This window comes from Ictidomys tridecemlineatus, chromosome X (assembly GCF_052094955.1).
Source record: "Ictidomys tridecemlineatus isolate mIctTri1 chromosome X, mIctTri1.hap1, whole genome shotgun sequence".
Taxonomy (NCBI): domain Eukaryota; kingdom Metazoa; phylum Chordata; class Mammalia; order Rodentia; family Sciuridae; genus Ictidomys; species Ictidomys tridecemlineatus.
In genome coordinates, this window is record NC_135493.1 from 118,003,972 (window position 1) to 118,148,150 (window position 144,179).

Here is a 144,179-nt window from a genome sequence, read left to right on the forward strand (position 1 = left end):
TCCAAATATTATACTTTCTTTTTTTTTTAAAGAGAGAGAGAGAGAGAGAGAGAGAGAGAGAGAGAGAGAGAGAGAGAGAGAGAGAGAGGAGAGAATTTTTTAATATTTATTTTTTAGTTTTCGGCAGGCACAACATCTTTGTATGTGGTGCTGAGGATCGAACCCGGGCCGCACGCATGCCAGGCGAGCGCGCTACCACTTGAGCCACATCCCCAGCCCCAAACATTATTCTTAATGGTAAAATTCTATAAGTATGACTTTTACAACAGGAAAAAATAAGTATTTACTGTAACCACTCTCTTCAATATTGCATGAGAGGTCCTAGCATATAGAAGTTTTTTTTTTTTAAAAAAGGATGAGATTTGCAAAGTGAGAAACAGAACTATATTAAACACAGATATATGATTAGAAAATCCAAATAACTCTAGACATTATATCATTAAAAGAGTTTAGGAAGGTGGCTAAGTATAAAATGGTTAACAAAAATAAATTCTATTTATACATCTAATAAAGACAGGAAATATATATTCATAAAAAATACCAATTTTAATAACAAAATTACAAAATACTAACACACACAAAAGATGTGATGACCTTCATGGGGAAAATTAGCTGCAATGCCTGAATGGAGTAGAACTGTGCTGTCCAAAATGGCCACTAAGCACATGTGGTTGTTTAAATTTAAGTATAAGCCAATTTAGATTAAATGGCTTTCAGAACTCAGTTTCTTAATCATATTAGCCTATTTCCAGTGCACAATGGGCACATATGGTTAGTGACTATCCCTTTGCCAGTGAAGATAAAAAAAAAATCCATCATCACAGAAAATTCTATTAGGCAGCACTGGATTAGAATATGTCCATTCATCACACAATTTTCAATTAGAATGCAATAATTTTTAATACATTGTATGTTATACTCCCATAAAGGGAAGCATGACTTAGTAAGAAATATGAATTAGGAGTTGTAAAGGTTGCTTATCTTCTAAGAGTTTGTAGGAGATATTTATCTTTTGTGGGGGGACAAGGTTTGCTTGGCATCTGAAGGTCCTTCTGATGTTTTGTGAGTCTTCTCATTATAAAAGCCCCTAAGGGGCAGATACTTGTTCTTCCAGTACCCTGGCAACAAAGATACAGGCAAGAGACCAAGGCTAGTTAATCAGATACTCTCTTTGAAGATCTGAATCTTTCGCAAGCAGTACAGAGATACTGTAATAGCTCAGAGTTCATTCTAGCATGGCTGTTGGTGGCCTTTAGTCTCTAGTGACCACAGAATTATGCCAATGGCAAGGAACCAGTGGTAGTATCCACTATGTAACAGTGACAGCATCTTAATCATGCCATTCAATCAGGCTCCAGGCCCTGACTTCCTGTTGGTTTCATGCTCAATACTCCAGCCTTGCCTCTAAGAGGTACTCAGTATTTCTCCAATAAATTCTCTTTCTAAATTAGAATGAGTTGATGTCTTTCATCTGCAACCACAAACCCTGATTGATACAAAGTTAGAATGTATCTTTACAGATTGTCTAGTCCAAGTTAGTGCCATACCTAATATAAATAGAGGCAAATGGAATTATCTCTCTGATACTTATGTACTGATACTTATGTATCAATTTAGGCTAAACTACACTGTGATAAAAACAATGACTCCACAAGCCTGGAACAGTGGGGCATGCCTGTAATCCCAGTGACTGGGGAGACTAAGGCAGGAGGATTGCAAGTTTGACACCAGCCTCAGCAATTTGTTGAGGACTTCAGAAACTTAGTGAGACCCTATCTCTAAATGAAAAATAAAAAGGACTAGGGATATGGCTCAGTGGTTAAGCACCCCTGGGTTCAAACAATCCCTGGTACCAAAACAAAACAAAACAATAATGACCCCACTATCACTGTGGTTTGCAAAACTGAAGACTCATTTCACACCTTAATGTCCATCAGGGCTTAGCTGTAGTTCCAATCCATGTCATTTTTTTTCTGACCCCTAGATGATGAACATGAGCTAACTGCAGATCTCATTTGTTGAAATCATACCAAAATAAGATCCCTGCTGGCTCTTTTTCCATCCTGAAGTGACATTCATCATTTCCACTCATCTTTATTGACCAAAGCAAGCCACATCTTGGCATGTATAATCTCCCTAAATGGAAGGGCACTGAAAGTCACATGGGAAAGCCTAATGTGAGTGGTGTAGTGTTCTCAAATTGTCCTACTGGGAAGTTTATTAAATATATGAACAATAATGCAATCTAACACAGCCCTTATGAATCAGGGCTTTACTTCATTAGTCTCATAATATTCAAATTCCATAACAAAATGAAATATGTTTATTTTGAACAAATTATTTTTCTGGAGAGTAGGTTTGAAACATTAAAAATAGTAACATTTGATCCCATTTATTAAGTTAGATGCAGTGCTTTTAAAGTGTACAGTAGGCTATGCAGAACCAAAACACATGAGCTCATATTGAAATTCTACTCGAAGCAAAAATCTAATTTTTAAAATTGCATTAAGCATCTACCATGCTTGGAGTTAAACCTTGGGGCTTTGGGGTATACAAACATAATTAAGGTCTGCAAGGAAGCTTAATGGATAATTAAAGGGAAGAATCATGTCCATAGATAATATCAAGCATTGATTAAAGAGGGGAAAGAGAAAATAGAGAAAGTTCATTGGATGGGCTAAGTGTGAAATCCCCCAGCCTAATAGAATTGTGGGAGAATGGGACCCCTTGTGAAAGCCATACAATTGATATACTTTTTGCCACATATTTTATACAATAATTTTATACTACATAGAAGAGATGTGGTGAAGAAAAAAATTGATCCAACTTGATAAGAATTCCTAATTAGTCTTTATTAAACATGATGGTTCTAGTAAAAAAAATATTGAATGCTTCTTTGACAATTTAAGAAACAAGGGGAACAATATCCTTACTTCCTTTTTCTTAAAGGAAAAAAATCTTGTGACCTTTTTCTTGTAGAGAACAGTGGGTATCTTGCTTTCAAATGTCAGGTTCTGAATGTGGTTAATCAAAAATAATTTTTGACACAGAAGTTTGAAGGAGTGTAATCATAACAGATATAAATGTTAAATTGTTTATGCAAATTCAGTTATGATACACTTTAACTAAAGGTCAGTAAAGATCCTTTGATTAGTAAAGCACAGTTTACTTCTTGGATTAAAAAAAAACTCATGAAAGAAGCCAGATATAAAAGGCCACATATTATGTGACTTCAATTCTATGAAATGTCCAGGATAGGCAAATCCATAGAGACCGAAAGTAGATTGGTGGTTGCCAGGAGCTGGGGAAGGGAAGAATAGGGAGTGACTGCTGACTGTATCAGGTTTCTTCTTGGGAGTAATGAAAAGATTCCAGAATTAGTAATGGTGACAGCTGCACAACTTTGTGAACATACTAAAAGCCACTAAACTCTAACAAATAAATAAATAAGTACACATAAATTTTTAAAAACTCCTAAGTTGCAAAATTTGTGTGTGAGAGAGACTGTGTATGTGTGTGTGTGAGAGCAGAGGTGGGGGATTTGGTAGAGATTATTTTCAGAATCACTGCTAGAATTATAGATATATAATCAAGTATAGTCTGTAATGCATATTAATAGATAACTAGGTCAACAACAAAATCACCAATGTTAGTTTTGGTAACATCTTTCAACTATATTATTAAACACTTGTAGGGGCATGACAATGCTACTGAAGTTGGAGAAAAGATAGCCTCTTTAACAAATAGTGCTGGGAAAACTGGATAGCCTTATGTAGAAGAATGAAACTAGATCCCTGCCTTTCACCCTGCACAAAATCAACTGAAAGTGTATTAAAGATCTAGGAATTAGATCAGGGACAGTGAAACTGCTAGAAAAAAACATAGGGTACAGGTACTGATTTCCTTTTTGAAGCAGGTACCAGGGATTGAACTCTGGGGTATTTGCCCACTGAGCCACATCCCCAGCCCTATTTTGTATTTTATTTAGAGACAGGGTCTCACTGAGTTGCTTAGCGCCTTGCCATTGCTGAGGCTGGTTTTGAACTCATGATCCTCCTGCCTCAATTTCCTGAGCTGCTGGAATTATAGGTGTGGGCCACCATGCCTAATATGACTTCTTTAATAATACTCCAAAACCTCAGAAATAAAACCAAGAATCAATAAATAAGTGTGATCTCATTAAATTTGAAAGTTTCTGCAAAGCAAAGGAAACAATTGTAAGAAACTGAAGAGAAAGCCTACAGAATGGGAAAAAAAGTCTTTGCCAGCCACTCCTCCAAGAGGGGATTAATAACCAAAATATATAAAGAACTGAAAAAACTTAACATCAAAAAAACTAATAACCTACTCAAAGGGGTGAAATATCTAGAGAGACATTTCTCAAAAGTAGAAAGATAAATGACTGGCAAATATATTTTTAAAAGTTAAACATCCTGAGCATTCAGAAAGATGCAAATCAAAACTACAATGAGATTTCATTTCATCCCAGTTAGAATGGCAATCATCAAGACTACAAATAACAATAATTGCTAGTGAGGATGTAGAGGAAAAGTTATATTTATATGTTTTTAGTGGGACTGCAAATTAGTATAACTACTTTGGAAAGCAATATGGAAATTTCTCAAAAGATTAGGAATGGAACCACCATATGATCCAGCTATCCCACTCCCTGGTATTTATCCAAAAGAGCTAAAATCAGCATACTGTAGTGATAAATGCATACCAATGTTTATAGCAGCAGAACTCACAATATTTGAGCTGTGGAACCAGCCTAGGTGCCCACCAACAGAAGAATGAATAAAGAAAATATGGTCTATATACTCATTTTGTTTTACTTATGGTTATACTTAGCCATAAAGAATGAAAGAAAGTATGGTATTATGAAAATGACGGCAATTATGGCATTTGCTGGTAAATACATGGAGCTGGAGAACGTCATGCTGAATGAAATAAGCCAGACTCAGAAAGTCAAGGGTCAAATATTTTCTTTCCTATGTGGAAGTTAGACAAAAGGAATAGTAAAAGGGGGAACTTGTGAAACTAGAAGGGAGAGCAGTAGAGGAGGGGAGGCAAAGGGGAAGGCTGAGGAATAAAGTGGACCAAATTATGCCATGTGCATTATAACTATATCGCAATGCATTTCAAGTTTATTTATGACTATAATGCACCAACTAAAACATAAATAAATAGAAGGAAGACCAATAGAATAGAGGAAGAATGGGGAGGGAGGGAGGAAAGGGGATAGCACTGGGGATTAAAATGGACAAAACTATGTTTCATTTATGAATAGAACAAAATGAACCTCACTACTATATATAACTGCAATGCACTAAAAATTTTTAAGAACTTAATTAATAATAAATATTTTTTAAGAAAAAGGAAAAAGAAGTTTTATTGCTTTGGTAACAAAGGAGAAACACATAGAACTCTTGTCCCAGAGACTGTGATTCTGACCATCAGAGGGAACAGGTTTTTTTTTTTGTTGTTGTTGTTGTTTTTTTAAAGAGGTGATTCAAAGGCTAAATTCCAGGTGTTCCCTGTCTGGAGTTGTAGTTCACTTATTAATTTGGGAGACAGGTATTTCTTAGATCTTCTGGCACCGTTCCAAGTCTGAATTACTGAATTACCTTGTTCCTGTGGTGGCTGTGTGCTCAAGGACTGGTAACTCTGCCTAGGATGGGGAAGAAAGATAATACTGTTTCCTCAGACTAGAGATGGGAAGATTAGGGGGAGGAAGAGAGGAAGATAAAGAAACATCCATTTTAAAAAAATAAGACACAGGGACAGAGCAGCAAGTACTATATTCAAAGCATAAGGTAATAAATATATTTAAATGATTAAAAAGCACATTTTTGAAGGTTTTCTATATATCTCAGAACCATGCTAGGGAATGGGGATATGCTGTGAACCAAAGAGACAAAAATCTCTGATCCCATGAAATTTCTGATTTAGTGGGAGGACATAGAGAATAAAATAAAAACCAAGGCAGTGTGTTGAAATAGTGAATAAGCTCTTGGAAAAAATCAGAAAAGGTGTTAGGGAATGTAGAGAATAGCTTGGGAAAGCTTCATTTCCCAAGGTAACATCTGAACTGGAGCTTGAGAAGGTAAATTATTAGAAATCTGTAGTAAGAGTATTCCAGGCAGAAGCAACAGGAAGTGCCAACACCCTGTGGCAGGAGTGTACCTGGCAATGCCAAAAGGCAGCAAGGAAGCCAGTGTGACTAAATCCAGTCCATAGTAAGGAGAGAAGTAGTGAGCAAGGAGCTTTGAAAGGTCTCAAAGGACAGATTAGCGAGGGTTTTTAAGGCCACTTTATGATCCATCACTCTCTCTTGGAGATGAGAGCCAAAAGAGAGATTGAGTACAGAAGTGATATGACCTGCTTTGTATATGTCCCAGGATCACTATGGCTATTGTGCTGGAAATATACTTAAGGGATAAGAATGGGCCAGGCACAGTGCCACATGCCTGTAATCCCAGTATTTTGGGAGGCTGAGGCAGGAGGATCTCGAGTTCAAAGCCAGCCTCAGCAATGGTGATACGCTTAGCAACTCATTGAGACCTTGTCTCTAAATAAAATCCAAATATTCAGGGTTGAGTGCCCCTGAGTTCAATCTCTGGTACCAAAAAAAAAGGGATAAGAATGGAAGTCAGACAACCTCTTACCAGGTTGTATGTATGGTGATTAGTCATCCAGGTGACAACTGGCCCTACAGGTGGGGATGATGCTAGCTTAGAACCAGCATGGTGGCACAGAACATAATATGTGGTTGGATTCTGGAGTGTGTGTGTGGGTGTGTGTGTGTGTGTGTGTATGTGTGTGTGGTGCTTGTGCACATGTATTGCTGAGGATCAAATTCAGGGCCTCATGCATGCTAAACATGTTCTTCCACTGAACTACACCCCATGGATATTTTTTTTAAGAGAGAGAGAGAGAATTTTTAAAAATATTTATTTATTTTTTTAGTTATCAGCAGACACAACATCTTTGTTTGTATGTGGTGCTGAGGATTGAGCCCAGGCCACACGCATGCCAGGCGAGCGCGCTACCGCTTGAGCCACATCCCCAGCCCCCCATGGATATTTTTAAACAGTGTTATTAAGGTATAATTTACACACAAAAAATTTACTTGTTAAATGAAATTTAATGATTTTTAAACAAATTTGCAAAGTTGTCCAGCCATCACCACAATTCAATTTTAGAACATTTCCATTACCACAAAAGGATCCCTTGTGCCCACTGTAGTGATCCCCTTTCCCAACACTAGCCCCAAGTAATCACAAATCTATTTTCTTTCTTTTTTTTGTTTATTCTGAATATATCATAGAAATGGAGTCATATGGGGGCTTTTGTTTTCTTTTTCTTTTTAATATTTATTTTTTAGTTCTTGGTGGACACATCTTTGTTGGTATGTGGTGCTGAGGATTGAACCCGGGCCGCACGCATGCCAGGCGAGCATGCTACCAGTTGAGCCACATCTCCAGCGCCTGGGGGCTTTTGTTTTCATTTCTGTTTTGTGGTGCTGGGGATCAAACCCAGGGCTTCACACATGCTAGGCAAGGGCTATACCACTGAGCTGTAACACCAGCCCATGTATAGGCTTTTGTGACATCTGCTTTTATTTATCATGAAACTAGATAAGATCACCAAAGAGAAGGCAGATCTAGAAGGGGTCCATGAACTAAAATCGGGGACACTCCAAAGTTAAATGTCAGGAAAGTAAAGAGGAACCAGCAAATAATACTGAGATGGAGCAGCCAGTGAGAGGAAAAACCAGGGAGTGTGGAACCTACTGCAAACCACTAGAGAAGTGTTCTCAAGAAGGAAGTGGGTATGCCAAATGCTGCTGATGGGTTTCAAATCTAAGAATTGTCCCCTGAATTTAGCAACATGAATGGTGGAGGTAGTTGGCGACCTAGACAAATACAGAGAGCAGTGTTAGCTAGAAACTGGAGCAATTCATCCAAATGTAGAAGCAGGAAGGCAGAATTTATACGCCCAGCTGCTGCACACTGGAAAATGTTTCACAAATGTTAACATGCACAGGAGTCACTGAGGACTTGGTGAAAATGTTATATTCAGATTGAGAAGGTCTGGGTTGGAGCCAATGTTTCCGTATTTGCTCCTCGGTGATAATAGTGCCAGTGATCCAAGGGCCTCACTATGAGGAACGAGAGTGTATGGCTGATTTCATCTGTAGTTAAAGTTTCTTTGCCGAGTACAGATCTAACTAAGAACATAGATGGCAACTGCTCAGGATGGATTCTAAAGGATTTTCCATTTTCCAGGGACTTAATAGCATTGGTAGTTCAGCTCCAATCTCTGGCTTAAAAAGCAGAGAGGAAACAAAATGTACAATGACTTTGGATGCCCTCATAGCACCATGAGCTGTGGCAAGCAGGAGGACCTTCCATGCAGAAACACAAATGACGAGGCCCAGGAAATTGCCCTGAGAGCTTCCGCTTTTTACCTGTCAGTGATCTGGCTGTTGTGCTTCCTAAAAGCCCCTTTTGAGGAAGACTGCTATTATTTCTCCATTACATGTAAGAATAAATCGGGACACTCAAAACTCAGAAGGAGTCAATGAGATACATACCCAATAGGGACCCTGTCTTCAATTTCTTTTCTCAATTCAACTGATTTTCTGGTAACAGGTTATTAAAATTCAATTCATATATTATATGATTCAGCCGTTTATTTTTAAAATTTTTGGTAATGGAGCTGGGGATATAGCTCAGTTGGTAGAGTGTTTGTCTGCAAGCACAAGGTCCTGGGTTCAATCCCCAGCACCAAATAAATAAATAAATAAATAAATAAATAGTTGTAATAATTCACCTATTTAAAGTGTACAATTCAATGGTGTTTAGCCTATTCACAGACCTGTGCATCCATCACAATCATTTTTTAAAATTTGTTATTTAATTAAATGTATTAATTTATTTTTGGTACAGGGGATTGAACCCAGGGCTTTGAGCATGCTAAGCCCTGACATATAAAAACACAAAAATTGTATATATTAATGGGGTACATGTGATGTATATGTGATGTTTCAATACATCTATATATTATATAACCAGGTTAAACATATCTATCTCCTCAAACATTTATTAATTCTTTATGTCAAAAACATTAAAAATATTTTCTTCTAACTTTTTGAGATATGCAGTATACAATCACTCAATAATCATAGTACCCTAGAACTTTTTACTGCAATCTAACTGCAACTTAGTACCCACTGATCAACCTTGATGAACCCATTGATCACAATCAATCTTAGCACATTCTTATCACCTTCCCCCCTAAAACCCTGAACACTTTAACCACTGTCTCACTTTTAAATAATATAGATGTCCAGTAAAATGTCTAGAACATTCTGCTCAGCAAGCTATGAGATATCACAAAGCTGAGGGGCAAAAATCCATGTGTTGAATGAAAACAAAACTACAAAACTAGAAATCATCAGACTGAAAAGACAAGCTAGCCTGGTGGTCTCATATATGCCAACAGTACTTTGAAATCACAGCCCAAGCCAGTCAGGGTAGTGCATGCCTGTAATCCCAGCGGCTCAGAAGGCTGAGGCAGGAGGATCACGAGTTCAAAGCCAGCCTCAGCAAAAACACTAAGCAACTCAGTAAGACCCTGTCTGTAAATAAAATACAAAACAGGGCTGGGATGTGGCTCAGTGTTTGAGTGCCCCTGAGTTCAATCTCTAGTACCCGCCCACTCCCCCCCAAAAGAAATCACAGTCCATTGTGTCTTTTGCTGTTAAGATATTGGTAGGCTTGCCTTTAGCTTTTCTCAACTGAGGTACACTTGAGTTCACCTGCCATGGGTAAGAGCTGTATGGGACACTGATTGATTGGACAAGTGCCTGGCCATGTTGTGGCTGGGGAAGGAAAACTGAAACTGTTTTGGAGCTTTGTGTCTTCCATCATTCACAGAGAGGCACACCAGGTGGAAACCCAGCCAGATGACTCAGAGCCTCACTGGCACTCATGGAAATTTCTTAATTTTTTGTTTCAGTCCACAGAGGTGAATTTAGTGAATTATGATACTTTTCAGGTAACTTAAAAGCAACTGCTGGGGAGCTATCTATTTCTATGTTTACATACTTTTAAAAAGTCAATATATTCCAAAAATAACAAATGAAGTTTTTGAATGAATGATATCTTGCTTCTTAATTCTTTCTCTGACTTTTCCATGGCTGGTTTAGATTTTTTAAAAAATGTGTCATCACATGAAAAAGATTAATGACTGCTTGGAACCTATTCCTATTCATTTTTCATTGACATTTTGAAAGAAAGCAGGAATACATCCAACAAATTATTTTAATCCTATTTTTGACTGTCCATCCCGTAGGGCACTTAGGATAATTTAATAAAGAATGCAAAATTGCTTGGCTAGTTTGTTAGAATTGTTATTCCTAGGTCATATAGATAGAATAGCTCTGTGTTTTTACAGAAAATGGTATTTCAAATTGCAATTTTATATTCTTCAAATTCACAAAAATATAAATTGTGTAAATGTCCCTTAAAAAGCTACATATTCTCAGCTGGGTCCAGTGGTGCATACCTGTAATCTCACTGGCTCAGGAGATTGAGGCAGGAGGATGGGAGTTCAAAAGCTGGCCTCAGCAAATTAGTGAGCCCTAAACAACTCAGTGAGATCCTGTCTCTAAATAAAACATAAAATAGGGCTGGGAATGTGGCTCAGTGGTGGAGTGTCCTTGAGTTCAATCCCTGGTAGCCCCGCCCCCAAGTGCTACATATTCTCACTGGCATGGTGGCATACATTTGTAATCTCAGTGGCTCAGTAGGCTGAGGCAGGAGCATTGCAAGTTTAAGGCTCAGCAATTTAGCAAAACCCCAACTCAAAAAATATAAAAGGGCTGGGGATGTAACTCGGTGGTTGAGCACCCCTGGGTTCGATCCCTAGTACCACACACACAAAGCTATATGTTTTCCAAGTTTTAAAATGTAGGTATTTTAACAGTCACTCACTTTGCAGAAAACAGAAAAACGGCACGGACACTACAAAGAGGTTCAAGGTTTCCTGTGTCAGGAGAGCTGGCACCTGAGAGAATAAAGTGCAATTGTTACTGCACAGTATTTCTGACAATGTTTAGTAACATCTTGGGAAACCTAATTTTAAATAATAATGCAAATGGGATTATGTGAGGCGGTCATCAGTTCTTCCATCTGATTATGGGGCTTTTTGAAAGCAAGAAGGTGATTTCTATAATCTAAGTACTTACAGTAAGTACCTCTGAGAGCTAAAAAATACTTATTCTAGTAAAATATTTTGCATTTACTGAAGTTATAAATAACAAAGCAATCTAAACTGAGAGATGGAAGGCCCAGCCCTTGCAAAGGCAGTGGAGCCCTGCCAGCTGCAGGCTTCCTGCCTAGCATTTAGAAATGGTAATAGGGAATGAAAGGAGCCTCTCATCACAGGAAGTGCCCAGGGAAGAGACAGAGCCGCCATTGTATCCAACTCTTTATTTTAAAAAAGTAACACAGACAAAGGACAAGGGAGAGCGATGAGAGGAAAAAACCATCAAAAAACCTCCTACATTCAGGTATAACAACTGATGGTTGGGCCTATGCCTGGCAACTAGGGTACAAGATTTACTTGTGTCGTGCCGAGTTTCCACAGTTATGTGTTTAATATTATGGTCCATAGGTAGGGGATTTTCAAATGGGGTTTTTTTATGAAATACCCATTTACAAAATTGCCAAGGGCTTTGTTAACTCTAAGGATGTAGGGAGACCATCTTTTCTGTACTTTTATTTGAAGCCAGTTATATGATATGTGGACCACTGCAAATGGTGTTCCTACATCCATCCTTACTTCCCTTCCCATTTAACATAGCAACTGTAGTGATCTTTCCCAAAGGGCACTTGAATCTCATCACTACAAACTTCATATGTTCAGTGGCTGCCCATCATGCTTTAAAACAAAACCCAAAGTCCTTATCATGGCCTAACAAGGGACCTCATGAATTCTGTGGCCTCTTTGACTTTCTCATACTTCTTCCTCTTGCTTACTGCACCTCAGCTGCTGTGAACTAGTGCTGTCCTTTGACTATATCAGGCACCATCCTACCTTGGGGCCTTTGCACTTACTGTTCCTATAAGCATGATTTTGATTCAGAGTCTTTACCTCACTAGGAATATTAAACAAAACTCTTTCTTTTTAGGAGGTAAGACATGGTGTGTGAAAAATTATTATCCATACTTAGAAAATGTGAGGCTGTTTCATTGGCCAAAAGAAAAAAAAAGCCCATATTACTATTTTGCTATCTCTAGTTGCAAAACTCACCGACAAAGTTGATATGAAATGAGGAAGACTACAAAATTTTTACGTCAAAGAGTCAGGGATTTTCCATTTCAAGTGATTTTATTTGTCTGCTAGTTTGTAAAATTCCAACATAAATAAAAACCACACACACACAAAACCAAAACCCCAACACTGACTTGAACTAATCAAACTTGGTTTTCATGTGCTGTGTGTACTCTTTCATAACCACTGAAGAATTTTTAAGATCATTCCAAGTCATATGAAACCACACTTTGTGAAACTCTTAAGTTTTAGATGACTTTGCAAGTTACTGTTTAGAGGACTGACATGTTGCATCGCAGTAAGCAGCCCCAAGAAGCCACAGAGAGAAAAGATATAAAAATAAAATCCATACTTGATGGTCTCAAGCTGATGTCTTCAAAACCATTTGAAAACACAAATGTATTTTAGTTTTATGCACCTTTTGGGAAAACTGCGGTAAGGAGGTAAATTGTATATACAGAGAGGCCTTCAGACTTCAGCAATGGAAGACTGGAGAGTTAAGAGAAAAGAACTGGTGATAAAGTGAAAATATGTACATCTGTAGACAACCTGGAAGTAACCTTTGTAAAACTATAAAAACAATGAACATACTATGATTTTTAAAGACAAATATCAGTTATAATCACATAGGCTTGTGTTTAAACAATTATACAAATTAGTCAAGCACTGGTTGCAAAGGCCTCAAAGAAGTAAGTTCTTCTTCAATTTAGGAAAATAAATTTAGATAAATAAATACTGGTAGATTTGAAGGTTGAAGCAATGGACTTCCTCTGGCAGATTAATGCCATTTTTACTGAAGCAGAATTTGGGCTTTAGACCTAACACACCTGCCTTTGAGAACATGAAGATCCCTAATATCAGAAACTAAATGTCAAAGAGTTTATGGAGAATTTGTGCAAAGAAAAGAATACCTAGCTCCTTCAACTAAGCAAGAGGACTCTAAACCAAATTCCAACCACAGGATGAGTTATAGGGTAACTTTCAAGGCCCAAGGGAAAACCATGAAATGAGAAAAGAAAGAAGAAAAGAATGAAGCCCTAGTCAGCCAAAGTTAGCACCTAAAGACACTATTCACTTAGCCCCCATCGACAGGAGCACATTTCTCAGACTGTGGATTGAGTTCATCTCAGACTGTGGATTTCCTTTTCTTTTTTTTTTTTTAATAACAGAAATGCCCTAAATAGGCCAGAAGTCATCCCACTTACGAGTTTATTTCACGTGATCCTTCTCAGCATGCAGTGTACCTTGGGAAAATTATTTGTCCTTTGCTGCCCTGGTTCACATTATAAATTAATTTACAAACAAAGAATTGTGCTAGAAACAATATTCACAAAAAGCCCTCATGCTTGTTCACATACAAAAATATCCATCAGGCAAGATTTGGAAGATAAGAATCCAGGACCAACTGGGTGTGGTGGTGCACACTTGTAATTCCAGTGGCTTGGGAGACTGAGGCAGAAGGATTGCAAGTTTGAGGCCAGCCTCAGCAATTAAAAAAATAAATAAATAAAAACAAAAAGGGTTGGGGATATGGCTCAGTGGTTAAGTGCCCCTAAGTTCAATCCCCTGTGTGTGTGTGTGCGTGTGTGTGCGTGTGTGTGCGTGTGTGTGTGTGTGTAAATCTAGAATCAGCGTGAACTGAGATATTTATAGTCGTTTAGCTTGGGCAAGTCACTGCAGCTCTGTGGACCTGTTTCCTCATCTGTAAAGTCTCCAGAAGAACACTCATTTATTACAACTATAAAGAGGATCAAACAAGAGCCTTTTTGTGAATAGTTCTTAATTCTGACTGCATCTTAAAATAACTTGAAGAATGACAGAAGCAATGTTGAAACCAGTGTCCTATCCCATAGGTTCAGACTAAATTGTTCTAGGCTGGGTCTCAGTATTAGTGGGATTCAGAGCTCCCCCAGGAGATTCTAATATGCAGCCACTGCTGAGAACCACAGGCCTATTGCTAAGGTAGCACTTTTCAAGGTTCCTGAGGACCCTGCAAAAATAAGTCTGCATTTCTGACAGGCTTCTAGGTTATGCAGACCTGCTCTTAATCCCAATCTGAATACAGTAAGGTACTAAATAGCCACGAAGTACAAAGCAATAGTCATCCACTCTCTCTCCCTAAAAGATGACTTTTAGTGATAGTGGCATGTGCTTTAGCAAATAACTTTTCCTCCTTCTTAGTACTGTTTTAAGAATGCTATGCACAAGATTTTAAAAAGAGCATGAAAGGGCTATACAAATAAAAGGTATCCCTTGGGATATCTGTTGTTAAGGAAACATTCATTTATAATTACAAGCACACCCACTTGTTATGATACCACTGCTCCCCACATTCATTACAAATTACATAGGTCATCATTTGTTCATCTGGGTTTGAATTCCTCACCCAACTTGGAAGAAAAAGTGTTCCTCTGGTAATTACAGTAACCTTGCAATTGTATTTCTCACAGCGCCTGCATTTTATTTTATTTGTCTGTGTGCCATCGATCACTTGGGGAAGGTAATGTTCTTGGATACAAGATTTCGTGTAGGAAGCTCTCAACTGCTTCAGTTCCTTGCTTGCCATCTCCATGACGGTCATTCCAGCAAATTCTCTTGCAGACATAGTTCCAGAGAACAAGTTTTGTTGTAAGTGAGAATTTCTGGGATTCTTCAAATTGGCCACTTTGCTTCTGATACAAGCTTTATATTTTTTGATGTTCCTTGAATAAAGGGTAAAAATGTGCTCTTCAATTTCTCTTGCCAAGTTTTGCCACAAATCAGCTTTTGGCTGCTCTGTGGAAGAACTAGTTAAAGCTGCAAGAAGAAGTTCTGTGCATTTAGTTCTCAAGGACATTGTAGAATCCTGCAACTCACTTGATCTCTTGCCAGCGGACTCAGGGTCACTGCTCCCCGAATGCTCTTCTTTAGGTTCCATCTCAATAGTGCTATTTTCAGTCACCACCATGTCAGTGTGGTTTGCAACATCTTGGGAGGATAGCAGGGGATTAGAACTGCAGGCGCCCAGGATTTCATCCTGACTTAGGTCATGAGAAAGTCCTGCATTTTCTCCTTTATTACTACCTGACGGGAATAATTTAGGGCTGTCCCTTGGTTTCAAATGAGTATCCTTATAAAGAGCTTTCCACTTTAACAGCAAACACTTAGCTTTCTTTCTCAAAGCCACGGAGGGGCAGTTTTTGAGGACTCTGTACACAGCTCTGACCACATCTGTCTCCTGGAGATGCTCCTTAGTCACATAAATCATTTCTAGTTCAGTAAGGTGGTTGCCAAGATCCTCAAAATTTCTTTTCGACATCAGTTGCTCAATAAGGGAAGCTCTGGCAGCTGTCTGGTTTTTGTCAGACATATTTGCAGCTGCAAAGAAAAAAAAGAGGTTTCAATTTCTTAAGCTTGCCTTTGCTAGTCGAAACTCCTGGACAGTGAAATTGTACTCTCTGTCAGTTATGTATGCAATGTTTTCTGAAGGAATAATGTAATATAAATGGCTGTGACATTTGGAAAATGGAATCTGCAACGTGGAATGGTTTAGTTTCCAGAGTTTTAATCTCAGAAGTTGACGGGAAAAAAATGGCATGGAAGCATTTCAGTGTAACATTAAAAATGGATTGCTGGAGGATCTGCTTTAACTTTTTCCACTTCCAATCATACTAATCAATATCTTTTTATTAAAATAAAGATTAGTCAATTCATTTGGGTAGAATTTGATGATCATGTTGGGGAAGACACCACACCATGTCAGCATCAACATGGTAATGCTAAGCAACGATGAACCATTTTTTTCCCTCATATTCAGCAATATAACTGAAATACTTATTGATTTTATCTTTTTTAATATTTATTTTTTTTAGTTCTAGGTGGACACAATATCTTTATTTTACTTTTATGTGGTGCTGAGGATCGAACTCAGTGCCTCATGCATGCCAGGCAAGCACTTTACCACTGAGCCACAACCCCAGCCCCTGACTTTATATTCTTTAAAGTGATACTACTTTTCTGAATATAAAAGAATAAGAAACAAACAAAAGTGGGATGCTAATATCTTGAGCAACCTAAAGAAACCATGAGATAGTGCAGGTTGGGAGGCGGCCAGAACTAGATCTGGTGGGCACCAAAAATCAACAGATAGCAGTATTGATATCTGAGTCTTTTGAACAACAGGGTAGTGATTCAGATGATTTATGACTTTGGTCTAACTAGTCCCCACCAAGTTTGATCTCATTAACTTTTTTTTTTCTTTTTTGCATTGGGATTGAACCCAGAGGCACTCAACCACTGAGCCATGCCCTTTTTATTTATTTGAGACAGGATCTCGCTAACTAGCTCAGGGCTTTGCTGAGTTGCTGAGGCTGGCTTTGAACTCATGATTCTCCCACCTCAGCCTCCTGAATCACTAGGATTATAGGCATGTGCCACTGTGCCTGGTTGGTCTCATTAACTTTTTAAAAAATTTTTTTTTAGCTGTAGTTGGACACAATACCTTTATTTTATTTATTTTTATGTGGTGCTGAGGATCGAACCCAGAGCTTGCATGTGCTAGGTGAGTGCTCTACCACTGAGCCACAACCCCAGCCCCTCATTAACTTTTTTAAAAAACTTTTAAATAAAATATAAAAAGTTGCTACATGAGTATGTCTGTGTGAACCTTGTCCTGGGCAGGCAAATGTTCACTGTATTTAAGTAGTCTATTTTCCCCTCAACATAACATACATTACCTTGTTTACAAAAAAACCTCAGATCTATATTTTTTCCATCTGGTTTAAATGTGAGCACTAGCATCTTGATGGCAGGGACCTTTTCTTTTCAAAAGTCCATGGACTTGATTTTACATTAATCAATTATCACTGAACAAACACAGGATAAGAACACGGAAGTGATTCCAGAAAGAATTCATGCAATCTTTCTAGAAACCTTCTGATAAGTACCCTTTTAGTCAGTAATTCTACTTCTATATTTTTCCCCTAAATAGGAGAATGTTTAAAAATGTACAGGACATGATGACACAATAATATAACCATTTAAAATCATACTTATAGAGAATACTTAATGACATGGGGAAATAGTCATATAATATTAGGTGAAAAAAATCAGGATGTATAACTAAATAGACAAATGATTAAACACTGAGGTACATTATGATCCAGCAGATCTACCCAAGAGAAATGAAAATGTCCATGCACACAAAAATTGTATCAAAATGGTCACAAAAGCATTATTCATAATAATGAATAATTATTAAAGATGGGAAAACCCTAAATGCCCATCAACTCATGCATGAATAAATAAAATGCAGTACATCCATATTATAGAATTTTTTAGTCATAAAAAGCATTAAAGCACAGATTCATGCTACAGTATGAAATCAACCTTGAGGACATTAGGCTAAGTGACAGAAGCCAGACCAAAAATCCACATATTAATTTATATGAGATGTCCAAAATAAGCAAATCTAGAGAGACATAAAATATATTAGCTAGGTGGGACTGGGGCAGAAGAGTAGTCGAGTAAAAGAGAAAGGGGAGTGGTTGCTAATGGGCAATGGGTTTTCCCTGCAGGGTCGGTAGCAAAAATCTTCTAAAGTTGACTGTGGCAATGGTTTCTATAACTGAATATACCAAGAAGCACTGAGCTATATACACTTTCATTAGATGAACAATACAGTATATGGATTATACCTGAATAAATCTGTTATCAAAAAACAGTCAGATCTAAATTTTATGTAAAAATTACATATAAAAAGAAAGAAAAGGGATACACAAAATTTTAAAGAGTGACATTTTGTGAGTGGTCAGATTTTAGGTGATTTTTATGCATTGATTCTTTTCTGTATCTTCTGTGATAAGCATGTGTTGTTTTCATAATCAGAAAAGTTCCTACTCTAGTATTATTTCACAATAACCTATATACATGTAAGATATATACCTACTGAAAAATGACATGGGAAGTCAATCAGTCAACTTCCATCTTTCTTTGGGTAGGAGAAGATTATCTTTTAAACGTGGTTATATTGGCTGGGCATGGTGGTAGCACATGCCTGTAATCCTAGGGACTCAGGAGGCTGAGGCAGAAGGATCACAAGTTCAAGGTCAACCTCAGCAACTTAATGAGACCCTAAGCAACTCAGTGAGACCCTGTCTCAAAATAAAAAATAAAAGTGGCTGCATCATCTGTGGCTTTGCATTCAGATGAGGGCTCCCAGTTTCCTCAGAAGTTGATCACTGAATTGTAAACAGTTCTATATTCCCTTAAGCTTTGTCCCCCAATATGAAGAGATAAGTTTCCACTGGTGTTTTCCAACTCACAGATGACCAAAAAGTCTGAATCTTGCCAATTTTACCACAAGAGAGAGAGCAGCAAGGTAGAAAACCTGGGCACTGGGTCTTTTTTGTTGTTGTTCTCTTTTTTTTTTTTTTTGTGGTCCTGGGGGTTTAACCCATGGCCTTGTGCATGCAAGGCAAGCACCAACTGACCAACTGAGCTAAATCCCCAGCTCTTGTTATTCCTTAGAGTCAGTTTAACAGTCACTCAGTGGGCCATCAATTTAGGATCTTAAAACAATTTTCCTAATTACTTAGAACTAGTACTCAAAGACAATTCTTTTTTCCTTTAAAAAAAAAAATCAACTTTTCAAGACTGAAACCAGTAACAGAGATCTTCCTAAGAATCAAAGGCTCAATAAACAGAGAATAGGTATAGCACAGAGAAATAGCAAATACACACCCTCAATTGCTGAACACTTCTCTTGGCTTGTGTGCTTTAGATCTTGAGGAAGTCAAGCAGTTGAGTCACAGTAGTAAGGCTTCAAGCTGCTCAACACACCTGAACCCTGCCCCACTTGTTAGAAAGTTCCTTCACAAAGAGAAATATCCATTCTGCTTGTATTCTCAGCACACTTCTAGATTTTCCAGATGTTCAGAAAGGTGGCTAGTAAGAAAGAGACAGGCCTACATTGCCCACAAGGTGAGCAATATTTGACTCAGGTCAGAGTTCCCAAAGGGGAATTTGACCACAATCAGGGTTTCAGTGGTATGAAAGAAGTTGTTTGCTTTGCCAGCAAAATGTTTTTACCACTTGTATAAATCTACAAAAGTTAATGCATTAGTGTGTATAAAACCAAACAATTCTCTGCTCTTCATTTCAGTCCTTTTGTTTGCTACTATGAACATGAGTGTACAACTATCTCTTCAACTCCCTGCTTTTGAGTCTTTTGAGTATGTGGTTTCCTTCCATACTATGCTGTCAATTCTTTCAGTACAGAGACCATCTCTTTAGGCTCAGCATCTAGCACATAATAAATTTTGTTGAGTGAACTAAGCAGAAATAAAATGGACACATACCTTATTTTTTTATGGAAACTCAAGTTGTGTGCCCTATTGCTTTCCATATTATGAAGTCCTGGGGCAATAAATGCTTTAACCCATGTGATTGTCTCATAGGGAGAATAGAAAGTTTGACAGCATTGAAATGCTATTAAAAATACAAAGGTGAGCCATGCGTACTGGTGCACAACTGTATCCTAACGTATCCTAAGGCTAAAGCAGAAGGATCACCAGTTTGAGGACAATCTTGGCAATTTAGCAAGGCCCTAACTCAAATTAAAAAATTTAAAAGATCTGGGGATGTAGCTTAGGGTACTGTACACCTGGATTAAATCCCAATTCCTGGTTCCAAAAACAAAAATAGGGAGAATAATGGGAAAACAGTATGGGAGTTTCTTTTTTAAAAAATTTTTTTAGTTGTAGATGGACACAAATCTTCATTTTTATTTATTTATTTTCATGTGGTGTGGGAGATTGAACCCAGGGCAAGTGCTCTACCACTGAGCTACAGTCCCAGCACCAGTATGGGAGTTTCTTTAAAAATTAAAAACAGGCCAGGTGCAGTGTCATACACCTATAATCCCAGTGATTCGAGAGGCTAAGGCAGGAGGATTGCACATTCAAGAACATCTTCAGAAACTTAGTGAGGTCCTGCCTCAAAATAAAACATAAAAATGAGCTGGGTTTGTGGCTCAGTGGTTAAACACCCCTGGATTTAATCCCCAGTACAAAAAAAAAAATTTTAAAACAGAATTGCCATATGATCCAGCAATTCCACTTCTGGGCACATACTCAAAAGAATCAAAAGCAGGGAGTTGAAGAGATAGTTGTACACTCATGTTCATAGTAGCAAACAAAAAGACATAAAATGAAGAGTAGAGAATTGTTTGGTTTCATACACACGAATGTATTAACTTTTGTAGATTTATACAAGTGGTAAAAACATTTTGCTGGCAAAGCAAACAACTTCTTTCATACCACTGAAACCCTGATTGTGGTCAAATTCCCCTTTGGGAACTCTGACCTGAGTCAAATATTGCTCACCTTGTGGGCAATGTAGGCCTGTCTCTTACTAGCCACCTTTCTGAACATCTGGAAAATCTAGAAGTGTGAGGAGACAAGACATTTTCAAGAAACTGGCCAATTATGTGTAGTGAGTCCATAAGGACAGATACAGGCCACTAGAAGAAACACAGAAGGATGGATACCAAACTCCATTTGGGTTCTCTATCAAATGGACAGATGCAATTTACTCTTGATTCATGGCACCTTGTTAGAGGGATAATCCTCTAGTACAGAACTCAGAAAGATATTCCTTCATTTTCCTGTTTACAGCTCTCCAGAGGTTCTTCTCTGCTCTCAAGATGTCACCCAACATCTTAAGGGCAAGGTGATGAAAAGAGACACTCTGGGCCTCCCTCTTGACTACACTCAAACCAGAGATGGGTACTGCCCATTTCACAGCTATGGGCCCTGGCTTCAGCAGCTCCCTGAGCCTGGCCTCTTTCTTACCACAAGTGGTTCTCAGCCCTGATTGTATATTAGAATCATATGGGGAAATTAAATAATGAAAACTAAAACAATGCCAGGGCCTTAACCCAGACAGAATGAATTAGAGTCTCTGAGCGTAGGGCCTAGCTATTTATTTGTTCAGTTCTCCAGCTGGTTTTAATTTAAACCATACACAGACACAACCTCATTCCTTCTCCCACATCATTCCCCTCCCCCCACCAACAGCAGTAGGACTGCCATTAACCCCAAAGATAGCTGCTCCTGGACCAATGCACAGTACCTCTCTGACTTCAGATTTTGCTAGATGAGTCCTATTAAATCAGAAAATACTGAAAACACTACTATGTACAAATCACCTGAGAATATTTACCAACTACAACAGGTGATTATAATGTTGTAAGCGTTATGATGTACACAATGCCTAATATTCACTTCCTCACTTACCTTTTAACAGAAGACAATGTACATTTACTGAGCAATTCTATGTGCCATGCAAATTCATGTCATCTCAATCCGAACAATAAGCCTGATATTCAAATACAGTTTATCTCCATCTTGCAAGTGAGAAAACCTGTTAAAACATCAAATAATTGCAGTGTTTTTTCATAGTGATTACTACATTTAAAAAACCATTTTTCTGTCTGCCTTCCCCACAAGACCATAAGAACTAGATCTGTTTTATTTACCTATAAATACCTGCCCAGTGCTTACTATTACTCAAGAAATATTTTGTTTTGTTAAACAAGTGAAAAGCAAGCATCCAGGATGCCCTCTCTCTTCTCTGCTTGTGAGCTTCATTTCTTTTCACTGCAAACCAACTTGCTTGTACTCACTGTACCTAAGCCCAGTGCTCCTCAGCTTCTTCTCTGGGAGACAAATGCCATCTCAATTCTAGTTCAAAAATCATTCAAGAAATTCTAATTTAAAAACAAAAACAACAACAAAGAGTGGAGCATGTTGGCACACACCTGTAATCCCAATGACTCAGAAGGGAAAGGCAGGAGGATTGCAAGTTTGAGGCCAGCCTCAGCAACTTAGCTGGGGATGTAGGTCAGTGGCAAAGCACCCCTGGGTTCAATCCCTAGTAAAAAAAAAAAAAGAAAGAAAGAAAAAAATCCACACAACCACAAAGCAACAACAAAACAAAACCCCCAAAGAAACCATTATGGACTAATCAAATGGGTCTGAGAAGCAAGTCTTTTGGATTTGGAGGGTCAAAAAAGTATAGTTGCCAGAAGTGAGGGGTGTTGAGCAAGTTGACTAAGTTTCTTGGTCATCTTGTGTCTCAGTTTCTTCATCTATAAAAGGGGGAAATCCAATATTCTAAGATTAATATGAGAATTAAATTAGATAGTTTTTATAAAGTGCTTAGAATTATGCCTGTGGGTCTACAATTAAAAGTTTTATATCTAGGGCTGGGGATGTGGCTCAAGCGGTAGCGCGCTCGCCTGGCATGCGTGCGGCCTGGGTTCGATCCTCAGCACCACATACCAACAAAGATGTTGTGTCTGCTGAGAACTAAAAAATAAATATTAAAAATTCTCTCTCTCTCTCTCTCTCTCTCTCTCTCTCCCCTCTGTCACTCTCTCTTTAAAAAAAAAAAAGTTTTATATCTACCATACCATGTATTGTTCCAGAGCAAAAGTTAGACACATATTTTATATTCTGCAGGCCTTACACTGTGTAGACTCCTCAACTCTACTACTCTTGTAGCAGGAAGAGTCGACACAGAAATACACATATGCATGGGCATGACTTGGTTCTGATATAACTTGTTTACAAAAGTAGGCAGATTGGATTTAGCCACAGGCCCTAGTCTGTTAACTCCTTTCTAGAGAAGTGCTGTCCCATAAAAATATAATTCAAGCCACAAATATAATTTAAAATTTTCTAGCTGCATGCAGTGACCCATATCTATAATTCCAATGACTCAGGAGGCTAAGGCAGGGGGACTGCAAGTTGAAGCCTCTGCAACTTAGCAAGACCCTGTCTCAAAATCAAAAAAAAAAAAAAAAAAAAAAAGGTCTGGGGGTGGGCATGGGGATTTATGCCTGTAATTCCAGCAGCTTGGGAGGCTGAGGCAGGAGCACAGCAGGTTCCAAGTCAGCCTCAGTGAGTTAGCAAGGCTGTAAGCAACCTAGTGAGACCCTGTCTCAAACAAACAAACAAACAAACAAAAAAGGATGGCTGGGGATGTAGCTCAGTGGTTGAGCGCCCCCTGGATTCAATTCTGAATATCAAATTAAAAAATTTTTAAATAAAATTAGGTGAAATCAATTATAATACATTTTATTTAGCCCAGTGTATAGAAAATATTTTCTTTCTTTTTCTGTTCTTTTAAAATGTGGTGCTGGGGACTGAACCAGGAACTGAGTTACACTCCCAACTACCCCAATATTTTCCAATATATAAACAAATTGGGGTACTTTAATTAAAAAGAATTCCCCCAAATTTGCCATTTAAATTCTGACTCATCACTGCAAGTTCTCAAGCCTTAATTAGTATCTACGCATTGGACAGCCAATTCTAGAACATATGCTAATATGAATAATGCTTAGATATACACCTGCACCTCTAGCTTCTGAATACACACCCAAAATAATTTTTTATGGTGCCAGCAAGAATGGGCCCTAAATATTTGTTGAGTGAATGCATATAAAAATTAATATTACATATTGGCAAGTTGCCCATATCTACACTAAAATTGCCTAAACCCTGAGAAGTATCAGATGAAAGCTCACAGTGAAAATTTCCGAGATCTGGTAACAATCAACAGTAATTTAGATCTGGTTAAGTTTTCAGATTTTTTTTTTCAGACCTAAAGAGAAAATTTAACTTTCTAGCCCTAACCCATATACAACTCCATCTTCAAGAGGAGCCCCTCCCTCAACCGAAGGAAAACGATACCAAATATTGGCAGGGGTGTTGCATTTTCTGAACAGCCAACGCGACGCTACACTAGGACTCTTTTCCATAATGAAATTTCTAATAAAGGAGTAACGAGGGGAAGCGACCAGTCCTAGAACCAGGGTTCCGGTGGGTGGGGTCAAGCACTCAAGCAAAGCCTGCAGCTAAACATCCCAAAGTGAATGGCCTGGCAGTCGGCACAGGAGTAGACGCGGCCCCGAAGGTTCCGCCCACTCGGGCGACCTCAGACGAAGGGGAGGGGGCAGGACAGGGCCTACCCAGCCCGAGGCGCACTGGAGAGCCTCCCGAGCATGGCGGCGGCATTCCGCTGGAAAAAGGGCTCGCCTTGCTGAAGGGCAGACGTGGGAGCGTTCCCGGAGCGTAGGCCAGTGAAATGCGCAGGCGCAGCCCCGGAGTCCTCAGCGCTTCCGCGTCCAGAGAGAACATCCGGTTCCCAGGACTGTATGACAGAAGCTCAGCCAATCTAAGTCCACGGACCGGAGAACGCGGGCGTGGGACCTAGCGCGTGCGTGCTGGGGAAATGGCGCCTGCGCGGAGCGGTTTGTGGCTGTGGGCTGACCTTCCGCGGTTCTCTGAGGGAGGAGCCAGCACACGCCAGGGCTTGAATTGAAACTAACTTGGCTGCCGGATTTTTTTTTTTTTTTTTTTTTTTTTTTTTTAGTAGCGAGGTTTGTTGAAGTACTCTGCAACTTACCCTTTCTGCTTTCTATCAAAAGACAATTAAAGACAGTGCTCAGCTAGATGCTGATATAACTGTGGACATAAATGTGAATAGTTTAACAGTAATTAATCCAACCACATATTTATTGCACAGTAGTAGACGTTCTTTAAATAGGTGCATCCTGAACTTCTTATCTGTACACATTTTTTGCCTGCAAGCGTTCACTAAAACCATCCTTTGCTGATCCCCTACTGCAAGATAATTTGAGGCAAAGTTAAAGGAAGCAAAGGTGGATTGGATGTTGTTCCGAAAGCAGGGTGACTGTGATTGAATAATGTAATAAATACTTGGTCATTTTTTGTCTTGGGATAATGTTTATGTTTTGTTACTATTAAGACATGATAACAAAGGAGTCTTGTTTTTGTTGTGATCCATCACTGTCAGAGAATAGCCTCATCAGATGTTAATGTTCTGTGAAATTATTTATGTTCCATAGGCTCAGCCAATTTGGTGGTGTTAGGAGTTGCTTTTCTCTTTCTCTCCAGTCTTTAAACTACTACAGGGATAAACTGTTTGCTGCTTTCAACTTTAATGCAATTTGCATTTGAAGATTATTTTGCTAAAGAAAAAAATTATAATTTGACACTTGTTAAAACATGATAAGGAAGACTGTTTTCCAGGACCATCTCTAGATACGGGGACTACTGCAACCAGGTCCCTGTGCCCCAAATACAGCATGGATAAGTGACAGTTTATAGCCAAGGAAAGCAAGGGAACAGTGGCTGAAAAACTACCAAGAGGAAACATTAGGGGTAAGGGAGATTCTGGCTAAATTGACCTAATAGGATTCTTTCTGGAGATAGGCCAAGACTAGACATAACCTAGGGGAGGGGTTGAGGAGAATGAGGAACTAGATCAGATACTGAATGTGATCAGACATTGGGGGTAGGAGGGTCTTGCAAAACTGACTTAGCAAGGCTCTTTGCTCAAACTAGGTCTTAGAAGGAAATCACAGTTTGGCCTAGGAGAGTTTCAGTAGCCTGATTATATTTTGGCCAACAAAAAATCTTTGTCAATCTTTACTTTGGCCCATTAAAAGAAAAACTGTAGACAATTTAAATTTAACATATTTCATTTGAGCAAGAACTTGTGATTCATGAATTGGGCAATGCTGAGATCCAGAAAAGGGTGAGAGAACTCCATGGGCAGTATCTATTAGAGAATGGAAGTAAAGTACAGAAATAGGTTGATTGGTTATAGCTTCACATTTGTCTTCTTTTCTTTCTCCATTGTTACTTTTTTGAGTTCATTTTCTGAGTACTCTTAGTTCCCTTTGGAAATACCTGGTTAAATATTTGGAGCACTATAGGTCTCCAGAACAATAATCTTTAGTTTTGAACAGTGACCTAGAAGAAACCTTCCTTCATGAATGGATTTGTAACATTCAATCTTAAAATATTTGTCAAAACAATTGTACTGGGCTGAGGATGTGATTCAGTGGTAGAGCACTTTCCTTAACATATACAAGGCCCTGAGTTTGATCCCCAGCACCAAACAAGACAAAAAACTCCAATTTCATTCAAACTATGAAGACTCAAAATAAAGGGGTTAGTTTAGAAACTAGAAGTCACTTTAAAACTATCAGTAGAACCTTGTGGAATACAATAACCATTTTCTCATGAATTCTGAATTTAGGGAGGAAAAGAAATTAGGCAAGATTCTAAAAGACAAGAATAAAAATGACCTAGGTTTTCCTCTGGTGTGAAGAAAAAAAATATTATGTCATTTAAGAGGCAAATTATAGTTATTGTGTAGTCCTGCCTTGCCCACTACAGTTTTTCACATGTGGCTAATTACATTTAGATAAAATTTAAAAATCAGTTCCTCAGTAGCACTAGCCAAATGTCAAGTTCTTAGTAGTACCAGTGTGGAGCATATTAGATAGCATAGATTGAGAACATGTCCAATTGCTACAGAAAGTCCTGTTAAAATAGTGCTCGTTGGAATACAAAAAGGTTGCTGAGAAGTTCTTTTGGGCAATTTTAAGTAGACTATAAAAGTATTTCTATGATAATTTATCATACATACATATAAGTTTTTCAGACCTTTGTTTTAAAATAATCTTTTAGCTGTTCTGATACTCTAGAATTCTCTTTGATAAATTTCCTCTGGTAGAGCAGAAACCACTTTTCAATTCTTATTAAGTCTCAGAGTGGTGATGTTGATATTTTGAGCTCACATAAACAGCCCTTTCCTGAAAATTCCCTAGGAACAGAGGCAAAATCCCTTTATGGGTCCTCTCCAGAATCTAATGTTACACATTACTCAGGGAACAGTTACAGATGTTTTCCATGGAATGAAGTCAAAGAAACTACATCTTTCTGGGTTCTAAGTTGATGACTGATAAACACCAGACACAGCACCAGACATAGGACTTGACTGGGGATGTTCTTATAGGTCACAAAATATAATATGTGGGATAAAAATGAACAGTTTCTATCAAATCACAGGAGTTACAGAATGTCAGGAAACATAATGAAAAAGCATAGAGTGTAGAAACAGAAATAATGTTTAAGTTCTGAAACATATACTTCAGACTTATATAGGTACAATGGCAGAAAAGTAGTGAACACACCTAGAATAAAGAAACTCAAGGGAAGAGTTAGTTTCTGCATAGATGAGGCAAAGATCAGCTGGGGGGGGGCAGGGATTAATTAAATGAATGATTCTTCACCAGGAGCAGGGGAGGGAGGGTGTATACTAAGCATCTAGGACAGCTTTTGTTAAACACAGAATCCAGCCTTTCTTCAAGCTGGGCAGGATTGGTGGGGGTAGGGTAGGGAGGGAGACTGGATTTCTGATTTAAAACCATTTTTTCCCCTCCTAGATTAAGGATTCTTCACTTTAAAAAATTGTGTAGGAACTTCCTTCATTGGTATAGCCTTTTACATTTAATTATCACAGATAGATGCTTAAGTTGTGTTTTAGTTCACCTTTGTTGAGGAATAACTTAAACATAGTAAAGCACACAAATCCATGTTACATCCTGGTAAAATTAGATATATATCCAGTTATTCATCACCTAGATTAAAATATAAACATATCCTCTACAGGGCTTCCTCTGTCTTCCCCTCCTACCACCCAAGGCAACTTCCATCTGACCTCTTTCTCCATAGCTTAGTTTTATCTCTTTGGGATAGATCAATATGGACTCTTAGTTTATGTACCAGTTTGTATTTAGCTTCTTTTACTCAATATTATGTCAATAGAATTCACTCCGTTGTGACATTTTATTCTGTGTAGTATTGGTCTGTATACATCTTCCATAATATATCCATTTTACAGTTAATGGAAATTTGAATTGTTTTCAGTGGACTATTATGGAGAAAGCTGCTATGAACATTTTTATTCTTTCATTTGGTGGATATATACACTTATTCTCGATTATATACCTTGGGATGGAATTATTGAGTGATAGGGTAGGTGTATGTTTATTTTAGCCAACATTACCAAACAGTTTTCCAAAGTGGTGGTTCCAGTTGATACTCTAATCAGCGAGGTATTAGTTTTAATTGCTTTATATGCCCACTAATATTTGGATTGTCAGTCCTTTTAATTTTATCCATTGTAGGGTGACCTACCTATGTTAGTGTTTCTCAATCTTTGCTACATATTAGAATCATCAGGTGAACTTCTAAAACTCCCAGTGGCCAGGCTGGATGTTTACTGGGGGCCCCATCCTCATCCATTTGCTGATTCAGATGATGCTCTGTGTGGTTGACAGGATAGTTGTCCTGCTTTGGTGGCAAGTGTCACATAGACTTTCTCTGCTGGGTCACCTCACCCACAGGGCAGGGTCTTTCCAAGACAACTGATGCCTACCTACGTGCTTGATATGTATGTAGGCCATGGGAAAAACCTAGCAGCTCTGCTCCCACGTAAGCCCCAGAAGAAGGGGCTGCTCCCTCTGCAGCCTGTCCCATTGCCATTATAGGCAGTCTTTTACAGCTGTAGCTGGCTTCTTGATTATTGAGTTTTCCAGGAAGAGTCAGGCACCATTCCAGACAGAGTGACCTGTCCATCTTTCTAAATGGTTCTCTCAATGTCCTCCTCCACCTGCCTTGAGGAGGGGCAGGAAGGAATTTCTAGAACTCTAATAACATTCTTCCACTCTTGCCTACATAAGCTGAAGAGGGGTGAGGAACCATGGATGGCAGAAGTAGTTTTGGGTTCATCCTTGTGTTAATGGTCTAGCATGTCTCTTTTGAACCAGTGGACACTTAACATTGTATTCAGCTTTGGGGCATTGTATGAAACTCCAGGTTGGAAAAAGTTCCATTTATCAAACCTCATCTTCTTTTCTGCACTTTTTGTTCATTTTACTCATTTCTGTAGAATGTGAGTTATTTCTCCCATAGATTTATGGCAACAAAATTAGCAGACAAATGACAGGACTAGTAAGTCGGGCTTCAGTCACTTCTTGGTGCATATCATAAAATGAAAATTCGGGGGCAATGCAACAACATTTTTACTATTGTGTTGCTAGGGATTCTTCAAAAACCTATTTAATCAGAAAACCATAGAAAACGTATAAAAAGAAGTGAGACACAGGATGCTAACTCCACTCAAAGACTTCCACCTGCCTACTCAATGGCCTCTCTAATTGCTATTAAGAAATTCGAGCTGAGGCCCACCATCTGGGGTTTGGTTCCTCCAGCATGACTCACTTCCAGGAAGAGTGCAGATTGCCAGTGATCCTGATGTGTGGACAGCCCCAGGAAATGCTTCACTTCATTTTGGTCCTTGGGCTTTTTAAAGGGGATCATTTTTTAACAGCAGTTCATCAGAACAGTGAGTTATAAGTGCTCAACCACAAAGCATTGGTACAAACTGTTTCCTTATCTTTCATTCTTGCACTGTGTTGCCTCATAGCTCTTTTTCATGGACCAACACTGTATGCACCGTCCACAACTTCATTTTCATTGGAAGGTTATGGGTACTCAGAGAAAAGCAAGAACTTACAAGACATGGAGGACAAGGAGAGAAGAGGGAGCAAGAGAGGCAGAAGACAATTCTGTCGGTTACTGGTGGCTGCTAACCACATGTTCATAGGCCGCCACAAGGAGGCGCTGCTGACTCTGAGAGAGCATTTAAAACAATAGGTGCTGCAAGTGAAAAGTGTCTGACACTCTGCAGGAGAGCTGAGTGACTGTAGCTTGGAATCATCTTAGGAGGAAAAACACATTTAAAAGGAGTTCTGGATAGAAAAAGGGATGTAGATTCTTTTAACACTACTCAGAAACACCAATAGGTGCAGAGCAGGTGAGAGTTTCAGACTCCTGAGCAAGTGGGACCTTTCAGCTCTGGGGACTGTTGCACATGTAACCTTGCTATCTCAAGCCCAATTCCAGGAAGTCCTTCCTCACACCAGGCCAAATTCTCACCACTGTACTTCTGCCTCCTGAGACATAAATTATTTATAAATTGTGTTACAGAATTTTTAATGTACATATTCATACTACAATTTTATGAAGCATTGATATGATGCTTAAAAACATCATATTAAGAAGTAGTCCCATCCTCCACATTAAAAAAAAGAATCCTTATTTATGCACATGTACACAAATACTTAACTTCATGATACCTTACCATTCTCTAACCAGACAGAATGAAGATGCATGCACACAGTACCAGGGCACTTTGAATGGAGAAAGAACACAGCTATTTGGCATTTATGATCATGGTCTGATGGAATGAAAGAGAAACATGATTGAATTCATTTAGATGAATTCAAGCCCCAGAGGGAATTTAGAAAAAAATCTCACTTAAAACCACTGAACTGAGATAAATTCACCAACATATAATAAAAAAGATTCACCAACATATAATAAAAGCCAGTTTTTAACATAGAATGTGCCCTTCATTTCTTCTTGGAGAGTAACTCAGTGCTTTGGACTGCCATTTCATAGCATTCCATCTTCCACAAGAACTTGATTCACTCAAAAGGATGCTGAATAATCATTAGCCAATTTACCTTGTCAGGTTTCCAAGACACTTTAAATATTCTGAAAAGCAGAATATTTAAAGTGTATTGACACAAAACAACCCACTGTAGGTGCAGAGTATCAATTGTAACATGTTACCAAACTCTGATAGTTCTCCCTCAAAATATGGAAAAATTTCATTCCATGTTTGCTTATTTTGCAGAAGTTAAATCACCAAACTGCTATTTTATGGTTTGATTGAAGTAGTCTGGAAAAATAAGTTCCAGAAAGCACTAGCTGCTTTCGCTCAGACAAGGTGAACTGTAGCAAGGGTGAGAATGTTATTTGTAATATTGTGGATCAATAAGGAGCCAACATCCCTATCCAGTTTTTCTAATTCATTCTTTTATCTAATGGATTCCAAAAAGCTAAGAGTTTAATGTTGGGTGGGTTGGAGGTGAGTCTCTATGAATGCCACCCCCCATCTTCTGCACAAAGGCAGTGACTGCTTTTGTTTCATACTGTCTTTTCAAGGATATTTGTATAATGAACAGTCTGGGAGAATAGAGACAGTGCTTTCTTTTTGGAGGGCAGATTTGGTTCTTGGCCAAGACAACTGCAAAGTTTGAACAGGTTTTCTATGAGCCCTTTTATAAGATTGGGGGTTTCCTAAACTCAGGGTTACTCAGCTGTGACACAAACTCATTGTGTATAATAATGTCCAGTATGATCCACCTCTCCATTGCCTCATCCCTGTGACACTTGGTTCAATGCCTTCATTGCTTTAGGTGACAGCAGGCACAGATCTGGGGACCCTTCTATTTGGGAACCATCTTGGATCTGTTTCTGATACAGAATCTCTGACAGTATACAGCTGCTTCTCCACTTACCATGGGGTTATATTCTTGAAAAAAACATCATATGTTTTTAAAAAAATCACAAGTAAAAATACATTTAATATATTTCATCTACCAAACACTACAACTTAGCCTAGTTTACCTAAAATGAGCTCAGAACACTTACATTAGCCCACAGTAGGGCAAAATCATCTAATACCAATTCTAGTTTATAATAGAATGTCAAATATCTCATGTACAGACACAGATGAATGTTTTGTAGATATGATAGGAAGTGAAAACACAAAGTAGAACATCTAAAAGCCCCTGGTAACATAGCATGCTATAGAGATTGGGTTATTTCCTCTTGTGACACCGGGGCTGACTGGGAACTGTGGCTCATTGTCACTACCCTGCATCACAAGAAAGTATCCTACTGTATATCCAAGACTGAGAAAAATTCAAAATTTGAAGGACAGTTTTTATAGGATGCATATTGCTTTCATACCATTATAAAACTGAAAAAACTTGAACCATTGTAAGTTGGGGACTGTGTAGTCATGTCTCCAAGGAATATACCCAGGATTCATTACCACATACAACTATTTTTAAGTTCAGAAGAAAGGAAATAGAAAAGAAAGCATAAGTCTTTTGTTTTTCAGTTCTGCTTCTTGATAATTTACTTTTAGGTAGTTCTCTGAGGCCTTCAGTTCAATAATTTGCATTATAGTTATGAGGCCTAATGAAGCAGTCATCTTTTCCCATAATACTAAATAATTTTAAGAATTTTAAAGAGCAAAAAGCATTTCCATAGAGAAAAGAATAAAAACTACATTTTCAGAAAAGCAATCATATACACAGTGAGCATAATCAACAACATATTTTCTTTCTTAGAAAAATTTAAACCATGACACGAGTTGATTATTTGGACACTATTACAAAAAATTTAAACATGCAAGCTAGGCTATGAAAGATCAGCTTGAGCCACTTTGGCAAAGTTTATGTTTAATATCATAGTTTCCAATAAGCACCATAGAAGTTCAACATTTCTCTGTTCTTTGTGGTTGTTGTGATTCTAGAAATATTGTATGGACAAGTTCATCAACTCATGTTAGACAAATCAGATATGCTACATCAGAGATGAATTGGAATTTCCATATTTTATAATATAATATAGAAAAATTCATAAATGAATGAGAAGACACAGAAGTACTATATTCAAAGCAAATATTGGCAAATCAGTTACAAAGAAGGCATCTTAATATTTCAGTTGGTACTTTACAATTTTTCAGCTTGATTTCTAAAATGGGGTGTGTCCTACAATAATATCAAAACACAGAGAACTGACATAAAAAGCCATATAAAAAGATATAAAAGACAATAGTAACATTCAACCTTCCACAGATAAAAGACCATCTGGACATAGGCCTGAAACCAGCAAGACGCCATCCACAGCAATTTCGCCACTTGTGCCCTTGCCACGTTCTGCTTCAAAAATGATCTAATAATGGAGAAAGAATAAAACATTACTTCAAAATATTAAAAACAATGATATAATCAGCTATTTAACAGTTATTAACAAGAACTAAATGCATGTGTCCATATTACATAGTAAAATATAAAGGATCCTGGAAAGCACCATAAACTGAGAGGGACAAGGTTTAAGAGGAAATTTCATAATTCCCATTTAAAGAAAAGAAGTGAAAACAAAAGAATTTGTTTTCTTTATAAAAACCCATTTAAAAGGAATTTGATATTCCTTTCAACATCTAATGTAAAACTATTTGGTTGAAAGACCTGTAATCCCAGCGACCTGAGAGGCTGAGGCAGGAGGCTTACAAGTTCAAGACCAGCCTCAGCAACTTAGCAGGCCCTAAGCAACTTAATAAGCCCCTGTCTCAAAAAAAAAAAAAAATTAAAAAGGAGGGCTGGGGATATAGCTCAGTGGTAAAGTACTCCTAGTTCAATTCCCAGTAACATCTCTTTCCAAAAAAGAAAAAAAATTGCTTGTGCATTTGGAAATTGTCTGAAATATTTTTTCTCATGTGTTGAAATGTGTTTCATAAGATGCTACAATCATTTTTATTTAAGACATTTATTCATAATCAAAAGAGAAAGAAACTTTCTTTATTTTAGAAATTTCCAATGTATAGAGAATAGAGGATGAATACTAAAAAGAATTATCTTCAAATTGGATGCAAAATGACAGGAAACTCACTTAACAAAATTAAGGACACACAGTGACTGTTTTATATTCACCCACTCATCTAAACACATTTTCAAATAAATATGATTAGAATAGATATTTGATGAATGAATATTTATAAGTTTCTTTAATATTGTAATGCTTTTAAAAATAGTTTGCATTGATTTTATAACCAGAAAAAAGTACCATACTTTAAAAACTCAATAATTATAAAAATAATGCTAGCTCTAATTTATGGAGCACCTATTCATTATAATTCACTATAAGGAGCAGTATATCTCCCTCACTTCCCATATGTCTCCCAGAAAGAGGGGAATAGGCTTAGTGGAACACTTCTCAGTATTAGAAATATGCAGATTTGGAGGACAGAAAGATGATTCTGATTCAAAGACAATTAGGTTATCCTGTATCAAAAGCTTTTAAGAGAAAAGAGCATTTAATTTGGAACATGTTATTCTTCTTTAAAATGATACACACATATATTATGTCAAAATGGAATTCAACAACAGCTTAAATTAAAATTTAGTTTGTCTAACATGGGTTTGACTAAATTAAAATATGTATTCATGTGGGAAGGAAAATGTAAAATATGAAAACACTCATGTCATTGTGATGTGATTAATGAATCTTTACTTTTTTCAATAAAGTAATTTCCCTTTGCCTTTTCTAAACATTTAAAAAATAAATTCAAATTTACAGAAAATTGACATTTCAAAGAATGATCCTTAAAGCATCATGCTCACAAGAATGGCATCATGCAAATAGTCACCATTACCAACAGCATCTTTTTTTGCTTTATAAATAATCATGAAACAGTTTTCAAGGTGATAGAGATAAAGCAATTTAAAGTTTATTGCCATCACTGTATCCAGCTTTCCTAGGCTCTCCAAAGAGAAAAGAGGAGACCTCAGGAGGACAAATGGGAGTGTCAAGAGCCTGTGAATACCAATTCCCAGACTGCTTGCTTTTGCTTTCAAACTGGGTACATTCTTAGCAACTGTTGGAAATAAGCTATTACTAAGCATCCAGAGAAAGTACACTAGATTTAGAAATGTTTTCTTCTTCTGTTTTCATCTCAGGAGGGAACTTCTTTTATAAAGATATCCCCTTTGGGTAAATTTTAAAAAAGTAAAGATGGGCCAAAAAGCAGATGGCTCACAGTAGCTGCAGTGGGCAGGATAATGAGGGTGGTCTGTCTGCATCTTGGGATATGGAGTCTTTTCCATCACTGAAACCCCTGACTGAGATCCCCTGGATAACTAAAAATAAATGTCAGAATAATTATTTGTCATAGTAATTTAGGTTTGCTTTTCACTTTTTTTTTCCTACCTTGGTCCAAAAACACTAAGGCAGGCTTTTAGTGTTCTCTTTTATCAAGGAGATTTGGGATATAATGATCAAACTCAAACTTTTCTGGAAGATAAGGCCCTTCCTGATATTTGTCCCCCAGAATGTGAGATTGAATCCAGGGCCTAACCCATGCTAGGCCAGCCCTCTACCACTAAGTTACACCACCAGTTTTTTTGTGATGTTGAGGATTGAACCCAGGGCCTGTACATGCAAGGCAAGCATTCTACCAACTGAACTATATCCCCAGCCCACATTACCAGCTTTTAAAATTTTGAGACAGGGTCTCACTAAGTTGCTGAGGCTGGCCTGGAACTTATGATCCTCCTGCCTCAGTCTCCCAAGTAGCTGGGATTAGAGGTGTGTGCCACCATGCCCAGCTAAGCTTAACCTCCTTGAGGAGTTTATATTAGTAGAAGGTGGAGGGCCAAAAGGTGAAGCAGTGATGGGGAGAAGTAAGGATTATCCAGAACTATGAAGGCACACCATTGCTTTTCCCTAGCAGAGCTCTGAGTAAAAGATGGCTGTCTGATGTTCCACAGTAAAAAGACTCAGTAAAGGTTTCTGTGTCCTAGCCTGGCATGGTAGCTAAAGTGATAAATGACTTGAGGGGTCACATGGATGCAGAAAATATGGGTACCCATGGACCCCACAATTAAATCAAGATGTCTGTGGTACTTTTAGCCTTTGGGAAGCATAGCCCATCCTAGAGAAGGGACTCCCTTGTGAGCAAGTACCTGAGATGGAATTTCTTCCCAGCCTAACAAGATTGGGCTTTGGATTCAGATAAAATTTTATTTAAAGAAGCAATGCAGCTTATCTTATATGCTCAAAATTATGGAATAAAAGTCACCATATGTTACAAATATCCATGGCCAATATGACATGCTAATCTGGAATACATGCTTTAGACTGAATTCTTCAGCTTCTCCAACTTCCAGTATCCCCCACCAAGGTTTCCCACAGAACTGAAAAATTCAGGACACAGGTGCTGAGGTGTGAGCATTCCTCTCAACCAAGCATTGTTATGTTATAGTGTGATGGCTGGCCAGTTTCTTTGGAAACATGTTTTTAATATGTGCATTAAAAATCACTGTTTTGATGATGAATCTACCTCAAGCTACCATATTATATAACAAATAATCCCCAGCACATTAATTCAGTCAACATGGAGGTCATTGTAAATATTGTGCAGAGGCATATTTCAACATTTCAAATGGGTATGTCCCATATATATCATGGCTCAGTGCCACAGTCCCCAAAACATGCTATGAACACAACAATATAAACATGTGGATTGGATTTGTGTTGATTCAAATGCACTGTGATGAGAGTAAACTTGAATTGTTGTGTGTGTCAGTTCTGAACAAGCACTGGCTGCTTTTCCTTCAGAGGGGAAGAGTGATTAGGAAATTCATTAACTAGGGACCAACATGTGCTTTCATTATAGTCACATCTTATGAGACATTTTTAAAATAAGATATTCTGTTTTAATTAAAATGTGACAAGTAAATGAAAAGATGTTAAATTTAATTTCTGACACTAGGGACTAGGCTCTCTGGTCTGATGCATAATGCCAAGAAATATGCCTTTACTTACATTAATCATCTTTCACAAGCAAAGTATTAATTAATTTCTAATTTATGGATCTACTAATTGTTCTTCCTTTGATCAACTCTTTATATACCTTGTAGCTTGCACCCTGTCTTATCTTTTTCCTTCTCATGTTGAGCAAACTTTTCCCCATGGTCTACAGTGGCTCCCTCTAGGCTTTGTTCCATTCCCCCCTCATTTCTCTTTGATGCTTCCTTCTAAAGAAACAACTCCTGAAAAGGCTCTCTGTTTGACCAACTTGCTCTTAGAACTCTGTTTCCTTTTCCTTTATTAAATCCACTACACAGAGAAGAATTAACTCAGCAGGTCAGGGTTGTCCAGATGCTGCACATTCTAAAGAAAGTTTGGTCTATAGCTGGTTCTTGGGAGATAACCACTAAGCCCTTGGAATATCCTACCTGATTAAGTTTTCTTTCTTCTTGGTATTGGGGACTGAATCCAGGGGCATTTTACCACTGAATTAAATAGCCATCCATTTAAAAAATTTTTATTTTGAGACACGGTTTCATTGAGTTGCTTAGGGCTTCACTAAGTTGCTGAGGCTGGCCTTGAACTTGCAATTCTCTCACCTCAGCCTCCTGAGTTACTAGGATTACAGGTGTATGCTACTGCATCTATCTTATCCTACCTGATTAAGAGTGCCTTTGTTTACCTGGGATCTTTGACTAAGCCAGATGGTTTATACTAACAATGTGATTTATGGTGGGGGCCTTGAGTTTCATGGTAGCAAGTTGAGAGACTGGAGACTAGATAACTAAGGACAGTTATTCTGTGGTAACATGGGCAAAGTTTTAACCCATAAAAACTTTGGACACCAAAGCTTGTGTGAACTTCCCTGGTAGGCAACACTTTGGGAGTGTTGTCACAAATGATTACTGGGAAAATTAAGAGCTTCCTATATGACTCTACTGGGAAAGAAAAACTACAAGTTTGTGCCTGGGCCCTCGTGGATTCTATGCTATGTGCTCTTTCCCTTTGCTTATTTTAGTATATGTAAGCAGTAATTGTCACTAGAATAGCTTTTATGAGTCCTATGAGAACTTATTTTAAGAATATTTTTTAGTTGTAAATGGACACAATGCCTTTATCTTATTTATTTATTTTTATGCAGTGCTGAGGATCGAACTCAGTGCCTCACATGCTAGACAAGCACTCTACCACTGAGCTACAACCCCAGCCCCTCTGTACGAGAATTTTTAAGGGATCATTGAAACTGAGGGTGGTCTTGGGGACCCCTGACAATAGCCACTTTCTCAATTCAGTTAAAACAACATTCAATAAGTCATTTTCTGGCTTCCATCAGTCCCTTGATACATCTATTGTGCTAAGTTCTGCACATAGAATGGATGAGAAGGATAACTTTGATACATTAAAGAATGCATAGCCTAGTTGGGGAGGGAGCTGGTAAAGAAGAGCCAGACACTAAGAGGTCATTGTCACAGAATGTGATATCATTCACAACTATCCTCATTAGGTGTGCTGATTAATCACCATGTCTGTTCTGCTCTAGAATGTAAGCTTTCTAAATGGAGGGGAAATTCTTATTCATTTCTGTATCTCCAGTGCCTAGGCACTTTAGTAAGTGTTTTGTTGTTGAATCATTGAAAAAAGAATGTAAATATTCAGCTTAATCATTTTTTCCACTTACACTTTTCGTAGTATCAGTCCCTTGATACAACTGAATTTTCCCTGTCTTCCACCTTTCATCCTCACTCTTGGTCTCTTCCCATGCTAGGGCATTGTTACTATTTTTCACAAACACTCGAAGTTTCCCTATTTTATCTCCAGTCAGCCGATAATCAAAAAGCAAGCATAAGTTGTTTTGGGGTTGCAGGTCTGGGAGGAGAAGTTTCAACCGGCCAATGTCCTTCTTGTGCCCTGCCAATGCTGGAACTGCCATATAATAGCCAACAGCTTTAAGAGAAGAAGAAGGTAAAAAGGCATAGTTAGTGAAGCCATTATAAAGGATTTGTCTATAATATATAAAATAGCTATGAAAATGAACAAGAGCATGCTATAGGGAAGGCTGATATCATTTTTGAAAATAGGAACAAATTTTACATGCTAAAACAGATTTTAGAGATTACACAGTTGAAATCCTTTGCTGTATGGAGAAGAAAATTGAGGGTCAGAGCAACTGTGCTTGCCCTGAATCTTTAGCAATAGTCCCACTTATACAACTGTTCTAAAAAGAATTCTTGTTAGTGGATATCCAAGTTTTCTGACTGTATGTGAGGGCTTGAAATGAAAGATCTCAGGGAGGAATTAGATCCAAGGTAGGATCTAGAAGGATCTTTTAACTGAAGCCTGAGTCTGTACATCCCTGAATAAAAAATCGGACTGGGAAGGAATTGGAGACCATGAGGTGTAATGATTGTCCCTAGTTATATAGGCGGCCTTCAGGAGACAGAGGTTCAATATGTGCTCCAAATGAGAGCTGCAAGCCAAATGCTTTACCCAATGGGAAAATTAGGGTCCATCAATAGTGTTGGAGTACACAGTGGAAAGGACAGGAAATCCACAGCTTGGAGCTGAGGTTGAGCAAAATTCAAGGGCAGGTGGTCAGAAAGAAACCCTCCAACAACAGAATGGAAAGCTCAGTCCAAGAGTTCAGACTGCTAACTTGATACTCATCAGGTTTGTGATGCTTTGAGCAGTAGCTCAACTAAAACTCCAGGTTTCAACAGAGGTCATATTTCCTTTTGAGATGGATTTCCCCTGAAAACACAAAACAAAACTACAGAGCATCATGACTGGAAAACTGAGAAAAAGGAACAACTTCTTTCTGCTTTTCCCCCAATACCCCTAAACTTTACATGAATCCCATCATTATCTTCTCTCGAAAGCAAGAGGGTAAATATAAAAGAAGTTTTCTGGAGCATCCTTTATGAGGGCAGGTGAGTGAAAAAGGGATTAAGGAGGGGAATATATACTGGACCAAGTTAATCACCCATCAGAGGAGACCTCAGAAGGTCTAAAGGTTTCCAACAATGACAAACTGTGACCTAAGGAGTGACAAGAATACTAACCTTCCATCATTGGAGCAACTTACTTACTTTTGCCCTATTGCAGAACATGAAAGAGTCAAATATAAATACCATTATCTCGATCAGCAGGATTCCAGTCAAAATCATCTTCTCTATCTTGTTTCCAGTCACAGACTCCATGATCAAAGCTGCAATCAGCTGAGATATTTAAATCTGCCAAAAAGCATATTTCACAAACATTAAGAACATTAGAAAGGTAGCTAATATTTAGAGCTTTGGAAGGCAATGCCATATTTTCAGTTGCATAGAGTATAGATCATGGCAACTTAAATGCCCTTGGGGATAATGTCTAACCAGACACATGGCAACTTAAATGCCCTTGGGGATAATGTCTAACCAGACACCCTTTTTAAAGTTAAATCTGTGACACCATTCTTTACAAATTTTGTTGTATCTTAAAGCACAATAACAACACTAAGAAAACCTATTTAAAAAATAACTAATGATCAAGAACCCCATGAGCAAAGCAAAACAGGGAATATAACCAATTGTTCATAAAATTCAGGCCAGAAAATAAATTCTCTTCTACAGAAATAAACAACCAAAGAGCTTGCCAGAACTTTTCAGATGATTTGTGGAATAGTAAGTTTCATGTAGTACATGACTCACTAACATTCATTTAGCAATAAATATATAAATCATGTTTTTTATTTACTGTATTTTATGATGTTTTCACATCTTGGAGGACCTTGAAGACCTAGGGAGCAACTTCCCCCTTCCCCCTTCAGAGGCAGCTAATTCCAAGATAGTAACACTTTATTTGAGAGAATGCTTCTCATATGCAAGCCAATACCCCCTTCATCTAACTCTTATACACTATTATGGTTTGGATCTGAAATGTCCCCCAATGGCCACGTGCTAAAGTTTGGTCTCCAGCCTGTGGTACTATTGGGAGATAGTGCTACTTTTAGGAGGTGGAGCCTAGTGAAAAGAAATAAGGTTACTGGGGCCATGCCCTTGAACAGGATATTAGGATTCTAGGCCTTTCCTTTCTCTTTCTTTCTGCTTCTTAACTACCATGAGGTGAACAGCTTTGCTCCACCGTATGCTCCCTGCCATGATATTCTGCCTCATCATAGGCCCAAAGCAATGGGGCCAAGTGAGCATGGATCAAGACTTCTGAAACTGTGATTCAAAATATATCTTTTCTCCTTATAAGTTGATTATCTCAGGTATTTTGTCATAGCAATAGAAAGATGGCTAACACACGCACCAAACCAATATTTCCCCTGCCTTAAATCATCCCAGGACCAGGCAACAGATAGGAACAGCCCCTGTGCCCCAAACCCTCTGCAGTTATTCAAACTAGCCAGTCCTAAGCAGTTTACCCTGCCCTGTCCTGCCTTTCTTTCCACAGAAACCAAAATGGAGCTATGGCCTAGGTTTTCCCCTTGTTCTTGCTTCTTCCTGGATCCTAACCTGATGCTTTCCCTGTGGCCCTGTGTGGCATCATATGCCCCTTCTCTTGGGAACTGTAATAAATCCTTCTTTCAGTGGCATTGGCCTCTTCATGTTGTCACTCAATCACTTTCATCACTTAAAATCCCATAGGTACAAATGAGATATTAAGTGGACAAAATTGTCATTTCTTAACTTCATGATTCCAACATTTCAGTTACAAAATTGCCAGTGTTCTGGTGTTTCAAATAAGCTGAAACACTGCTGGTTTCTAAATTGTTTCTGGGTTTTTATGGTAGAATGACTGCCATGTTTAGAAGTGTCAGAGAAATCTATAGTCAGCTAGTATAGGTTTTAAATTAGTGCCTCTGGTTACTTTTATGTAGGTCAGAGGTCATAAAACTAATATCCTGGCCTACTGCCCATTTTGGTAAAGTTTTATTGAAGCACACCTTGCCCATTCATTTACATATCATCTATAGCTGCCTTTGAGCTACAAGGATACAGTTGAGTAGTTGACACGGAGACCATATGGCTCATAAAGCCTAAAATATTTACTATCTGGCCCTTTCCAGAGAAAAGTTTGCTGACTCCTGGTATAGATAATAAAAAAATACAACTGTGAAATAGGGAGAAGACTGGGGTTGAGGCTGTGGCTCAGTGGTAGAGCGCTCACCTAGCACGTGCAAGGTACTGGGTTCAATCCTCAGCACCACATAAAAATAAATAAATAAATAAATAAAGATATTGTGTTCAACCAATACTAAAAAAAGAAAGAAAGAAAATAAATAGGTAGAAGACTGAGATACTTCTGATTGAAAACAAAGCCTAGCTTCTGGCTCTGATTTAGGGGCTTTCACTGTTTTTGCAAAGGAATAAAGGAATGGAAAGGAAAGGAAATAAGCTCAAAAGCTGTTGATTCTTGACTCCTTTCAATGAGCCAGATATTTTCACAAACATTATACCATTTGATTTGATTGTCAAAAGTCTATCATCAGACTCATTTTTAGGAAAGTAACACCAAGGCTCACAAGTGATTTGTCCAAGTTCTGCAGACATTGTATAGTAGAACTAGACTTGAATCCCAAAGCAGACTGAAATCAGTAGTTGTCCATTCTGAACATATCCTAACTTAGTACAAGCACACTGCCCATTTTCTCACTATCCTTACTTCTTTTTTTTCGGGGGGAGGGATGACCAGAGATTGAACACAGGGACACTTGAACACTGAGCCACAGTCCCCAGCCCTATTTTGTATTTTATTTAGAGACAGAGTCTCACTGAGTTGCTTAGAGCCTCACTAAATTGCTGAGGCTGGCTTTGAACTCTTGATTCTCCTGCCTTCACCGCCCTAGGTACTGGGATTACAGGTGTGCACCACCATGCCCATCTTCCTTTCTTTTTAACCCACTGTTTTTCCCTGTCATCAAAGACTGCTTATTTCTAGTCCTGATTTTAAAATAAAAAATAATGCCAAATAATATTTGCTTCTTCTTCAATACTCTTTAATGAGTGCTATTACTAGTTTGAGAAATTGATGTTACCATTCCCATAAATAGTGGGACATCAATTTTTCAATTGGTTTATGTGCTGGCACATTTTTCCCAAACTCCCCATTCTTCCTCAACATGTGGGAAATGGGGCATGCAAACTGAGATTAGGGACCACTATATAGAAAAATTCCATAAAGAGGTATAACTCAAGTCTTTGTTCTCAAAGCATAAAGCATACTACTTCATTAGTTTAGCATTTCATGATTTGCAAAGTGTTTTCAAATATATTCTCTGATTTAATTCACACCAACCTCAAAGCAGATGCTGTTGGTGCTGCACCAACATCTGTCAGTACTTATGTTCCCTTGCAAGCATATGGATTTCTACTGCAAGTACCCACAACTCTCTGTATGAAGATGTTATCTGGCTGAAGCATGCTTGGCCCAAGCCAGGGATGTTAGAATGCTGGTGAGTTCCTTCCCTAGGGAGAGCTCTGAACCAGTGATGGACAGGAATTGGTAGATAAATACTTCTATGTCCTTGCTTTTGGATAGGACCCATAAGTGCTGGAAATGAATGCAGACTGAAGTCAGAAGGGTCCAGAAGCTGTTCAGTTCTGCAGAAGGGCTGAGGGGCATGGCAATCCAGTAGTGCCCTCCCCTACTTTCATGGCAGTGTAGAAGTGCCAGGGAATTAGCTTCTTCTTGGAGCAGTATTCAATCAATGTCAGATGGGACTCAGTGCATATATAACCCAGCTCCCTTATCCCTCCTCTAGGATAATTCTAAGCCTTGCATTTTGCACTCGTTCCAAGATTTCCCTAATTAGATTGAGCTCCTGTTCCCCATGGTGAAAACTTGCCTGATAACACACCATTTATTGCCTCTTTATACCCTTGTCTAATTTCCTCATGCTCTATCCATTGCTTCTTGGGATGCCTCTTCCATTAACCAGTTGCACACAAATTCTTGTCTTAGTATCTCTTTTAGGGGAACCCAGCCTAAGATAGCAAGTAAGAGAGGAATACTGTTCTCCTTCCACCTTCATGTATGAAAGCAATGAAGCAAGCAAGTCTAAGTGACTTGCTCAAGGCAAATACCAAGTGGAATAGTTGGGGTGTGCATCTGAATCTTTTTTGAGGGAGTACCAGGGATTGAACTCAGGGACACTCAACCACTGAGCAACATCCCCAGCCCTATTTTGTATTTTATTTAGAGATAGGGTCTCACTGAGTTACTTAGGGACTTGCCAATTTGCTGAGGCTGGCTTTGGACTTGCGGTCCTCCTGTCTCAGCCTCTCCAGCTGCTGGAATGACAGGCGTGTGCCACCATGCCCAGCCACCTGAATCTTTTGATTGGGACTGAGCTCTCTGAGACACTTTATTAAGACACTTTAAGACAGTTGCAATAGTAGGGTGATTATACTCCTGAACAAAATTTTCAACTTTCTGTGTTTCATTAAGGATCCTGGAAGAAAAAGTAAAAGAAGAAATCTGGTCAGTTTGGGGATCCAATGAGGACTCAAATAATTCCTTATGGGTGCTTAGCAAGTGTGAAGTACAACTGGGTGGAAACTGTGAGCACTGGGAGGATTGTGCTATGGAACTCCTTTTTCCTAACCAGGAAAATGGACAATAGGATGTCTAAGGCTGAGAAATTTTTTTATTTTTTTATTATTTTTTTTACCCATAACATTGTGTTTATTAAGTTTTATTTTTTTCTAGAGCAAGCAACCATAAAAATTAAACAACTGGTTAAATAAGAACTGTTATTTTAGAGCATTGTACTGTTATTTTGGTTAATATAAAAACATCAATGTAATTGTGATGCTATTAATGTGCTCATATCTTCCAGGTATACTTGAATCTAATGTATGAAATATGATTTGTCAAGAGCTTTGTAATGTTTTGAACAACCAATAAAAAAATAAAAAAAATAAAGTTTCTACCTTACAGACTTGTATACCTGAGAAATTTTTTAAAAAGGAGGAAAACAAGATGTAAGAGCTGGGTCATAGGTTACTAGCCTTTGAAAAGATTTTAGTAGAAGATTCTCAGATCAAATTTGAAGGATGGAACCAGAGAAGCACTTTCTTCATGGTGGAGACCATTCCATAAACCAAAAAGATAAAACTAAAGAATGTACTTGCAGGGTAAACACAAAAGGGAATCTAATTAGCATAGGTTAGCACTACCATCTATAGTGGTAAGTGAAAAAAATTTGAAAAAGAAAGAGATGACAAAGGCATTCATATTTACCACCAAGGGAAATCTGTGTAGAGATCTCAATTATAGCCACATATAATTTATCATGGGTAGTAGTTCTAAACAAACTGAAGAACTAGGCATTATGCCCAAGAAATTCCAGATAATAAAATTTTGGTAAACTTCACAAAAATGGTCCCAATTCTTATCTCCCCCTATAGCCACACCCTTTGTAACACAGGTTTAACATCCCTAATCTGAAATTCAAAATGTTCCAAAAAGCTGAAACTTTTTAAGCACTGACATGACTTCACAAGTGGAAAATTCCACACCATGACACTGTTATATGCACAAAATTATTAAAAATATTGTATAAAATTGCCTCTAGGATATGTGTATGTGGTATATATGAAACAAATAAATTTTGTGTTTATATTTGAGTCATATCCCCATTGATGTCTCATTGTGTATATGAAAATATTCAAAAAATCTGAAATTGCAAAGACTTCTGGTCTTAAGCACGTCAAACAAGAGATACTCAACCAGTATAACTTTGTAGACCCTATCTTGACCTTTAAGTCTAGGCTGGCCTTGTGACTTGCCTTGGCCAGTGGAATATGGCAGAAGTGATGTGCCAGTTCTGGGCCTAAACCTCAAAAGGCCTGTTTGTCTCTGTTCTATTTCTTGGAAGTATCTTTTGAGAACAACCCTGGACTAGACTGTTGAGGGATGAGAGGCCACATGGAACAGAGCTGAGCAAGTTCAGTTGTCCTAGATGAGGCCTAGACATTTGAGAGAGCACAGTTAAGATCATTAAAGTCAGAAAGCAGGCCTGCAACTGACTCCAGGCATATGGCTGAGCCCACTCAGCCCAGCTCAGATTGGCACACTGCTCAGATGATCCAGGTTCATAAGCAAAAATCAACATTTACTGCCATAAGCCATTGAGAGTTTGTGGTAATTTGTTACACAGCATTATTATGGCAACTGGTAATGGATTCAGGGATGTTGGGCCAAATTTTAGTACATGGCAATTTTCAGGTGTTGGGGTAATTTCTCCCATCTTCCCATAGTCTGCCTCAATTCTATTCTTTCAGTGTCAGGTGGGAGTGGCAAACAGAAGAAAACAGTCATACTATATTATAATTATTGGTACTAATCATGCAAGGACTTACTATTTTTTTTAAAATTTAGATGTTAACGAACCTTTATTTCATCCATTTATTTATATGCAGTGCCAAGAATTGAACCCAGGGCCTGACAAATGCTAGGCAAGTGTTTTTGCCACTGAGCCACAACTCCAGCCCAAGGACCTACTACTTTAATATTGGTACTGGGTATCATGATGTAATGATTTTTCCCTCAGGGGTTTATGAATGAAGCAGTGATTCCGAATCAACCACCTCATTCTATGAAAAAATGAAAAAGACCTGGGACAATGTGAGAAAGCATATACTTGGGAAAAACAATTATTTACCTTTGTGTTCCACTTTGGAATTTGGCACTTTTCTTTGGACAAGAAACAGACCAAAATCTCCTGCTTCGTTCACCTTAGGGGCTGATAAAGGACACTTGGTTAGTTAAGAAAAAACCCTAAAATCCCACATGGTCAGAAAGCAAAGATCAAATCACTGAACAAAGAAAGTCTGATCATGCATTCTAATCACAGAACGTATTAGAGCAGTGTCTGCCATTTCCAAATGAGACACATTGATTCCAGTTTCCTTATTTAGAACATCATTTTGCAGAGGTTCTCTTAGCATCTACATTCCTGAAACTTTCCTTATCATCAGGTTTTGGAAATATTTCCTTGAAATTTTTACTATTAAAGGAGATAATGTCACTGGTATGATATTTCTTGGACAGGTGGACTTGTGCCTACTTACTCTTTGATTAATTCAACCTGGCATTTGTATATTTGACCACCCATCATAGAGCCAAGAATAGACAAGGCAAAATACAGAGGAAGTGACAAGTGTCAAATAAGGATGTAGGGAGTCTCAGTGTGGGGATCCAGGCTGGGTTAATATGGGAGCTGTTCTGGATGGGCTGAGACTTGTAGTGGGGTTCTGTATAGCAACTGATGAAAAGAGAGATATGGTGGTCGCCTCACTCATGCGGAAAACTTAAGCTTTATTATAGCTTCCCGCCACCCCCATGATTTTTTATTTTGTCCTTTAAAAGCATAACCACACAACTGTGAAGTTCCCATTTCATAGAGTGGGCCAGTGAAAAGTATCTTTAAGAAGTAAAAAGGTAGAGCTTGGTAGATCCACATGGCAAGGGTCTCTCTGATTTGGGAGGTAGGCCTTATGGAGAGTTGGGCAGCTAGACATCTGTGCTTGCAGGACAAACAGCTTACTGGGCTGCTAGTGGGAAGAGAGAGTCTGCCCCAAACAGGGAATGCTCAAGTAAGGAAACAGGACTTACCCTCCTCATTGCCCATCATACTTGGTTTGGTATTTATGGAAGGTGAACCTGACTTCTTAGGACTTAAGACCCATTCCCATTTCACTTAAGTTGTGAAACTGTCTATTCTTCTTTCATTTTTCCAGGAGGAATAACAATTCATCTTTCATGAAAGGTATAAAGTAATAAAAGCGATACTCACAAAACACATCTCCTCGAAGGCTTTTCTCCTGCTCCACATAATTCTTCAGGGGTTTCTCTTCTCTTTTATCTTCTTCAAGCCCCTCTTTCATCCTCTCTTCATTCCTCTTATTTTCTCCATTAGAGTTCCCATTCCTGGAAACAGTCTCTTCATAGCTGAAGGGTTGCAAGTTAACCTTAGGGTGGCGAGTCCCAGTGGGTCCTGGGGTGACATTTTTAATTTTTACCTTCTTTTTCATGCTGTTTTTGTGGGCGAGCAACTTCTTAATTCTGTCTTTGATGGTCCCAGGTGCTCTGAGGATTTCCCTTGCAGAATTTTCAGGTATAACTAAAACAAACAATAATAGGTAAGAAGTTCCAAATTGGTTGATAATTAGATCACTCATGAACGATGGAATATTTTAGAAGGATTAAAGTATAGTAGGTGACTGCATCCAAAATGAACCCATATGGGGCTCTAACATGTGAGATTTTAGGATAAACTATATTTGTCTGAAGGAGTTCTAATATAATGACACACTTCATTTTGCTTCAGGAACTACTTTAGTGAAATACTTGCTACTACCCAGTTGGATTACAGATCCTGAAGTAATGGATTTTCTAGATTCATCTAATATTTTTGCTTTCATGTGCACTTTCTCAATCCTGATATTGTTCAAGTAGCCATAGAGATTTTTTACAAATTTGATGTTCAAAAACTACGACTATAGCTTAGGTCAAAACATATATGCCATAATGGACCATTTGTGACTTACAAACATGATGATTTGTGGTTCAATGTCCATGCTTAATTTTCCTTCCCCTTTCTCTCTCCCCTTTTCATTTTCTTCACTTCAGCCAACTACTATCTAAAGCTGAATGATTTTGTTTATTGAATATTTCTAGAGAGGCTTCTATATTTACTAATTTACATCCATTTTTCTATTTCTTAACACAAAACTAAATTGCTATAAAAATATACCTCTAGATTGACTCCTTCTATCCTGAAGTGTGATCCACTGGGGTAAAATGATAACACTGGGGAAAAAGTGTTAGTGTAGAAAAACTTAAAAGGTAGGAAAAGGTCAGTTAGCGAAACAGTCTCATTTTGTAGATGAAGTAACTGGGCAATGCTAAATGACTTGACCAACCTCATTAGCTATTGAAGGCAGAGCTAGGGTTTGAGGGTAAAGCATATGTAAATGACTCTTTTATCCAGTCCTGTTTCCATGGCAGGGTTATTCCTATTTTAAGGTTAAGGGTTATTTTTTCTAGACTGGTTCAAATTTCTGGAGATCTATGATCCAATGATACCTGTCCCTTTTCCAGGGCTATACTGAGGATAATTAAAATATCCAACTGATGTAAAAAAAGCAATTTATTTCTTAAAAATTAAAAACAATGATCTTTATTTATTTTTTTAAAGAAAGAGAGAGAGAGAGAGAGAGAGTGTTTTAATATTTATTTTTTAGTTATCGGCAGACACAACATCTTTGTTGGTACGTGGTGCTGAGGATCGAACCTGGGCTGCACGCATGCCAGGCGAGCGCGCTACCACTTGAGCCACATCCCCAGCCCAAAACAATGATCTTTAAAATCAAATATATTGTCTTGTTATAAAATATCTAGGCCCAAGCTAGTCTAACACTAAGCAAGAAAGGCTGCAATAACACTTGACTCAATTCACTCAATTCTACTACTTAGAGACAGTGTAGAGGAAAGTGAAAGAAAGAAGTAGATATCAATTTTGGTGCCAAAATGAATATGATAAAAATAAACTGGATTAGGATGTTATTAGAATATTTTCTTGGCAATGTTTTAATCTCCTCTGCTTTGTTCCTTCTTCATCACTTGGCTAATTAGATCTGTACCAAAGTAGCAGCAAAATAAATAAGGAGAAATTCACAATATTTTGAGTAATCAAAAGGGGAAATAAAAATGCTTTGAGGGCTGGGGCTGTAGCTCAGTGGTGGAGCACTTGCCTCGCATGTGTGAGGCACTGGGTTCAATCCTCAGTATCACATAAAAATAAATAAATAAAAATATTGTGTCCATCTATAGCTAAACAAATATTTTTTAAAAATTCTTTGAAAAAAAAATATATTTTTGGTACCAGGGATTGAACTCAGGGGCACTTGACCATGGAGCCACATCCCCAGTCCTATTTTGTATTTTATTGAGAGACAGGATCTCACTGAGTTGCTTAGCACCTTGTCATTGCTGAGGCTGGCTTTAAACTCACAATCTTCCTGTCTCAACCTCCCCAACCATTGGGATAATAGGCGTGCACCACCGGGTCAGCAAATATATATGCTTTTTTTGTTGTTACTGGGGAATGAATACAGGGGTATTTAACCACTGAGCCACACCCCCAGCCCTTTTTTGACTTTTATTATTTAGAGACAGGGTCTCACTGAGTTACTTAGGGCTTTGCTAAGTTGCTGAAGCTGGCTTTGAACTCGTGATCCTCCTGCCTCAGCCTCTGAGCTGCTAGGATTTATAGGCATGTGCCACCATGCCCTGCTATGTATGCTTTTGATTAATACATTGCTTTCACTTTGATATCAATCTGAGGCTACTAGGACAAAAGTGTGGTATTTCTTTCGATGAATATTCTAGTTATTTATCATTGTGACAGACTGTACTTATAGGTATGAAACAAACTAGTACTAATACCAGTGGTATGTCATTTCTAATTTTCCTGACCTTCACATGGCCTGTTTCAGCTCCTTTGCCAGAGGTCTTGATTTTAATGTGCTGATCATAATGTACCTTCCTCTGGAGGCCCCACTGTGTAATTCTGTCCACAGCTTTCTGAATCTTTTCTCGGTACCCAGCATGAAAAATTAACAGGAAACACCAATTCCCTGTAAATTTCCTTTGTGCAATCAGTAACATAAAACTAAGGACCTTTAATAAATAACCAGGAGAGGAGAGGGTTTCAACCACATTGGGCAAACCTAAACATCTGTTTTCAGTTTTTGCTTTGAAGTTTCAATTTTTCCTACTGAAAAGAAAAAAAAAAATCAAAACATCATAACCTTTGTAATGCCAACAATTTCGTTTCCTTAGTGTGTAAAGAGAAAGCTGAGCGAAGATAAAAATGCAGTAAAAAGATATGCATATATATAAGCTTAACTAGATTTGCTTTTATGTTGGTACTGCTGTTTAAAATTTAACATAGTTGATGATTGTTTTCTCTTAACATTTCTTGATTATTGTATTTTCTTTTTGAGAATATACAAATGTGAGAGGAATTTGTAGTAAGAGAGTCTTAGGCCTGTTTGGAGCACTCAGACATAAAAATAGGGAATTTCAAAGTCTTTAGGTTCATGGGCCAGTCTTTTGTAGATGCAGTTAACAAAGTCTCTTGTGAAGGATTAGAGATTTCTCTAAAATCCATTTTGTCAAAAACTTCCACCTGAAAAACTTAGGTTTAATCTCATATCTCTGGAATAAGACTATTAATAGAAGATCACTCTTAGGTAGAATATCTAACCCAGAAGGAATATGACTTTGACATTCATTCACCTATACTTAGTTCATCAGATGACCCCATATCATGTGATAGGACAAATGTTCCACCAAATGAGCTTTGGACACAGTCCTGGGAGGAGTTGCTTAACCACAGGTGAGGGTGTACTGTACCAGGGGACCCAGGAAATAGGAAGGGCTAAGATGGGACAAAAGCTGATCTAGAACAGTTTTATGGGGAGGGAGACAGAAGGACTTCTCCATCACAGGGGATTAGCCACCCACCATGAACACAACTGCCCTATGCTGGACTTTACTCCTTCCATCTCTAGCCATATGTCCTCAAATTAATATCCAACTACTCTTAGCCCCAGTCTCCCCATTTAAAAAATTGGGATAAGAAGAGGATTTTGAAAGGTTTAAATGAGTGAATACAGGTCAGGCACTAAGATTAATGCCTGGCACAAACTCAGGATATGTTTGCTATTATTTTTAGAATTAATCACCAGAAGGTTTAAAATCTTTTACTGAGTTAAAAATAAAATTCCCAGGCCCTGCCTCCGAATTTCTGAGGTTTATGCTGTAATTGAAGAAAAAAAATTGGGACAGCCTGGTTTTCTCAAAACCTCTCTTATTGGGTAAATTGTGTATAAATTGAATAAGAAGCTGCTTTACAATGGGAATGATTGTTAGATTTTGGTAAAGAAACCTTTGGCACTATTACTCCTATTACTAGCACATGCTTATTGAACATAGGTGGAAGGTAAGCCTTTTAGATTGAAGTTTGTTTCTTCTGCATGTATTGCTTCATTTAATTATCAAATTAACATCAAGGGCCAGATGCTACCATTCCTATTTTGTGGATGTGGAAACTGAGGTACTTAAAAGTTAAATAATTTGCTCTCAGGCCACAGGTAGTAAGGTAGGAAGCCAGGGATCTAATTAAGGTAACCTAATACCTGGTAACTTGATTGACATAGTTTCCTTTCATAAATTGACCATTACTGCCCCAACTGAGTACTATCCATGTTTTCAATTTCTTAGAATGAAGTATAGCTGCTGTCAAATCCAGACCAAAATATTTAGCAGTGTAATAATATTCACTTATCTTGTATTCCTTTTTGTTTTTGATATGGGGGATTGAACCCAGAGGGGATTAACCACTGAGCTACATCCCCAACCTTTTTTATTTTATATTTTGAGACAGGGTGTCACTAAGTTGCTTAGGGCTTTGCTAAGTTGCTGAGGCTGGCTTTGAACTTACGATCTTCCTACCTCAGCTTTCCGAGCTGCCGGGATTACAGGCATGTGCCACTACACCCAGCTCACTTATCTTAGTATGGTAAAAAAAAACATCTATGTATATAGGGTGCTTCTTCCTTTGGGCCCAGATGGTGTATAAGGATAATTGACCAACTCTTCTTTGTTGCTGCAGTGTAGCGTCTGAATTTTTCAAAAAATGAACTCATGATAAAAGTCACTATATTAAAAGCTGGGGGATGGGTAGCTCAGCAATAGAACACTTGCTTAGCATGGCCAAGGCCCTGAGTTCCATCCTCAGCACTGCAGAAAAGAAAAATAAAGGCTGCTACATCAATGCTCTATATTATATAGTAGCAATTAATGCACACATAAATGTATTTTGCAAGCTGACATTATATAATGCTGGATACACTTCTCTCATTTTTGTTTTTATAACTTCTATGCCCATAAGGGTAGAATTTTGGTTATCCTTTAAGCAATGGGTGTTAAGACTCATTAAGATCAATTTTCAACAGAAACATAGATGTTTGTTTTACAAAGAATGAAAGTAAAATTAAAAGGGAGGACAAATAATATAGTGAATGCTCCAAAGATGACTTTCTCCTTTAAGTAAACATTCTAGGGAAAGACTAGAGAAATAATTCAGCTGCACAATGGATGAATAACAAAATGCATAATTTTCAGATGTTGAATAGAATGGTGTGATAAATTTGAGGTTTCAAACAATAAAGAAAATTTTGTTCTACCCTCAAGTATGGGGGTAAATTTGGATCGTCAAAGAAAAATGAAAGTATTCACATAAGAAATGTTTGCACTGATGTGGAATTTATAATTTCAAAGTGATGAGTTACAATATAGAAAACATGGACTGCAAACAATTGCCTAGTTGTATGCTTAAAGCTATTGGCTTCCTTTGGAAATGAATAACACATTGTGGTTTCAAGGGGTCCAAAGGATGATAAAGATGACTCCAGGTTTATTCTGGAAAATTCTTTCTAATCCCTTGATTCTTAGACCTGGGGGTAGGGGAGAGGATATGTGGGGGGGAGTTGCCCACTATTTTCCTGAGGCTTCTATATTGTATGCACAGTATTTTCCATTTACCTTTATAGAATTTCAGAGTAGCTGGCCTCTAACAACTGATTTAAATAATAGTAACAACAATAGTAACCATAGCTAACTTTATTGAGCAGCTAGTACTCTGTACCTAGATGAACTAAGTTCTCCACATATATCACTTTGTTTAATCTCATAATGGACTTCTGAGAGAGGTATTTGTCTTAGTGTGGGTTCTCCAGGCAAAACCTAAGACACGGGTTTATTTGGGAGGTGATTCCAAGAGACAGAAATGAATGAGAGAAAAGGGACAGTGAGATAGGAAGGGAGGAAAAACAAAATATGGTATCTTGATGGGCAGGTTCACTGTGGGTAATGGGGTTCATTCCCACTGGGGATGTCTGGGAGTCAGTGTTGAAGACAACTTAGAATTGTTCTACCTTGTGATGGGGAAAGTGGTGTATTTATCCATAGACTCTTGTCCCTCGCTGGCTGGGGGCGGGGTTCTCTAGGGGTATTGACTTTCCCTATCTATGAGTTAAATCTTCAGGAGTCTGGGTAGCCTTTTAGAGAAAGTGTTGAGGCCACAGTCTACTGTACAGGGGCTAGAGATATGCATGGAACTGTCCATCCTGCCTCATTGGGGTTAGGGAGCTCTAAAGGACTGTGGTCTGACCCAATACTAGCACCTGTCTTATCTTGGACAGGAGAAACTGAGCTCAGAAAGGTTAAGAAACTTGCTACAAGTCACAGCCAGTGGAGGCAGCAGAGCTCAGATTTAAATTCAGGCCTCCTGTTCCTGGAACGTACATATTCACATTTTGCACGAAAGAGTGTTAGGTATGGGTCTCCAAACATTTATCCAGTATGGACAATTGATTTATTCCATCTCCTCCCTGGAAGCCTCCCAAGGTTATGACATCCTCCCCACCAAAGTATAGCGCTCTCTCTCTCTCTCTCTCTCTCTCTCTCTCTCTCTCTCTCTCTCTCTCTCTCTGAATCATGCTTCAGAAGGACATCATTGGGTACTTCTACCTAAAGTGATAGAATCCATAGCATTGAGTTGCTGGCAATTGAGTAGTCATTTAATCCTACCTTCAGCCCAATGTAGGAATCTCTCCCAGAACCCTTGGCCTGAAGGCATGTGGCAGTAAAATGCCCCTACTCTTTGAGGTTCCTTGTTCCATCATTTTAAAGAATGTACTTTCTACCCATTGGTTTTAGTCTGCTCTGGGAAGCCACTTTTATTTCACATTTCTTAAAATATTTCCAGGCACAATTTATGCTTTTCCAGACTAAATGCTGCTCAGTTATTCTGCCAGTTCTAATAGAATTTGATTTCCAGACTAATTTTCTTTCTTTCTTTCTTTATTTTTGCACACACTCTTGTCCAGTGGCATTCAACCACAGTCCAGTGGGTACTACAAAACTGTATGAGTCTGCTACTAAATATCCATCATGATAAATACAGTTTGTTTTTTGCATGATTGGATCATCAGGAGCATTGGCTAAATGGGGACATAGGATGTGGGTGCAGGTCAAGGGACAACTTGCATCCATATTTATTGGAACATGTGGGAAGTCTGTAGGGCAGTAAACATAGTCAAATGATGAGCCAGTGCTAGAAGGAACGTGAGCAGAGGGATAAATCTGGCTGACTTTAAACACTGTAAGACACTGTTTACCAGGGGATGGCCTGTGTTGTAATCATGGCTGACTTGTGTTAGCAGATATTCCAGGTGTTCACAATGGTTCCTAGTTTTCTTTTCTCTCAGGGCACACAGCATGATTATTGTTTTTGTGCTCCTTGAAGTTAGACACTCACATGCTGAATTAATTAAGATCTGGCACATGGTTGTTCATGCTTCTTTCCTGGTTGTGACAAATTCTAAGGCCCTGGATTTATGTCCTGGTACCATGAGATGGTGAGGCCTCAATCAGCTTGGGTCCCTAAGTGACTATATGGAGAAGAAATCTCCTGAAAACTCTCTTCAGACATACTGTGCATGAGAAATAAACATTTATTATTGTTGTAGTTGTTCATAGCAGTAGAATTTTGTAGTTGTATATATCTGGCTTATAAAGTTTGAACTAATAACCATTAAAGAATTCACCAGTGGTAAGAACAATGGGGCTCTCTGTTGTACAATCAAGAAAGTGAATCCAGGCCTGTGGATGGCAGATAAAGTGATATCCACTGCATTGTACTTTGTTTTGGTTGTGCATTCTGAAAAAAGCCCTGATTCACATTAAAGGATTGCTTGTTAGTACACTATAACCTATCCTATCCTGACAGATAAATTTTCTTGGGGTCTTTTGTCCGTACATCTTATTTTTCAGTATTTAAAAATATGCTGTGTCCAGAAAACTATGATATGTCCCTGCTGTTCTTTTAGTTTTGTGCCTACAATGTCAAGGGTATTGGAAATATGATCCAACTAGCAAAGAAGACAAAGGTAAGGCAGAGTTAAATTTAGACACCAGAGGGGGGGGGAGGAAGGAAGATGAGAGATATGAAGAAGAGAGAGAGGGAAGATGTGGAGATAATGCTTTAGTGGGAATAGCAAAAACACCATACTACTTACCAGAACACTGAAATCCATTGCCTTTATAACCCTGCTTGCATTTACACTTGAAGGATCCTTGGGTATTGAGGCAATTGGCATGGAGGCTGCACGTACGGGTATTCATGGAACATTCGTTTACATCTAAAAATGTGAACATTCCAGTGAACAACTTTATGGTAACAGGGCTTGCTGAAAGACTACCCCTTACTTGAGCAACTCCAAGGCCAACCACTCAACACCCTCAACAAACCAAGTATTGCCTGAGAACTGAGAGGTGTTCAAAATTCCACGCACATTGGCTAAGAGCCCTGACTTTGCCTGATGCCTGCCTGGTATGTAGGAAGCATGTCAGCAGCTTACCTCCCCCACAGCAATTTCAACCCTTGCTTATGAATGCTATTGAAATCTGTAAGATATTTGGGTTTTTATCTTAACTTTCTGATTTGTCTAATTTAGAACTCAATAACAAATTCAGAAAATAAAATCTATATTTGTAAGGGTTTGAAACTCTTAACTCACAAAGATGAGCTCAGCCAGAAACTGTTGACATCATCTGAACTTATAGGCAGGGGCATTTGTTCAAAGCATGCCAGGAGGAAAGGTCAGGCTGGTCTGAGCTCGTCTGCTGGTTTAGAGGAGGAAAATTTGCCAAATTCCATCCAAGCAAGAGGTTCCTTTGCTCTACTCTGTCCCACTTTCTAGCTACATGTTTGTAGACATAAGCACACAAAATGGCTTATTGTTTTCAATTCAGCAAAAAAGGGAGCTCAGATGCTAATTTTAATCACTTTAAACATCAAAGATTTGTTTTCTTGCGAAGCTCTCCATATGAGTGCCTAACCTATCTGCCTACCTTACCCTCGGGTGTCAGGGGACAAGATCACATTCTATAACAGAGTTATTGGATTACAGAGCTAGATGGGTTTGCAGGAGGGTGCAGGGTCCAAGCTCACCACAAATATGGGTTTTATGAGCCTATGTAGAATGGTCTTTGTGTTTGAGAAGATTTGAGGGAAGAGCTGTGGAGGTTTCACAAGACTGTTCAAAACCCAGCACTCAAGGATTGCCCCAACACGATTGCACAAGACATAACCTGGAAAGCCTGAATGTGGGGTTGAAAACAACTCTATTTTTCCCAACTGTTAGCTTTCCATGTCATGCACACACCTTAGTTACACATGCTATGTGAATAGAAATCTAGAGGAAGCCTAAATTTCCCTTCACTGTAGGGTAGCATATCAAGGGTAACAGGAATTTATATGAGGGTTCTGTGAATACCCTACTTCATGTGCTCACTGAGATTTAGAATTTCTTCACTATGGAATAAGATACTTTATTACACACAGATTAGGCCAATAGCTGACTGGTATGAGAATCTTATCAGAGAGTGATTTTGGGGGACTGTGGAAAGGGAACAATTTATTTGGAGCTCTAACTATGAAAAGGCTAAAAGAAGAGAGAGGAAAGAGCATGTGTACTCATATCCTTAATGCAATTTGCTAAAGCCCCCCTGATGGAGACTTAGGAACAGACCACTGAGATCTTGTTTGTTCTCCATTACCAAATGTAACTATCATTTTATGATTCCCATTTTTAGATGTATAGATGGAGACAGAACCAAAAAATGTAAACAAAACCAAACCTACCAAATTAAAAAAAAAATCCCACAGAATCATCCAAAGATATTTTCCTCCTTAATAGAGATATAGTCCTTACTTTAAGTCTTTGTTGACCTGGTTTCCTAATTGATGTCACTAGAGTTTTCTAAGTGCCAGAAACTTGAATAATATCATCTTTGTTGTTGTTGTTTTGCTGACCAGTATAGTTGATGGTTTAAATAATAGATTGAAATGACATCAGAATTATCTGTAGAGAAGATTTCAGGTGTGATGGGGAAAGGAAAAAAGGAAAAGTGCCATTGAATCTTACCTATGCAGTCATATCGGCCACTGATATATTTCAGTTCAAAACCAATGTGACACTTGCAGTAGTAGCTTCCAAATGTATTGACACATCTTCTATTGTAGGGGCAGACTGCTTTACTGGAGGCACATTCATCAATATCTAAGGTGTAGAACCATAAGGTGTTAGTGATGGCAAGAAAACTACCCCCAGCACATGCTTGTGTGCACTCTCTCCTGCAGCATGTGCTGTGTATGCACATGCATGGTTTCCTCACCTGATAAATTGATTATCTGGTGTCAATATCATCTTCTGGAAAGTATTCTAGATCCTCACCAGTCACATGCACAGCTTTTCCCTTTAGGAGTTTATATCACTATGCACATCTTTTCTTAGAAACCTTGCTGTGATGCCACTACTTATCTTCATAACTGCTCTGACATTAGTACTTGGCTCTTCTGGGGCAGGGTGTATGTGCCTGGCTCTTGGTACTTATTCATTACCTGTGTGCTGAGTGGGTGCATATTTCTCCCACAGATTACATTGTATTACATATACAATTTTAAAAACAGAGTCAAAAAGAGTTTGCTATACTTTAAGCCAACCAAAATACATAGACATTTAAGACATTTAAGATTTACATTTTACAAAAGAATTATTCCATTTTCAAACTCCTCCAAGGCTTCTGCAAAATCAACTCAAATCACTGAAATGTAGTTACATAGGAATGAATTTCTGCATAAACAGTGGGTCTAGTGTAACTGTGGAAGGATGCAATTTTGGCCAATAATAGGCATAGTGCTTTTTTTTTTTTTTACCATTGAGGGTGATGTTATAGAAGGGCTGGCAACTCTGCTGACTAATCAACTAAGACTCAAGTTTTACTTTAACTTTCAGATATCAAATCAAGTAGATGATTTGTTATCCTTTTGGACCTGTGATTAAAAATGCAAGTTGGTGCTGGGTTACTGTTCGAATATCTTGCATTCTTAAACTAACAAATGTGTGTTAGATGGACCACAATCTCTTTTCAGTGATCACTTTCATACACATAGCTTTCTCTTCCAATTAAAATGGCACTCAACAAATCAAAGAAGTGGGTAGAAGTTTGGATTTATTGTGGCCAAGATTTAGCCTTGTCATGTATATATTACTATACCAGTGAGTACTAACTCTGTGAACCTAATTAAATCTTAAAGAGAAGACACAATTTTAATTCCTATGTATATGTACTTTAAAGTGCTTAACTGATATAGGACATATTTGGCTGTTTGAGTTTACTAAATGCAGTTTTCAAGTTATATACATTTGGGACAAATAAATATTCATTTTCTTGACTGAACCATATTTCTATTGTATTGAAGAAGTAAGGTTCTTAAATCATCTTGCTATTTGCTTATTTAAATCAAAGAGATTAAGAACTATTTCAACATTCTGATTTGGTTTGATATCCCTTATTAAGGCTATGTGCTCACTTAATTCTAACTATTATGTCTATTTGGTACAATACAATGAAGTTTTATGAGTATATACAATTTGGTGATTTAGCATAATTGAAATCCACAAAGGAACCAAAGCACAGAATAAATAGAGTGTGGCTTCCATCATTGAGGGTCCCCTTGAGTATTACATACATAGCCCTTCAGCTTTTAAAGTTTCCATACCTCCTATTTATTGCTTTCTGGACCTGTGATGTTCTGTTCAGACCCTCACTTGGGCCAGGCTGGGAATACTGGGGAATGATGTCCCAGAGCAATGTCCCATCAAAAAGGGGCAGAAATTGATGAAAAAATACCCAGTATTCTTGCTCTAGAGAGAAAATTCAGAGGCAGCTTCCCCCAGTCTCCCAGAGGTGCCCATATATTATTTAACCTGTTCATGAAATTCACCTGACACTGGTACCTTCCTTTCCCTTGGCCATTTTTCTACTCTTCAACCAATGTTTCCTGGCATCACCTCCCAAATGGACTGCTCAATCAGCTTCTGTCTCCAAATTACGATACAAAACAAGAGAAGGAGAGAGCAGGACACCAAAGTTCTTATGTATGGATTAAATTAAATACAAAGTTATGGATAAGTATCCTTCATCCATATCTTTAAATTTAATCAATCCTTGATTAATATTGATTTAATCTGCTCATTTTCTCTGATCAGAAAAAAATATGGGATATTTTAGTTTCTATAATTCAGAGCAAGTTTTAAAGACAATGTGAAGTTGGTTACCTGCTAACTTATATAATGTAGAAGGCATGTACTTTCTTTGTGAATATTTTGGCAAAAAATACTTTTTTCCAGGAAAATATTAGGTAGAACTTGGAACAAATCCCAGTGGCCTTTGGGATATTACTGAATGACAACATATGAGTAGGGGAGTTTCTATCCTATGGTAATTGAAGTGAAATATGCAGGGTAAATGTACTAACGTAATATTACCTTTATCCTTTTCCTATAATGGCACTAGGCAATCAGAATACTAGAGAGATGTTCTTTCTAGCATCCCAAAGTATGTTTGGAGTATAAATGGCTAAAAACACCATTTCAGAAATGGACATGTATCTGTACTTTTAGAAGCTTGCAATGTCAAGTCAATAAGCTGATTGTGATAAATGAAAAAGTGGGTTTAGGGGGCCAAGGGGTGATGAGTAGAAGTAGAGGCAATTCCTGATGTTCTACCTAGACAGACTCTTCCATTTGAAGCCAGGTGGAGTCCTGAGGATGGACACAGGCACCGTGGCCCTTCCTCTGTGTCTTCACAGCCATACTGACAGTTTGTCCGGGCACATGTCCTAGAGTCTGAAAAAGTAGAAAAGGATGAGCCTGCCTCTCTTGAAATAAAAAATACATGCTGACATAGAAACTATTTTCAAATTCTGAGACATTAAGTATACCACGTAGACTGGCATTGTAGGGCAAATTTCATTATATGGGTCCCAAATGTAGAGCCAGAAGGAATCTGAGCAAGGATGGTCTCTTGGTGGCCCCTGGGCTGGATCCCAACTATGGTCTGTTTTGTTAGCCAACACATTGAACTTGTATGTAGGTAGGGCATACAGCCCTCATACTACATCTCTCTCTCCTCCTATGTGTGCTCCTGTCACTTCATTTAGTTGGTCTGTATAGGGTGAAAAGTCACTGTTAACATAGATCTCCCATGCATTTATAGCCTTAATGAGAGTCATTTGAATCATAAGACTTGGTCTTTCAGGTACCTATATTAAAACATGTGTGAGATACAGATGATCAGATGCCTGAAAGCCATTCTGAATGCCCTTTTCTTTTGCCATTCTCACCACTGAGGCTGGAAAGCCACATACTTGTCTTTTTCCCAGCTTCCTTTGCAGCGAGGAGTGGTCATGTGAATCACTGTGGCCAAAGAAATATAAAGATAAATCTTTACCAGGGCTCCTGGTAAAGATGTTGTCTCATGATAAATGAGACAAACACGAAAGAAGTATTGATTCTTTGGCATCACCTCTATCCCCTTCGTTTGCCTACCTTCAATGACATCTGAGGCTGAGGGAAACATATTGTCACTATGATATCACAAGCATGAGAATAAAATTAATGCTCTGAGGATAGCAGAGAATGAGTCTTCCTTGAGCAGTTCTGGAATGCTTGCCTCTAACTTTTTTAGTGACTTAGATAATTTCTTTGGATTTTTCTGTCATTTTTGCTAAAATAATTTGTCACAAAATACACTTACCTAATAGGGGTCCAGTCTATATGGATCATAAATGCATGGGGCTAATTCATCTCAATGTCTATAACAGGGGAGCACAGTGAGTATACTCCCTCCATTCACCCACCTCCACAACATGCTAATCACCCAGGACAAGACAGATTATAAGGGACCAGGTGGAATAAAACCAGCATCTAGGAGAGAGGTATGCAACTACTTGGATACCTTAAGCTATAAACAGGGAGGTACAAGTAGTTCCTAGATATACAGAAGTAGAAAGAGGGTACATGGATAGAGGTAATGCAATAGATGCCTACTGATTTTTATGACTCATTTTTGTTTCTTCTTTTTCTCTTTAGTCATCTTCTTTTAAACTTAGTCTTCAAAGTTATCATAATTCTACCTTTCCTTTGAAGGAAAGATATACTTTGGCACTGATAGACCTCTTGTGGAATGTTTCAGAAACATCCATTAGCATATATCTTTTAAAAATAAGAACCAAATAGAACTTTGCCAGAACCTCCTCCCCTCAGCCCTCCCCAAATGGGACCACTATCTAGGCTTTTATAGTGATCACTTAAAATTTTTAAAAAAAGATATATGCCTGTGCCTTCTTATAAGAATTCATTAAAGTATGCATTTGTTTCGTGTGGGTTTCTGTTTAATTTACAATAATGATTCTTTTAAAAAGACACTTCAAATGACTGGTTTATCTCTTAAGCTTGCTTCCTACAGGAAGATCTGAGTGACTGTTGGTGTGGGGGCACTTTGCCAAAGTGGGACAGGACAAAGAGGAGCCAAGGAGGCAGTGATCTGTGTAGTAGGCAAGATTTTATAACCTTGGGAAAGCCAAGGATGGTGATGGGGGGAGGTGGGGAGTCCAGGTGACTGCAACCATAGGAAGCTGACTGAAGGCATGGGCTCCAGGTTTGCTAGGGTCTACAGAGTGGAGGGAAGAGAGAGGGGGAGAGAGGAGAGGAGGATGGAAGGTAGGCAGGGAGGATAGGTTTGCCTTTCAGCTGCAACATAAAACCCAAAAAGCTTTTTCCTCTCAATAAGTGAATGGATATAGATTCCTACCCTCCCACAGGACATGAGTTTTCTTTATCACAGAAGGGCTTTTCTTTTCAGGAATGTGAGTCAGAAATGTTTTTCCAAAGAGAGCCACTAATCTTTGGGTGTTGGACAAGGAGCGTGAGAAAGGTAGCTGGTGGGAAGGATTGATGTCCTGAGATGGCATGTAAATTTATCACCTCCCTAAAACAATATGCTCATTTTGTTTAACATGCTTAGCTTCGTGATGAAACCCAATCCACCCCTGCATATATATAGATACAGACATAGTTATATAATTTATTGTTCCCCCCAGTTAGTCTTTTTATTTACAAAGTAAATGACCAGAAGAGGCAAATCCATAGAGACAGAAAGCAGATAAGCTGCTGCCAAGGGCTGTGAGGAGGGAGAGTGGGGAATGACTGCTAATGGCTAAGGTTTCCTTTTGGGGTGACAAAGATTTTCTGAAACACGATAGTGGTGGTGGTTGTGTAGCATTGTGAAGATACTGAAGCCCATCAAATTGTATACTTCAAAACTGGTTAAAATGGTGAATTTCATGTCATATTTTTTTGGTCATAATTTTTAAAAAGAAATAAGTGCCCAAAGATGTTTTAGCTTAGGGTGATGTTAGAATTTTATTTTTTAATCACTCAAGTCAGCCTTTTCCAAAACATTAAATGTCAAGAGCTAAGCCTCAAACACTTATTGAGAGTAGCCTGGCTGCTCAGACTTACTTGCACAGGTAGCATCTGGCATGAGCATGTGGCCACTGAGGCAGAAGCACTTGTAGCTGCCGTGTGTGTTCACACATCTGTGCTGACATGGCCGGGGCTTCCCTCCACACTCATTCACATCTGTAGGGGCAGTTAGAAAATGGAGAAAGGTTACCTAAAGCAGGAAACATCCAGGTGGGGAGTATTTGATGCCAATCTTGGGGAAAACAATTGGTTGGCTACCCTGGACTCCACCACTTACTTCTCAAGGCTTGGTGAGGATGTGGGGCAATGGAATGTCCATTCATTCACCATTGGAAGGAATGTAAATTGGTTAAAGCCCTTAGAAAAACTGGCAGAATGTACTAAAGTTACATAAACTTTATCCGACTACATCTATGATCTAGCAATCCACAGAAATGTGGATTTGTGCTCTCCAAAAAAACATGTACTAAAATGATCATAATAGCACTAGTGTTGGGTTGGCATATGGCTCACTGCTAGAGAGCTTGCCTACCATGTACACAGCCATGGTTTGAAACTCAGCACCAAAAAAAAAAATAGATTATTATAATAGCACTAGTGTTAATGTCCCAAACTGGAATTAACCAAAACACTTCCCAACAGAAGGATAAATGATTTGTATATTCATGTAATGTATATTATATAGCAATGAGATTGAAGAAATGAGGACATCAGGCAATGATGCATGAGTCTCACAAACATGATATTGAGTGGAAGAAGCTGGATACATACATACATACTGTATAATTTCATTTTTGGTAAAAATTAAATAGATGCATTAGACTGTGATAGATGAGGCCAAGATATGGTTTTGTTGGGGTGTAATGTAAGTGACTGGATGGGGCATGAAAGTCCTTCTGGTGGGGCTGTTAACTTTCTGTTTTTTGATCTGAGTGTTTATGAAGATGATGTATTGAGTTATACATCTTGGGTATATGCACAATTCTGCGTGTACTACTTGAATAAAAAGTTAGAAATATACAATTTAGATATTTCTACCTTTCATGCTTTCCCAGGCAACCTATGACAGATGCTGACAGCACAGCCTCATTTCAATCATTGTTATTTTGGGTGGCTCCAGACTGACCGAATTGCTTTGGTTCACACAGATTCTAGAGGGATTCTTGTCAGGAAGTTGTTGATGGTAAGGTCAGAAGACCATGTTTAATCCCATGTGAAGATATTCACAGGATGTTGTTAAGTGATAAGAGAAGTTTACAAAGCTCTGTGCATGCATTGACTCCAAATTTGTAAAAAGATAAAAATGAAAATGTGTAAAAAAGAAAAAAAAACCAGGAGGATATGCTATAAATACTAGCCATGGTTGTCATTCCCTAACATTAAGGGTGTCTTCTTTCTTAGTGCTCTCCAATGTTTTCTAAAAAATAGTTTAACCATTAAGAATGGGTACTACTTTGGGGGGCTGGAGATGTGGCTCAGCGGTTTAGTGCTCGCCTAGCACATGCGAGGCCCTGGGTTCAATCCTCAGCACTACATAAAAATAAAAAAAATAAATAAAGATATTGTGTCCAACTACAACTAAAAACTAAATATTAAAAAAGAAAATAGGTACTATCTTTATTAAAATAAAAAACAATATGGAAAGAAAAGAAATCTTTAAAAGGGATCATTAGTAGAGGATCTTCTCTTTGGAAATGTGGTCATGTGTGGGGCCTCATATCTTAAGTCCCCCAAGGAAGATACAGAAAGAAGGAAACAACTAAGTTCTGTATAAGACAAAAATCCTGCATGACACTGGGCAAAATGTGCCCTGGAAAAGATAGAAATGATTGTTTTGCTTCTGAAAAGATTCCTATATGGGGATTTCCCAACAGCCTAGCTGAACATTTGAAACTTCCTTCTCCATTGCCCAACCCTTCAACATTGCCATCTCCCTAATGGATCCTAATGGCTCCCAAAGGGGTATCTGGAAAAAGCTGATTGGACATAATAGAAAACCCAGGAATACCCCATTATTTGGCCCTAACTCAGAGGTGACTCACTTTTTCTCTTGGAAGGAACATTTTTGGGAAAGACATCAGTCAAGGGCTGAAGCCCGCCACCACAAATGAATATATGTGGACTTTGATCAGGATTACTTGAGCAGGGAGGCTGTAGGGAAAAGACAGCCCACAAACTGGAGCCAATTGGACCACTCCCTACACGTTAATATTTTACTAGGAGTTGAAACTTAGCATGAAAAATATGGTCTGAATTCCAAATCTCTTGAAAAAGTCTCTTGGTACAAAATCTAAAACATAGGGAAAAGCAAATTTTCTGGTATGAAGCCTCTGGTAAGGGACACAGCTGAATTATCACTCATGAGCACATGATTCTTGATGCACCTCTCTCAAGCAGTTCTAAGGAGCACCTTCAGGCCTCTAGCCTCCATGTTCGTAGTAGGACTTAAAGAGATTCAGAGATTCATCTCTGAGGCTGCATGGCTGGCAGCTCAAAAAAGACTACTTCAGTGTATATAGCTAACCTCTGGGTTAAGCAGCTAGGGTTGGGAATGGTAGAGTAGAGTGTGCCTGTTGCTGAAATGTCACCCTCCCTTCTAGAACCCTGGCAGCCTTTCTTTCTTTCTTTCTTTTTTTAATAAATACACGACAACAGTGGACTGCATTACAATCCTTATTACACATATAGAGCACATTTTTTGTATATCTGTATATAAAATATGTTCATGCCAAGTTATGCCATTATACATGTACTCTTTTTTTTTTTCTTAAGGGCAACTAAACTTGATTTGCTGATCTTTGTTATAGGACAGGGGACACTTTCATAATTATAGCTTGTTTCTTCATGCCAGGGTTTCTCAACCTCTGTTGACACGCCAGATCATTGTTTGATGTATTGCAGGACATTTAGTAGCATCCCTAGGATCCATCCAGTAGATAACAGTAGCACCCCTCACCCACTTGTGACAACCAAAACTGTTTCCAGACATTGCCAATGTCTCCTAGGTGACAAAATCATCGAGGTGAAACCTCTTGTCTGCTCCAATTAGGAGATCCCTTGCTCCAATTAGGCATTTTTCTCCACCATAGATTTCTCACCATCAGCACTATTAACATTTCCATCTGCTCACTCTTTGATGTGGGAGCTATCCTGTGCATTGTAGGATGTTTAGCAGCATCCCTGGTCTTGACTCACTTGTATGAATGACAGCTCCAAAACTTGAGCAAATTGGATCACTCCCTCAATGTTAATATTTTTATTGGGACTTGAAAACTAGCAGGTATGGATTTCTCATTATGTGCAATCATAATTTTTCAATTCCCCCTTTTGAAACAGAGGGTCTGTGAGGAAGATGCTAGAAATATCCCTCCAAATATCTTTAAAAACTGCCAGATATCCCTTGGGGTAAGGCTCCCAGATTTGGTAAATAAAAATACATGATTTTCAGTTGAATTTGAATTGCAGGTAAATGAGTAACACTTTTTTAATATTTATTTTTTAGTTTTAGGTGGAAACAATATCTTTATTTTATTTTTATGTGGTGTTGAGGATCGAACCCAGCACCCCAAGCATGCCAGGCGAGTACGTTACCACTTGAGCCACATCCCCAACCCGAGTAACACTTTTTTAGTATATGTATATCCCATACAATATTTGGAACATACAAGTACTATAAAATTATTTGCTGTTTATCTGAAATTTAATTTTAAGTGGGCATCTGTATTTTATCTGGCAACTCTTCCTGGAGGGCAAAATTACCCAAGTTGAGGACCACTTTTCTAGATATTATAAATAAACACCTTCATGTCTTCAGACAAACAGCCAAACACAAACATCACAGATTGTCTTTTCAAAATGTCTCTATTACAATAAAAATATGTATACTATTTAGTTCAACAATTAGCTGACACAAATACTCAAAAGTGCAAGGATGTAGTAAAGTGATGTTTGGTTTAGCAATGTTTGCAATGAAGAAAATTGGATACAATGTAAGTAATAATGGTTAAATGAAGCATTTGTTTCATAGATGATAAAAATATTCACTTTAAGTACTGGGATAGGGTCTTAACAAGTATGAAGTAGCTTTGCAAATGCTGACAGGTAAAGATGCTCATGAGAAATACTTACATTTTTTGCATTTAGCAAAGGACTCTGAGGAACTAGATCAAACTGTTAACTATGGTTATAATAAGGATTATGGGTAGAGACTCTTAATTTTTAATTTACGACTTTTGCATTGTTGGAGTTCTTAAGAATAAAAAACAAACATTACTCAGGTAGTTTAAAAACACAATAAAATTCTGTATTTTAAAAAAAGCATTTTATTGGGTACTTGACAAAGACATCAGAAGTTTTACATTTATCGAGGAGAAAAGATTGGCTGAAGAATCTCATCCTGAAATCACATTCATTTAAAGATTTAACTAAAATAACCTAAGAAATCCTATGTACCATATTTCATTGCAACCCCACTGCTGATGGAATTTGTACTACAATCTTAGGTTGTTTTACTGACCTTGGCTGCAGGTTTTCCCGGTGTATCCTGGAAAGCATCTACATTTGTTTGGTCCCACGCATTCACCAAACTTGCATCCTGGTTCACATGTAGCTGTGAAGGAAAAAGATGTCTTGACCATAACATAACAGAAACTGACAGGGTGAAATGTGTGTATGTGAAATTCAGTTACCTTCTGCTTGGCAGAAAACTTCTTGGGGACACATACAGGGTGATCTGCCCCCTCTCTCATTTGTTTTTACCTCTCAGATACTGGACAGAGTTTCCTTGTGATCAAGATCAACCCTAAAGCTACCATCTGACAAATGTGAATTTATTGTGCTCATTTGCTTAGCAGCTGCCATGCCTCCAGTAGTAATCAAAGAAACATAAAGTCACCAGGACCATAGCCATAGTTTTATATGTCAACACAAAACATTTAATAAAATAAGAGTAACATTTGCACTGGAAGAGACCCCACAGGAATCCTGGGGCAAGTGCCAAGGTTCCTTCCCTTTTGACTCTGGCCTATTCCCATCTCCTCCATATTTGCTTTCCTGTTTTTCTTTTGAATGATCAAATTCTACTAGGAGCTCAGGAAATAGCCTTGATATGAAAGAATTACTCAGCAATTTCCCCGTGAATGTTGCTTACTTCTCTGCCCACTCATTCCCCAGCTCATAGTAGGTCTACCTCTAAGCAAGCCTGTTCCTAAAGATTCCAGAATCTTTAACCAGAGACCCCATATTTTATTAATGTCACCATTTTCCTAGTTACCTAGACCCAAATCTCAGACTTCTTTTGTTTTTTGTTTTTTGTCCCCAACCCAATCAATAATTCTACTATCCCTCATTCTACTACCAATTCATTAACTGAACAAATATTCACCAGGTAATGGAGACAACATTGCCTGCAGACACCTGGGACATCATGCAGGACTCTCTCCTTGCTTTCCCCATGATGATCTGATATCAGTGCCTCACCAATGTAGGGGTCTAACAGCTTATTTTCTTGGCAGCAAAACCCCCTGGTTCAATCAATACTTGGAACTCCCTGTGAGATCAGTAAGAAGCTAGAATTCTCTTGAAAACCACATCTCTACCTAACTTCTTCCCCTGCTCTCTCACTCACCTATAGATTTCTCCTTAGAACACTCAGCAATGGGATATTTATACAAAAATCCACCATGATCTGGCATGCATCTTTTTTCCAGTCTTAGTTTATATGTAAGCAGCACTGTGGCCAAACTAGATTGTCTACCATTTGCTTTCTGCCCCTTTCTACCATTGTCACCACTCCCTGGGGGGCCTTTCAATCTTCCCTATCCTTCAAAGGCAACTACTTTCAGAAGCCTTCATAAATTTCTCCAGCCATATGAGAACTTCAATCTAACTTTGAGAACTCCTTGGAAGTTTGGCAGGCATCACCTGTGCAATTCATTTGTCTTTGTTTTATTAAAAAATTAGGCATTATTTGACTTTGTCCTTAATTTCTGTCTATTACTTGATTTTTAAGTGCCTTCAGGACAGGGACTTAATAATCATTCATTGTTGTTTCTCCTACAGCATTTGATATAGCGCTATGAACATGCTACACATGCAAATATTTTTGAATAATGAATGAAGTCATAGGTGTAGACCTTTTAATGGAGAACATTTTATGGTCTTGAACAAATAATTGAGAAGATAGGGGAACAATGCTTCCCCAGCAAAGTTTTTCTACTTTTACAGTCAAAAGAGATAGGTTTTAATTTCTAGTGTCTATTTTGTTATGGATATGTACTTGGTGATGCAGCTTTAAGTTCAGATGTTAGAAAAATAAATCTTTTATTTTTCTTAAGCCCTGAAGACTTCTGATTGTTCCCTGGAAACTGATTTCCAATGTGATCCAGACAGGAAAGTCCAGGACAAATGCCAAATAGCACATAGGAGGAATGGTGAATAATACCCTTGCTCTAAGGTCAAAGCTTCAGAAAGATGTTTTCAATTTACAGTAACTGTGGATTTGTGATTTGAACAGCCAATCCACATAGCAAAGGGAAACTTAATTTATGTCTGAAATGGCCAGAAATTGAAGCATGCTTTATACAAAGTGAAACTCTCTTGTTCAGTTCTCCCCCAAACTCCTCCATCTGCAGCTTTTCATTAGGGATTTGTTTATGAACAACTCTTTATTCCATCTCTCCACAGTGACATATATTTTAAGGTTAATGATATGTAGTTGATCTCAGACCCGCCCCTGGGAGCAGATTTAGACAGGCCAGAGGCCAAGAGCTGGGAAGCTCCAGCATGCATGGAGATAGGGTTTAAGAGAAACAAAGGGAAAACAAATAGATGGAGGAGAAGGCCTGTGCAGATTGGGACTAGGGTCTGACCCTGCTTGTTTGGGCAGATTGATATGTGCTCTTTTAACTGTGCAGCCCAAGCTCTGGCTTAGAAATTAGAAACCCATCAATGAAGGACTAACTTCCTTTGTTATTTTGTGCTTCTAGGAGCATACAGCTTTACCATCAAGAGGAACCATGCAAATTGGAAAAAAATATGATACAAATTTTTAGGTAAAAATATCATTGCTGAGCTTGGGCTGTAGCTCAGCAGCAGAGCACTTGCCTAGCATGTGTGAGGCACTGGGTTTGATTCTCAGCACCACATAAAAAAATTAAATAAAATAAAGGCATGTTGTCCTTCTACAACTATAAAAAATAGAAAGAAATCATGGCAATTTAAAACTCAGACAGTTGACTGGGGCAGTTAAGGTACCAACAATCTTTTCAGCTTGCAATATTTGTATGTTGAACATTTTGCTTAAATCTTCTGTGCTTGATCTTTGCACACCGTGGTTTAAATTCTTTCATTCCTGTGGTATAGAGTCCACTAAAGCATTGAGAATGTGATTATCTGTGCACATTGTGGACAAACTGCTCTGAACCAGTTAAAGCAAAGCCCTTCCAGAATGCCAAAGCTTTCTCTAATTTATTTACCACTGACGTGCTGTGTCTTACAAGTTTTATGGCAGTAAGTTCTGAGGTTCATGCAACTGTAAGAAAGATTCCAAATCACGTGTGTCACATGGTTTTTGCCCTTTCCACCTGACTGACTTCAAATAAAAATGTGTTATGTTGTGTCTAGAAAAAGAATAAAGCTGCATTTAATCTTCTCATCATGGGTACTTTAATAGATAGAAGTCGATAGTAATTTATGAGGTATATTCCATGTGTACCAGGTAATAAGCAAACCTTTTAATGCTTACTCTTTGTATCCTCTGAGGCAGGTACTACTCTCTCTATGTTGCAGAGGAGAAAATGAAGCCATAGTGAGCTTACCTACCTTGCCCAAGATCACCCATGTTAGTCTAGTTCACAATATCCTTGATCATGACAATATAAACCAACCAAAGTGAGGATCTATCCACCCTTTTAATTGACACATGTCCCACAGTATGTTCTAGCTTCCTTTTTCTGAGTAGGCAATGATGATCATTTTTCTAGCATTTTCATGCTCTTGCCATCTCTTCCCATGGGAACCACAATGATGGAAGGTTTTATATAATATAGAACATGTGGGAGCACTATCATTGTCCTCCATTGTTTCATGGATAGATATTATCAAGTCCTTCCCTCACCTATAGTCAATCTATATATTTTTGCAACAGCTAGAGAGAAGGAGATTGGTGCATGGACACACCAGCAAAAAGAAGGTAGCATTGTTATTCCTAAAAATAGCTAACATTTTAATGCTTTTACCAGGCATACAGCCATGTTATTATCCCACTTAGCAGATGAAGGACTGAGGCTCAGGCATTTTCCACCTGCTCAGGGATGCTTACCCTGCATCCTTGTTCAGAAAGTTAGCTAGGAGGTATATAGATTTGATCCCTCTATACTGCAACTCATAGTCTTTGTGGCAAGTCATGTAAAATACAGAACAAGAAAAAACTCTGTGATTGTCTCCGTCTTCCCCAAACCTCTTGAAATTATCAAAGGCTTCTCTCAGAGTTCCTAACATGTTGTCTTTGAAACAATGTGTGAGGCAAATTATGGTTTAGTTTTCAATTTGTATAAGAGTATCAGAAAAATACTTAGAATTGTTGCATACATGTATGTATTTATTGCAGTTGTTTAGAAACTAGCCTTATAAAATTTAAAAATGTAAGTAGCAAGTCTATAAGGTAAAGAGTTTACTTTTCTGTGGCTAAAACCTACTGATTGAGTAATTAATATTTAAAAAATTTATTTCATTAGAAATCAGTTGGAAAAATTTGTAATTAGAAGAAATCAATTGGCCTGTTTTTGCCCATCTCAGTTTCTCCACATTAAACAAAACTAAAACAGAAATAAACAACCCAGTTATACTTACTAAGATAGTAGCAAAAATAATTGACCAGAGAGTCTCCTAAGATAAACATGTCTAGTGTGACAATATTGGCCACATCCCAGATGGGAAGAGATCTCACTGGGGACTTTGAGTATTGGTAGTTATCCATGTTCCTACCCTGGGGAATTCACTGGCAATTTTGTGTCAGCTTGTGGTATCACAGATTAAAAACCTAAGGATACTGATCTGAGTGTAGTGTGAGCTGAGATTTTATAAAATTTACCTTCACAGACTCCTTGGCTATTCCTTCTCCAGCCATAGCAGCAGGCCAGTTTAGTTCCATAGTGACAGACCCCAGGCTGGCGTGCCAATGTTGACAACCCATGATCCCTTGGACTGTGGATAAAGAGCCACATGTTAGTATTGAAAAACCAGAAAGGGCAACAGAAACTCTTCCCTGCTCCTAAAGGAACTGGAGAAATGTCAAGAACCTGGTTCATTTCAACAGACATGAGGAAGTGCTAAATTCCACTTTGAAAACCTGAATTTTGGGGTTGGCAGCCTCTGGTATCATCCCTCACCAGACTTCTCTAATAGTTTTGTCTGTTTCCTTCTTCCCCAACGTTACATAATCTTTAAAGCTAGGGTACATGAAAATGACCCAAAATGTATGTTTTTGAACTTGGTAGAGTGACCCAAAAATGTATATTTTTTAACCTGGTAGAGTGCTACATCTCAAATTTGTTCTATATGGGCACAGTGGCTATCCAGTTCTGGGGCTGTTTCAGTGCGGAGTGTGATAATGTGACTCACTAGTTGTGTGGCTTTAGTGCATTCGAGAGCTCTGCACTTTTACCTCATTGGCCACCTGGGAACTCCTGAACAGACTGGAATCACTGTACACTATGGACAGTTAAGAGCTAGAGATTTTTCCATTAAGCCCTCTCATGTTACAGAGGCAGAAACTCCTGCTCACTTGAGTAGATCCCCAGTAGAGCCATCTGTTGGGGACTCCAGCCGAGGGTTTGTTCTCATCCCACATGGCCTCCTGGAAGTGCAATTTGCTAAACTTTTAACTATGGAGGAGAAGTCATCAAACGTTTACCGTTTATTGGCCAGATGGTCAATATTTTAGGTTTTGTGGGCCTTGAAGTCCCTGTCCAGGAGGAAAAGCAGCTATAGGCAATAGTAAACAGATGGGCATAACTGTTCCAATAACATTTCATTTATGGACACTGATGTTCAAATTTAACATGGTTTTCATGTGTCATACATACATAGTATTCTTTTGATTCATCATCAACCATTTAAAATATGAAAACTGGTCTTAGTGCATGAGTTGTATAAAAATGGGGCCACTCTGCCTTGGTCTGCAGATTGTAGTTTCTGACCCCTGATTTAGAGCCCTGAAAGAGTGAGCTCCCTGTCCCCTGGTAGTGTAATCAGTGAGGAAGTTCCTTGCACACTTACCTATTTAACTGTCTTGGCATTGGGCAGGGTTGGTATCAAGACTAGAAAAGAAGACTTCCATTACATATTTTGTGGAGGGCTGGCTATATTTGATATTTCTCAGAAATATTAAAAACACTGTAAAATGTTTCCTGGGTTCTTTAATCAGATAAGGAATGTACATTTTACCATGTGCTTTCTGTGACAGGACTTTTATGCCAGTTAATAATATCTTAGTCATGGTCAGACAGTTAAACAAGCTTATAGAATTCCCTCATAGTCTGCCTTTCCTACGAACTTAGTTTCTCAGTTAAGAGCTACAAAGATATGGTTTGGGATATTTTATTAACTGACAGAACCAATTATAAAGTTGACTTTATTATTTACTTCTTTTTAAATGGAACTTTAAAAGTTTTTAAATGGAACTCATAAATCATTCGCTCAACCACTTAGCATACAGTTTCTCAACATTTTACATGACTGTTATTTTGGGCCAGATAATTCTTCATTGTTGGGAGCTGTCCTGTGCATTGTAGGACATTAAGCAGCATCCCTGGTCTCTATCTATAGGTGTCAATAGCATATACCCTCCAGTTTTGACAATCAAAGATGTCTCCAAACATTACCAAATATTACCTGGAAGGCAAATTTTTCTTCCAGCAAGTACTCTTAGTTTAAAATAAACACCCATTAAATATTTGCTTTTTTCTAAGCATTGACTTAAGCACATGGAATGTAGCGATGAGAAAGGGAGCTAAGGCTTGCTCTCTTATGTTTGTGGTGTTGTGCACTACAATATAGGGCACCATAGTAGGTATCATTACAATGCTTTTAGAAAGAGTTGCTTTATTTTATTTTTTTCAGTGGCGGGGATAGAATACAAGGCCTTGCACCATGCCAGGTAAGTATTCTGTCACTGAGCTCTATCCCCCAACCCTGCCAAACAGCTTTGACTGAGAAATAATGCAGCCATCTGTCACAATCTAATCTGTGTATTACAATTCTACAAGGGACACTACACTCTTGACCTACAATCTGCAGATAACTATGTCCAAAGAAGAACCAAGGAATGTGAGCTGAGTAAATGAGTACTAGTCTAAGTACAATGAAGTTTTTAAGATTTTTTTCATTTTACCATTAAAAAAATTGGGGTATAAAATTTGCCATTTAAAAATGTATGCTTCAGTGAATTTTAGTATTCTTTCTATGTAATACATCCACCAGTACTATTTAATTCCAGAACATTTACATTACTTCAACAAGAACCAATTATAATTCCCCCATCCTGCCATCCCTTGGTAACCAAAAATCTACTTTTTATCTCTGGATTTTTCTATTTTGAACATTTCAGATAAGCAAAATCATACAATGTGTGGTTTTTTTGTGCTTAATTTCTTTAATGAAGCATGTTTTGAAGGGAATTTTGAAAGTTTGTGTTGTAGTACATAATAAGAATTTGCTCCTTTTATTGCTAAATAATATTCCACTGAATAGAAATAACATATATTGCTTATCAATTGTCAGTTGATGGATATTTGGGTGGTTTCCAGCTTTGGCCATTATGAGTAATGTCTCTATGAGCGTAGGTATACATTTTTCTGTGGAAATAGATTTCATTTGTCTTGGTTATACACTTAAGAGAGGAATTGCTGAGACATATGGTACAATGGACTGAAAATTTGTGTCTCCAGAATTCCATATGTTGAAACCCTAATCCTAATGTGATGGTACTTGGAGGTGGCGCCTTTGGGATCTAATTAGACCTTTGGGGTCTAATTAGGGTAGAGCCTCATGAATGGTATTAGTGTCTTTAGAAGAGGCAAGAATGGCTAGCTAGCTTGAGAAGTCTACAACCTTGGAGAGAGCCCTCACCCAAACCTGACCATGCTGGCACTCTGATCTTGAACTTCTAGCCTCCAGAACTGTGAGAAATTTATGTATGTTGTTTATAATCCACACAGTCTATGGCATTTATTGTAGCAACTTGAACAAAGACATATGGTAATTGTATATTTAATATCTGTGGAACTCTCAGACTGCTTTTCAAGATGATTGTATCATTTCATATTGTACCAGCAGTGTAAGAGAGTTTTAATTTCTCCATATACTCTACAGTACTTACTATTTATTTTTTAAAGTTATAACCATCCTTATGAGAAGGGGTATCTTGTGATTTTGATTTGCATTTTCTTTTGATGGCTAATGAATGGAGCATCTTTCTTGTGTTTAAGGGCCATTGTATGTTTTCTTGGGAGAAATGTCCATTCAGGTCTTTTGCCCATTTTTGATTGGATTACTTGACTTAATGGCTTTAATATTAGAACATGAGATTGAAATTAGTTGGTAAAACTAACTATCCCATACCTTGATTAACAAGGTAATGTAACGTTTTCTTATTCTGCAAGAAACCCATCCACAAATTGAGTACTCAGAGAGTCCATTTCTTAACTACACTTGTCTGTAATAAACCTTAATAATGCAGTGAAACCCATTTTCACTTCTTATTTTAATAACACAAAGCTAATGTTTGGGGAGCAGAATGAATGGAGGAACTATCTATCTGGGAAAGAGGAGGAAGGTGTCATATGGAGGTGACATTTGAGATGGATTTAAAAAGAAAACATGGGAAACAAGAAAGTTGTATAGGAGAAAATTCTACCTATGTGATTTTTATTCCATATTTCTTATAAGAAATGTGGGATGCAGTTAATTAGATTATAATCTAGCAACAAAATCTTAGAGATTACCTCTCAACTTCTTAACTGCAGGCTTGCAAGAAATATGCTGTACAGTACCAATAGGAAGGGCCTTACCTATTTCCTGATGTCAAAAAAGCCACTGTAATCCTTAATGAGCATTGATATATATTGATCATTGTGCTAGGTTCTGGGGATACAGAGGTGAACTTGGAACACAGGGTCCCTGACTTATGAACTTTTAGGCAAAGGAGTAGAAGTAATAATGTCACTAGACATAGTCTAATACAGAAGCTTAAAGTAAGGAAACATAATCCATTATAGGGGTCTGAGGTATTCTCCTTGAGAGTGCAACTTTTAAATGAGACTTAAGGTGAACAGAAGTCAACCACATGGAGTAAAAGAAAGAATATTATTAGCAGAGAGAACAGAATGACTGTAGACTAAGATATAAGGGATGTCAGGCTTATGTTTGAAGAATCCATAGAAAACCAGAGGACTGGAGCAAAAAGAGAGAGCTGGTAAGGGACTGAAAATTTGTGTCTCCAGAATTCCATATGTTGAAACCCTAATCCTAATGTGATGGTACTTGGAGGTGGCGCCTTTGAAAGAGGTGGGCAGCAGTTATGTCATAGAGGGTCTTGTGAGTCAAATTAAAGTCATGGGGCTTATATACTAATGGCACAGCTCTGAAGGGTTATAAATAGCAAGGTTATTTGATAAGATTTTCCTTTAGAAAAACATCATGGCAGGAGTCTGGAAAATAGACTGGAGGGAGGAAAAAAAATGGAAGTGGGTATACCAGTTGTTTCAAAAGATAGAATCTTGTTGCTTGGACTGGAGTAGGGGAGGTGGAGGTAGGGAGAAATGGATGGATTCCCGGTAGAACCAAAATACTTCGTAAGGGATTAGGGTCATTCATTCATCCAACAATTATTATTGAATATCTACAATGTATCAGGCACTGGGCTAACTTCCAGAGGTTCATCATCAACTAAGAGGGGAATACGATCTCTGAACTCATGGAACATCAGTTGGATGTGAAGTATGAGAAGAACAAACCATCAGGTAAATGGCATGAGACATTTCTGGAATGGGGACTATGGATGGAGGAACATATTAGCAAATAGGGTAAATTCCTGGGCTTGAATTCTGTGACTTTCAGCAAGTTACATCATCTATCTGTGCCTTAGCTATCTCATTTCTAAATGGGGATAACAAAAACATTTACATTAAGGGTATTTGTGGCAATGAAATAATTTAATATATGTAAAGGGCTTTGAACAATGACTAAAACAGTAAATGCTCCCTAACTGATTGCTTTTATTAGTACTACTAGTAGGATCAGTATTAGTAGATGTGTTGACTTCAGAGAAGAGCCACATTTCCCACAGAAGGGCCTGCTGTAGTATTTCTGACATACTCTGACATTGGTGGGAGCATCCTGTAGGATTTGTAGCCCCACTTAAAAGTGGTGAGGGATTTCCAAGAGCAGTGTAATTAGGGGCCTTTGGTCAATAATACTCCTTACCTATGAGGCACATTCTCATGGATGTCATGGTTTCCATGTGATTTAGGTTTTAAAAAATGTCTATAGGAACCAATTTTCACTGTAAGAGGAGAGTACCACATAATTTCACCTTAAGGAAAGTGACCTTAGATATTATTCAGCTATAACATAACTACTTACACATGAAGAAACTAAGGCCAAGAAAGACTAAGTATCAAAAGCTAGAAGAGAACAAATTTTACCACACTATCCATCTGGCCAGCTATCCTTTTTTGTACCCAAAGCATATTAGGCAATTACACATCTAAGTTACTGTACTAGACACGGAGCCTATTAGGTCGTGTATTGTTATGGTTTGGATGTGAGGTGTCCCCCAAAAGCTCATGTGTGAGACAATGCAAGAAAGTTTAGAGGAGAAATGATTGGGTTGTGAGAGCCTTAACCAATCACTGAATTAATCCCCTGATGAGATTAACTGAGTGGTAACTGGAGGTAGGTAGGGTGTGGCTGAAGGAGGTAGGCACTGAGGATGTGGCTATGGAGTATATATTTTTGTGTATAGTGAATGGAGTCTCTCTCTGCTTTCTGATCATCATGTGAGCTGCTTCCCTCTGCCACACTCTCTGCCATGATGTCTTGCCTCACCTCGAGTCCTGAGGAATGGAGTCTGCTGTCTATAGACTGAGACCTCAGAAACTGTGAGCCATCAAATCAATTTTTCCTCCTCTACAATTGTGCTGGTCAGATCTTTTAGTCACAGCAGCGAAAAAGCTAACTAGCACATGTAAAACAGCCCTTGCCCACAAAGAATGTATATTCTAGGGGCAAAAATGTATAAAACAGGTAATTATGCTCCGACATACGAACCCTACCAAAGATGTGAATTTTTCAGAAGATAGGTAAAAATGCAGGAATTATTAGGTTGGGATGGGTTTGTAATAAATTTTCTGAGTGAAATAGTGTCTAATATGAACTTTGGTGACTGGTGGAACCTACTTAGGTGACATTGGAGGAGGCTACATGGTGAGAAACCTGTGATAAGGATGCAGTCACTCAGAACATGAGGAGTTGGTGGCCTGAAAATGTGAGCATAGACAGTGATATATGTTTGGAGCAGGGGAGTGGGAAGGGAAGCTAGAGGAATGGTGGGATGGAGAAGAGCCAGAAAGATAAGCAGGAGCCAGAAAGAAAAGGCCTGTGTGCACAGGAATAATTTTGTCCATCTTCAAGTTTCCAGAGAGTTATAGAAGGATTTCAAGCAGCTAGAAATATCAAAGATTTTGCAATATAGGCAACAGCTTCCATAGAAGTAGAGTGAGCTCAATAAGCTCCAACAAGATTTCCGAAATGGTTAGATGTGAAGTCATACAAAAACAAATTGAAATTTGTTGAAATATGATATTTTTAAAAAGCCTAATTAGAAACCAGCCCAGAGTCTCTGGTATAGGTGGCCAAACTTATTTCATATGTACCAGTCAATGTTAATTAGTTTGAATTGCAAAGAATACTGCCTGGGGTTAACTAAAAGGAGAAAGTTACCAGAAGATGAAATTCATATACCATTTGCACATTACCACAGCTCTCCAGAGAAATCCTCTTTCTTTTGAGCTTTATTACTTTCACATGCCTGCCTTCAGGTGAAAAGGTGAAACCAAGAAATCTGAAGTGTATTTATTTCTCCCAAGTCATCGTTTTTGACATTGTACAAAATGTCACTTATAAAACTCCAAGACATTAATGACTAACACTTGGGCCATTAAAAACTTGTGAATAAAGTAATATTTCTTATTCACTACAAGGAATTCCTTCTCCAGTCACAAATACAACTTAAGATTACAGCTCAGTTGGAAGGCATCAGAAATTTGTCATCAAATCTAGCCTTACTCTCATTTATTGGAAAAATGCAAATGCTAGTTGTTTAAAAATCAACTCAACTCATGATTGAGAACTGTAAAATGGATTCTGATATTTAAACAACTACACAAGTCAGGCAACACCAGTTCTGCCTCTGGCTGCTCTGTGGATGCAGCAACATGTTCTGTGCATATTTCCTAAAGGAAATCAAGCAGCTTAAACCAGCACTGTAGGAAAAAAAAAAAACATCAGAAGAACACGAGTCCTAAATGAATAACATGCCTTTTAATTAATGGTTGTGAGGTCCATGTATTCACCCAGTTTTGAGAAATAGCTTTAAAGGGCCAGTCACAACTGGTATTTTATTGTTTTAATAATCAAATTATACATTTGGTCATGAAGATGGAAAAAGAGTTTCATGGGGGAAAATCATTAGTAGATAGAATTAATTGCTAATCATTAATTTGCTGATTTGTAGATGCTAGAGGAAATTGATCTAGTACACCAATAATCCAGATTTATGTTTTACACTGGAAGTTTTTCAAAATGCACATATGCAGCTATTCTAAATTATACATGAAAAGAAAATTAATTATTAAAGTTTTTTATTTTTAAGTTGAAACAATATGATCCAAGGAGAGGAAGGAATCCAGCACAAGCAAACATGGTATTGGCAATAATAGCACAGCACACATTACCTTGTAAAAAATTTTCAAGTTGCTTAGAAAAAAAGCTTTAACTTTATTTCTACACAGTCTTGAGTCACAGAAGTGTCAACATAGCTGACCAGGTCTGTGTGGAAAGGAGACCCTGAGCTTTGGAGTCTGAGCTAAATGCTGAGTATTGCCTAGAGTTCCTTTGATGCATTATACATACCAAGTGAATGTTTGAAATTATTCAGATAATTTTTTCAAGTGTCATCTCTGACCTGCCCTTTGCACTTGCTAGCTTTCCCATCATTGATTCAATAATCTTCCATTTTAATACCTGGTTGTAAATATTATGGATAATGAAATTTCCACTTTTCTAGGTAAAAAGATGACCCAAAATCTGTGATTTCATATGCTGCAAGTAACAGATGTAGAAGAGAATATTAAGTGTTTACCAAATTAATATCTATGTCTCCTGGGCTCAAAACTATACTAGATTTCCCAGCTTCTTGCCAGTCAGTGGTGGCCATGTGACTAATTTTGGTCAGTGAAATGTGGGTGGATAGGATGTGGGCTACCTCTGCTCCTGGTTCAGAAAGCTCTCCTGGGATCCTCACTATGATTCTTCCTCATCAGCCCATTGAATAAAGTAGAGTTTTGGGACCTGGAAGAAGATGGTGCCCCAAGAAAGATGGAGGCTGGCACCATGTGAAGGCATGCAGCAGAGGCTCTCTAAACATGCCTTATATCATAAGACAGGCAAAGAAATAAGCTTTTACTGAATTCAGTCTCTGAGATTTTGAAGTGGTTTGATGTAGTAACCTGTCCTGATCAACAAAGGAGGATTATAAAAGTCATTTCTTTTCCTAAAGTCAAGTATACATCATGTTCTCTTTGTATGTGAATCCTCTTGTACAAAAATAACTTAAAAAACTGTTAATATGAATTGCATTTGGTTCTATGTTTGTGAGGCATGCATTTTTAAAAATGTATAAAATTAGACCAGTGTGTCCTGTAATACCAAAGATGAATGGTTAAGGCATAAATATCAATCATTGGAATTTAATATACATCTGGTAAACTTTTGGTTTGATTCACCCAGTACCATGGAACCTGATAAAATGAATTCATTGACAAAAAATATTTTTAATGCAGAAAGAGAAAGTCTGACCTTGGACTGAATCAATCCCACCAACATCCTCTGCTACCTTGGGAGGCCTGGATGGGCTGACCAGTCTTTCTTTTCTTCCTTCCCTCCTTCCCTTCTTTCCTTCCTTCCTTCCATCCTTTCTTCCTTCCTTCCTTTCCTTTCTCTTTATCAGATGTCTCTTCCTAGACAATATTTAGCAAATGTAAGACCCAGAGAACCCAGTCTTCAGTCACAGAAGTGTCAACGTAGCTAACCAGGTCTGTATGGAAAGGAGACCCTGAGCTTTGGGAGTCTGAGCTAAATGCTGAGTGTTGTCTAGAGTTCCTTTAATGCATTATACAGCTTGCTGTCTACATTGATCAAATTAATCAGAAAATCACTGTCTCTACAGCTGAAGTTAATTTAAAAAAAATTCCAGGGATTGTGTAAGTAGTATAGTATTTCTGCATAGGATTCCTTATTTTCTGCAAAAATATACTGTGCCAGAATTCTTAATATGCTTGTTTATAGTTAGGTTCCAGGAAACTTCATGATAGCCTCCAAGACAAATTGAAAAGTTAAACCTCTTTTGCTGATGTTTAAATACATTTAAATATTGCCATACAAATAAAATAAAAGTTTTTTTTTTCAAATAGGGATAACAAGGTCCAGCCATGAGGTTTTTGCTATTGTTGTTTTTTTTGATTTTTAAATAATAGCTCCCAATATGGCAAATTCATTGTACCCAAGCAGTTACAATTAATTTCAGGTTCTCATTGATATTTAAGAGGCAGAGCCTAACTCCAAAAGGCCCAGGGATACCCCAAGTCACCTCACCTTCCCAGATGTGTAGAAGTTTAAGAACAAGAGCCCAATAGAATCTGGTCCAGGCTACCAAGCTCTGGTATTCCAGTGGATGTTGATGTGTCTTCAAATTTCCCATGACATGACTGGCAGGGATAGTAGTAAATCTCAGGCAAAACTTGGAACTTGTCATTGCTTCTATTTCTCTCACTTGACTTCCAAGCTCAGGAGTTAGATGGAGATTGGAGATGGGGAGTACTGTAGTTGGGACTCATCCAAAAGAAGACCATGAGATAAGGATTTGAGTGCAAGTGGTTTATTTAGGAGGTAAAGGGAATATTGATGGGGGAGTGGGGAGCAAGAAAAAGAAAATAAGGCAGCCAATAAAGGAAGTGTTATCAAAATAACTACATTTATTCTCCTTCTTTCTCACTCATTCCTCATTAATTCACTGTGGGGAATGATACAAGATGGAGCTGGGGAAGTAGGCAAAGTCTAGATCAATCAGGATCCTTTTTATGCTATTTTAAGTAGAATGGATTTTATTCTTAATCTGGTGACAAGTCATTGAAATGTTTTACGAAGAGGGCTAATGGTATGATTTAAGTTTTAAGAGAAACACTTTGGGGTGTGGACTTGAAAGGACAAAAGAAGAAACAAAAGGAAACTATTATGGTAGTTCTAGTGGGAGATGATGGTGGTATGCCTGGGTGGTGGCAGGCCGTGGGAGAGAATAAGATGGATTTGAGACGTGGTTTGTTATAGTGCCAGATTGAAAGAGGGAAGAAGTGTTCCACGTGTCAGAAAAGATGCCAGAGATTTTTTGGTATGAGCCAGTTTGAATGCTGTTTGTTTCATGATGGAAAGTAGAGGTGAATTCTGGAGTGATGATCAAGAGTTCTGTCTTGGATGTCTTCAACTCAGTGAACCATCAGAATGCATATGTCAGGAATGTAGCAGAAGGATGCTAGGCTTTGAGACTCTCACTTTGAAGTCATCTACATATAAATGACATTGAAAATTTAAGGACTAGACCAATCACTTGGAGAGACTGTAATTAAGGAAGAAAACAGGTTCAGAGCCAGAACTCTGGAAATCCAACACTTTAAATCTGATAGAAGAAGGGAAGCTGGGAAAAGAGACTGGGAAAGAGTAACCAGTATAGGATGGAAACTAGAATGTGTGGGGTGGTAGATTCTCTGATACTTTTCCTTTCAAAAGATGAAGGCTTAATTTACCTCCCCTCATGTGGATCTCTACTTAGCAACCAGCTTCTAACAGAGTTCTGTAGGAGTAATGGAGGGTAACTTCTGGGATCAGGACACAAAAGGCACTGCAGCTTCTTCCTTCTTCTCCTTTTGAATTAGATACTACAGGAGAAGTCTGTTATTATTTTGTGAAGATACTCAAGCAGCCCTATGGAGAATCCACATGGAAAGGAGCAGAGGCCTCCTGCCAATAGCCAGGAGAGTGTGCCATCTTGGAAGCAGATCCTCCAGCCAGAGTCAAGCCTTCAGATGACTGTAGCATTGGCCAACAGCTTGACTGAAATCTTGTAAAAAACACCAAGCCCTTTTGCTCTGAGCCTAAAACTGCTTTAAATAAAATAAAACCTATTAAGAAATTCCTGATTTCTGTTCAGCTAAGCTGCTTCTGAATTCTTCACCCACAGAAACTATGTGAGACAGTGACTATTGTTTTAAGCTACAAAGTTTTGAATTATTCTGTAGCATACTCATAGATAACTAATATATGCAGTGTCCAGAAACCAAGCAAAGGGAATACTGAAGAGTGAGATGATGATCTTTGTAAAGATATTTGCAGTTTTGGTATTTTATTTTTTGCAGTGCTGGGGATTGAACCCAGAACCTTGCACATGCTAGGTAAGTGCTCTTTCACTGAGCTACATCCCAAGCCCTGCTTCAGTATTTTGAGTTTTGATTTTACATTTGTATTTATTGAATCTGAAACACTGTGGATTATGAGCACGCTATCATTATGAGCATTAGGAAAGACAAAATGCTACCAATTAAACTAAACTATGGTTTATTACCTTAATGATAATTCTGTGCTATTGTGTCATAATTTTGTGCATGAATTTTGTGCTAGCTTTAAAGAACACAATGGCCTAATTTGCTTCCTGTTACTCTCAGAATGAAGGCAAAGCTCTTTGGTTTGATATACCAGGCTCCTCACAGCCTGGTTCCAGTCTGTTTTCTTTGCCTCTGACAGCCCCTGGGCTCATGACCACTGGGCTTGTGTGGGCAGTCTACTCTGTTTCTTGGGATGATGCCTTCCTTCTTCATTATTTTTGCAGGGATGTATCCATCCACCCATTCATTTATTCCTATGCAAAAACCTACTACCAGTTAGGCACTATATTACTTGCTTTTTCCCCCTCCCACATTTTATACATGTGGACTTACATGTATCCATAAAGATAGTTTAAATGTCATGCCCTATCTTCAATTTTTCCTGACTCTTGCAGACAGACTCAATTTGTCTCTTCCTTGTATTCTATAAGTGTTCTATGAATGTTTTATATATGCAGATAAATATGTACAACACACATTCATTCCTTTGAAATCATCCATTCATTATTCCTATATAAATAACATTATTTGCCTCTTCTTCATCTCCTTTCTTTAGTCATTCATTTACCCATCATATTTTTTTCAACACCTACTATGTGCCAGGTACTGGGCTAGAAGCTGGAGTTATAATGCTCCATACTGACTCTTCCACCTAAAAAGGAAAGACATTTTTCTGGTCCTACAAAGTTGTCTAGTGGGGGAGGCAAATAGATACATCTCTCTGGCATTCAGAAGAATATTGGGACATGTCAGCTGCTCTGTTAGTGTTGTTGAATTGGACTGAATCAATTTCAACACGTTTTAGAATATTTCTTTTTCATAATTTTAAACCTGAAGATTTAAAGTTGTTTGAAACTGATAACTGACCTGGTAAGGTAATTGATGAAACTGGAAGTATAACTGATCCCTCTATACAAAGTACTATATTTGATGGAAAGTGATTTAAATATTCTGGGAAGATAACCATAGCCTTTAGATATGCTAGTTATTCACTATGAAATTCTTGGCAAATCAACATAACCAATATTGCTCTTGAAATCCAGTTTACTTATCTGTAAAATTAAAAATGTGATGTGAAACTTACACATAGGACATGTGATCTGTAATTTTACACTCAACATTGTGAGTGCTATCCCAGTATCTATTCTCCCTTTTTGTCTTACTGAGAACCCTATTATATAGCCACTCAGAATAAAGGTTGCATTTACTTTGTGAGTCATGACCATGGAACTAAGTTTGGGCCAATGGGATATAAGCAGATGTGCCATGTGCAATTTCAAACCACCAATGTTGAGTGATTTGTGAGGCCCAGTTTTTCAGTTTGCATGCAACTCAAAATCAAGATTAGGTGAGTGAAATTTGATTCTTTGGCTCCATGAAGTGTCTATCTTTTTTTGAACTTGCTTTTGCTTGCTAGGTCTGCCATAGCAAAGTACCACAGACTTGGTTGCTTCAATAACAGAAATCTATTTTCTCAATCCTGGAGGCTGGAATTCACAGCATTATTGTGTAGGCAGGGTTGGTTCCTTCTGAGACTTCTCTCCTTGACTTGAGAATGCTGTCTTCTTCCTGTTTCCTCACATGGTTCATCCTGTGTGTGTGTCTCTGTCATAAGCCCCTCTTCTTATAAGGTTTTAGTCATATTCGAGAAGGGCCCCCCATAATAGCTTTATTTTAACTTACCCCATTGGGGACCCCATCTCCAGATACAGTCACATTTTGAAGTACTTGGAATTAGAGGATTCAACATATGGATTGGGGGGACATAATTTAGTCCATATCACCTTAGGACAACTGCATGTCCTGTTTCCACTGTCCCCAAAGGAGTTTATGTTCTAGAAATTGTCACTAGGAGTAAGAGTTCCTCAGAGGTAATTCTCTGTCTCACCAGGTCCGTGAAAAATGGGTGCATTGTGGTATATGGCCAATCTCATTTCTTGATACCCAAGAGCTTCTCCATTGGTGAGAGCCTGCTCTGCCTTGTGTACATAGTAGGCTGAAAGTGTAGAACCCCCTCCCCAAAGCCCTCAATCAATAACTGATAGGAGTATAAGTACCCTAGCTCCCATGTCTTCAGAAGGGATAACTGAGGCTCATGTCCAACTGCTCCCTAGAATTCCTCAGCAGGATTAAGTCATAATGGTAACTTAATAAAAAGAATTTGTTTTATGGCATTGAGGATCAAATCCAAGGGGCTTATACGTACACTGAGCTATATCCCCAGCCCTTTCTAATTTGTATTTTGAGATAAAGTCTCACTAAGTTACACAGACTGTCCTTCAACTTGCAATCCTCCTGCCTCAGCCTCCTCAGTAGCTGGCATTACAGGTGTACAGCCCCATATCCAATGGTAACTTATTTTTATATTTTTTTGTCACATTTCCCCTCTTCTAAATCAGAACTTCCTAATTAACAACCTCACAAATTAACAACACAGTCTGTTTTGGGGAGAATACAAATTTAGAGAGGAAGGTGGTGGTGTTAAGAGGGGGAACATACTCTACACGAGTCCCTTGATTATAACGGACTAGCATCAAGTGAAGCAGGATCACTAGTGATGATGTGTGAGCAAGCACTTTGCAAAAATGCCTGCTTTTCTGTATTCTTTTTTTTTGAGGAAATAAATTTAATATTGGAACATCACTGACTGGTCTTAGAGTATAAAACCAAATCAAATGCAGTTTGTAAGAAATCACCTACTTTCTTCAAGTTTCTCTGTCCCTTTGCTTATCAAATGGATACAATACCTATTTCTTTGGTTTGTTGAAAGAATTGATTGAACAAATATTGAAAAGGATTACCATAGGGTCTCAATATCTATTGAATGCCAATCTGATTTAGGGAGACCAGATGATATACTTATGATTTTGAGGGTATATATCTACAAATTCTGGTTGTAAGAATATAGAGATGAATGACACGACAACAATTTAAAAATCACTAAAATTGTATTAAAAGATGAAATATAGCCCATAAAAATAGGAGTGACAGATTCATAGCTCAGACTTCCTGTGGAAGGCTGAATCATGCCCCCTCCACTGAAAAAGATGTCCAATACCTAATCCCTGGGATCTGTGAATTTTACTTTATATGACAAAAGGGACTTTGCAGATGTGATTGAGGTAAGAATTTTGAGATGGGGAGATTATCCTAGATTATATCAGGTGGGCTTGATTAACCTAGATTATATCAGAGGTTCCTCTTAGAGGAGGACAAAGAAGATTCAGAGAGAAGACAAGGTGACAAAGGAAGAAGAGATTAGAGCAATGTGGTCACAAGCCAAGGATTGTTGGCAGACTCTAGAAGCTGAAAGAAATGAGAAACAGATTCTCCCCTTCAGACTCCAGAAGGAACCATTCCTGCCGATGCCTTAATTTTAGCCCCATAAGACTTATTTAGACTTTTGACTTCCAGAACTGTAAGATAATAAACTTGTGTTGTTTTAAGCCATGAGGTTTGTGGTAATTGTCATGATGGCACTTCCCTAACAGGGCTCTGAGAAGAACTGATTCCTCATGTAGTGTGTTGTTTGCAGTAAGCAGGCCTCTCTCTGTGAACATGGCCCCTTAGCATGAACCCAGATGTTCCCTCATCTCTCACATGAATTTTATTTGAATTCAATAGAGAAAAAAATGTATCACAGAAATATGTTGCAAGTAAAGAGTTGTTTACTTAATCTCAAGAATACAAAGTAAAATTAGCAAAGAGGAAGGGGATCAGGTAGGGGGTTGGGGGTAAGGTTAGGTAATAGGGGGTAGAAATAATCAAAATATCTCATATATGAATATGACATAATGAAACACATTATTTGTTTAATAATAAAAATTTGGAAAAAAGAACATCAAAGTTAACACCATTTATCTTATGTGCCCAAGGCAAAAAAATTTGCAGTGTTTGGATCAGGAGTGCTAGAAATGAAACTCAGGTTAATAAATATTCTAGATCAGCATTGTCAACTAGAAATGTAATAACTACATGGCATGCAATTTTTTTCTAGTAGACACTTTTAAAAAATGTAAAATAAGTGAAATTTATTTTAGTAACTTTTTTTATCCAATGCAGCATATTCACAACATTACATTTCAAAATGTACTCAATGTAAAATGATTAGTGAGATATTTCCTATTCCTTTTTTCCATACTAAGTCCTGAAAATCTAATGTGTATTTTACACTTATAGCACATCTCAACTTGGGCTGGCCACATTTCAGGTACTCAATAGTCACCTGGATCTCCTGACTATCATATTTGCTGTATCAGCAGGTCCAGAGCATCTAAATAGCCTAAATACCAAAGAGAATAAAAAAGTATAAGGCAAGTCAAATTCTGATACTTAAGAGCAGGTAAATGCATACAGTGAATGAGTTATTCATTTGATGAATGTTATTTGTTTCCCACAAATTAGCTCCATTTAAGAGGCATGTGATTTTCCAGGTATAGTGTGTCAATTAAAAGCATTGGTTAAATAAATAAATAAATAAATAAATAAATAAATAAATAAATTCATGCTTATGTTAGAAATCTGTCCCAGTCAATTGTGAAATATTGGGAAATAACCAGTATGTGTACTTTGTAGTAATGGGTGCCTTGCCTTCTCTGTACATGTCTTGTCCTTGAGGTGAAGTCTGGAGTTAATTAAATATGGTCCCTCGGCAGTTTCCAAAGAGCAACCACTTGACATTACAGAGCATGTTCAGCATATAACAAATACACCAGCTCATGAACCCAATACTGTAAAGAAAACACGCTTCACATCTTGAAAACTGCAGAACTGCAGAATCCTGACATGGATTTTTTTTTTTGGTTTATTGGGGTCTTTTTGCCTTTTAATTTAATTTAGTGGAACTTTGAAAGTGAAGCTCCTGGCAATTGTTTTGCCTGCCTCTAAAGAACTATTATCTTATCTCCAAGAGCACTTGGTTTTTCTTAAGTGGGCTTTCCAGCAAGACAAGAATCTCCAACATTCAAAGAAAATGTGATCGCGAGCAAATTGCATCTGCTTACATTTTTATCATGGGAAGGAAATTGAAACTTGCGACCATACATTCTAAGAACCTGGTTTGAGGTTTGTTCTGTTTGAACTTCAAAATCCCTTAATACCAAGACTGACTCTGATGAAAGATTTTTTCCTGTAAGTCAAACAAAGTCAATCAGGCTCACCTCTAAGAAGCCTGAGCCAAACCAAAACTCTTATCCTGTTCTAACCAGAAATCAGCACTGAAATATCTCACTCAGCTGGGGGAGATCCTACCCCTCAGGGTACTTTGAACCATATCCGGAGAGGTTTTTTTTTCCTTGTCACAGCTTGATGGTGGGTGTCAGGGTTGTTACAGGCATCCAGTGGGTAAAGGTCAGGGATGCTGCTAAACATCCTATAAAGCCCAGGACAACTGCTACCCCAAGCCTCAACAAATAATTATCTAGCCCAAACCAAAAGGTGGAGAAAACTTATGTTAGCAGACACCTAAGAAGAAAGCAAGAGTTTAGAGCCAGAGAACTAGGAAACCTTTGTCCTATGTCTTTTCTAGAAGGCTGCCCACCTTACTGCATTGATGAAGAGCAGGGATGGTGGGCCACACTGTCCAAGTTTGCATATGGGATCTATCACTTACTGGTTGTGCCTCTTTGAACAAGTTACTTGACGTCTCTGTGCCTCATTTTTCTCCTCTACCAAAGTAGTTATGGGCATTTGGTGAATTCATAGTTCTAAAGTGCTAACTTAGAACAGTACCTGGTCTACATATGTAAGAGCATTTGCTAAGAGGTTTTGCAGATCTCTGGAAAAATAAATTTCAAGGCTCAGAAATTCTATGGGCAGTAAGGAAGAGCTTCAGATCCTGATTGCTGTAGCAAGAATGAGAATAGTTGTCATCTGACAACCATCTCTTTTCTTTCCAGTTCATCAACAGTAGAAGCCATCCAAGAGAGGAGCCCAGCAACATGGCAGGCTACCTGCAAGAACTGGGAAGGCTCAGTCTCTTTCCCTCCTTCCCCAGCAAAACTATGGACTGTCGACCAGTTAGTGCCCTTCGGACACAGTGGAAAACACAAAACTGCGCAGGTAGAACCCACTCAGCCACACACATGGGGACACTCACACACCTGCTGCTACTGTAGACGTCTGCAGACCACCGTGCCGCAAACACCGACGGGACTGTGTGCAAAGCCTCCCTCCTCCTGTAACCCGCCCCAGGGACCCTTGCAGCCAGGTAGGGCTCAGTTGATTGAAAGGCAACTGGATGCAAAGCTCCACCAAAGGGGCATGAGGAGGAAAGAAAGCCCGTGGGTGTCCCAGGCCTGACATCCTGGTTACATCCCGTCGCATAGACCCATCCTGGAGGGATGGGTCACAGAGAAGGAGCTGCAAAGGGGACGTTCAGGAGGGGGCAACCAGATACTCACCTGGCCGCGTTCCCTAATCCACCTGCCACCCAGGGGAGCAGCAGCGGGAGCGCGAGGCCCCAGGACGGCTGCATGTAGGCAGGGTCGTCCCTCCTTCCTCCTGCGCCCCTCAGAATGCGTCTGCTGGGACTCGTACGCAGCGGGACCGCTGCCTCCTCTCTCTTCGGAGGTTCGGGGCCTCGGCTGTTCCCGTGGCTCCGGGTGCTGTAGCGATCGGGGAGGGCGCTCGCTGCTGCTAGTGGCTGGGCAGCCCCGGTTCCTCTGCGGGTGAAGCCCGCGGGGTGAGCGAGGGAGGGCGGGGCGGGCGCGCACATCTGGCTGGGACCCGCCTCCAGCACGACAGGCGCGTCCTCCGCAGTCTCAGTTCCCCCATAAACTTTCCCCAGACTCAATTCACTTCATGGTTGTTGAGGTATATTTTGGGGACCGGACACGTCGGTGATACCTGAGCTGGAGGGATTAAGAATTTAATTGGGAAATCAACGCTGGACCAGGGGTTCAGGTTCATAATGACGGGCTAATCTCACTTTTGTTTAGGTTTTCTTACTCTGCCAGGTTTTCTTCCACAAACTGTATATCATGGGATGGTAGAGCTGGAAGGTCACTAAGTCCTGTGCAGCTCAGCCATTTGACAAGTGATCTCTCCTGGTCATTTGTAACAGCATGCTTAGATGGAACCCCAAATGATATTGAAATACAGTGACCAGCGCAGAAACCAATGGCAAAAAGAGGGATGACATATGAGCTCAGAGAATTCTTTTGGTTACTGATGCATGCTCTTTGTTCTGACAACTTATTACAGTAGAAGGAATGATTGGTTCCCTCCTCCTTCTCCCACATCCACACCCTTGGCTTCATGGTGGTCAGAGCCCCTGGCTTCACACCTTGGCTTTGGACTTGGCTGTGTTACTTGCTTGAATACATGATATAAGGGCAGAAATTGCAATGTTCCGGTTCCAAGCCTAGGCTTTAAGATACTTGAGCCTCTATTGTGGACATGGGAAGACTTTTTGCCAGTTAGTTGAGTGGCCCACGGAGGATGAGGAACAGATAGAACAGAGCTACCCAGTCAACTTGCAGGTCTCTAGTTTGAAGTACAGCCATTCAGTGGACCCTAGTACATATCAGCCAACCCCAGATGTGCGAATGAGTGGAACTAGAGTTAGAAGCACAAACCAAGCTACTGAGGCTTACTGGGATCATTTCTTACACAGAAATAGCTCTCTGATACACCTGTGACCTAGTGTTAGGAATAAAATGAAGACTATAGAGAAAGACATTTGTCTTCATTTTAAACTTGATTCAATTTTATGGGCATATATATGCCTTAATTCTGGTGAGAAGTAGGGCTGGATAAGATTCTTACTGCAGATTCTTGCTTTGTACCATATTATCAGTGCAAGCCATGTTTAGTTGGGTCCCTTGTTTTACCATTGGAGGCATCCCCATGGATTCAGTACTCTTGGTCAGTAAACAATCAGAACACTGAGCTGTTTCATAACTAATCATGACAGGCATTGTCTTAAACACTTTATATACATTATCTTATTGAACATCCACAACTCTATTATGTGGAGACTATTAGTTCCCTAGTTTGGAAGGTCAAAAAACTGATAGAGCAATTAAGTGGCTTGCTCAAGGTCACATAGTTAAATTTGTAGAACCAGCTTGGAAACCAAGACTCTTTTCCAGTAGGCTTTGCTGCTGTTATGTCAATCTTTTCTGCTGTTTTTGTTTTGATCTCCTTACTCCTTGGCAGTGTCATATGTCAAAAGAGTCTCCTGAGTCAGGCAATAAGATGATTTCTTCAAAGTTCTTACCAAAATCAAAAGGAAGGGATGTAAGATATGAACTCTATACCTGCAAATATCTTAAAGAAAATAGAATGTAAAATGTATCTTAGTATGGATTTCCCCACAAGCAGACACCAAGGCAAGGATTCCAACTGAAGTAGGTTATTCTGTAAGTACAGAGAGCACTGGTAGAGGAGTGAGGGAGTGAATCAGGGCAGAAGATAATTATCAGGCATGTATTAAGTTATCATGGGCAACTGGAGTTTCACACTGCTGGGGACCTCCCAGAGCTTGCATGGAACATGCATCTCCAAATGAATTTATCCCTCAAATGAGGAAACTGGGGTATATATATCATTTCAATCACTGCCTGACAGCTTCAACCTGGCAGCTGATCCCAGGACTTCTGCCTTCTGTGCTGAGGGCAGAGCTAGGGGCATACAGTCAAAGCCCTCAGACAAAGGACTGTAGATACTGACTATGGAAAGCCCTACCGAAATGTAGGGACTGAAAGGACAAGAGCAGGATGGCACATTGACTGCCACATAATATCTAGAAATTGAATTGAAAATTATGAGTTTTTGCCCATATTACTTCTCCCTAGATATTCAGATACAAGCGACTTCCTCCTTCAAATGAACCATTATTTTAAAAAGTCCTAATTAAACATTATTAGCCTAAAATATGAGGCTCATCCTGCCTTCTTGGGCATCATATACAAGGATCAGAATGGCATCTTGCATTAATGTTCATCTGTTGGGTTCTAGCTATAGTTTCAGCAGTTTGACACTGTTTCTGGCTTTGTTTTTCAGAGCCATAATCTATTCTGTAGGCTTAAGGAGGTGATGAGCATTACCAACAGATAACTTCAGAGGAGGTCAAACACTTCTCAGCCAATCCACCTATTATTTCCTGGAGGGAGCTGTGGACAAAGGAGCTGTCATTTAGTGTGAGGAACAGAGAAGGAACCTGGAAATGATGTGTTGCCAGGTGAGATGTCAGATACAAATCGCCACCTGGAGGCAGGTGTTTTTAATAACCACACAGGTGCTGCTGACTTTGAAGAGAAACTTGGCAACTGCTCTTTAGGGGGTCTACTCTGTTCTACAAAGGAAAAGTGATCTTTGATCAGAATCTCATAAAATTGTCTGCATCTCGGGCTGCATTTTTTTTCCCCAATCTATTTCCACTCAACCCCCTGCATGAAGCAAGTGTGATGGTATTTTTTCATGCTTTCTGAACACACACATGCATAACTTTTAACAAATGTGCCTGGCACTGAAATGCAAAAATTATTTAAGTGGCCCCCAGTGTTGCTCATGCTGCTTGTCTGAGGACCATACTTAGGGTGGTGAGATTTAGAGGTCACCTGGATTGGTGGTTCACAAGTTGAGCTGCACATTGGCAAACTTTGACAGTACCAATGCCTGGGCTATGGCATGGGCATGGGCACTTGCAGCAAGTTTCCAGGCTATCTAATGGAGAGCCACTAATATGAACCAACAGTCACATTTTACAGCTGAAAAACTCAGTCCCAGAGTGCAAAAGCAAATTTATCCAAGGTCTCAACACAGAATGAGTTAATGTCCCTGTGTTTCTATCACATAGTCCTCCTACTCATACTTCATGATGTTTTCTTGATCATCATTCCTACTGAAGACAAAATGGCACTGCTTAATTCTTAATATTTTATGTTCATCATAGCTCAGCACCATATTCTAGAAATGCATGTGTTTTCCCAGTCTGTTTTTTTCCATCTCTTCTTATTCAATGAAAGAAGTCAATGAAGAAGTGTATAAATCTCAATGCAGATACTGGACTTATGGATATGAAGGTCTGTCTTGAGGTATACATTGATTTTTTTCTTTCTGTGCTCTGTGATAGAAGAAAATTCACAATAACTTTATATTTCTTTCCTTCCTTTCCTTTCCTTCTCTTCCTCCTCCTCTTTCCCTCTTTCTTTGATCTTTCCTTTCTTGTTTGCTCACATATTTATTGGGGTCCTAGTCAGTGTCAGGCCCTGTGCATTGCAGTAGGGGCTACTTGATGGACAGTTCATGTTTCTTTAGTCTCCCTGGCATAGTGGGCTGGACAACCTAACATGTAGTTTATGGAAAGTTTGAACTTCTTTAGCAATATGATTCTTACCTTTCAGTATAGAAAAACTAAGGCAAAAGTAAATGGGGAAAAATGATAGCTTAGTAAAATTTCCCTTCAAATTTTGGTAACCCTTAGAACTCTGCACTCAGAAATTGAGAAAGAGAAGGAAATGGATGCTTGTGAAGTGATTTTTATTTTTATTTATTTATTTTTTATTTTTATTTTTTTTTTAAAGAGAGAGTGAGAGAGAGGGGGACAGAGAGAGAGAGAGAGAATTTTAACATTTATTTATTTTTTCTTAGTTCTTGGCGGACACAACATCTTTGTTGGTATGTGGTGCTGCTGAGGATCGAACCCTGGCCGCACGCATGCTAGGCGAGCGCGCTACCGCTTGAGCCACATCCCCAGCCCCCGTGAAGTGATTTTTATAAGCCAGATATTTTATACAGTAACTAGTGACTATTAGCAACATTTTTATGAAGGCATTATTATCCCCATTTTATAGATGAGGAATGTGAGGTTTAAAGCAGTCAAATATCTTGTCTAAGATTATCTAGCAATGTAATGGAAAAAACATGGGTTTTGAAGTCATAGATTAATTTTGCCACTGGATTTCATTCTTTATAACATAAATATGTAAATTGATAGTAATATTAGAGTAGGGTCAATTCATCAAGGTGCATTCTAGTGAGGGGCAACATGGTTTACATCTGGGGCCTATAACTCTTTAAATGTCATGACTAAAGAGAAATATCCCCTTGCCTGTGAATGAAATCTCATTGCCTGTATGTTAGCTCCCTTGACTTTTGACCAAATTTATAAGTTTCCAACTGAAGGCACTCAAGGGGCAGGGGCTTTTCTTTTGGTCTTGGGGGGTAGGCAGGATTATAACCTGAGTCCATCCTGTGGATTTCCTTCTTGATCTGTGTATAAGTACACTTTGCTATTTTTCTGTTCAACAATGAATGTAATAACTTGACATACCACTGTCTATTTACTTTTCCTACATAAATCCTACACAATGATTTGTGAGACCTCAACCCAGGCAACCCAGTTTAGACAAGCCTTAAAAGCAAATACTCTTACTCAAAGTCTCTCCAACTTAATTTGGGAAAGTTTGGTTGAGAAATGTTCTGTGGACTGTAAATTAGGAACTGCATTTGTAATCCTCTCACTTTTTTAAAAACAGTAAAGTTAGCTAGAATAAAATTCTTTCCTTTTTAATAAAAATATACATATTACCATTTTAGAAAGTTTTTACATAAGGTTTATAGACTTGTTCATTTCTTTAACAAACATTTATTTTTACCTTGCCAATCATGTGCTGGACACTCTGTTTGGTTGGAATATAAAGATGAATAAGACATAATCCTTTTCCCTGGGTGGCAGAAATGCAAACATATTATTACAATTAATGACATACATGTTAACAGAAGTATTTCAGGGTGCTGTGGAAACAAAGAAGGAAAAAATGCAATTCTTTGTATTCTACACATTTAAATGTTTGTCCCTGTTTTATCCCTTACTTTCATAAATCACTTAGTAAAACAACTTTTGGATGGCAAAATTTTTAGAAAGTAGGAAAACTAGAGAATTACATTCTTTCAGATAATAACTTGCTACAGACACATTGTCCCAATACACAGAAGTTCTGCTATTTTCAAGTACAGCTAAAAATTAAGAGAATCAGGATTTAGCTCAGGAATCTACCAACGAATTTCCTCAACTTGAATGGATCAGTTCACCTCTTTGGGGCTTATTTCTCTCTCTCTCTCTCTCTCTCTCTCTCTCTCTCTCTCTCTCTCTCTCTCTCTCTCTCATCTATATTTTCAAAAGATTCTAGATTCTTAAGTGTCTTCATCCAAAGTTCTGTGATTGTAACATTTTATTTGGCAGAAAGGTGGGGAAAAATCAACTATGACCCCAAATCTTGTATTTGAAGTAACAAAGTTGGATTAATTTCAGTAAAGAAGGAATGTTGATCCAATGAATGAATGATACCCTCACCCATTTTATTAACTAGTTTTTACAATCCTATTGAGATGGTTTTCTTCTATAGTGTTTTGTGCTCTATGGCTCACTCATTCTAGGCCACAGCTGACTCAACCAGGATGGATATTCTGGACATATTGTTCCTGTCAAGGAATGTGGAGTTTGGACACTAAGAACTATAGTCAGTCAGTGGGGGGGGGTGGGAGTGGGGCTGAAGAATTGTGATGAGAGAAGTCAAAGGTGTATTTAAGCTAATGCCAGGGCAGGGGACTGATGGGGAAGCAGGAGGGGCCAGGCCATATGGGCAAGAAGAGAACTAATTCTCAGGGACTGGGTAGCCCCACATATATCCATATCTGGGCCTGTATATATATATATATATATATATATATATATATATATATATATATATATATTTGTATTCAGAGAAATTTGTATATCTGTCTAAATATCTATAATTCTATCTCTATATCTATAAACATATCTCTGTAACTATCACTATATCCATACTGTTATACCTATACAGCTCTATAACTATGTCTCTCTCTCTCTCTCTAATTATTCTCTCTATAACTATATCTCTATATCTCTATGTCTCTTTCTGTATCTTTATCACTCTATCTGTATCTATGGGTATGTCTATAACTCTACCTCTATCCATATATCTATACCATTATATGTATAATTATATCTTTATCTTTATATGTGATGTTACCTATATTGCTATGCCACTATCACTGCACCTATATTTGTATAATTATATCTCTATTGCTATAACCACAACAACATATATACGTCTATAACATATATATATATATATATATATATATATATATATATATATATATATGTCTATTTCTCACTCTGTGTCTATCACTCTCACTACCTCTGTACCTGTCTCAAATTAGTTTTGTGGTCCTTCTCTTCCATTAGGCCTGTATCTACTAGCTGTCCTCCATCTCTGTGAGAGTCCCTGAATTCTTTTAATATATTTCCTTTGAAGGTGAGCTAGTTTGAATGAATTTCTGTTTCCTGCCTCCAGAGGAGTCCTGACTGGAAACTTTCTTTTTGCATAGGCTAGCCAGCTGCACTAACTATTCAAGCAAAGGGAGGAAGAGATCCACTTACAGAAAACATAGAATTTTACAATAGAAAAAAATGCTCAAGATCATGTGGCCTAGACCTCCCATTTTACAAATGGGAAATCATACAGAGAGGGCTCAGTTGCAGCCTGGAGTTGGTCTTCAAGTATTATGTGTAGAAAGATATGAAAATGGGGATAGAACGACGCTACCTGGTCAGTGTTATTCCTAACACCTCAGTTTATATTCATCAGGAAAACATAAACTGCAATTCTTGCATTGAAGAATTGAAAGATCGAGCTTCACACCCATGGACTTTGAAACCTATTGCAGTAGATGCTATCAGTGCCCCCCATATCTTCTTGTCATTCTCCACTGATTGCCAAGTGCTTAACTGAACACTTGCAACTCTGAAGGATTTTTAATCTCTGATGGCAGCCCTAAACCAACGATGGACAGGGATTTTATGACTAAATATCCACCTCACCTCTGATTGAGTTCCAGGCACCCATAGTGGAAACTTGCTTGGTAATTCTCCCTTTACTGGCTTCCTCTCCTTCCCTTCCCTTCCCTTTTCTCTATTTCCTGGGATTGCCTTCCAAAGTACCTTCTGGTACTTACCTCCATGCCTCTGAGGAAACCCAAAAAAGACACCTATATATACTAATAGAAATAATTTCCATATGAACATTGAACTACTTCTTTTTTATTGATTTCAAAAAATAAATGACAGCAGGATGCATTATGATTCTTATTATACATGTATACCACAATTTTGCATATCTCTGTTTGTATATAAAGTATTTTGACACCCAATTCAGGTCTTCATACATGTTCTTTGGATAATGATGTTCATCACATCCCACCATCCTTGCTAATCCCCTGCCCCTTCCTTTCCCTCCCACCCCTCTTCCCTATCTAGAACTCATCTATTCCTCCAATGCTCCCCCTCCCTACCCCACTATGAGTCAGCCTCCTTATATCATTCGGCATTTGTTTTGTTGAGGACTGGCTAACTTTACTTAGCCTTATCTTCTCCAACGCCATCCATTTACCTGTAAATGCCATGATTTTATTTTTTTCTATTGCTGAGTAAATTCTATTGTGTATATTTTTTATCCATTAATCCATTTTTTTAAATCCACGAATCCACTGAAGGGCATCTAGGTTGGAGTTTAGCTATTGTGAATTCTGCTGCTATACTTCTTATAGTAGATTTGGAAGGGAATTTCTTTTTAAGCCCATTTATCCTAAATTCTACTGATTGCCTGAGATCTGAGGTTCCTCATGACCAAGTTGAGAACTGTGGGCTATTTTGCTTTCCTTTAGATGGATAACTGGCTATTTCAGTATGATATATCCATTTCTCCTAGACCCAATGCAACTAAGGGATAAAACCTCTGAGTCTCACCCTCACTCTTTCCTTGCTCCACACCTTTCACTTTACTGAATTTGTAAACTTGCAGGTTTTGATTCTTTATGGTGTGAAAATGAAGAAAACATGTCTTTTGAATTTTATTCTTAGTTCAACAAAGTAGACTGTAAATTCTCTAAATGACAGATTTACAATGTATGTAAATTCTAATATTTCATTCTTTGGTCAAAGGCATTGAACTGCTTGTATGCCAGGGATAAGAATTTATGTAGAAATTCTTATGGTAGAAACACGATATGATAATAGTTATATCATTCCTAGATACAATTATCTTTGCCAAACAGAAAAACAATAAATGTTTTGTTGATGTCAAATAGTATGGATTATGAAAATAAAATGCCCAGTATTTGCCACTGGGTTCTATTAACATCACTAAAACACATTAGATGATTGCACATATTCAGGAATTATAATACAGCATAGTCCTGTTGGTAATATTTGGCTTTGCTTGAAGTTTACAGTTAAAAGTTAATTTGGTTTGTTCTTTCATTCAATAAAGGTTCACTTAATGCCTATCATATGCTGGGCACTGGGAGATGAAGCAGGGGACAAAAAATACTACTCTAAGAGAATTTCTTTACAATAGGAAGACAGACAAGTAAACAAAATATATAAGTAATATGGCTTATACATTTAACTGTACAAAGATTTTGTTTAAAGTTTCACATTCCTAATTTGGCTTTGTAATCACAGAAAAACAAAATTGGAGATTTTATTGAAGTTGCTGGTCTGCATTTAGCTTTATTCATCATTTATTTAAACCACATCTGCTTTCTGAAGCATTTTCAAAGCAACATTTTTCTAAAGATTTTTTTTTTGTAGTGAAGCATTCATTTGGTCTCCTTTGGATAAATGGGGAGGGGTATTAATTGCAGAATGTGTGTCTTGCAAATGGGACTTTGGAGTTCATGCAAAACATCTGTCCAAGGTCTAATATTAATAAATCCTGAATGATCAAGGGATCTTTCAACATTAGGAAATGTGGAAAAATAATACAAGTGTGAACTTTGGCCATAAAGCAGCAAGAGCTATTCTACTTCTCAAAAGAAGAAAAATACTTTTATAATATTGTGCTGAATTGTTCTAGTTTAGGGGAGCTAAGTAAGAATCTCTTATTCTCTATTATTATTTATGAATTGAACCAGAGACTTATCCCCAACCTGCCAGTAGATATTACCAGATGTACATACTACTATTGAAGGGCAGCCCAGCTCCAACATCATAACCCTGAATTTTACATGACTTATTTTCTTGTAATAGAGTCCCAAGCATGTATTTATGAAATCAAATATAGCTGAACTTCTAAGACTCAGAAAGCAAGTGATTTGTCTAAAGCTGCTATTAGTTCTTGGTAAAGGTGAATCATTCAATGACACATTTCTTCATTAGTCTCAGAAGGCCCATAAAAATATTTTGAAGATTTAAGACATTTAGAAAGATTTTATTCTAATTTGAGTTGTGAGAAAAGATTCTCCACATCACCTTTATAGGAAGTGGGTCAAAGTCTGCCATTCATGGTATTATGGCAGTGAGTCTCTTCTGGTGTCTTCCTTCTGTCCAACTCAGATTTATTCAAGACCAACTGAGAACTGTTTTCCATTCTTAATCATAAATGTTATAGCCACGAGAAATGATGAATTATAAGACAAGTTTTGGAAATTGAACTTTTAAAGAAGTAGAGCCCCTTTTAATTGGTATTTCCCATCTTTGTTTAGGCTTTCTCTGTTTTACAATATAAAATCAGAGATAGATGGGACCTTGTGAATGATATGAGTCATTTGCACAAATGTGAATACCTAGCTGTATCAAGTGGGATGAACTAAATTTCTGTTTCTCATTTTCCTAGGAAAAGGAACTTCCACGGTCATTGTGAAGTTAAATGAATTAATATCCTCCCAGCCCTTAGAATAGCATCCAGTACAAGTTAAGCACCACCATGTGTTAGAAGTCATTGGGGTTGAAATTATTAATATTATTATTTTGGTGCTAGGGATTGAACCCAGGGCATTGAGCATACTAGGCAAGTGTTCTACCACTAAGCCACATCCCCAGTCCTGAAGTACTTTTTATGAGAGTAGCAAACTCAGAATGGCGACCAGGGCTTCAGACTTTCAGTTCATTGTTCTTTCTGCAACATCATACTATGATCCATGGTCAAACAAATATGCCATAATGAATTCCACTCATACACATAATGATAATGCAATAATTAAAATAATAATAGAAGAGAGATCAGTAAAGTAGAGCAAATAGAATGGGCAGGGAGGAAGAGAAAGAAAAGGAGGGTACTGGGGAAGGGGATTGAGCAAATTTTATGAGCAAATCATGTATAAATATGGCATAATGAATTCTACTATGATGTATAATTATAGTGCAATTATAATTAGAGTCCCATATAAACTTGTGAAACTTATAATAAAAAGTTGTTACCAGGGATTGAACTCAGGGGCACTCAACCACTGAGCCACATCCCCAGCCAAATTTTGTATTTTATTTAGAGACAGAGTCTCACTGAGTTGCTTAGCACCTCGCTTTTGCTGAGGCTGGCTTTGAACTCGTGATCCTCCTGCCTCAGCCTCCTGAGCTGCTGGGATTACAGCTGTGTGTCGCTACATCCAGCCAATAAAAAGTTTTTAAAAAATCAACATTGAAGTTGGATTTTGGGAGCTAAATCTCCCAGTTATATTGCTGATTAACATAGCAAAAAAGAAAGACTAGTTTTATGCATAATGACAAATAAAAAATCAGTGTTTATTATAAGAATTCTGTTAATGCTTTTTAACATACAAAAGCTTATTAAAAAGACATGTTTCATTTAGTCTTCTGTTTTCTATAAAATAAGAAAAAGAAAAAGAAACTCTCTAAGGCTTCATTCCACAGCTATGTAAGATCCCCAACATTCACAATCATGCCAATGGAGAAACTCAGTACAAAACATGTTTGTGGCATTGTGTGCTGGTGTAGGGAAACATTCTTGCTTCAATGAGAAGCAATGCATTGTTTAGATCACAGTGTCCCTAATTCTCTGATTCTAGCCATTTTTTGCCTTTTTTTGGGGGAGGTGGGTACTGGAGATTTAACCCAGGGGCGCATTACCACTAAGCTATATCCAAAGCCCTTTTTGTTTTTTATTTTGAGGCAGGGTCTCACTAAATTGCTTAGGGCCTTGATGAGTTGCTAAGGCTGGCTTTGAACTTGTGATCCTCCTGCCTCAGCCTCCAAAGCTGCTAGGATTAGAGGCATACACCACTGTGCCCAGCCTTTTCTTGCTTTTGAAATATTTTATGTCTCTGAAAAGTTTTATGACTCTGAAAATTGTAGATGACTGATAGCAACACAAATCATTTTTATTTGTAGATATGTATATCCTGTATTCTATAAGTTCAAGTGACCTTCCTCTCCCACTGTGGAAGTGTCCAGTTTTATCTTCATTTGCACATTGACTTCAATATTCCTCCTCTACTATGTCTATTATTTCATTTTTCCTTTATACTAGTCAAAACATCTTACTAACCTGGGTGCAGTGGCACATGCCTGTGATCCCAGTGACTTAGGAGGCTGAGACAAGAAGATTGCAGTTCAAAGCCAGCCTCAACAATGATAAGTCACTAAGCAACTCAGTGAGACCCTGTCTCTAAATTAAATACAAAATAGGGCTGAGGATGTGGCTTAGTGGTTGATTGCCCCTGAGTCCAATCCCTAGTGCCACCCTCCCCAAAAATATCCAAAACACCTTACTAGTTCCCTCAGTAATAAGTAAAATAAATGTTCAATGAGTTCATCTTACATCTTTAGGAGTGTTGATGTTGCCTTTTTGAAAATTATACCTTAATAAAAAAATTCAGAGCTAACCAATATATGGTTTAAATGTTTAAAATACATAATACAAAAATATGCAATAAAAGACATAATTTTAAAATATAATTTCTCTTTGATACCTAGCACATTCCTGTTTGCTGTTACTCTAGTCTTTACTACTTTCATTAATTTGGATTTCAAAACCGTTTTTCCCCCACAGTTTATTCCCACTTATCTTAAATTTGAGCAAAACAAAGTATTTTCACCAAATAGAAATAAGGAAATTATTCATATAGAAATAAGGACATTTAATGTTAAAATGAAGATACCAGGACCACCATGTTTACAGGGGAGGGATATTAAAAAGTAGATGGTAATGACAGTGATAGATTGATTTTTCATCAAAGTAGCTAGAGATGACTAATATGATATGCTATGACACATGACTAAATCAGTCAGGGTCACTCCAGGTGAACTGGGCTGGCATGAAATAATCACACAAAGACAGAGAAAATACCTTTTGCTTGGGATTCTTCAGTGACAGCTCCTCTGATCCAGCTTCCACAAGGAGGGAAGAAAAAAGAGAGAAGGAGGACATTCTGAAGCCCCTTTATATTTAGGGGAAGACACTACCCCAATGACGGGGGTAAGGTTTCAGGGGGTTGAGTCTAGTTTCCTGAAGGCTTGTGGTCAACAGATTGACTGACATCTTGGAGGCCACACTCATCTAAGGTGCTGTGTGGGGATCATAGGCAGAGCAGTGAAAAGGACACATTCATCTCCAGCCCAAATAGAGAGGCAACGTCAGTCCAGTCCACTCATGTACTCATGCTCATAGTTCACACACACACACAGCTCATGGCTGGCTTGCTATAATGATATAGCTAGTTGTTATTTTTACTATCATTTTATGTCACTGTGCATGAAGTCAAAGCAATTTTATGGGTCACTGAGATTAATATTAGTTTCTTTGGTGGTGGGGAAGGAGGACTTAGGCCTGATTATATAGGGTGAGTAACTCATCCCAATTACTTGGTGTTGGGTGTGTGGGAGACTCCCCGCTGAAGTTGGGTTTCCATCTTGTCTTGGGAGAACATCACGGAGTCACCCTGCCAATCAGCACCCGCCATGTTGCCTGCACAACCCTTCTTAAGCCTAAGCTTGCAAACTCACACTCTCTGCCCTCTTCCTCTTCTTTCTCTCCACTCTCTGCTCTCTTTCTCTCTGCCTCTCCTTTTCTTCCCCTTTGGGCAGCCCTCCAATAAATCTCTTAGTTGAATCTCCATCTTGGGTGAGTCACTGGCCTTTCACTTGGGATTTTTTTGGTTTAACAGTGAAATCTCCCTGTCTTAGGAATGCTCTCAGTTTGGGGGCAAACTGGAATGATTGGTTACCTCATGTTTGGACCACCAAAAATGCTAATGATATTGAATATAACCATGTTATCTTTTTAATAATCTTCATATTATAGTGGAAAGAGAATGACCTTTGAAATCTGCCCTGAGGTCAAATTCTGGCCCTGCTTCTTACCAGTTAAGTGCTTAGCAATTTCTTAACCTGTCTGATGCTCAGGTTTGGGAGGATACACTACTTGAATCTCAAGATGGTTGTGAATATTACTGCATGGACTCCAAAGATGTTTGTGCCACAGCAAGCCTGCCATGCCATGCCCCATACAAAGTTTCAGAGAGACATTTTTCTCTTTCCATTAATTCTGAAGGAGCAAATAATCCTGGAAGTGCTGCAGTGAAAGGTGCAGGATGCTGTGGATTTCCCATCAATAAAACGAAGGCAACTAGCACAATGTAACAACCAGCTTCAGCAGCAGCTCACCTTTGTGGAGGACTGTGGGCTGGTTACTAGTCTCTGTCCTTTGCTTGAATTAACTAATTTAATCCTCACTCCTCATAGCAATCCTAAGAAGTAGATACTGCTGTTTAACCTCATGTTGCAGGTGAAGAAACCAAGGCACAGTGAGGTTAAGTGACTGACCCAGGGTGTCATTGTTAACAAACAGAAGAGCCAGGACTCTGGTCAGGAGACTGGGGACAGGTCAAATTGGAGGGGCCTATATGTGTTTAACAGATGGCTAGAAATATACATTGTGGGTTCACAAAGAAGTTAGATCTATGGTTAAGGATGTGTGGGGGATTTCACAGAGCAGCCATATCTAGGAGGACAGGGGAACAAGGGCAACAGTGAGGGAGACTGAGTTGGAAAGAGCATGGAAAGAGAGAAAATAAAAATAAAGAAAATGGCCAACAATGTCAATCTATCCAATGAGATCAAGGATGATAAGGAAATGCTAGTGTTTGGAGGTCCCATGCAAATGTGAACATTTTGATTGTGAACAATCTCTTTGGATTGGTCTGCATGGTATAATTTAACTCAGGCCACACTTGGGTCAGAGATGCCCTGGATTTGAGGAGCCTAGGCTATTTCTTAGGCTGGAGAAACTCCAGAAAGCCTTTCTCTTGTGTAAGCCATGGAGCATCTGGAACCAGGTCTATAATCAGCATGTTTTTGGACTGTGTCATAGCAAATGCTAAGTGTTAAATAAGGATCATTTGATGGGATGCTTTGAGAGAGGACCACTCTGTTTCTGAAAACTCAGTAGCTCAAAGCAGGAATAGTGTGATGTTTTAAATTTATATTTTAGAAAATTTCAACACAATGCACAACATATCACTCATATGTCTGTGGTGATACTAGTATAAACAAATCCGTTACAATGCTGGTCAGATAAAATTATAGAACATGCAGTTATGCACAGTACATAATGGTTGGCAAAGGCAATAAGTGACTATGTTACCAGTTTTTGTATTTATTGTACTATACTTCTTATCATTATTTGAGAGTATACTCCTTCCACTTATATAAAACATGTTTATGGTAGACCAGTATATAGTGTTACACCAGCAACAGCCTCATAAGTCCTGTGTTGAGTACAACTCTTGATTGCACCAAGAGGCCATATCAAATGATTGATCTTTACTGTCTGACCTCGTGTAAGTACACTCTATGATGTTCACATGACAAAATAGCCTAGGCATGTTTTTCTCAGAGCATATCCCCTTCATTAAACACATGTGACTATATTTTTTTGTGTGTGTTGCATTATTTGTTGGTTGTTTACTAAAAGATAAATTCCATAAGAACTCTGTTCAGCTTGTTCACATATATATTCCTAGAACTTATACAGTATCTGACTCCATAATTACTGTTGAATGAATGATGTCATTCAGGATTCATTGATTCATTTTTTCCCATTAGTACCTTCTTACTGATTGCTTCAGTGACTGTCCCTTTATACAATAAGAACTCAACTGTAACACTAGGGCAATGCTACTCAAGTGCTGGTCCAGGAACTGCTAGTTGCTTGTCCATGCTGCAATAAGAACCTTGAACTAGAATGTCAATCTTCTATATCACTAAGCACAGTGTTTAATTAGGATGACATTTTACTCATCAGGATAATTTGCAATGGTTTATTTATTGCTAAAATGCCTTTTCTACTGTACATCAAGAATAGATGACTTTTATTTTAGTAAATTACCTCAGTGTATAAAAAAGCAAGTTTATGTTAAGTGACTCAGTGTTATAAGTTGTATATGATACAAAAATTAAAGTTTCACGTTTTACAAATATCAGGCATTCAAAATCAATTGGTGAAGAAGCTGAGAGAAGTTCAAGGAGCCACAAGTGCTTAAATTGCCAGAAGGAATATATGTCTGCAGAAGAATATAGTGACAAGGTTATATTTCTAGACTGTAGGGAGTTAAAAAGTTTTTTTTTTTAGTGAGTTTGGCATTGACTGAGACAGGACTGCTGTTTTTAAATAAAGTATTGATTTTGACAGCAGCTCATATTTTATATGTTGTAAAGATGCTATTTTTGAATTTAAAGCTGAGAGCCAAGGAATTTTTTTTCTTGCATTTACTTCTGGAGAAACACAGGATGGTCCATCACTCTGAAATCCAAGAGACGATAATGGTTCTAAAAAGACACACTGAAATGTCCTGTTCTGTCTTACATTTGGAGTTGAGAGACTGTGGTACATAGGTATAGGGAGCCTAAACTCACTGGAAAAAAATGCAGGCATTAGAGTTCTGACAGTAGGAATCGAGGGGAAAAAAGTCAAAGGGGGAAAAAGCATAATATTTGGTAACAAAGTGGATATTAATGATAAAATAAAGGGAAAATGCCAAAGATAAGTGAGCAGTTAGAAAAGTCATCACAATAATATAGAGTTAAGTCTTAAATAGGTTCAACTATAGATTAAAGAAACATTCAAAGAGCCACACTCTGTGTGCATCTAGAGGAATAGAAATGGGGTTAAGATAAGGACTTGAAAAAGACATCATGTGCAAAGAATGATCTTTGAGTGGTAAAGTAAATAAAAATTAATTTTTAGATGTTTATGAGAAAAGACCCTGGATTATCATTAAAAAGCAAAAAAGAAGTCAGATGTGGGGTTGCACACCTGTAATTACAGTGATGCAGGAAGCTGAGGCAGGAGGATTCCAAGTTCAAGGCCAGGCTTAGTAACTTAGTGAGATCCTGTCTCAAATTAAAAAAAAAAAAAAAGAAAGAAAAAGAAAAAAAGAATGGATAATCCTTGTCAGTCTTTAACCCAGCAGTACATTACTTTGAAGAAAAGTGGCATTTATTTCAGAGTGAGAGGGAGCTCTGGTCCTTAGTATAGACATGTTTCCTCTGAGTACAGATGTGAAGAAGCCTAGTGAACCCAGGAAGAACTTAAAGAACACCAAGCTTTAAAGATATTCCCTGGTCATATCTCTAGCAGTCAGAGAAATGCAAATAACCCAATCAATAAATGGGCTAAGGATCTGAACAGACACTTCTCAGAGGAGGACATACAATCAATCAACAAGTACATGAAAAAATGCTCACCATCTCTGGCAATCAGAGAAATGCAAATCAAAACCACCCTAAGATACCATGTCACTCCAGTAAGAATGGCAGCTATTATGAAGTCAAACAACAACAAGTGCTGGCAAGGATGTGGGGAAAAGGGTACACTTGTACATTGCTGGTGGGACTGTAAATTGGTGCGGCCAATTTGGAAAGCAGTTTGGAGATTCCTGGGAAAGCTGGGAATGGAACCACCATTTGACCCAGCTATCGCCCTTCTCACTCTATTCCCTGAAGACCTTAAAAGAGCGTACTACAGGGATACTGCCACATCGATGTTCATAGCAGCACAATTCACAATAACTAGACTGTGGAACCAACTCAGATGCCCTTCAATAGATGAATGGATAAAAAAAAATGTGGCATTTATACACCATGGAGTATTACGCAGCACTAAAAAATTACAAAATCATGGCATTTGCAGGGAAAATGGATGGCACTAGAGCAGATTATGTTTAGTGAAGCTAGCCAATCCCTAAAAAACAAATACCAAATGTCTTCTTTGATATAACGAGAGCAACTAAGAACAGAGCAGGGAGGAAGAGCAGGAAGAAAAGATTAACATTAAACAGATACATGAGGTGGGAGGGAAAGGGAGAGAAAAGGGAAATTGCATGGAAATGGAGGGAGACCCTCATTGTTATACAAAATTACACATAAGAGGTTGTGAGGGGAATGGGAAAATAAACAAGGAGAGAAATGAATTACAGTAGATGGGGTAGAGAGAGAAGATGGGAGGGGAGGGGAGGGGGGATAGTAGGGGATAGGAAAGGTAGAAGAATACAACAGTTACTAATAGGGCATTATGTAAAAATGTGGATGTGTAACCGATATGATTCTGCAATCTGTATTTGGGGTAAAAATGGGAGTTCATAACCAACTTGAATCTAATCTATGAAATATGATATGTCAAGAGTTTTTATAATGTTTTGAACAACCAATAAAAAAAGTAAAAAAAAATCCTTCTATGGCTTCATATTTTACTTAGAAGATATGCAAACTCCTTCCCATGGCTGAAGACATGATCCAATCCTCACTGCAGTCACTCTGTGAAGGTCACACTAAATTTTCCTTCCTCATGCTGATCTCAGAATGTTGTCCTTTATTTCTCCCCTTGTCTGGACTACTTTTTGGCCTGATCTTCACATGGCTGAGTCCACTTCATCCTTCAGGTCTCAGATAAAATTTAAACTCTTTAAAGATCTTTTCTGATGACCACATCTGTGGTTGTATCCAGAGCTTCTCAATCTGTACTATGTATGCTGACCATCTGGGGAGTGTGTTGGATTGCAAACTTTAACTCAGTGGTTCTGGGGTGAAGCTCGATTCTGAATTTCTAATGAACTTCCAGGTGATGCAAACCTGGTGCTCCACAGATCACACTTTGAGTAATAGCATTACTTCTCAACCTCTGTCATATTTCTTCTTTCATTTTCTTCATGATGCTTCTCACAATTTGAAATTACAGTCATGCACTGCACAATGATTTTTGGTCAATGATAGATTGCATGTATGACAGTGGTTCCACAAGTTTATAATGGAATTAAGAAATTTCTACAATGTTTTGGTGTTGTAGTCATGGTAACATGATAGCAAAACATATCACTCAAGTATCTGTGTTGATGCTGCTGCTGTAAATAAATCTACTGCACTGCTAGTGAAATAAGAGTATAGCACACACAATTACTTGAAAATGGTAATAAATGACTATGTTACTGGTTTATGTATTTATTATATTATACTTTAATAATTATTTGGGAGTATACTCCTACTAATTATATAAAAAGTTTACTGTAAACCAGTATGCTGTTGCACTGGCAGAAGCTTCATGCATCTTTTATTACTATATTCTTGATTGCATAAAGAGGCCAAGTCAAGTTATTGAGTTATGCCACCTAGGTTTATGTAAGTACACTCTATGATGTTTACACAACACTAAAATCACCTAGTGATGCTTTTATCAGAACATATTCTCTTTGTTAAATACACAAGTCTGTATCTCTTTGCATAGTGGATTGTTCATTGTTTGGTTAATTTATTTGTTTACTGGAAGGTAAATTCCATCAGAGCTTATTTGCCTTTATATTCCCAGTACTTATGGTACACTTTTGGTATCTAACTTTGCAAAGCTATTGAGTGAATGATGGTATTCAAGATTCATTTTTTCAGGTTGGAGATGTAGTTCAGTGGCACATTGCTTCCTTAGCATATGCAAGGCCCTGGGTTTGATTCGCCATACCACAAAAATCATTGATTCATTTATCCCTTTAATACCTGACTACTGATTGCTTCAGTGACTGCTCCTTTATACAACAGGACTTTGACTGTAATGATAACACAGCTGGTCCAGGAACTAATGGTTACTTGTCCATGCTGAGCTAAGAAGCTTGTGCTAGAATGTCAATCTTACTATTAAGCACAGTATTTAACTAGGATGACATTTTTTTTTCAAAGCAAAAAAAAAAAAAAAGCTTTCTAGTACAGGCTCCTCATGTCCTCATGCACTGGTAATGGTGTGTGAATAGCACCCATGGGCAGATTGCATTGTGGATACCCCAATATAGAAGATAAAAAAAACTTAAATAAGATACATTTTTCAATTTTAGAAAAGTCAGACAAGTAAGAGAAGTACATATTAAAAGATTATGCTGGGGGTAGTGGCATTACACCTGTAATACCAGCTACTCAAGAAGCTGAGGCAAGCAGATTGCAAGTTTGAGGCTAGCCTTGGTAACTCAGCTAGATCACAACTCAATAAATGAAAAGGTATGGGGATATAGGTCAGTGCTAGAGCACCCCTCTATTCAACCTCAGTACAATAAAAACAGAAAGACATAATTATAAAATTTTGCATCAAGTGCTATAATAGAGAATTATGGGAGAGAAAACAAATGTATGAGAGAGGGATTATGGAGAGAATGAGAATTATGGGAAAGGCATGGAACTATGGGAGAAAATGAAGGATGTGGAAATAATATGGAATTGTGGAAACAGAATTATGGGAGAGAATGAAGGATTGTAGTAAATATTGGAAAAGAATGAGAATTGTGAAAGAAAATGGAGAAAGAATGGGAAATTATTAGAAAAGAAAATAATGAGAAATAATGTAAAATTTTGAGAGAAAATGAAGAACTGTGAAAGTAAAGGGAAATCTGCATGGGAGAATAGAGAAATTCAAAGACTACACAGAAGATTCTGGGGAAAATAGGAAATTGTGAGAAAGGCAAGGAATTATGGGAAGAAACGAATTGCAGGAGCCTTATGAAATTGTGGGAAAGAGGAGTTGTGAGAGAGAATTATGGGAGAAAATGAGAATTATGGGAAAATATAGACTTATGGGAGAAAATGTAGGATTGTTGGAACCACATGGAATTGTGGGAAATAAGAGGAATTATGGGAGAGATGAGAATTGTGAAAGAAAATGGGAGTTGTGAAAATGGCTTAGAATTATGAAAAGATTAGAGTATTATGGGAATCATGTAGAATTGTGTGAAGGAAAAGGTATTGTGGGACAGACAAGGAATTGTGGGAAAAAATGAGCGCTATGGGAAAAGCATGGAATTATGGGAGAGAATGAAGGATTGTGGAAATCATATGGAATTGTGGGAGAGGCAGGGAAATGTGGGATAAAATGGGAATTATGAGAGACAACAGAGAATTATTGGAAAGCATGGAATTATGGGATAGATGATAGAATTGTTGGCGCCACATGGAATTGTGGAAATAAAGAAGCATGTAGGAGCCACATGTACTAATGGGAATGAGTAAATGGAAATTATGGGAAATACATGGAATTGTGAGAAAGAATGGAGGATTGTGAGAGTCATCTGGAATTGTAGGAAATTTGGAAAATTATGGAAGGGCTTAGAACGTGACTCACTGGTAGAGCATTTGCCTAGCCTGTGGGAGATCCTGGATTGACCCTCCAATACTGCAAGAGTGGGAGCAGTGGAACAAATTATGGGAAAGTGAGAATTACAAAACTAGAGAATTGTGGGGGGCGGGGAATGGGAATTGTGCAAGAGAATGCGGAATACTGAGAGTAAATGTATAATTGTGAATGAAAGGAGAATTGTGTGGAACAATGGGGATTCTAAAAGAACACAAGGGCTTGTGGGAGAATGAGAGAATTGTGGGACTAGTAAGGAATTATTGGAAAGGCACGAATTATGGGAGAGAATGAAGGATTATGGGAACTACATGGAATTGTGGGATAGTCATGGAATTATAGGACACAATGGAGAATTGGGGAAACAGAAAATTGTGTGAAACAATAAAGAATTGTATAAACGAATAAGAATGGAGGGGGACAAAGAATTGTGTGGAAGAATGGAAAATTATAGGAGAAAGTCATAGGAGAGACAGAGAAATATGAAGACATTAAGAATTACAGGAACTGCAGAGGATTGTGGAAACGAATGGTGATTTGTGGGAGCCATATAGAATTGTGGAAGACAATGGAGTTGTGGAAGTGACAGAGAATTATGGAAAAAATATAAAACTGTTCAGGAGGAGAGAGAATTGTGAGAGAGACTGGGAATTGTAAAGAATTGTAGAAGGGAATAAAGAATTGTAAGAGAAAAAGATTTATAGACCTCTGAGAAATACAGAAGCAGTAGTGATTTTAAAAAAGATGAGAAACTGTTTAGAAAAGTGACTCATTTTGCCAGGACCAGCTGTAAATTCACTGTTACTCTGAGATTGTGGCTGATTTATATGCTCTGCTAAAACCTGGGTTCTTCCAGCAGCAGTTCACCTCATATGACTATGGACTGTAAGCTTGCGGTCACTATCTCCTATGTGCTAGTTCCAAGATCTAAAATTATTTTTCCAGACCATCTCCATTCTCTCCCCACAGGGCTTGCTCTGCCACATCCAGGAAGTTAGACTCTGTGGCTCAGTGGTTCTTACCTTTGCTGTGCCTGTGAACCTTCCCTTAGGAGCCTAGAAATGAGGTGTACTTCATGCAATTATGAGGCACTCATTTTTCATGCCATTTTTTGGTAGTCCATACAGAAAGAAAAGAAAAAAAGCAATATTTAAGTAAATTTTGCTGAGAGACTTTTCCTTCTCTTGTACTTTATTTTCCATCGAATACCAGGAAGTCTTCTCATTCATTAGGAAATGGACTGTTTATCATTTATATGAACAAATGTGATGAGAATGCTAGTTTCATCTTGGAAGTATTATAAATCATTGGCTTTAGAATGAAAAAGGAGACTCTTTGCTCTCCTCTGGCTAAGAGTGGAGGGTTTCATATTGCTTGCATTTATGCATTGGTAATTTAGTCCTTCATTTCATAAGGGTGTATAATTATAACCAGGGTGATCTCCTGGAAGTAATTCAGGACTCTTTCACCCCTCAGTCTATAATACCTTCCATATGTTGCTTTAGAAATGTTGTACATCTCTTATTTCTCCCTTTAAAAAGCCATCAGCTTTTAAAGACATTCAGGGATATTTTACTTTTTAAATGAGAAGAACATTGTAATGTTCCAGGTAGTTGATTTCTTTTCGAGGTACTTTTGTACTTTACTTATATGTGAACTTTAAAAGACTTTATTATCTTTAGCTGAAAACTGACAATTATTGGAGACAAAAGTTATTAATTTAATTCCTTTTCACAGAAGTCAACAAGTGAGGCAGAAAAGTGAGAATTAAATTATATATTATTGTTCATCATCTCTAGCAATCAGAGAAATGCAAATCAAAACTACTCTAAGATACCATCTCACTCCAGTCAGAATGGCAGCTGTTATGAAGACAAAGAACAATAAGTGTTGGCGAGGATGTGGGGAAAAAGGCATACTCATACACTGCTGGTGGGACTGCAAATTGGTACAGCCAATATGGAAAGCAGTATGGAGATTCCTTGGAAATCTGGGAATGGAACCACCATTTGACCCAGCTATCCCTCTCCTTGGCCTATACCCAAAGGACTTAAAAACAGCATACTACAGGGACACAGTGAAAGGCGAGTGACTCACCTGAGATGGAAATTCAACCAAGAGATTTTATTGGAGGGGCTGCCCGAAGATGAAGAAAAGGTGGGGAAGAGAGCAGCAGGAGCATGAGGCTGCAAGCTTCAGCTAAAGAAAGGTTGCTTTGGTGACATGGTGGGTGCTGATTGGCAGGGTTACTCAGGAATGGGTGAGCGGACATTGTGTCCCACGGGGATTGATTGAGAAAACTTTTGACTTTGGCGCCCTTTGGATAGAAGGGGGAGGGGTAAGGGATTAACTTCAGTGGGGAGAAACCTGATGGGGGAAATAAAACCAAAAGGCAAGGTTTCCCACACACCTCACACACAGCCACATCAATGTTTGTAGCAGCACAATTCACAATAGCTAAACTGTGGAACCAACCTAGATGACCTTCAGTAGATGAATGGATAAACAAACTTTGGTACATATACACAATAGAATATTACTCAGCAATAAAAGAGAATAAAATCATGACATTTTCAGGTAAATGTCATGATTTTATTGGAGAATATAATGCTAATTCTAAGTGAAGTTAGCCAACCCCCGCCCCCCAAAACCAAATGCTGAATGTTTTGATGATATAAGGAGGCTGATTCACAGTCGGGTAGGGATGGGGAGCACAGGAGGATTAGATGAACTCTAGATGGGGCAAAAGGGTGGGAGGGGAAAGGAAGGAGCATGGGGTTATAAATGATGGTGGAATGAGATGGACATCAGTATCCAAAGTACATGTATTAAGACACGAATGGTATGACTCTACTTTGTGTGTACAACCAGAGATATAAAAAATTGTGCTCTATATGTGTATTATGAATTGTAATGCATTCCACTGTCATATATAACAAATTAGAATTAAAAAATTTTAAAAAAAGAAAAAAATAGTACTTGTTTGGAGTTTTGATTTTCTGTAATTCAGAATAAAAGATACTTTGTGCATGAAAAAAGTTATACCTAAGTTAAGAAGGTATGGCAGCCAGTATTTTTTCCACTTTGTACCAAAGAATAAAGGATGTAACTTTCTGGAATTTCTTAAATCTGTGCTGTAACAATTATGGCTAGCAGAATTTATATCATAAAAATAAAATCAACAAGGACTGTGAACTCTATGAACATAAATCACAGAGAAAACCCTAAGATGTATTTATAATTGGGGCATCTAAAGCAGCTGGCTATAAGAAACTTACCAATAAAGCTGGCATAAGATGTAAAATAGTATGGGATATGAGACAAGAAGGACTCAAGATTCACAATCAGGCCAGCAACAGAGGCAAGACCTGGACAGGGCCATGGATTAGCCTAATGTCTTCCATCATGCGTTCTCCAAGATAGTGTTAGTTATAAGGATTATACTACAAGGATTATTATACTATGGAGAAAATAGGGGAAAAAACTGGATAAAGCTGGTAAGGAATCCCAGACTGCTGTGCTGACTAAGGAAATTTTGGCGAAGCTGCCTGAAAGTCTTATAGTCAGAGTTCACCCTTAGAGGAGAGTTGGGTGTCCCTGCAATGGCCTGCCTGAAGCTCCTAGCCCATTATCATCATCATGGCCTTAGCAAAAGCTCTGTGATGGATTTCAGATGCTAGGGCTCTCCCTTGATTACTCATGCTCCCTACAATTAGAGATCTGCAAAGAAAATTCTAATGGTCATTGTATGCCAACATATGTATTTCTCTTAGGCCCTCCTGCTTAAGAATCACCCATTTCTAGGTTTTCTTTATTCATTCAAGAATGGGATCCTAAGTAGATCCTAAGATATACTCCATGTACGTATAATATGTCAAAATTCACTCTACTGTCACATATATCTAAAATAACAAGAAAAAGAATCTCCCATTTCTACTTGAAGTTGGAAGACGCACAGACATCTCCAGCCTTGTCTTTTTTTTTTTTTTTTTTTTGCCAGTCCTGGGGATTGAACACAGGGCCTAGCACACAGTAGGCAAACACTGCCACTGAGCCACACCCCCCAGCCTCAGTCTTGTCTTGCTTAATCTCTATTTGCTTAAGTTAACTATTTAGAAAGCTGTGCAGCATTCATCTCATGAGGGTGGATTTAATCATTTTGAACTAACTCTTTGGTTGTCACTGTATTGTTAGAAAAGCAACTCCTTTTTTTTGGGATTGACTAACTTCACTTAGCATTATCTTCTCTAACTCCATCCATTTACCTGCAAATGCCATGATTTTATTCTCTTTTATTGCTGAGTAATATTCCATTGTGTATATTTTCTTTGATATAAGGAGGCTGACTCACAGTGGGGTAGGGAGCAGCACATGAAAGAAATAGACAAACTCTAGATAAGGCAGAGGGGTGAGAGGAGAAGGGAGGGGGCAGGGGGTTATAAATGATGATGGAATATGATGGACATTATTATCCAAAGTACAGGTATGAAGACATGAATTGGTGTGAATATACTGTGCATACAACCAGAGTTATAAAAAATTGTGCTCTATATGTGTAGTAAGAATTGTAATGTATTCCACTGTCACATATAAATAAATAAATAAATAAGAAGAAAAAAAAGAAAAGCAACTCCTTCAATTGTTGTTAAGTCAACTGGTGAACTTTGATGATTAAAATCCAGTTTCAGGTATTCAGAAAGAGGCAAATCAAGTGAACAAATTCTCTACACAACATGGGTTCTGATAAAGCTTGCATCTTTTGGTGTATAAATGTGGCCTAAGCACCTGTATAACAAAAGGCCAGGGCCAAAATCTGATAGAGCAGTGGCAAGCTGATGAAGGCATGGGAAAAGTAGACTTCTGGCTGAAGCCAAAAATATATGAGAAAAATAGCAGACCCCAGTCGTGAGAAAAGATTCTCCAACTCGGCTAAATCTCCTGTTTGCCCCAAGGGACTAGTGTGACAGAATTGCCCAGCTTCAGCAAAATCTCTTTGAGCAGAGGGAGAGGATACTCTATTTGCATATATTTGAGCTGCACTTTGTCTCCTGTTTCATGGTTTATTCTTCTAGTCTGTATAGGAAGTAGAGATTAGAAAATTGAGCACATTCATGAGAATGGATACAATGCCTGCCTATGAAATTAAACCCAGGGAAAGATCAGGGCTGTTTCTCAGTGTGGAATGCTGGCTTTACTCTTATGGCTTCCCTGATACCTCTAAGGCTGAAACTCAGACCAACTTATCAAACACTGGAAAAGTCTCTTACCTTTCAGCACTTTCACCAAAGTTTCAACAAATGCACCTTAAATCTTTCCATATCTAAATCCATTTTGGAAAAAATCTCTAATCTGCAGTAAGAAAAGAGCTTTCTGGAATTTATGGTTATCCATTTTTTTATTTAAAATTTATTTACTTTAAAATTTGGGGGTTGTTCAACTTTTTGTTTTTGGACAGATAAAATTCATGGAAAATCCTGTTCCTTCTCTGTCCAACGACAATAGGGAACTTTACCTGAACCCTGTGTGTCTGGAAAACAGCAGGAGGCTCAGAAATCACCCACCCTTCTGTGTTCCAGGAAATGGCTTATTACAAAGAACCACCTTTCCCCACATCACTTGATAAGCCTCTTGGATGACCCCTTTACTTACCCAGGATGAGGCCAGCCACACACTCCAAGTTCCCAGTCTTTGCCTTAAAAATAAATAGCTGAACTCTTTTGTTCCCACAGATCAATTAGGACAAAATACTTGTTAACCAAAGTTTGGTCTGGCTTCCCTCCTCCCAAGTCCCAGAACTTTGGCCCAGCCTTAGCCTGAGTCAGCACACAGCCCTTCCTGTGAATGAGCTGGCTTCAGGGTAAAACCTTCTCTGATCTACTGGTTGATGGTGCCATTCTCAATCATTCTCTGTCCCTACCTATTGTTCTACCCAGGCTTATTACTCCTCCATAAAAGATTTTTTTTCCCCTAAACCTTGAAACATTTGTAGATCTCATGGTCAGCATGTTCTCCCTATTTCAGTAGTCCCTTTCCAATTTGTGGTAATAAAATTTAAAAAAGTAATAATTCTAGTAATCTCTAATTACTAAATCTGAATTTGTTTTTTTACTTGATACCAGTCTCCTAGTCTTCCCTGGACTTTATTAACCAGTTTCTTATAGACCCTTCCCTAGAGATTCTATTTATGAAAATATATTTGTGAATATTTACATTGGTCTTACCTTTCTTATTTCCACTTAGCAATGGAGTTTACAGATTGTCCCCTATTATTTTTAAAGGCTATCAATTCTTCCATGGCATTTTGTGGGTGCACCATCATTTATTTAATCAGTTTCCTGTTGATGGACATTTATGTTGTACAAACTCTAGTGCAATTAATTTTGTCTACATTTGTCACATGTGTATGTTTGTTGAGAGCCACAGCCAAAGGGGCCCCAGCAAACTTCCAGCTGCCAGCAAACTTCCAGCTGCCGGCTGATGATTGACTCACAGTGGCCCCAGCAACATCTAGCTGATTGGCTCCTCTGAGGTGATGTTCATTGGGCTGTTTCCCTGCCCTTCAGACTATGGAACTGCTCATTGGGGGACTTCTTTGGCTCCGCCCACATAACCCAGCCAATCAGCCTCAAGAGCAGGAGGATTGTGGGAGGTGGTGAGGTTGGTGTGGGTGAGAGGCTTGTGGAAGCCGGTGGTGGCAGTTGGGCTCTGAGGGTTTTTTTCCTGAGGGGCTGTTATGTTCACAAAAGGAACACCAACTGAGGACTTCCCAGGTCCAGGCATACAGGCAATTTTAATTTTGTTTTTTAAAGAGAGAGTGATAGAGGAGAGAGAGAGAGAGAGAATTTTTAATATTTATTTTTTAGTTCTCGGCGGACACAACATCTTTTGTTTGTATGTGGTGCTGAGGATGGAACCCGGGCCGCATGCATGCCAGGCGAGCGCGCTACCGCTTGAGCCACATCCCCAGCCCCAGCAATTTTAATTTTGGATGGTGTTGCAACTGGGACCTGGCTCAGATTTATTGAAACAAAATTTGTATTTGGTCAATGCCCCAAGTGATTTGCAGGCTCATTAAAGTTTGAGAGGCTACCTCTACAGAAGCAGTTCTTGCACCAAGCCACTTGCTTGGAACCCATGGAGAGTAGGTGGGACAGAATATGCTAATGAGGGTCTTGGCATCTCAAATTGGGAGGGAGGGCTGAGCAAGTGGATCCTGAGAATACACTTGGAATGATAATACACCTGTTCTTCCTTATTCCAGTTATTAGTTGAATGAACACAGTTGAATGGAGTTCAAGAATAAGTACTATTTTAAACAGCAATAATAATGTACTTTATTACATCGTCCAGTAAATATGGAATCTAAGTAGCTATTCTTAGTACTGCATGATATTTAAGGGTATTTAAATATGAAAAGTGAGAGAGATAAATGGATGGAGTTGTAGAATATAACATTAAGTGAAATTAGCCAATCCCCCTAAAACAAATGCTGAATGTGTTCTCTAATTTAAGGATGCTGACTGACTCATAATGGGGTTGGAGGGGCATGGAAGGATTAGATGAACTCTAGATAGAGCAAAGGAGGGGGGAGGGGGTATAGGGGTAGGAAAGACGGTGGAATTAGATGGACATTATTACCCTAAGTACACGTATGAAGACAAGAAAGGTGTGACTCTACTTTTTGTATAACCAGAGATAGGAAAAATTGTGCTCTGTATGTGTAATATGAATTTTAATGCATTCTTCCATCATATGTAACAAATTAAAATTTAAAAAATAACATCTGTATTGAATATGTACAAATTTTTTCTTGTCAGTCTTAATCCCCTAAACAGTACAATATAACAATTATTTTTGCAGCAAAAAAAAAAAAAAAAGAGAGAGAGAGAAAGAACTGGAGTTGTAAAATAGACTTTCTTTCTTTTTCTTTTGCAGAAAGAGATCACAAAAGCAGAACTTGTGCAGTGGAACCTGGGATAAAAGTAAGGGTGTCAGTGATATTGCATCAAACTCCTGTGGCAGACAGAGTGGAGAATGGTCTCTAATGATCCTTGCTTCTAGGTATGCATGTCCTTGTGTGCTCCCTCTCCTTGACTGTGATTGAGACCCATGACTTGCTTCTAACCAGTAAATGGATGCTTACAAGGGGCCTTAACTTAGAAGACTTTCTAAGGCAAATATTTCCATTATGTAATTTCTGGTGTCTGTCTTATTTTACAATGAAAATACCTTAAAAACCCTGACCCCGTGGTAAAAGGTTAAATCTTCATAAGAATATTTATTGGGCCTGGTGTAGAAGTCATGGTTCCTGTCGATGTTTGTTATGATTTGGATGTGAGGTGTCCCCCAGAAGTTCACGTGTGACACAGTGCAAAAAGGTTTAGAGGAGAATCTATTGGATAGTATGAGTCTTAACCCAATCAGTGAATTAATCCCCTGATAGGGATTAACTGTGGTAACTGAAGGCAGGTGGGGTGTGGCTGGAGGAGGTGGGAATTGGAGGCATGGCTTTGGGGTATTTATTTGTATCTGGCAATTGGAGACCTTTCTTTGCTTCCTAATCACCTGTGAGCTGCTTCCCTCTATCACACTCTTCAGCCATGATGTTCTATCTCATCCAAGGAATAGAGCTCGTCTTCTATGGATTAATACCTCTGAAACCATAAACCCTCAAATAAACCTTTACAATTGTTCTGGTTGGGTCCTTTAGTCACAGCAGTGAAAAAGCTAACCAAACAATACTATAAACTAGGGTCAGAGCATTGGTCATTTATGGGTTTTTTCAGAACTATGAAATACATGCATGCCAACGTATTTACAACTATTTTACAGGTTTCCCCCCTCTTGCCACTCTTCAAGGTAGTAAAAATAGGAATTTTAAATAATTTCTCATGAACCATAACAGCATAAATATTCTCACTGTCCCCCAAACCAGGTCTTTGAAATGGAAATAGGAAATTGAATCTGATGGAATGCTCTCCCACCCATTATTTAATCCATGAAAGGAATTTTTATTGCAAGTGGCACCAGAATTCTGGACCTGCCTTTTAATGAAATTATAAAGTCCATCTCTTCCCACCTCCTGTCTAAAGGCTTTATCTATCCCAATATTAACAGAGATAACCTCCCAGCAAAAGATGTAAGCCCTCAGATTTCTTTATATACCCCTAGAGGAAGAAAAAATATAGTACCTTAATCTCAAGTAATTTCTGAGCTATGCAACTAAGAGCAGAAAGTTGAATAAAATGAAAACTCATCTTTTCTAAGTGGCAACAATTTTTTCAGTGGAAATCCATGTTGTTTCCATTGGAGGATGACTGAGTGAATTGCCCCCAGATGTGTAGTTTCCTTCTCTATTATCTGATGACATGTCATTCATATCATTATTATTATCATATTGTTTTTATATAAGAATTTAATTCAAATCAACTCAGTAAGCACCAAGACTATTACATATATAAACTATTACAAACAAACTATTATATATTTGTGTGTATGTGTGTCAGATTTTTAGGCACCAAATATACAATATCAGTATGATATATTTTTTCCAATAGCATTTCAAGTGGGGCTTAGATGTTGTTATGGTTTGGATGTGAGGTGTCCCCCAAAAGCTTACTTGTGAGATAATGCAAGAAGATTTGGAAGAGAAATGATTTGGTTATAGCCTTAACCTAATCAGTGAATTAATCCCTGATGGGATAAGGTGGCTGGAGGAAACGATTCATTGGGGGAATGGCTATGGGGTATATATTTTTTATCTGGTGAGTGGGGTCTCTCTCTGCTTCCTGATCACCATGTGAGCTGCCTCCCTCTGCCACAGTCTTCTGCTAGGAGCCCCAAGGGATGGAGTCTGCTGTCTATGGATTGAGATCTCTGAAACTGTGAGCACCCAAATAACCCTTTTATCCCCTGTAGTTGTCTTGTTGGGTCCTTTAGTCACAGTGGTGAGAAGCTGACTAAAACAGAAGTATTAAGCAAATTCTCAAAGCAGAGAGCATGTCAGGTCAAGGACTTAAAAAAAAAAGATGGGGTCTGGACTCTAACCAATCAAATATTTTAGCTCTCTCCAGAGACACATGGGTAGGCAGAGGAGGCAAACTGCTCATTATGAATGCCCATTTGTTATTTTCCCCTACTTAATCAGCAGCCACATCTGCCATGTCAGGGTGAACTAACTGTTCAACGCATCACAAGACTGATTAACTGGAAGGAAGGAATGACATCCCAGGTGTGCTCACTGGGGAGTATAATTTAGGAGTCATCCTTTTTGAAAAATCTTCTTGAGGAAAATGTTTAGGAAGGGCTGGGGATGTGGCTCAAGTGGTAGCACGCTTGCCTGGCATGCGTGCGGCCTGGATTTGATCCTCAGCACCACATACCAACAAAGATGTTGTGTCCACCGAAAACTAAAAAATAAATATTAAAATTCTCCCTCTCTCTCTCTCTAAAAAAAAAAAAAAGAAAATGATAGAAAAGTTTACCCAAAAAGCATATGGATCATCCATTGTTCTAGTGCTAGAGTTCTGCATCATAAATATCTTATAAGGGAGTTAAGAATAGATGTGTCAGGGCACCATTGAAAAGATAATGAGCCTTAGGTCTAGGTTGGAGTCTAGACAGACTGAACTTGGAGAAAGCTCCCTGGATGGCTCTTATGGCTGCACCTAGTTATGGAAGTTTCCATTCTTCATGAGGTTCCCACCTAAATCATGAGAGGGATTCATTGCAAATCCATTGTTAATATATTTGGAGCCAAACGTGAAATTTCAGAGGAGGATGACAATGGAAAGGTAACATGTTTATATGGTTTGAAATAGCTCTCCATTTGCTTCCAATGGGTTTTCTCATTTCCTCACCTGCACCAAGAATCACAGCTCTGGCAATTTATCATCAGACTAAACAATCAATCAGAAATCCATTTAACTGGGCAAAAATATATTGATCCCCATGTCCTTTGCCTAAAAATTGCCATTTGAAACGTTCAGAGTTGCATATTTCCATTGGCTTTAAAAGATGAACGAATGTATCAGGTTTTGTTTTTCATGGGTCATTGGTGAGGTCTTCATTTATCATTTTTGCACCATCCTCTTTGCTAGAACTGGGGGAGAACAGAACTCCCTAGGAATTGGTTCATGCTTTATGGAGATTGAATCATGTAATTGCCTGCATCTCTTTGTGTTGGCTTCCTGAAAGTTCAGAACCAAATTTGTAGCCATAGTATGCATGTCAATCAATTCACTCATGGCTGTTGTTTATTTTTCTTCTATTTTCCTTTGTCTAATTTCTTTGCTTATTTTTAATGTAACTTTTTTATGTTTAAACATTGCTTCAATATATTTAAGAGTACATTTGCTATCAGTAATACATTTGATACAATGTATAAAAAGCACACAATATATTAATGATTGAAAATTTATAGCAATTGATGAGTTTATAAAATATGAAACATTTATATGTATATATTTTTGGTTCTGGGGATTGAATCCAGGGGTACTTAGCCACTGAGCCACATCCCCAGTCCTTTTTGTTTTTTATTTTGAGTCAGTCACTAAGTTTCTTAGGGTTTTGCTAAGTTTCTGAGGCTGGCTTTGAACTTGTGATCCTTTGCCTCAGCCTCCCCAGCTGCTAGGATTTCAGGCATGTGCCATGGTGCCTGGCTATATTTGTCTTTAATCCATTACTAGAAGATAGCCATGTATTAACAAACAAACAAAACCAACAGACACTATTTTCTGGGTGTACTGATGATATAGTTGGTAATTTTAAAAGAATGAGGCTTTCCGTTGGTAGAGGAAGTGTGTCAAACATGTGATTACTTTAGTTAGTGGTGTTTCCAAATGTTTTTTATGTAGGGCCTCCCCAAAAAGGATTACTTGGGGAAACTGAGACATGTTGATTCATTTTACATCTAAAGTAACTCAGGTATGTCTGCTCAGCAGATAAATGTCTATTCATCACTGTCTATACTGTTTTCTCAATATTAATGGGGAGCCCAGAAACAAAAATCTTTCACTTTTTCCACACATACCCAATCACCCACACATATACATACATATTTATTTGTTATTTGAACTATGTTTTAAGAAGCATGACATTTTAAAAGGATTCATTCTTATTTATTAATTGTTCTTTCTATTCCTTCTCCTTACTCCTGAATTTGTCCTGAACTATTCTTTAAAAATGAGAGAATAGCCATTCTAGGAATATGTACTTTGAATCTGGGCTTATTTTTGTTCTCTACTCTGGTGAGATCCTTTATAATTTACTATAAAATGAGGCCCCAATTTCTCCAACCAATAAAATAACTAGAGGTATTCAAAGCTGCCTTCAAAATGCTGGAAACTACAGTATATGAGACCCAGAGAAGTGGCCTGGGCCTCACATATAGGATGGTTGTTAAAAATCCCATGTCAGAAGTGCATGGTTTTCCTTCACTCTAGAAATCCTGCTTTCATTTGTGTGAAATGTGTCCTGGTGGAAATAGACTGTGTGAGGCTGATTAGGGGATGCTGAGACATGGGGAATTGGCAGTGAAGTCAGATGGCCGGTGCTGCTGGGACTTGAATTTGAAGGTGAGAAACTTGCACTGCAGGTTCACTTGCTTAGTCAGTGCTGAAGCCCTTCCATTTCATTCAGAGAACTGGCCATAATAGGCAAAGCCCCCTAGAATGTGTCCAAAAACAACCAGATAGAAGGCTCTAGGGACATCTTTAGTGAAAAGAGCACAAAACACCATTCACTCTTAGATCAATGCTGTACAATAGAACTTTCTGTGATGATGGAAATTCTTTCTCCATGCTGCAGTGGCCACTAGCCATATGTGACTATTGAGCACTTGACTTGTGGCTAGTGCAACAGAATAACTGAATATTTCATTTTCTTTTACTTTAATTAATATAAATTTAAATAATCCCATGAGGGTAGTGGCTACTGTGTTGGACAGTGCAACCTTAGACAATTTCATGGAGATAATGGAGCATGATTTGGCTGGCAGACATGCAAAATGCTAGGCCTGCTCAGGAAGTTTTTCTTAGCTACTTTCTATGTGCCTAAGGCTGTGGTCCTTTAGGATTTGCATCACTCAAAGTAAGTATGTCTGTGCTCTAGCTTGTCCATCTTTGTCATTCCTGCTATAGATTCTTCCTCTGCAAACAAACTTTTCTTTCTTTCCTACTTCTTGCACAAAGAGTCAGAAAACAGGGCTGCCTGCCAGTACTCTATCCCCTGGCTTAACTCAGAGAGGATGAGAGCTAGTCCCTTGGGGAGGATTTGCTGAGACAGATCTCTCCAGCAGTGAGAACTGGAGCAGTCTGCCTCAACACGACTCAGCTACCTTCTCCAAACAAAATGCTAGGTGAATTTAAATTACTTACAGATGAGGAATGTAGGTCAGTGGCAAAGCAAAGTCCTGAATGCATTCTAAACTTAACAACACCTCCTTTGAGTTTAACTCTGGCCAGGCCTAGGTGGCTGTCAGAAATCAAACACAGGACCCTAAATTTGGGGTTGCTCACTAAATCACTTTTAATGCCCTGCAAATGGTAACACCAGTGGTCTTATGCCTTTTAGGAACTTGGCCCGGAATACAAGCTGTGGTAAACCATTTTGACCACATTTTGCAGCCCTGATTTGGGTCACAGCATGGCTTCCAAATCACAAAATTGGAATGTAGCACCTAAAAACTAGACCTATGGTGCATGAAAAAAGAGTAGATCTGAATCTATTAATATAATGATTAATAAATGATCAATATAATCTATTAAAATAATTCATTAAAGGTATGAATTAAATGGTTACTATTATTTTTTGGCCCTTGCTAGTTCTCTTACCTGCCTGGTTCTTCTCACTCTCCCAAGGATTTGGCACCTCTGATTCCAGCATCCTCCAACCCTTATGTGGCTATTTTTTTTGGTCATAGTATACTTTAGGGTCATCAAATTTCTTCTGTAAAGGAGTGCTTAGTAAATATTTTAGGGATTGAAAGCCAGACAGCCTTGTTTTCAGTCTACCATTATAGCAAGAAAGCAGTGATAGGCAATATGTAAATGAATGGGCATGGTTGTGTTCCAGTGAAATTTTACTCATCAAACAGGAAGTAAGCCAGATTTGGCCTGCTGATCACAGTTTGTTCTACGTCCAGTTTTGGTTAAACCTAGTAACACCTTAGAGAGTCATATTTAAATTAATTGGCTTTTAGAAATTCCTTGCTACTTATATGTGCTCCACCCGACCTGGAATCCAGAAAGTTTATATTCTCAATCCAGGTCACTGTAGCCCAAAGAGAACTTATGAATCTGTTATATAGTCTCAGCTGGCTTTCCTGAGGTAAATGATCTAAAAAAACAGTCTACTTCTCACTCTGATTATTTTACTTTTTCCTCCTTTGTCCATAGCTGTTGCCATTCTCTTGCTTTTCTAGATTGTTCTCTTGTTAATAGAACATTCTTTATATGCTTCTAGGTTAGATTTGGTCCAAAGAGATATTTGTGTGAGATTTGAAGGGAATAAGTGAAGTATTAGCCCTTGCCCTCAAAAGTCTTTAAGGCCAGAGAGAGCAATGGACAGAAATGAAAGTGTCCAACAGCTCCAGCTTTTCCTTCTTTTACATACCTGCATTTAGCTCCTCTTTACAACTCCTACATGTTGACCATCATCAGTCCCAGGCCACTACCAGACACTGGTCTACAGACTCACTACCCAAGGCAGCTGGTTCCCCTAGACCTCACTGTGGTCTCCCCCTTGGCACCCTGACATTTTGTACTTGGATAATCTTGGCTTCTCAGTTTCCCTGGTTAGTATCTCCTCAGCTGATCCTCTGACTTCCCTTTTGGCCTCCCCTTACCTAGTCAACCCTTCCTCACCATGATGCAATGTTTAATTCTTCTAATAAATTTCTTATGCCAAAAATTCTTATTATCTATTACAGTTGCTGGAAATTTCCCTTTCTTCCAGGTTTCTTCAAGTTGCATACATGAATAAACCCTAATACACCCACAGTCACAAGATGTGGTAGGAAATATAAATGGAACACATGGATTAAGAGAAGTTTCTAGATTAGATTAGCTATCACTGATGTTTGCTCTTCTCTCTAGATTCCTATCTGTATCCCCTTGATGGTCCCATCTATATTGGTCCTGAGTCCTAGCCTCTTCCTGTAATCTTTAGGTGTTACTCCTTGGTCTTTGGGGGCTAGGCAGGGTGCTGGGGATGGAACCCAGGGCCTTGGGTGTGCTAGGCAAGTGCTCTACCTGAGCCACATTCCCAGCCCTACTTGGTTCTTTTCTCCCAAGAGCTTGCTGTTTCCTATCTCTTCATTTGCTCAGACATATGTCCGCATTGGTGTCTATATCCTAACTCATGTTGTTATTCTAAGCTGGGCATCACTATCATATCTAAGATTTCCTATGTTAATGTGAACCATGCAAAACCATTCTAGAGGCATTAAATAGATTTATTATTTTCTTGAGTGTGATTTCCATAGACTGCTTGGCTGTTGGCTCTATCCACAGGATAACACAATTCTTTTTCTTGGCACTTACTTAGACCTTGGCTGAACATTTCAGATACTTTGGTGATTTCCCTCTCAGAGAATCAGGGGCTTTAGTGAAGCCTTCAGTAAAACTAGGTTCATGCATACTAAGCAGTGAGAAGATGCCTGAAACTGATTCAAGATATACTAAGAATTACCCTAATCTGACATTTTGCTGGTGTATAAAATGTATAGATGTATACAGATTTCAACTTTAAAGGAAAGATCTTCAAAAATAAAATGTGTTAATATTTATAATCCATCAGTTGGTCTACCCTAAGTAAAACTCTGAGAGGTATAACTCACAGCTTAACCAAGTTGGCCAAAGAACAATGCAGTGTGTAGGTGGAGATGGGTGACTTTGTGGGAGGGGAGGTGGGATGGCTACAACTAATGAAGAGAAAAGTGAAATACAGAAGCTAGAGATGTGTACAAATGTGTGTGTTTGTGTGTGTGGGTGTGTATGTGTGCGCGTATGCGTGCATATCTGTGTATTTCAGAGGTAAGCATTGTTTTGCTCATGTAGATGATTCTGAAATCCAGCAGGATATACAATATTACTTATCCTAAAGAAAGAATTCAATTACCTACTTAAAAAAATCGTAATATTTGTGGCTGGGGTTGTGGCTCAGCAGTAGAGTGCTCACCTAGCACATGTGAGGCTCTGGGTTTGATTCTCAGCAACACATAAAAATAAATAAATAAATAAATAAATAAATAAATAAATAAATAAAGGTATTGTGTCCAACTACAACTAAAAAAAATATTTAAAAAAATCAGAATATTTGTACCTAGTAGATGATTTCTCAAAATCCATCTCCACTGTAGGAATGGAAGTATTTCTGTATCAGGAATAGAAACATTGTTAGCTTTGACATACTACTCATTGTCCCTCTTATCATGTGATGGCACCAGGTCTATAACACAAACCTTGAACATTAGGTCACAGTGATGCCTCTATGGCTATTGAGTGTTGTGGATTGATCCTAATAAATATAAATAGAAAGATTAAGAAAATAACCCAAGTTCAGCTTCTTATCAGCAGTATGGCCTGTGGTTTGTTAATTTCATAGACTTAGGGGTTGAGTGTAAAATTCTTTGCAACAAAATGTCACATTATGTGGCTTAATCTTAATCTTAACATGCACAGTAAAGGAAGCTAGATAAAAAGACCACATATTATATGATTCAATTTATGTAAAATGTCCTAGAAAGGCAAATCTATAGACAGAAAGTAAATTAATAGTTTCCTGAGGCTAGATAGGCGACTACAGATGAATACTGTGGACATTTTGGGGGTGATAGAGATGTTCTTAAATTGGATTGTGGAGATGGTGGCACAACTAGTAGATTTAGTAGAAATTATTGTATCGTGCATTTAAAGTGGGAGAATTTGATGATATGAAATTATATTATAATAAAGCTGCTAAAAAATTCACATTGCTATACTCCCTATCAGTAACACAATGGTAATTTTCTTTTGGGGCTCATTAACATTGTTGCTGCTCACCTCAACCTTTTAGCAACCTTTTGATCACCACATTTACCTAAATGCAGTAAAATGAACACTAAATGCAGGGTGATTTGGGATTTGGGGAGGAGCAGTGAGATTGGAGACGTATCTTCTATGTCAGTTAATGCAGTATAATAGTGGATTTCTAGAATTCAGGTGTGATAGTTTGAATGGGTTCCCCACAATTCATGTGTTGGCAACTTAATTCCCAGTGCAGCAGTGTTGGGATGTGGGCCTAATTAGAGGTGTTTAGGTCATGAAGGCTCTATTCTCATAAATGGATTAATGCCACTTTCCAAAAAGGGCTCACAGGAGTGAGTTTGAACTCTTCTGTTCTGCCATGTGACCACACATCCTCTCTCTTGACTTTCCACCATCCTTCATGTGAGGACACAGAAAATAAAGCCCCCACTAGATGCCACCACCTTAGTCTTGGACTTCCTAGCTTCCAGAATTGTGAAAAATACATTTCTACCCTTTATAAATTATCTAGTATCAGTTATTCTGTTATAGACGTATAAAAAGTACTAAAATATCTGGTACTATTCATTATCAACTTATTGGATCAATAAATGAGAAGTGGAAAATAAAATTCATTCTGTCAGTTGTAAGTCGCTTTGATCCATTTTGAGTCTTGAATTTGTAGTTCACCTAATAATCTCCCACTTACTCTCTCTTTTCTGGAAAGAAAGCACAGAAAGTCATAAGATACCTGATATACACAGTTTCCTTAATTCTTATTTTCTTTTCAAAACTTGTCAGTCATACAACTGAACTAGTTGTGAATTTGGAAAGACTTGTGGAAGATCCTGATGCCCAAATTTCACTATATTTCTACACCACCATTGTTAAAAATGATGTGTTACTTAAAGATTAAATACAATCTGTAGAAGCTATTTTGTTCTCCCTTCCCTGGTGTGATTTGTCAAGGGGCTTGGCTGTTAAATGTTTTTCCATTTTTGTGCATAATTGTATAGCACATAAGAACAAAAGATAAAAAAGTTAGAATGGCTTAACTAATAGTGCAGAATATGTGCCAGAACCCATTTCATAGCAAATAAAAATTTTAGATAAGACAAGAAGTTTTAGAACCCCTATGGAACCTCTTGACATGTCCTTAATTCAATCCAGCAGTGCTTTCAACTTGTCTTTTTTTAGTGCCCTGAAATGTTTAGCAATAGCTGCATGAATTTTTTTTACTTAGTTGTTGTAGGTTTAAAAAGACTCTTGAGTTTAATCTCATCAAGATGGCAATGCTTAGCACTTGATGAAATCATCATTTTTTGGTGCTCCTGATAACCAAAGGCCTCCAGAGATCAAGTCAACCATTGAAACTGGGGGACAGTCTGAGACTGTTATCCACTTATAAGCCAATAAATTTTGCCTGTCATGATTTCCAGAGGTGGGCATAATACAGACCCTGAATCAGAGACAAAGAACTTCATTACTATGGCACAATAGACAGCATGAACTTCCTTTTTGCATCAGTCCTTTTTGTCCCCTAAGTCCCTAATAACTCATAACTGCCACCCACACACACAAAAAAAAATGGTCCACAAGACATTCTCCTTTGCTTCTAAAGGCTTTACAATGCAGTCTTTTACTATTTTTTTTTATTGGTTGTTCAAAACATTACAAAGCTCTTGACATATCATATTTCATACATTAGATTCAAGTGGGTTATGATCTCCCATTTTTACCCCAAATACAGATTGCAGAATCACATCGGTTACAACAGTTATTAATATGGCATTATGTAAAAATGTGGATGTGTAGCAGTCTTTTACTATTAAACTTAAATGGCCAATTGAGACAAACAGTTCTAAGACCGATCTTCCTCACTGTTTAAGACTGGGGTGACAGGTGGCAGGTGGCAGGACTATGTTATGTCAGCAATCTGTTGCAGCTCAGGATATCTGGATCATGCTACATTCAGAAAGATCCTGACAATTTTGAATTCTAACAGTCTAAAGCAGATGCCTCATTTCAGCCTTTTGGTGGCAACAACACAGAAAGGGAAGGGACAGACTCTAGGGCTTGTGTTTCTGGAGAAAGTTCAAGGTTCCAGTAACCACATATCCAGCACTCCTAACTATTAGAAACCTGAGGTTGGGCACAGAATGCCTCGGGAACTAATTTATGATGGTATAGAAAGCAGACAACACACAGGCTCAAGAATTTAAACCAGGACATTGACATTTAGTATAAAGAAGGAGAATATTCACTAACTGGAGTTAGGGAACCCAAACTCTGATTCCTTAACAGTCGAAATTAGGAGTTGCTTTTAATGGCTGAGTGTAACCTAAACACCCATCATACCCCTAACACCTTTGTTTTTAAAAATTTTTATTGGTACATATTATTTATACAGAATAGTGGGATTCATTGTGTCATATTAATACATGTATATAACATAAGTTTGATCAATTCCACTCCCTAATGCCTTCCCTTCCCCCATCCTCCTTTCTTTCCATGATCCCCTCCTTCTATTCTAGTGATCTCCTTTCTATCTGCACAAGAACTCTTTTTCCTTTTTACTCTCTAACTTCCCCATATGAGAGGAAAGCATAAGGCACTCATCTTTATGAGTATAGCTTATTTTGCATAACATAATGCTCTCTGGTTCCATCCATTTTCTTACATATGATATAATATCCTTATTCTTTATGGATGAATAAAAATTCCAAGATATAACATATATATATAATATTCCATGATGAAATTGCTTTCCTGATTTCTTTCTCTGCAGCTTCATTATTGGTGTATAGAAGAGTTATTGTTTTTTTGGTGTTGATTTTGTATCCTGCTGTTTTGCTGAATTTGTTTATCAGCTCTAAAAATCATCTGGTGGAGTTTTTAGGATCTTTTAAGTATAAGTACATGTCATTTGCAAACATGGACAAATTGACTACTTCGTTTCCTATTTGTATCTTTTTGATTTTTTTCTCTTGCCTGATTGCTATGGCTAGAGTTTCACAAACTATATTGAATAGGAGTAGTGAGAGTGGACATCCTCATCTTGTTCTGATTTCAGGGGAAATGCTTTCAGGTTTTTTCCCATTCAGTATGAAGTTGGCTTTGGGTTTGTCATAATATAGACTTTGCAATTTTGAGGTGAGTTCTTTTAATCTCTAGTTTCCTTAGTTTTTTAAAAATCATAAATGAATAATGAATTTTGTCAAGGCTTTTTCTGTATCAATTGAGATGTTATGAGACTTTTTTGTCCTTGATTTTATGTGGTTTATTACACTTATTGATTTATGTATGTCAAATCATCCGCTATCCCTGGAATGAAACCAACTTGATCATTGTGTAAAATTTTTAGTGTATTTCTGAAATTGATTTGCTAATATTTCATTAAGGATTTTGCACCTATGTTCATCAAGAATATTGGGCTGTGATTTTCTTTCTTGGAGATGGCCTTATCTGGCATTGATATCAGCCACCTCCTTGTTTAAGAATGACTTTGGATTCATAAATAAGCTTCAAAAAATTAAGTTGATATTTTCATTGAAAACAAGGGGAGTCACAGGTACTTCCTCAGAAAAACAAAGTGTGATAGTTATTAAGCTATTGCCCCTAAGCCTCCAAATCACTATTTTATCTTTCAGCTTTGCAAATTCCCTCAGGTTGGGCTCTGCCAAGAAGGGATGTTAGGGGACACCAAGGAAATATGTCAAGACTGGAGGAAAGGTGAAGTTGCATTTCTTCCTGTTTGAGATTCCTGTTAATGTCTACCAGTGGATGATTTCCCCCAGAAGTTGGTTTCCATTCATGGCTTTCCCCCTATATCATAACTGGTTTTATCTCACCCACCCAGCCATACCAGAACCTCAGAATATTTTCCACTTTAGGACACTGGGTGACAGCCATGTGGGATCCTCCTCCAGTATTCTAGGTTCATATAATACCGACCTTTCCTTCCTGTTCCCACCAAGCCCTAGAGGTAGGGGCTGCTTCCTGAAGTTACAATCTCTGACATAACTCAGGCTTTCCTTTCCTTATTTTTAGTTCTCCAACACCAGTTTGATCAATTCCTTCTACTAAATTCACTCTATTAAAATAACTGGTATGGATTCGGTTTTCCTGATGGGACTACAGCTGAAATATGGAGTTATGAGTTTCAGGATTGGCAAAAGATCATGGTATTTGATCACATGAGTAAAACATTAACGATCTTTTGTTAGTTGATCTCTTTACGTTTTTGGATACATAACAAGAAACACAAAACTATTGATTTTGGAGTTATTGACTTCATTACCAATGGTAGCAACATCCTTTCATTATTACCCTGAACTGTTTTCCCTTATTTCATTGAATCAGTGAATAAGTGACTTTTGAGTAAGTGGGATGCAAGCATAGAATCCTATGGTCTAGTTATCATAGTTTCAATACATAAGTCTTCCATTATAAAAGACCATGCATTTTTCATCATATCACAAAGAACTGTGATCTGTGCCAGATGTCACTATGTTCTATTTAAAGTTTTTCTACATAACAGGCACTTCTATAAAAAAATACAAAACTAGTGGGAAGGGGGAAATTATTTACAGAAATGTAAGGGAAAAGAGGCATTTAGCACAATTGCAAGTTTACATTCCTAATTCTTTGTGTTCCAAGAAGGCTTCCTCCACAATATTTTCTGGGTTTCCTCTGGGCAGTATTACCTAATCATAGCTGGTCTCCTTGGGGGTTGGAGATTGGTATTTTACTCAATATTTCCTATCTGAAAACAGATAGTAGATATTTTTCTTATAAAAATAGCTCAAGAGACAACAAGATGTAAAAAAAAAATCTATCTATCTATCTTTTATATATATATTTTATATATATATATATATATCTCCTGAGAAAAGAACATAACACCACCTACAGACTTGCAAAAGTCATTGAACTTGAGTCCATTTAGATCTCTGGGTCCAGATGTCAGTGGGAGGGAGTAAGAGAACAAAGGTCAGGATTGAATAACTCATGATAGGAAATAGCAAAATCCAAACACTAAGAAACTTTATGGGTCAAATGGCCTTGATTTTTCAATAGATAAATTATAAGAGGGGGATGAGAGGAAATTTATGGATTCAAAGAGTTTTAAGAGATCTATCAAGTTTCTACAAATGAGCAAGCTCAAACTTCAATGTATAGGGAAAGCCACTGTGTGGCAACGATGATATAGCAACATAAATAAATGATGACTATGTAAGTCAGTATATTGGCTACTTTGGGGCTGTGGATGAGTCAGGATTCATGAAGGGCTCCTGGGATGTCTGACAAAACTCCATTTCCTGACCAGTATAGGAGTTACAGGGTTGTTTATCTTGTAAAAATTCATTAATCTATGCCTCTGTTGTGTGTGGATATATTTATATATATTTTATCTCATGGTAACAATTGAAAAAGAGAAGAGAGGGCTGGGGTTATAGTTCAGTGGTAGAGTACTTGCCCAGCACATGTGAGGTATGTGGTTTGATCCTCAGCCCACATAAAAATAAATAAATAAAATGAAGGTATTGTGTCCATCTACAACTACATATATATATATATGAAAAAGAGAACTCCATGACAGCCTGGTACTATCAGCTAGGCCTTGCTGTTTCTAGAAGCTGGCCTGGTACTTCCAGTTGGGTCTTGGAGTTTTCCTGTTGAACATAAATATTTTATAGGCCATCAATGTCAGACAAAGCCACTCTATAACTATAATGGATAAAGACAAAACAAGACTGTCCTGTAGTTCATGTGTTACAAGAAACAAATCATGAGGATTGTAAGGTAATAGAAGTGACCAAACATGTACCTCTCCTGGCTAATAAGAATGACCAGCCAACTGTAGGTTTAGTCTCAATTTACTCCATTTGCTTCATAAATAAGATTTAATTATATCAAAATGTCATGTATAACTGTCATGTATAACTAAAAAGAACCAATAAAAAAGGAAAAGATGCCAAATAATAAATTAGCCCCATTTCTTAACAACGTCTACTCTAAAGCAAAACCCCACCTCCTTCAACCTTTCCTCAAATCATTAAGCACAAGCACATATCCCCAATAAGCCCTTTCTAAAAACTTCTTAATGAGATATTCAGGGATTCCCTATGGTGGGCAGTCTTCCTTGTTGTAAAGAGTAACAAACCCAACACATTCAACTACAGGTGTTTCTGAAGGTCCCAAGCTGAGGGCTGGTGAAAAATTTAAAAACAAAAACAAAAAATGAAGAACAAAACCAAAATGAGAGAGAAATAGCTCAGAAGTTCATAGTCCCTATTAGTCTGGGAAAGAATGCTCCAAGCATCTAGAAACCTCTCCAACTCAATGTGCATGCTTGATGCAACTGAGGGTATACAATGCTGTGTCCCAAAACATTTCTATTTCCTGATTCTTTGGGGAAATGGAGAAATACCACTGCAGCTGAGTGTAAATTGGAAAACATGTTGAAAACATCTGGATGTAAGTTCCAGAAATATCTGGCTTCTTTGCTGGTTTCATCCAGAGGGAGGAAGCCAGACTGCTTCAAACTAATCAGCAAGTCACTCTGAAATCACCTGATGATTCTCAAATGTAGGAATTCGAGTTAGTCCAAGTCCCAGCACAGACATTTCCTGAAATATTTACATTCATTTCAGGTTGGAAAAGGTATGTGCACGTGTCATAACCTCAATCCTTTATATTTGTGGACTTTATAAGTCACAAACAGCTTGCATATACCTTGTATTTATCATGCCTTTAGAACAATCTTGAGAAAAGCTGAAAATACATGAAATCCCTATTTTACAGATAGAAGAGAAACATGAAATGACAATTTCAAACATACATAACAGCCAGGACACAAGCCAGGCCCTTGAATCTCTTCTTACTTTTGGAAATGCTCAGTTATGGCAAGCCTTGAGCCTTTCAGAGTTGATTTGATTGTTCTAAAGAGTCACATTTCATTTCAATAAAGTCTGGCCAATGGGTGAGTAATACTTTTTATGATTAAGGACATGTAGAAGGTGTCATAGTTAAGAGTAAGGTTAATTTTTTTTTGTGTGTGATGTTTTCTGGCTGCTTGGTCAATTCTCTTTCCAAAATATCAAATTATCTCCAGGGGGATAATTTAAACTTTCTGCTTTGGGGTAGTATAAATATAGTTCAAGGGAATGGAAGATTCACAGGGAAACATGTTGAACACATTATCACTTCATTGCTCTTCAGGGATTTGTGAACATGAACCCACATAGTAAAGTCTATGGTAACAATATGATGGTTCAAAATTTGCTTCTGCTTCTAGAACTTTCTTTTCACCCACTCAAGGAACTCAGTGTGACCAGGCCATACTAAGAAGCCCTTTGTGTTCTGTGGTACCTGTGAGATCCTTAGACAAATTTTGTAACTTTGCTAAATCTCAGTGTCCTTGACTGTGTTGTGGGAGGTGGGACTAGAGGCGTCCTGGATGGTTTCCAGCCCTGCTCTGCAAGAACTAGCTCAGCAGGATTTCACTGCCCTCCCTCATCTTTGATGGAAGTGTGGCTTAGGTGATCATTCTCCCTTTATGCCAAGACTCACTGCTGGATGGTACTTCTTCATCCAATTGGACCTTTAGTCTCTTTTATGACAAATATTTCACAATACCCACTTTCCTATCCTTATAGGAAATTCCAAGACAATATAACCTAACTTTGGATTTTAATTAGAATAAAATATAATCTGTGCTTATATAAATATGTCAAAAATTGACTGTACTGTCATGTATTACTAAAAGGAACAACAACAACAACAAAAAAACCCTAAAGGAAATAAAATGAAAGTAATCCATAATAAAATTTATTTCAACATGTAAACAGTCAAAGATGACAGCACTGGAAGCATTTTTTTCTCTGCTCATCAGAAAAAGATTTTTTAAGATTCCATGATCAAATAGATTTGGAAAATCTTGGAATTTATAAGTCACAAAGAGCTTGCACATACCTTGTATTATATCATGGAAAGTCATGATGAACTATTTCTTTTTTCTAGTCTAAAATATATCCCTGTTTTCTAAAAAATCTAAATAGTTCAGCTCTTCATAGTCGAGGTTAAGGATGAATTACAGGTAGTCAGGTCCTGCAAGTCTGGGTGTCCTTGACCATCATTTCCTCCTTGCTTCTTACACACTTGTTCTCTCTCCATGGGGCTTTTGCTCTGGCACACACTATGCTCTGCACTTCATTGTCAGTCTGTTTTTTGTAGTTCTATTCTTTCTTCTCCTTCTCCTGTTGCTTGCCATCAGGAAAGGACTAATTTCAGCATATTGCTAAAAAGAAAAAAGTTCTCTATCCACTCCAAATTTTCTTCTCCAGATAATCAAGTATAAATATTAGCATTTAAATGAAGCTTCAAGTAATGTAATTTAACCTCCCTTGGGTCCTTTTCCTTTGAGGATGGGAACTCATTCCTCCATCTTTTGCTTTATTTCTTTGTTTCTTTCTTTTAAAAATATTTTCAGTTGTCAATAGACCTTTACTATTTTTGTTTATTTTTATGTGGTGCTGAGAATTGAATGCAGTGCCTCACACATGCTAGGCAAGTGCTCTACCACTGAGTTACAACCCCAGTCCTTGTGCTCCTATCTTAGGATGAGTTTATGTTGAATCTGATTATGGTATTTAGAGGTGGAGATTTTGGTAGGTGATTAGAATTAGAGAAGATCTTCAGGGTTAGAGGGAGAGAGACCCAAAGAGACACACAAATGCATAGGCACACTCCATGTTTCTCACCATATGATGTCCTGTACCACTTTGGGATTCTGTCATCAAGAAAGCCATCACCAGATATGAACCATTTAACCTCCAGAGCTGTGAGATAAATAAGTTTATTCTTTAAAACATACTCAGGCTATGGTGTTGTGTTATGAGCAACAGAAAACCTACTGACACATCTGGGTTCTGAGTGACACCTGGAGGCTGCCTTAGACTTCCTGAAGATACATAAGTCTTCTGATCTCACAGCAAGTAAATACAGGGAACACTGTGGTCTTCCCCCACACTTCAGCTTTAACCATGAACAGGAAATAGGTCCTCTGTACATTTAGGTCCCCAAACCTAGGATGTTCTTCCATTATTTCCTCTTGTATGGGGCATAGGGCCCCTCAGGGAGCTATTGGCAGCTAAATGATCCTCATGTACCTTCTGTGATTGCCTCTTGCACTTCTCAGATAATCTTTTCTAGATATGAATATGGAGCAACTGTGCCCTTCTTGACCGTATATTCTTCCAGATCTTTTGGATCATATCCAGGATGGGATTTATGGAACTCAAAACTTATCCACTTGGTTAACAGCTTTTGCCTGTATCATATCATCCTTGGGGCAACAAAAGCTAACTGTACAGAAGGAAGTAAGGGCAAGCCTAGTAAGAATGAGTCAAAAAGAAAAGAACAAGAGAAAAGAAAAGGAAAAAAAGAAGCAGAGATTAATAAGAAAATATCATACTATCACATGATTAAAATGTTCTGATCATACTATGGGGTTCTGATCATACTGTGAGAGAACAAAGAACCATGGATCAAAGTTTGCTGGCTGCCCTTAGGAAATAGGAGCTAATGCAGAGATGGTGGTGGGAACCTGGGTGTATAACAGCTATGATTAGTAATATTATTAGTCTAATATTATTTTAGCAATATTAAATAAGCATTGCAAATTTAGTTACAGTAGCAATAAGAGTTACATTGTAGCTCCCAAATGAAGCTGAAGATGCTGCTGTAAGAGGTAAATGTCACTGAAAACAGATCAATAGCTTTCCTGAAGTGGTAGACTGAGATTTTGCTCTTTTTATTTATTTGAGTATGGAGCAGGTGGAGGGATGGTGACTATATATGTGGAGCAGGATGTAATGGTATTTTTGTTGTTGTTTACAGTTGTATCTATGAGTATTAGTGATCTCATTGGCCCAGGAAGTCACTCTTTCAGGACTCAGCTCCTGAGATGAACCATAATGATTTGTGGGGTCTGGTTTGCTTTTATTACAACTATATTTAAAGTTTTTATATCCACAGCCACAGCTTTTCAAACAGGATCTCAGTAGATGGCAATTTGTGAATGTGGTTTAAAATAGGTCATCATTATTTTAAGAAGTTGCTCTGTATTAGTGTAAGAGTTTTGAAGGCAAAGTATAACTACCACTTTGTTTTCATGATATGCAAAGCACTTTGATTAAATAAGTCATTCCTTATGGTCTTGAAGTGGGGCTTGGGTTCAGGGTTGAGATTCAAGTTGCTACATCAAGCAGTGGTCAGGGAGCTGGCATGACTTTGGCGTTCCTCCATGGTCCTCTATGCATTGGTGACAAATTCCTGGAAGCACAAAGGAAGCTGTGATCAAGTATGTTTAGTGAGAGAGGTGAGAGAGAAAGAAGGCTGGGTCTTAGAAATCCTATACTTGATACTGTTATAAGTTTGAGAAGGAGATAGAGCAAAATGGCCTTCTAGGCTGATACTTCTATTTCTAGTCCACTTTGTCCCAAGGCTTCTGGTTTTGTATGTTACAGAGCTCTGCAAATTTTGTATGTAAATGGACAATGGGTAAACATTTGAGGCTCTGTGCATCAGATAGTATCTGTTGCAACCGCTCAACTCTGACATTGTAGGACAAAGGCAGCTGTAGGCACTATGTAAATTAATGACCATGACTGTGTTCCACTAAAACTTTATTATGAACACAGTTGATGGGCAGGATTTGGCTATAGGCCATAGTTTGACTGTCTCTGTGATAAGTCATGGGTATGCTGCAAGCACTTCTTTTGCTCAAGCCACAGACAGGCCTAAGCAATGTTCAAAAGTCACCTTCTTGGTCTCTTTTCTCTTGGTCTACACCTCAAATGTAGCCCTTTTGGTCTATTCTACTCTCTTTTGTGGGAGAAGGCAATGACTCACATGGAAGTTCTCCAAGAGAAAGAGTTGTTCCCTTGCCACTGGCAGTCTGGCCATGCTCTCTACCCCAGGCCTCCACATGGGTTTCTCCATGGATTTCAGAGAATGGAAGACCCTGGCTTCTTGCCCACACTGGCTCCATAGATGAAACAAGATTTTAGTAAAAGTGACTCCACACAAAGGTTAGAGCCAGACGTTGAAGCCAATGAGAGATTACAGCATTTAGAAAGCTGGACTCATCATGTTGCTGATCCTAATCCCCATATTACAGCCCAAAAAACCATTGAGGAATGTACATTCTTCTTGACCACCTCATGCATGGAGTATAAGAAAAGAACATCAGAAAGAAATATGGTGGTTCCCAAACATTTAAACCATGATAGTTGATATTTAGTCTTATCTAAAATGCCCTCTGCTATCTTCCATTCTTTCCTAGTTGTAACCCCAAAAATGGCAACAAATAATGTACCAGGAATAGACATCAGAGAAGCTTGAACTCCAGGGACTCTGAGAGTTTCTACTCCTTCCTGATTTCAGAAAAGTCAGGAGATCCTTAGTTCCTTCGAATCCTTGGAGCTGGGCTTCCAACTGATAGTTCATCCCCAACCAAAATCCTATCTATTCAGCATTTGAGACATGGAGGAATTGGTAGCAAATCCTGAAGCAGGGTGACCAGCTGGAAATTTACCCTAATTTAATAGGTTAACTGATATTTTAGTTAGCTCTATTGTTGGAGAAATTGAGTATATCCAACCCTTTGAGCTTCAAGGGCCTATAAGAGCAGAAGTAATTGAGTTGTACTTAATCTACCAACATCCCCACCCACACACCTGACTGGAAAAGGGAATAGTGGCTGCATGTACCAAGGATGGCATCCATTACCTGAACCAGGCCCCGACAGTGGTCTTTCATGACAGCACAAAGTAGCAATCGTTAGATTGCACATTGAACCAACTTCAGGAAACTAAGAATGAATGAATGCAAATATCCTCTGAATAATTATAATCCCACATCTGAAAAGCTATATCCCACCAGTTCTCACATGCTTGGGTGGTCTCTCCTAGAGCAGTTAAAGATCAAAGTGTCAGTTCCTTAACACATATGAGATTATTTTAACCCCTGAGGGATTTGAATTTTCTGCATTTCCCACAGGAAACATCATGCTGGTGAGAGTGAAGAATACACAAGGCCCAGACAGATCTGAGGCTCATTAATCAGACACTGCTGCTTATATATATATGCATTTCCCCCTAAAGTTTGCCTTTATTTTAATTACCTAATTCCCCAAGATAGATGCAAAATTTTTCTAATTCATACTGATCTGGATTTGACTTTCATGTGGCCAACAGATGTGTTGCTCAGTTACAAAATACATTTTCTAAAATAAATCCATGCAATGGTAAAAGAAATTAAAAAGTGCATCCCTGCTTCAGCATGCTGACTCCCACCCCCAGCAAAGCTTTCTCCATGTAGTTCTCTTCAGGTCTCAATTCAACATTAAGCAAGCCCAGCATGAATTGAATATGAAATTGGCAGGAATCTGCATATTGAAACATATTTTTGTGACTCTAGTAAATCATTTCTATGGAGCTGCCATCAACCCTTTATTGGAGGTGCTGCTTTGAGAAATTGGACAATTCAGTCCTGTGAGTGTTCAAACTGCATGAGCTTTGATAAGCTGGGGTTCTGGATGTTGTTTGGCCCTTATGTTTACTAACAGACCACCTGTGGTGTGGAAACCATCCAACAAAAGAACACACAGGCTTTTCTCTCTTGCCAGGGCCCACCCAGGCAATCTGCAGTAGGGAGCATGTGCTCCGGATTCTGGAGGCTCAGACAGTTCCACTCAGGAAAACTGCTTTATTTTATAAACATAAACAGAATTATTTAGAACTGCAGGAGGAAGGCTGTTTCTGTTTCCATGCATGGTCACATGGTCAGACTTCTCAATAAAAGTTATCTTTTTTTTTTTTTTGGTCATTCTCTCTCTCTCTCTCTCTCTCTCTCTCTCTCTCTCTCTCTCTCTTTCTTTTTTCTTTCTTTCTTTCTTTCTTTCTTATCTCTACGTGTTGACATGCTTAGGCACTTTGTCCCAGACCGTCTGCTCTTTGCTTTCAATGTAAGCATCTTTATTGGAAAATATAAATGGAACCATTTCTTTCTTCCACTTGAAAACCATCAGTGTTTTCTTATTGCACAAACAGATCTGAAGCTCACAATTAGGTCAACAGAAACTTGCAAATGGAAGTTGCTTATCTTCAACCTCCTTTAGTGTTTAGCTTAAAGGATCCTCAGTACTACAATGCTTTGCCTCAAAAATGCCACTTCTATGAATTTATCTATAGATATAGACTCTATGCATGTGCAGTTGGTAAATTCAGTTACATATTATAACATTATTTGAAATAGCAAAAGGCCGAAAACAATCTAAATGTCAAGTGATAAAGTAACCAGTTAACAAATTATTACACATTCATGGAATGCCATGCATCTGTGAAAAAAAAGAATGGGGAAACTCTTTTTATTTTTTAATTTGTTGTGGTTCGGGGGATTGAACCCATAACCTTGCACACACTGGGAAGGTGCTTTACCAAATAAAAAGGTACAGTCCTTTTTATTTGATTTTAAGATAGGATCTTAGTAAGTCATCCAGTCTGGCTTTGAATTTGCCATCCTTCTGCGTAGCCTCCTAAGTCATTGGGATCACAGGTATGCACCACCATGCTCAACAAGAATGAAGAAGCTCTTTATATAACCATATGGTAAGAACTTCAAACTATTACACCTGTCCCCACCTCCTGGGACTGAAGCACTTATTCCTTCAGCTGCTGGAAATGTTAGCAAATGACTTTTACAGTTAAGTTCCCCTCAGTCTTTAACTAAAAAAAAAAATTAAAAAAAAGAACAATTTAAGTTCATGACCCCTTTCCTGGCCTAACTAAACTCATCTCTAATGACTGAGCAATGTGGAGGTATAATTTGGGACAATTTTTCAGGGCCCTCTCAAGCCCAGAATTTCCCTGGGATCACCCAAGTCTTTGTTGTGAGTATTGCAGCCTCAGTTGTCCCTCTGCACAGTCCTACTTCCACCTCTCTCCCAGAATTGTTGATCTTCAGGGCTCTTGCCAATGGATTCTGCATGCAAATCTTCTTCTCTCAGTAAGCAACCTGTGATGATAAATAGGTGCAAAAGATAGGCGGTGGGTACTGAATACCACCATTTGGATTAAAGAGGAGGGGGAAAGGTTCTAGGAACCTGTGTCATGGCCTTAACTTCCCCTCCTTCACACTTTTGTAGCTCCCAAGGGTTCTAACAAACTGAACTACTTCCCCAGTCCTTTTTGTTTCATTTTAAGATAGGGTCTTGCTATATCAAAATGTCAGTATGTCCTCATTATTCTTTTTAGAATGACCTCTTATTTTGAAAAGCAGCCTGTAAATCTGGAAAGTATGAGAAATTGGATGCAGGCCAGAGTGATTCTTGCATGGCTGGCCCCAGGAAGCACCCCAGGATGTTCTCACAGCCTACTACTGTCCCCATGGTCTCTCCTTGGAGGATACTGGTTCCCAAACTTCATGTTCAGACCTGTCCATGGAGAAGACAAATGATCCTTTGGTGCAGAGGTGCTTCTCATTTTGCTGCCAAATTTCTTTCTTGACCTCTGAACAAAACTCGGTCTCCTTTCATTTATCATGTGCTATCCCTCATTAAAAAAAAGAATCTTTGCATTAAATTCCTGGGTTTTCTACTTTCCCCAACATAGTCCTCCAGAGATTTGCCTTAGAAGTGAGAAGGTGTGACCCACATTTTCATTCACTTCTTCAGACATTTGTTTATTATTTTAGCAGTTATGTACTTCACTGTGTGCTAATATGCAAATATTCAAATCTCCCTCTTCTGGAAAAACTGTTTCATATTTTGGCCTCTCCCTCAAGCAATTATCTTATCTCTTTTCTTCCATTTGCTGCCAACAGACCAATCTCAAGCCAGTGTCTCCACTTTTGCTTCTCTGTTTTCATTTCTAAGTCTGTAACAATGTAAGCACTCTCCTCTACTCTGTTAAAATTCTTCTCTGTCATGTTATTATATTAGGGTGACTGACACACTAGCTGAAGTAACAAAACTCCAGTTCTCAGGGGCTAAACACAATAAACATTTCTTGCTTCTGTCATAGTCCATAGCACAGGCTGAGTGGCACTCTTGGGCAGCAGTCCTCAGGAGTGACTCAGGATACAGGTTCCTTCCATTTTGTGGCCTTACCTTCCCCTGGGGACTCTCTCAAAGTCTGAATCATTTTTATTCAACCTGCTACCAAGCTTTGAGAGGTAGGGAAAGGATCATGCATAGAATGTTATGACTAGGTAGGTATCATTTTTTCCCATAGTCCATTGATTAGCAACCTGTCACATGGCCTGTCTTCCCCTTTGATAATTACATTTTATCTCCTTCACAGGCATGTCTTTCTCTGTTATTTTCATGATGGCCACATTTTCCTTCCAAACAAAACAGTGAGGGTTGAGACCCTTATTCATTTTGTGTTCCTGTTCTTTTTCTATTTTATGTATCCCTGTGTTTTACAAAGTGACTGCCAATTAGTAATTGCTAAATAAGTGTTTGTGAACTGAATTCAATTTATAGGTGATTCTTTGTCATCAACAAGCT

At 38.3% G+C, this 144,179-nt stretch overlaps 2 protein-coding genes across 8 annotated transcripts; both read right to left on the reverse strand.

Moving 5' to 3' along the window:
- Nucleotides 1-12,383: 12,383 nt before the first annotated feature.
- Tceanc (transcription elongation factor A N-terminal and central domain containing) lies at nucleotides 12,384-24,547 on the reverse strand. 7 transcript variants are annotated; one of them, XM_078035117.1, is made up of 4 exons: nucleotides 24,362-24,499; nucleotides 22,145-22,474; nucleotides 21,621-21,747; nucleotides 12,384-15,702 (listed from the first exon to the last, which is right to left on the reverse strand). In XM_078035117.1, exon 4 carries the CDS (start codon nucleotides 15,692-15,694, stop codon nucleotides 14,636-14,638), a length of 1,059 nt encoding a protein of 352 aa, XP_077891243.1. In that variant the 5' UTR covers nucleotides 15,695-15,702; nucleotides 21,621-21,747; nucleotides 22,145-22,474; nucleotides 24,362-24,499; the 3' UTR covers nucleotides 12,384-14,635. The 7 variants fall into 7 exon arrangements, with proteins under 7 accessions (XP_077891243.1, XP_077891244.1, XP_077891245.1 ...); XM_078035118.1 differs by having other exon boundaries at nucleotides 22,145-22,257; nucleotides 24,084-24,490; XM_078035119.1 differs by having other exon boundaries at nucleotides 22,145-22,257; nucleotides 24,362-24,489.
- An 8,012-nt stretch (nucleotides 24,548-32,559) lies between these two features.
- Nucleotides 32,560-90,857, reverse strand: Egfl6 (EGF like domain multiple 6). Its single transcript, XM_005315971.5, has 12 exons — nucleotides 90,573-90,857; nucleotides 72,270-72,382; nucleotides 67,695-67,787; nucleotides 63,215-63,334; nucleotides 60,419-60,538; nucleotides 57,773-57,907; nucleotides 55,862-55,984; nucleotides 47,506-47,832; nucleotides 46,372-46,452; nucleotides 39,851-39,952; nucleotides 38,401-38,666; nucleotides 32,560-33,086 (listed from the first exon to the last, which is right to left on the reverse strand). The coding sequence occupies exons 1-12, from the start codon at nucleotides 90,644-90,646 to the stop codon at nucleotides 32,976-32,978; spliced, it is 1,665 nt and encodes a 554-aa protein (XP_005316028.1). The 5' UTR covers nucleotides 90,647-90,857; the 3' UTR covers nucleotides 32,560-32,975.
- Between the last annotated feature and the right edge of the window lie 53,322 nt (nucleotides 90,858-144,179).

Excerpts from the sequence above, each read along its gene's own strand:
- Tceanc (XM_040287643.2), bottom strand. The coding sequence starts at position 24,530 with ATGTTCTCTCTGGACGCGGAAGCGCTGAGGACTCCGGGGCTGCGCCTG. Across the intron at positions 15,703-24,361 it reads TCCAGTGCGCCTCGGGCTGG|CTGCAAATATGTCTGACAAA; the intron begins GTAGGCCCTGTC and ends TTTTCTTTGCAG.
- Egfl6 (XM_005315971.5), bottom strand. The coding sequence starts at position 90,646 with ATGCAGCCGTCCTGGGGCCTCGCGCTCCCGCTGCTGCTCCCCTGGGTG. Across the intron at positions 39,953-46,371 it reads TTCCAAAGTGGAACACAAAG|ATTTAAATATCTCAGCTGAT; the intron begins GTAAATAATTGT and ends GCTTTTTGGCAG. Across the intron at positions 38,667-39,850 it reads TCCTGCTGATCGAGATAATG|CTGTTGGCTATTATATGGCA; the intron begins GTATTTATATTT and ends CTTCTCTTAAAG.